Consider the following 121,896-nt stretch of genomic DNA (forward strand, 5'->3'; position numbering starts at 1 on the left):
TAAGGGACAAGCTTGGCAAAGTTGTTTGCGTGTAAGTCACAAAATATAGCATGTTTGACTAATTTCCCACTTCACTAACAGCACCAGCCAGTCTTCCCACCCTTTTTCCAGTACACCTGGACAAGCCTCTGAAAACACCCATTTACAGTGGAAAGCCTTAAACGGCAAAATAACTTACCTGGCTCTATCCTGACTTTTGCAACAAAGTTATCTACATTATAGCGGTATCAAAATCAGTACGATTCGCTAAAGCAATTGTCCAATCAAGTATTACATTATATCAGTTGCGTAAGAAAGTTTTGTGACATCTGTATCATGCAGTACAAATACATCTTTCTGATAAGAGTCTCTCAGGTGGATAAGCGTGTGTGTGCGCGCACAGTAAAGACTGCAAGTCTACAGCTGCACACGACTGCTGGTTTGGAAAGGACAGCGCCGTCTTGCGAGAAGAGTTTGCTGCCAACTGACCACAAAGCTGAACACGTTACTACGACAGAGAGATCTCTCTCTCTTTCTCTCCATGCAACCACACCCATGACAGCAATATCAAATAACGTGACTGCAAATACTGCTGCCCACAAAATTAAAACAAAAATCTTCCCTCTATGCTCAATTTCTTAAATTCTTAATGTAATTGTTATGTTGTCAGAAATTCTACTGACACGTCTACGTAACAGAATTTATTGCCTGCAACAGGAGGATGACTCCTTCCCAAAATACACTTGGCAGTAGCCATACTTACAGAGGCTAGGACACAGAAACCCTATATGCAAAATAACATTAAAAAAAGGTCGGTAAGTACTTTACTGCTTAACACCGAGAACAGGTAACTTAAATATTTCAGCATTTCTCTGGCTTAAATACAGGCTAAAAAATTTATGACCGTTGAAATATTTTTTCTTTCCAAGAACACACACACACACACTCTCATCTAGTAATGAATCATATTATAATGAAAACTAATGTCTTTGCTGCAAATAACTACTGTGCCAATATTCTCGTTATCTTTTTCTAGATTTTGACCACCCTTGGTCTTCTTCACTGAACTTATGCCTTTACCAACAGATAGCAAGTTTTTCTAGAAAATCAAACTCCTTTTCAAAGAGGCATTAAGTTTAGACTTTCTTCCCCACTGAAAACAGCATACTAAACTTTTCAAATTAACATTCACTGATAAAAATCATAAAACTCATCATTCTACTACAGCATTGTCAGATTTTTCAAGCAATAATATTTGTTTAAAGAAGATGACAATGATCTTGCTGTTTACACTTGCTTCAACAGCTGCCCAAGACATCTCTTCTATATTCACATTCATTTAAGGCTACGACATTTATTCTACGTCTTATCTGACTCTGCCTACAATATGCAGGCGAAGCGTTCATATCTGAGTGCAGACCAGTCTGAACAGCTACTGTATAATAAATACTTCGTTCTTAGTTTCTATACGCTTAGTATATCTATCACAGCTCTAATAAGAAAACATTACCACTCTCATCACATTTAGTATTAGCTTCCCTAAGCTAAAAAAGAAAAAAGAAAAACAAACAAAAAAAACACCCCACCAAAAAAAAAACCCACAAAACAAAACAAAAAACCACCTCTCCCCTTTCCCCAGATCTGATTTCTGGCCTTCGAATACTTTTACAGCTTTACAACAGCAAGCAACAGCAAGCTATCCTATATCAAAAGTTGACTGCAGCTACTCCAAAAACTAGCACTTTCTCTCACATTTCCCCACAAAAGATTAACACACTTTTTTTTCCCCAAACCCCAATAAAACCAAATGAGATCCCTTCTGAAAAATAGGCTAAGTGATAGTGTTTTGGGTAGGGAAGGAAAGAAGGGATGAAAACACAGATTTGAGAAATACACCACCAATTAAGATCTCCATGAAAACATGAACTAATGACTTAAAGTTTTAAAGTGGTATTTTACATCTAGATTTAATGTTAATATTTTACTTCATGAAATAAAACAAACTCAGAGGAACTGTTCTTCCAATCATGCATTAAATGAAAGAAACAAACTCTTTTTTTTCCAGAGGTAGTACTTTCAGAGGCATAAAGAAGGAGCAGTCTTGTTGATGACGTATTAAATCTGAATACACATACAAAACTTGAATTATCTTCATGACAAAATAAAAAATGCCCACTCAGTTCCCTCCTCTAGCAAAACTCTCTCTTCTGATTACAATTTCCATAGGTACAGAGTCATCAGCCAGAAGTATAAGACAATAACAATCCACAGGCTGTTTAGTGCCTCCTTTGCTCTGCTACCTCTTGCATGCAGGAATCAGTCTTTCAGAGCTGACAGTAGCTCAGGATAGCATTTTATGAGTGTTAAGTTAAAACCAGTGGTTGTTCCCCCTAGGAGAACAAGGCACCAGCACACTACTTCTACATGTCTTCCCCCTCACAAGCGGACTCCAAGCTTACCCTCAAGAAAATAAAAGGAAAACTCAAAAGAGCCCAACCCTACCACTGAAAAACTATGCTTTTTCTTAAACAGACAACTACGCTCCATTCCTCTTTCCCGACTTACCTACGGAGTTGCCAACCTGAAAGATACACTGCTGAACCTCACCAGGCTCCCTCACAAGGATTAAATGAGAAAGGATACTGGAATAACTAATGGGAATACTACAGAATTCTAAATCAACCCGTACATTAAAATAATCAGAATTTATTTATAAACTCTAACTGCACTTAGTTTTAGCACTTAACTACACAGCTGCCCCAAAATAAAATCATACAACAAAAGCACATCATCTGAGTATTACAAACCGTTTAGGGTAATAACCAGAGATCTGCAAATAAAAAGATGGGAGAGAAGCACACACTTACTTGTATTTCGGTTAAGAACAATTCACTTTTGATCCCATTCTTCACTTCTTCAGGTAACGATGCTTATTTTCCATTTTGAGTAGAGAACAAACCATAAGCTCCTCATTGGGCATCATTTATGTTAACACAAGAAATTTCCAGACTCACCTGGTTATTTGTGTTTGAAGCGTGCAAGAAAAGGAGACAAACATTGCCTATAAAACAGTGTCGCCCACTCGATAACAACTAAAGGTACCTGACATACATGTATGTTTCTACTTTGGGAAAAAAAAAATAAATATTTTATTTTTGGAGTTGGTATCCCATATTGCACTTGAAAAATCTATATATTGCCACATACCTTAACAAGTTGAAGCTAAGATCTAGCCTTTTTGCCATATGTCCATATTTTCTTCCTAGGAATTCTGGAATTTCTTCACAGTCTTGACTAATGTAGGACACCTGAGAATCAGAAGCAAAAAGGAAACATTTCGTAAGTGGATTATTTAGTTTCCTGTCCAGATTCTGGCTCATTGTTCCAGTGACAACACACAATACAGTAAATATTTGTTACAGCTTTACGCTACACCAGTTTTACTGCTATAGAATCTATCACAATCTCATTTTCCTATGGATACAATCACCTTAATATTTACTACATCTATAGTCTTAACGTACAATGTGTTGTCTCCTTTCAGGTACAAATGATTTGATCAAATACATCGCATTTCTTCTATTCCACTGTTAATACTTTGATCTAACATTACTTTGTATTACCATTCTGATACACTCCAGAAGAAATTTTTTTGAAAGATCAGAAGCCATTCAAAGGACTTTCTAGTTTGCCTCTCGGTACACAACACACTAAAAGGTCACTTTGGAAAGTTTGGTCCAGAAATACCTAAGCAGTGTACTGTCAATCCATTCTCACAACCATTCCTGGAGGAGATTATTATTCCCAGCCATACGCTAGGGACAGAGCAAGAGGGCGGCCCAAGATTTGAAAAACCAAGCAGGCAGCTTTTCTCAGACAATCCTGTAAGTCTTAAAGATCTCTGGCTTCAACACCTGTGTTCAGATCACACTTCTCCTTATACCCAAAAGACTTGTGAATGTCTTTGCTCTTTTTCATACCAGCCCATCTAACCCGCCTTTAACAAACATAGGAAGAACTACTGGTAGCAAAAATACAGCCTACTCTGATTTAATTTTTTTTTTTTTTTTTTTAAGCCAGGATGAAGTGAGTGGTAATATTTCCAGAAAAACACAAACAATAAAACAGCTAAACTTTTTCTATTCTCTCTGCTGTATTGTCTTAGAAGTCTTCGGTTTAATTTCTTCAACGAATCCCCACGACGCCTGCCAAACCTACTGTCATGAGTTCTATACACCCCTATTGGCTCACACCCCCAGCGTTCAAAATATCAGCCTAAACACCGACGTTTCAGATTTTGTGCTAAAGAAATCTTAGTTGCCCTTAAATGGCAACTTGCTAGTTAAGCAGATTTCAACACTCTGTTAGACCGCTATCTGTAAGATATTGCTATTATCTAAATATTTAATATAAAGTCAATTTCAAGACCATATCCCATCGGTCTAAAAGATGCTAGCTGAAAAATATGCAAAAAAGTCAGTCAAACTCTGTTTTGATAGTATTTCACTTTCTGTTAAACTAGAGACTCCTCTGCAGAACAAACTGACGGTACGTACTTTTGCAAGTCATCCCAGTCTCTTACACTCTAAAAATGATTGCAATCTGATAATACTATATTGCATCCCATTTAATTCATTTTGTTCAATAACTTCAACAGATAAAGCTGACAACAGTGAAATAATTTTTACGAGCAGAAAACAGGTAGCTTGAAGCTCAGTTTAACAACTTCTTCCCCTTGTTAAACCATACCCTCTCTTGCAATAAATTCTGCTACCAGACACACACGTGACTAGCAAATATAAGGACAAAAGGGAAAGGAACTGGTTTGGATAGTTGGCATCCTAATGGTTTGGACACAACAGAAACCGTTTTGCAGAATTTATTGAATATGGTGGGGTTTTTTCCTCCACTTTTCATCCACGACAACTACAACGCACTTTACAACATACATGCAGCTATGCATACAAGAATTGCTTCGTTCTTCACTGAATGGTAGATTTCCATAAACTAATGCTTGCAAAGCCTTGGAAAGACACCACAGTAACAGCAGAATAATACTTTGGATTAAGCGTTTAGTTCAATGTAACATGTTGAAATAGAAATGACTAAAATACGATGCCTATTAACACTAGGAGGGCAAGACCGTCTTGAGCAACTACAAACATAGCAAGAGCACAGACCACCACTTTGCTTTTCACCCAGGGAAGGGTGGTGGAGAAGGAGCAAAAGACTCCGACCTGCGTTCCCATGCTTCAAAAACTTACCTGGCCATAAATGTTCTAGCTCCACAAGAACAGAAGTTGAAGAAAAAAGTTCATACAAATCTGTTTTGGAGCACACAGGAGGCAAAAATACATAAAATGTCGCAAAGCTTCAGCCTTTGAACTGTTATAACATACAAATATATTTGCACAACTGGTACAAACAGATTATCCACAGGCGCATTTGCAGATGAAATATGGTTGTCGTGACATTTTAATGCTGAGGCTGTGTAAAAGGAATTTTACTTCCACAAAGTCCACTTCAGCACACTCACAGTACAAGCACCTTTTTTAATTTAAAACAAATAGATTTATTTTTCCACAAAATACACAAAGTGCATTCAATTTCAGATCTCTATACCCCACATACATGAACTTGCTTCGGATACCCAAGAACTCTCATTACTGTAAGAACAGCAGCAACTGCCAGCGATACAATACACGATAAGCCTTTTTGAACAAGTTTTCAAGAGTTATTTCCCCACTCTTCTGCTCTTTAATCCTTGAACAATGCTGGTATAAAACAAGACTTCGGTAGTCTGGACAACAGAAGAATAACATTTCTTCACTTGCATTCTTTCAGTTCAAGATCTTTTACCCAGAAAACAATAAAATGTACATCATTCAGTATTCCTCCTTTTGCATCCATCTCAAATACCCTCAAAATGAGTACGAGCTTTCAAGTACACATCCAGAGATGTCATCACTGAGAGACGAGAGCAAGCACACTTCTCCCAAGACTCCTCATCAGCTCTTTGGGTGCAAGGCACATCAGTAACAGGAGATTTCTTAGATTTTTCTATACCAGTCACAGCACATCACGTGGATTAAAAACTGGATGTAGATGTTTCCGTTGCCTAATTCTCCAACTCAAATCTAATACAGGTTGGTCACAGTCAATCATTCTTATTACTGGTGCCCTGCTCAATATCCCACTGAAACGTTCAGAAAGTTTCCCACAAAGCCCAGCATCAGATAGGCTATGGACGTCTCAGACATTCTTGCAGACTCTTCAACACGCTGTATGTAATTCAGGAAAAAAATACGTTTTTACAAAATATTTAAAACATAAGTTAACCAGTCAATAGCAGTTGCACCTCTCTTCTGCTTTAGTTTCAGAGGATATTACCATTTAATCTCTGGAATCATTTTACAATGATACTGTAATCTTAGTAACTCATAAAGTAACATCTTTATTAAAGAATGTCACCAAATAGGTCACGTATGAACTCTAGATATTGCATATTCCCTTCCATGGAAGGGAATTACATCTGGAGAATACTTCCAGTCAGCTGAGCGTTATATTTTACTCTGTGCTGTTAGAAGAGTCTACGTTAGGCACATCGCCAAATTAAGAATATGCTTTACTTGAAGGGGCTCAAGGCACGCTCAAGGGAAGGCGGCAGCATGTTACTCAGTGCCATAGTGCACCACAGAGACCACAGGAACCGTTTCCTCCAGCAGCTGCAAAATTAGCCAATTGCCTCCATATCACACACACATTTACATGCATTCCACACAGAAATAGCAACCAGGTGAAAGAAGCAATTAGAGGGGCAGCACCCTGGTTTAATGGCAAACCAGTTTCAAAAAGAAGACAAGCTTCTTTTTTTTTTTTTTTTTTGGGGGGGGGGGGGGGGATATTTTGCTAGTTTTAAGTCACAGGTTCAGCAGTAATGACATCCATTTTTTGCCAGAACATTCTTCAGTAGCCAAATGAGGCGCTGGGTAAAGGCCAGTAGGATGTTTTACTTCCCAACTTCTCTCTTCAACCAAAACGGAACATACGTAGCGTTCACTTTCAGCAGGAACAACGCTTCGCGTATTTCAGTCCTTCTCCTTCAGTTTATCGCCGCAGCCTGCTCAAACCTGAGCGCGGCAGGCTCCGACAGCAACCGGGGGTCGCTCGGGAGCACGACACGCTCCTCGGCCCACCGGGCCCCGCGTCGGGCTCCGCCGCCAGCAGCCGACCTTGCACGGGAGTGAACTGTTACGGCCCCGCGGCTCCCACAGCAAAGCCCCAGAAACACGCCTGTTGCCTCTGCGCAGGCTACAGCAGCAGCAGAAGCGGCAGAGCGATAATCCCCCGTCACCCCGCTGCCCCGTTACCTACCCGTTAACCCCGCGCTCGCACACCCCCAACCCCTGCCACTCTGAGCACGCCCCCGGGGGCCGCCCCGCCTTCTCCCCCCCGCCGCACCGCCTCCCCCCCGGGCCGCCCGGCGCTGCCGGGGGCAGGGACGGCTCCTCGGCTCTTTCCCTGCGCGGCCCCGGAGCGGCGTGTTTGCGAGAGAGACGATACCTGAGCAGCGTCCCGTGGCGCGGTGCCTACGTGCGGCGGGAAACTAAAGCGCCCCGGCCCCGTGCGAGCCCGCCGCCCCCCACCCGCGCGGGAGCCTCCCCCGGCCAGGACCGGTCCCGGTCCCGGTCCCGGAGGAGCGAGCGCCCCGGCCGAGCGGCTGGGAGCCGGCGCGGAGTTCGGGCAGCCGCTGCCGGGGGCGGGGACGCGCCGGCCGGGGCGGGCTGCCCCCGGCAGGTGGGGCCGTCGCCCGGGCCCCGCGAGCGGCGGACACTTACTTGGGCTCCGCTCACCACGACCCCTGCCATGGCTGCGGGGGCGGCCGCGCCGGGGCTTCCGCGGGCTCGGGTCCGGGCCGGGCCGAGGCCGCTGCCGCTTCCTCGCAGCAGTCAGCTGACGCGGGCGGAAGCGCGGCCGGGCCGCGGGCGGGGGCGGCGGCGGCGCGGGGCTCCCGCCGCCACCTGCGGCCGGGCTGAGCGGTCCCGGGCGGGCCCGCAGGGGTCCTGCTGCCCCCGGCGGCCCTGGCGTCCGGCCGCCGCTTCGGCCCCCCGGGCTGGTCGCCCTGAGGCCCTGCCGCGGGCTTCCCGGCAGGACCGTCCCGCTGAGGCGGGGGGGGTGCGCTCCAACGCAGGACGCTGACGGAGGCGAAGGGCGAGAGCACGGGGCTGGCGTGGGGCCTGTCTCCAGGCCGCAGACGTCCCTGTCTCGGCGGCTGCTCCAGGCCCCGCTGCCATGCCTCGCCTGGAGTGAAGGTCCAGCCACCACGTACCCGGCTGCCGCGTTTCAGCACCAGGCTGGGACCGCGTGTTGGGTTGTAGCAGTGGTGGAATAGGCCCTGGGAAGCAGTGACGGAAATAGCCGAGAGGTGTGATGGTGGTGGAGGAATTGGGGCTTGGATTTCATTCCCTGTAAGGAGCTAGAGGACTTGGAGGGTCATCTGGACTGGCTTTCCACCCACCGAGCAGCCCGTGAATTCGTGGCGTAAAGCATAACTTGCCTTTGAAGAGATGCATGTCACTGGTGAAGCAATACTTGCAGAAATGATCCCGTGCTATCTACAGGAGACGCCCACGTCCCCATAGACGATACTTTTTGTCTATAGAATATAGGGTAATTTGTGTGGAAAACAGAAATGCCTTTGGAATTATCAGAAATACCTGTCACACCAGTCCTTCCGGAGCACAAGAATTTGCTAATTAAAATGATGGCATGATGGTGGTTACCACTGGTTAGGCAGAGTAGGGAAATAGAAGGTTTTCTGTAAGAATTTTATGTGAGACTTTTAAAGATACTTCGGTTTCTCAGGCTTGGATCCTAAATTCTATTAGTCGCCTACCTACCTCTTCAGCTGCCTAAGCACCTTTAAAAATCTGGCTCTTCTTTCCCCTTTACTGCTAATACAGCATAACTCGCCCTCGCTGAAAGCAGAGGCTCGTGCTGTGAGGGGAAATAAGTTTCAGGAGGATACGTATTCTACACTGCAAACCACTTTCTACAGTTTATTCAGCAACACAGCAGAAACTAATAGCATACTTGCTGCTCTGCCTCTTAATACCAACAGAATAAATTCTTGGTACAGCTGTGGCATTACACCTTCTCTAGAGCCGTTCCTCCTTTGACGCTGACTGCTGGACAGGAAACAGAGCAAATAGCCGAGGAAAAAACCGTTTTGTACCACTTTTTTTTCCTCCCTGTTATTTGAATGTATTGTGTTAAAAATAGAGATGGGCCAACATGTAGAAAAATCAAAACACAGTCAATGAACAAATCACTCCATTGCTTCGCATGGATCTAATTTTCCTCATACCGTGTAAGACAGAGAAGAATCAAACCCTTCATCCACAGCAAATAAGCTGATCCTACACTGATGAATAAAAGTTCTGTTTCTCTAAGTGCGAGTTTTCCATCGAGGCATACTTGCCAGTTCAGGTCATCACTCAGTGTGCTTCAAACAATCAGTGCCTTTATTTATTTACTAGATTATACAGCAAATAACGTATGCCAAGGAAAACAAGCACTATGTGAACTGTAGATTTAAACAAAGCAATACATTCTCCGCTTTCTGTATCTACCTCTTTTTATCTCTCCTTCAGTTACAAGCATGCGGTTCCCATCAGACTGAACACACACAGCTCGAGGCACCAAGTGGCCCACTGCTATAGTTAGCTGTATTTGTCTTAATGGAGCAAATTCGATACCACGCTCCGGTAAAATTGGAATAACTATATTGAAAACAATTTAGCACATCATTATCTATATTATTAGTATTAATTTTAGTAGAGTGTTAGCCGTCACTTTAGAGATATCCAAGAAGAAAAAATTCCTGCCTGAAGAGTTTACAAAATAGCACACACAAATAATAACAAGTCTGTGTTTTCCAGCTTCTTACATTGCCAGCTGCATTAACCTGCCATTGATCCTCCTACTTACGAGGCAAGACCTTGTCGAGAGGGAAAAGTTGCAGGTGCGGCTCCCTAAACTGGGTGACTTAAATTAACTTTATCATCTCTTCAATCAGTCGAGCTGAATTTTGCAAATTACAAAAACAACTTAAGGAGGTGGCAAACTGTTTTAAGTGCATCTGGCTTACAATCATTCTTCTGAAACCAGTTCAACATTTTCTTGCACAGACGCGGCCTAGATTATTATCTGCCGTGGAGAAAATAATAGATCCAAATCCCGCGGTGTGTAACAAACAGGGAGCGCTACCGACCGCAGTGACAAAATGGGCCTATTATACTGTACGGGAAGTGAAAAACAAAACGCGCCAGAACAGAGGAATGGAGAAGGGAGATGACTGTCTTGTTATGATGCTTCCCTAGACTGTGAAAACCTACATCTTGAAAGTCCTAATTCTGCTGCCAGTTTCCTGCAGGATGATTGGCAAATTTCTCAAACTCCGTTTTTTCTGAGTCTCTGTTTTCTTCCTTCATTTCTAAGCCCCCATCACCTCCACATAATTTTCAAAAGGAATGAAAACTCACAGCTGCAGCTGTCTACCACTGAAATTATTACTGATTTTGTAACATCTAATCTGAAATTGTAACGAAGTTATAACATTGTCTCAGATTTCAAACGTATGAGTCAATGTGCTCATTAGTTTGTGCCTCATGTTATTATGGAGCTAAAATACATTACAGTGCTATATAAATACAGGAGGGCTTTTTTAGCCTTTGAGCCTGCTGATCATCAGTGTCACTTTATAGCGCAGATTCTAGATGATTGCAAGGCTGCCTCTGGTTTTAGAGTGTTTTTCACCTTACAATATATATTTATGCTCCATAGCATCCCAAAACACTACCTTCTCGAGTCCTGGCCCCGCACAACCTGAATCATCTGAATGTTTTCTTTGGCTTTGCTAGAGCTGCCTTTACGAGTAAAGCTTTAGAGGACTACGTTTGTACTTACAGAATATAATTTTGGTGGTGGTTGCTTAGAAGCTGAAAGTTTTGTGAAGCTTCTTTGTACAGGCTGAAATAATTTACATGACAGTGGGACTTGGCTGACCTTTGAAATGTTTTTTTTTACGCTGTATGTATACTCAAAAATCACTTGTTTATTTACATTATCGGTTTCACTGCACAATTAGAAGCAGAAGGTAGCACTTCTGTATGGGCCATTCAAACACAATTTCCTTAGATTTTCAACAAATATTGCCAAAACTGCTTGATAGATGAGTTACATACAGACAAAACCAACTTTTTTTTTTTAATAAAGTTTTCTTGTGAATAGCTATAATAATTGAGTTACTAATATGCTCAGTATATTTTTTTATATACACACAGACATACATATATTACAAATTGAGCAGACCCATTCCTTGAATAAAGAGCACTAGATGTTCAAATTAAGACAATTTTGTGAAACCAGCCTCCAAACAAGTGGGAAGCAATGTATTGGGACCATGGCAGATACCCGTCAGATCTGTCCCTTTTTCTAAATTCTTCACAAAATAACAGAGCCTTACATCATTTTAGCAGTCATTAGCCTAAAATGTATACACAGCTCCAATTATGAAATCTCATTGACCAACTGATTAAAATAATTAGCTAATACATGCCAGTAAATTTGGCATAGCAGCAAGCACCAAATGAATTATATAATTTTATATAAAACCTATGTACGCAATTGTTTTCCTGTCTTAAAAGAACATTGAAGGTTTATAAGAGGAAAAAGTAGCAATCCTGAATGTTTTATTAACTGAAAGTTATAAAAATATTTCAGACTGAGTTAATGAAAATGATCTGTTTTCCAGCTTACGGCACACTCTGCATGTACGTCTGCACGTGCATGAATACAATCATCTTACACTTCAGAGTAAGTCAAACAACAATGTATTGTCATCTTAAAAAAAAATAGTTTCTCCTGACAAAATGGTGTCCTTGAACAGAGTTTTCTGAAGCAAAACATTTCAGCAAAAATAAAATCCCAGCCAAGTCACAGAATTCTTCCAACTTGACCATCAGAAAATTTGGCTCAGAGTTTACTCATGTAACTCATTTCGTTGATGCTCACAATGAAAACGTCTCAAAATATTTGTTGATAAGTACCCACAGCAATACGATGTTTAATACAAACTGAATCAATTTAGCTGGAAGAGATTGACTGTAGTAGAGACATTTTTGTCCGTATTACCAGAGGAACATTTTATTCATACATAGCTTCACTTACACCTGTTTTTAATCGCCAACGGTTAAAGATGGTGTTTAATGTCCAAACTAATAACTTCAGATGTCTCCCAGGAAATAGCATCACTAGCACTCTCTGCTGTGAAACACACAGGAAAAAAATAAACATGATGGAAGGAAGAAAAAATACAAAGTATGTAGTTTAATCTTACTGACAATGACAGAAAGAAATACAGTAATGATGACATCATTTGCCATTCCTAAGCTGAACTGCTGGAAATTAGGTTTCTTTTCCTATCTCCAACGTATTTCCTATACTTACAAAGACATTTAGCAGCCAATGATAAACAAGTTAAAAGGATCTGAAAAGCAAGTTATGCATGTACACTCAATACACTAGTACACCTTTTCTTGAACTGTATTAGTATGACAGTGTGATACAGTGCTACAAAACTTGAAGATAAGAACATCCAGATTCTTTCCTTTTTTCTGCTGCTGAATTAAAATGACAGTAGAGTGATATTTTTTTTCCCTCAGAAGCGTGTGCCCACACTTGTGTGTTTGAAACTCTGCAGGATACATTTGTCCAGAAAAGCAGCCAATGAAAATAAGTTAACCCCTACTACCATGGGCCCATATAATACCTATGAGTTTGCTTTGAGTTTCCTGCTGTTAACTAATGGCCTTGATTTACAGTTTTCCATTCTTGTGGGGACTCCTACAAGAGAAAAGAGGGGTAATATTTTTACTTTCATCTAGAGTTTTTGCTTTTTTATCCTTTCCTGCAACACAGAAGCAGAGTGTCCAAACTGATCTATTTCCTAAGAAAACCTCTTGCATTTTGGCTCTTTGATTCCTCCCCTGTCCCCAAGCAAAGCAGAATTATGTCTAAAACCACCTCTGGGATATATTTAATTATTATTTTCCTATTATATGGCAGCAGTGTGGTACGAGCACAGTGAGGCTACGTGGTGATTGTGAATGAATGCAGCTTTGACATAAGCTCGCTCACTGTTTTATTGCAAAGGCACCTTGAAGTTCAGCATTTTCTGATGTCTTTGGAAAGCTTCACTTCGTAACCTTGTTAGCATTCTTTTAAGGTAAGTTTTTGTATAGGCTTCATAATGCAATACACTATCAGCTAAGAGTTTTCAAAAACGAGAACAACCTAAAAGCTTTGATGACAGAAGGAAAAAAAAAAAAACCCTTTCCTGAAATTTTTATCCAGTAATCTCATCTGGCTTCCACTGAAGTTAATGACAGTTTTGTCGACCATGGTATGGCCCAAATACAATTAAAAATCCCTTATGTTATGTTATATAGCACACTATAGCTATTAGGCTAGAATTACATTTAATAAGTGACGCGCTCAACAACTAAGACATAGCAACAATTAATTGTGCAACTTATTCTGCCTTCTCATAATATATGTTATGGTACAGGGTTGGTTTTGTTGTTTTTTTTTTTAATATATGGCGGTCTGATTCCTTTATACTATGGAATGAACAAAGCTAAGTAAATTTAACTCAACCAGGTAAAACATCACTAAGTTCTTCAATGCACTGTATTGCCAGAGAACCTAGCATTTTTGAATGCATTTATTCTCACCCTATGCCAGGAAAATAGAAAAATCCTCTTCTTCCTATCCTACAGAAAAGGAACTGAGGCAGAGAAAAGCTAATTTATTTGTACAAAAACTTATGTTCATTATCTGTAGTCAGCTAGGGAACTGAACCTACACCTCCCAAGACCTGGGCTGATACCCTAACTGTAGACAATACTCTGTCTTGGTTTGTCCCATTCGGTGTAAATGCACAGTAGGTATCATATAATAAAAATTATTATTTCCAGTCAGGAAAAGAAGCAAGTGTAGAATTATTATTATTATTATTATTTCTTTGCTCCCAGTGGACAATACTTGCAGGCAAAAGGATATTCCAAGCTGAAGGGTGATTACAATTCTGTGTGTGTCCCACCTAGGGTATACAGCACGCAGGAGAAAGATGCTGACGTGGGGCATCCACAAGCTCTGTAGATTACTGCAGGATTTTGACACGTTGCCAAAGCTAAATGTATAGCACAAACCAAGGACAAGAAATGGTATTTTTCAAGAGCTTATAATTCATGCAATCTAAATGTTTTTTTCGTAAAGCCAACAAAAAGGATGCCAGGATTATCCTCCTGCCAAGTTTCATTGCTAACCATGGAGGCACAGAACACTTAATAAAAGATCATAAGAATTTTTTAATTTGAAAGAATTCAGTAATCTTTGTATGGAAGCTGTTGCTATTGCTTCTCCTGTAATTATATGTTCCACACATACACAGAGATTATTTTTTTCGAAGCCTAAGATGACTGACTCACAACAAACCTGAAGTGCCATACTTCCCTACAATCCATTACGTATAGGTAAATTTCAGGTTGGCTGGCTGCATTATCGTGGGAAAGTAAACTGCAATACTGAAGCAACTGTACATCTTTGTGCATCCATCTTTGCCTGCTCATAAGAATGCAACAATCGGAGCTGGGGAAAAAAAAGGATTAAAGCTAAGATAAATTCTAATTTGAGGCCATCCAACATTGCAGTTCTATTCTAAATAACAGATTTGAGGTTTTAGAAGTTCGGCGAGGTATTTTCCTGTTCCAGGTCTCTGTCACAATGTCTGGCGCAGCGACTGTCTGTCACACAAAGACAAAACAAAATTATTGCAGGAAATGCTTGAATACAAAGATCAAACAACAAAGGAAGTGGCTGAGAGGCCAGAGGAGCTTGTCACTGAGCTGATCTCTCTTGTTCTAGCTGTCTTGGCAGTTCACTGTAGAACTGAAATACCAGACCAGCCAGAGGTGGTGTTTTGGTTGTTTTTTTTTCAGAAGGAACTATATTCACCTGATTAATCTAAGGAGGCACAATCTGCATCTTATTTTGCCAACAACACTGCATAATAAGAGAGACCTATCTATAAATAGGCATATACTATTGAAAACACATGTTGGAAGGGGTCCTATGCCCCTAAGACCCTACGCCCCTAAACACGGGTGTCTTTAGCCCAACAGAAGATTATGTGACCAGGAAGGAGTTCAGGCCAAGGTGTGGGAATACCTGACGTTAGCAAACAGGCTCCTTCCCTGCTTCTCATGGCCCCATTTTTTAATCTTACATCTTTGAGCTGGTTATACCGGCAAAGGGCAAAACCACAGCCTTCCACACAGATAACAGATACATGATACTGCTGCTGAAAAGAGAGCAGTAAGCAGATATACAGTCCAATCAGAAGTCAACATAGTACAGTTCAATACAGAATAACTTCTGTATTTTAAGGAGCAAAAGTTTTAGTTCCTTATTGTTCAGTTCCAAAGCCAGCTGCTATTTTTCGTTATACCTTTTAAGTACCAAAGATTCCCACAGAAATGTATGGAAGTTGCTAACAATTTGGATGGCTATGAAAGAACAGAGCTCAAACAAAAGCCACCATCCTCTGCAGTTTGTTAAACAGCAACTTTTCCCATTACTCACTACTTTCATCCACCCATCCTTCTGGGCGAGGAGGGATAAATATAGCTCAGCTAGCATTAATTCTGCATCATCTGGAGACATCACTAGGAAAAGAACATGCACACACATGATGCAAGAGGGAAGAGCTGAGAGCTGAAAGTCGCAGAGGTCTCCGCAAGCAATACATTGTCAATTAATATAGAGAGAAATATGTAAACCTGACAACTACAAGAAACAGGTTTTACACTTTTTGAAAATGAGAGAAAATACATGAGAAACCAAGGTGGTTTAGTTAAATCTGACTCTTCTTGAGTCTTCCTGCTGGTGACTTTAGTGTTTTACTCCTCTCTCCCACTCTCCTTGCATGCAAATACACTAACTTAGAAATCCTTCAAATCCAGTAACATGCATAATCCCCCTTCCTAGGAAAGATGAAGCAGAAAGAGTGCCTAATTGCAGACTGTAGATTCTATAGTACCTGCTGGTCCTCCAGGACATTTTTGTCCTAAGTTCTCCGGTCCTGCATCTAGCACAATTCAGTCACACAATGTCCAGTTCTTCAAGAACTAGAAAATCATGTGTAAGCTAGTGGAAGAACAAAGGAGACCAGTGCAGTTGGTAAGGTATTTTCTGCAGGAACCGCTCTTTAACAAGAAAATGGCATTACTGTGAACAGGAGATACAGAGAAAAAATTCCAACTTGTGGGTCAAGCAGTCCTGTGGTATTAGGATTAGATTCATTACAACTTTCCAAATACTATCCCACTCCTTCTTTCTGAAAACCTGTTCTTCTAGACCCTTCTCACTGTCCAAGTGGGAAAGTGAAAAGAAGGAAAGAAGCTGAGCCAATGTAATGCTTCATTCATTGAGAATAGAGAGGTACTCCATAAGCTGTACGTTATGTTTTAGCCTCCAAGCCATCTGTCCAAATAACAAAAAAAAATATTTTGATAAGCCTTCTTTTGGTGAGAAACACAAAAGAAATAGCAGACTGAAAACAAAGAGACTTCCTGTTTATACTGCAGAGATTATTAGAGACAGACCAATGCTAAACTTAAGGAAATTCTTGTCTTAATTTTGGAATCCAACTTTGACTCCATACATATAAAAGCATCTGAAAACGTGCTGATATTTGGCCATCATACTGGGGACCTTTTCCACAATCACAAGAGAACAGTTCAGAGCTTCAGATTAGTAATTGTTGCTCTTGAGTAAAGATGAAGATGGACTGTTAACAATATAATATAAAGCTTTCCGTGCTTAGGTTTCTTGCTGGAATCCCAGTCAGATGAGTAAAGCTACTATCAGCTGATGGTGTGGGATAACATATATGACTAATTAGGAACAAACTATTTCAGTTCCAGCAGAGGGATGTCCATGTTACAAAATCAGCACAGAAACAGATACCAGAGTTGGCGTATTTGCAAAAAAAGGCAATGATTGAATGGACATAGAGAGTAAAACCACTTCAAACTCTCCCAGGCTTTGTCTCCAGGTCGGAACTGAGATAGCATGAGTCACACCGTGATGGTGTAAGGTCTTCAGCTGCAAACTTGACAGTGTAGCATATTTCAATACCATTAACTTGCCAAAACCAAAAAACACCACAGGGTTCTGGTTTGGGATTTCTTTCTAGTAATGGTTATACCGGTGTATCTGAGTGACATAACAGTTCACATGATTATGTAGTGAGTTAGACTACCGTGCTACATTTGGGTCACTTACTGAAGATTCTGTACCTTGTTAAGACAAGGCTGGGTGAATTCTGTAATAAAAAGTGAAGGCTAAAAGAGATCTAGTCACAGCTGACGCTGTGTTTTTAAAATTCAGTCACACCAATATTACAAAAGACTTCATACCAAGCCAAAGAAAAAAGGTCCAGGAAGTTTAAAATATTATTATTCATAAAACTTTTGCAAATTAATTGTTTTCCTCTCTCTCTGAGGAAAAAAACCCTTTGTTTATTTTTGGTGGAGTAACTTGATTTATGTGACAGAACCCAGCAAAAAGGAAGCTGTCATAACAAATATCATCATGGATCAGGACTACAGGACAGAGGAATAAAACACAGCTTTGCAAACTGAGCTCTTAGAGAACTGGCAGTAACCAACAAAAACTACTTTATTCTCAGCTCAAAACTCTTGAGAAATATGCACAGTTAATTCTCACGATGAAGGGATAGAAATATCCAGATTAGCCAGCCAAGTTTCTAGCATTTTTTCCCAGTTTGTCAGCTGTCTTAGACTTCCCTACTGAAACAAGAAGAAAAAGAAAGAAACAGCCATTAAGCTGTACTTTATAAGAAGGGTCTGTTTGTAAATAGTTTTCAAAGCACTACTAACCAGTAAGTAAGAGAATCTGCAAAATTTTACAGCCTGAGAACCATGTGTTGAAGATGAGGTTAGGCAGTAGCAGTCACGGATGGCTATAAGCAGTGTCTGTTGGCTTGTTTAACCTTATGTCAATTCATTAACCTCCTAGTAAAATATTTATTGGTAATTTACTAAGCTTTTTAGGAATTAAAACTTCATTGTCTTCTCTTGAGAACGTGCACTCTGGTTCACATGCTACTGGCGATACGCAGCCAGGAAAGGTTTCACCTAGCCTTCTGGCGCTCTGGCACCTCAGACGTGGCACTGAAGCCATGTAATCTCAAAATGCAGTTTCACATGCACTTCAGATACAGAAGCCTGGATACAGCAAGTGGAGCCTCTTGTGGAAAATCCTGACTACCTTGGACCTAATGGCTAACCTTGGATACTTTTCTCCTCTTTCTTTGATCTTACATTTAGTACAAGCCTGACTTAAAAAAAAATGGAAAACTACATTAAACTCTTCATGAAGTGAAGAAAAAAAACTCTGGTGAAATAACCTCAATATAATAACCAGCAGCATGGAGAGTGTTTCTGCTTATTCCGTAAGTTAAATCATATGAAAGGATAGCAAGATACTAAATTCAGTTCTTCCTTACTGTTAATTTTTCATCATGTAAAAATGCATGTGTTAATGAAGCTACAAAACTGTCCACACTGTCACAAACAGAAAGAAATTCTAATTAGAAGATAACCACAGGTCTGAAAATTTTTTGTTACCTGAAAAGTCTGAGGGTGTCTGTTTTATAGTACTAATTAAAAATTGTTCTGTTTAAGCAGAAAAGCAAAGACCAAAACATTCATCAACAACGAAACAGGTTAAGTGAGCAAAAAGAAGACTTGACAAGTCCACTGAAAGATTTTCAAGATTCTATTTCAAGCTTAATGACTGCTTACATGAATATATATATTTTCATCATACAGGCCCATAAACTGAAATATTGAAAATAGTATTTTCAAAGTTTTATCTACAAGGAAATTTTATTAGTGTTCATCTTCTCCTTCTAGTGAACGGAAATGCATGTTAATTCCCTTCCACTTTTACTGTTTCAAATTGTATTCACTGTACAGTATTATAATTTGTCTTTCAGTGGAAAGATGATAAGTAAATGTGTTTGTAAAAATGGTTCATAATGATCAGTTCTTAGTGTTATTTATACTGGTTATTTTAAAATATAAAGTCATACCTAACATTTCTAAAGTGTCATTCACCTGCAAATTTCATGACATTTTACATATAATAATCAATTAAGCCCTACTATACCCATCTCAATTAGGCATTAATATCCCAATTTTACAGTTAGTTACACTGAGGATAGCTTGAAAGGTTAGCTGTCTTGCTAATACCACTCAGGAATGGGGATAAAACCCAAGAATGACAATCGCCTCTCTATGTGTAATGAAAAATGAAAAGCCTTTTCCCTCTTGTAGAATGGAAAATACAAAAATAAAAGGTAAAATTAACGGACAAAAGTTTGGGCTCTTACAGAACTTCTACCTTTTCTTGTCAAACAAACTATTGCTTTACAAACTTCTGGGAAAGAGGTGAATACATATGATCAAGAGATTTCTACAAGAAGTTCCACAAGCTGTGGTCCTGTAGACCAAAGAAAAAACAATGGCATAGAAGTATAGTCCATACTAACCTTGCCTCTCGCCACCTCCCAAGCCAGACTAAACATCTTGAACTGAACAGAACTTCAGCTTTGTACCACCTGGAGAGGTTTATTTCAGCTGGCTACCTTAGAGCAGGTCCAGGCCACTTTATGCTTGTTTGAACAGTAAAAATGAAGGTATCCAATTAACATAACCGTATAGTATCACATCACATTAGTTCTATCAAACTTGCCAGTCTAATGCCACTAGAAAACAATTTTATTTCAATTTTCTATTCTGATTTTGATACACAGAATAGAGAAAGGTCATCCTGTTTATCCTGTTTCTGAGGTACTATAGTCTGTCACTGATTATAAAATGGTAAACCTATGTGTTTCCACCCGTATTAGTAACCATAACTGGGTAATTTTTCTGTATGCTTTCAGTACTAATGTCTAGAATTCAAAATTTACTGTTTTAGAAGTGCGTTTTTATTATTACCTTAAATGACAATCCTTTATTGCTTTTATCCTCTAACTTGATACAGAAACCACTACAGGTTTCTCATTTTGTATCAGACTTCTGCATGTTCTGTGTGGGTAAAGAAAAAATACACTACTTTGCTGTATTGTGCTATCTTGGTTTTATATTACCACTCCTCTCAGAGGGGTCAGTGACAAATTATGGTCCCTTGGCATTCACTCTGCTGCAGATTTTGCACCAAATGAGGCAGGGATTACACAGAGGTGATACCGTTTGATCTTCATGTTCTGTCATCATCAAGACTGTCATCATGTCCGCGAACTAAACAGACAGAACCAAGATTGTAGAGGCAACCTCCATTCTGGCACCTCATTTTTTTCCATGCCTGACCTAGCATGCTTAATGTTCTTTCAATTTAGAGTCACTATGATTGTCATTGAGGTTCTGAGCCAGATACCTAGAGTACATCTATAATGCCCCTGTATCAGGGAGAAAACCCTAGCTCCAAGTCCTATTTATGTAGATGGGCTGATCTCCAAACTGGCTCCACAACTGTCCCTTACCAGCTCCAGCCACAGGCCATTCTAGTACTCTGCATATATTGTAATCGCTTAATCAATGCTTCGTGTCTAACGTGACTTCTCAGGTATGCTCTGTAAAAGCAGTCTGACCCAATGCATCAGCGAATTAATTAGTGACAGCTCCCAGTGTTCCAGAAACCTGTTAGAGGACACCTAGAGGATGCCTGTAACGCTGTGGTGTCTGGCAGCCCCAGCTCCTTCAAGAGGGAAAATCCGTATGGCATAGAGGAGGTCTGTAACATCAGTTTTCTACCCCTGCAGAGTCTGTATCAGCTAGAGGTCCCTAAGGTCATGCAGACTGTCATCCACCCAATACAAGGCTCCCACCTGGCTCTCTTAATTGCATGAATGAGAAGAGACACCAACCTATGGTCTTGCTGGCCTATGCTGATTACTGTAGAAGTGGTGAAGAACATGTCCAGTTATACTGAGAAGCTTTATCTTGGGATAGATGAGCACCCTCTTTTCCCAAGTGAATTCCAATACTACCATATCCAAAAAGCTAGAAACGAGGCTGCATTATGTCCAGAAACTACACACCAGGAAAAAGCAATCGGTGACCTTCCCACCCGAGTGAATGGACCATCCATGTTACTGAAGGGGCTGCAGGAATGTGCTGAGGCTTATGTTTTCCAAGTCAGGGTGGCAGCATCAGAAGAGAAATGCCTTATGTCTTATGCCTTAGTGAGCCAGCAATATGACTGACACACAAAGCTGAGGGGAAAGCATGAGAGGGATGCTAGAGAGAGGGAAGAATTCTGTGAGATCCCATGTAAGCTCAATAACCTGAATACTTGTCACCTGCGGTCATCCAGGAATTCCTTGTCCTTGTATTCCTTGTCCAGGAATACATAAGAGGAATAGACAGGATTTATCTTTCCAGCCTGTGCGGCACCACTTTGAAAATGGTGCTATGAAATTTGATACAGGTGGGGAAGGTGCTAGTGGGAACACAAATGTGAACAGCCGCACACAGATGGTTGTCAGAGTGAGTTTAGATTGTCAGCACACTGTGCACTAGTGATGACACGTGTACAATACTGCTTGCTGAGATTGTATGCCCTGCTCTTGGCTGCTAGTGAACTAAGATGTGACACTGTTGATGTATAGGCATATACAGTAGTCAATAATATGCAAGCAGTGAGCAAAGTCTGCAAAACTGTTGGTTAAAGAGGTCTTTTTTTTCTCATGATTGTGGGCGATATGGAATGAAGGGATTCTGGAAGCCATGTCTGGCCTTCAAGCACAAAGTTTCTGCGATGGGCACCTTCTGCTTGGATGTCCACTGCCATACAGCATACATTCCCTACAAGCTGCCCATGTTCTCCTTCCTTCCTCGACTTCAAATGGGCATAATAAAATCAGGGCACTTACCCAAGTTGGTCTCTTGTCTTGTCCTGGAATTTCTGTCCCACCACTACCCTGGAGATATGAGACAGGCAGAAAACAGCACCTTCTTTTCTCCCTAGAGGACTGTGGAGGCTCAGCTTCTACACTCACCCAGGCCAGCATAGAGATCAGGCCCTAAACTGAAAAGTTCAGGAATCCAGAGGGCTCTGCAGTGGTCTTCACGTCATAAATCCAGAGCTACTCAAGTCGTCTACTGACATCCTTATCTTTTAAGTAGGTGGCTTTCAGGGTTTATCCTTCAAATTGCTTGTCTCTGTGGTCAGAATCAGCCATGTTGAGGTGCCACCAAGTCACCTCTTCTTGTGTGCTACTGAGAAACTTTTGTTCAGCATAGGCCTGGGCTACCTCCAGCAGGCCCATTCTCCTCAGGTCTCATTTCCTACCTGTGTGCCCTGACAACATCATAGTTTTGTTTATTCGTTGGTTGAAAGTAAGTCAGAAGGCTAAAAAATTAAAGGCTGCATTGCAGTCAGACAGATTTCTATAATCTGGTATGAGACATAAAATTTGTGGTGCATGTCTGATGGCACTAAGGGGACATATGAATCCCCAAGGCCTTCTGGATATCATTGCTATACCTCACACGGGTAGAGGAAATGAAACCCAGCGTGGGTCTGTATTGTCCCAATGCAGCAGCCGATGAAGTGAACTGCCTGTTAAATCAGCCCCAAACTTTCTCTTAGCAGGAAAGAAATTATTTGTTCCAGGTGGAAGCCTAAAAGCGAACAGTGTACACAACTGGGGCACCAAAGCCTGAGAGCATCTTAAACTGACAGGGTAGGTACAGCCTCTGATAGGCTTGGCACACCTCAAAGGCATGGTAGAAGCTGAAGAAAAGCTTTTTACCAGCCCCCAGCGTGCACAGTTCACCCTCAGCCAGAGCAGTCACACCAGGTTCAGCACCACTGCAGCCCACAATGTGCCTGAGCTATGTTCCCTCCTTCACTTGATGTATTTGCTCTCTCCGTAAATCTCTGCCGTTTAAGGATTCCCCATCGTTAGGGGAAACCCAGTTATCATTAAGGTTCCTCTCCAGCTCCTTGGCACCTCACAAGTCACACACAGGGGTGAGGGGAGGGCTCCTTTACTTTGTAACCAAGAAAAATTGTGATCCGTTTTACTGGTTGACTTGAAGCAAGCAAAAGAGCTAAACTGTTTTTATACACGTTTCTGTAATGCAAGACACTTTCAGTGTTTCAGGCAGAATAAAAGCACTCAAGTTCGTTCACCACTTTGCATAAGTAAAGTCGTTTAAGTTATGCTAAAAAGGTATTATGACCAAAATGTTATTATTAGAAACCAACACCTTGAAAACACTAACTACTGAAAAATGTTTTTGTCTACTTTTATAAATTATCCAAACATTGTTCCTCATCCATTACTGACAATAATACCTGAATGACATGCATTATGCATTAAATATTTTTATAATCTTTCAGAACTATTTGTATTAAACAGTGATAGCAGATATTCACTTAAGATTTAAAAATGTTAACGTTGATAGTATACAGTACCTATCAGAATATCATAGATTAGATTATGGTGGCTATCTTCAGGCAATTTTATTTTATATGGCATGGAAGGGTGGAAGACTAAGCATTTTTAATCCAAAGAACTCTGCTCACAATTTGACCTAAACTGATAAAAGCCAAGAAGTTCATATCGGAACGTATCACTTAAAGGTGAACTAAAAATCTTAAGCAGTAAAGGGCAAAGATTCAAAATCAGCCACATAGTATACGAGCAGAGGTAAAAAAATTCAAATAACTTTACATTTAGAAAATGAAACATGGAGCCAGTAGCCACTGGCTACTGTATCAAAGATGCACCACCCTCTAGCTGTTAGGTAATCTGTGAGATGAATTAGTGGGCACCCCTATCGCAGAAGTCCAGTCACGCAACCGGTCTTTTTGCAGAATCAACAGAGAGGATATGAATGAACTGTTCTCTAATTATTCTGGCAAGGCAGTGGAAGACATTCTGCACTTCATTCTCTGGTGTCATCAATTTGACGTCTTTATAACTGTTAAATTAATTTTTCTGTACTTCAGGAGTCTGTTTCAGTTCTTAATCTTATAAGGATGAAATTCACCCCACCTTACAAGGTCTTAGAAAGTCCCCAGTGCAACAGATCCACTGATATTCTAGTGCCCACGCTGAGGACAGCACTGGAGAAATCTGTGGCTGCTGCAGATCTTTTTTTTTCCTGGGACACTTCATAATATTCCGCAAGAAAGCATACCTAGGCCTTCTGGGAAGACGTAAGGGCACTACTGATAAACATATCCAGAGACATGCAGCCAAGATTCTGTAAAAGATACCAAACCATCTTTAGCCCAACACTTCTCCAAGAGGTAATACTTTTTTGTGTGTGTGTGTATACTACAAACATAAATATACCCTACCCTGGGTTGGGTATTTTGGCATCCCATGATTATTTACTGTTCACTGTAAAAATGTTATTGCTTTCATTACTCCAGAATAAATATATAAATAGAACTACAATCCTGCCACAGGGAAGAACCATATTTCCTTTCAACAACTTCTCGATTACACCAGGTTGCTCACCCAGAACCCGACTGAACTAATCTTGTCCTTCGCTACCGCACGTAACAGGGATTGTCACACCATCCAAGTCACAGAAATTTCAAATGTCGGCCCAAAAAATCAAGGTCAGCTTATCTCCACATCCACAGCTGAGCCCCATGGAAACTTTTTCTCATTGTCTTTGTTACACAAATGATTTTAAGAGGCATATTGAAAGAAGCAGGCAGTTCTGGCCAAGAATAGCTTTTACCTCCACTGTAAAGAGCCCATTACAGATCCACAGTTGTTTATATGAGTGCTGTAATTAGAAATATACTCTTTTAAAAATCCTATCTACTCTACGTACTTTTCAGGATGGCTAATGAAAAATGGCATCACGTTCTTATTTTTTCTCCTTTGGTTTATTAATATTATTAACAATAACAGATATAAATGGATACCAACAGTCCAGGGAAAGTGAAGCATCTTTTTAAATTGGGTTGTAATGTTTACTGGTTTTCTTAGATGTTATAATTTGGGTCCAACCATTCCTCTTTCTTGTTAACATACTTTGATATTAAATACCCATAATACATATGAAGGCATCCTACTTAAATTTGTTTTTTCCCATTGAGATCATGATAAAAAAGTGGGAATGAGACAATGGGCGATTACTGAACTTACCACAGTCCAATTCGTTCATGTAGAAGTAAATGAGAAAATTTTGCCTTTTAGTCCACGGAGACAAGATGCAAGCCCTAACTGAAGTAGCCACCACGCTATTATATTATCTCTTAGAGCTATTCAGCTGAAGAATACCGTGCTGGTTTTGGCTGGGATAGAGTTAATTTTCTTCCCCGTAGCTAGTATGGGGCTGTGGTTTGGGTTTGGGCTGGAAACAGCGCTGATAACACAGGGATGGTTTCGTTACTGCTGAGCAGTGCTGACACAGGGTCAAGGCCTTTTCTGCCTCTCACCCCACCCCACCAGCGAGCAGGCTGGGGGGGCACAAGAAGCTGGGAGGGGACACAGCCGGGACAGCTGACCCCAACTGACCCAAGGGATATCCCACACCATATGACGTCATGCTCAGCATATAAAGCTGGGGGAAGAAGAAGGAAGGGGGGGACGTTCAGAGTGATGGCGTTTGTCTTCCCAAGTCACCGTTACGCGTGATGGAGCCCTGCTTTCCTGGAGATGGCTGAACACCTGCCTGCCCATGGGAAAGGAGTGAATGAATTCCTTGTTTTGCTTTGTTTGTGCACGCGGCTTTTGCTTTCCCTATTAAACTGTCTTTATCCCAACCCATGAGTTGTCTCACTTTTACCCTTCCGATTCTCTCCCCCGTCCCACTGGGGGGGAGTGAGCGAGCGGCTGCGTGGGGCTTAGTTGCCAGCTGGTGTTAAATCACAACGATATTCTTATACAGTGTTAATAAATTACATTTCAAAAATGGTGTTTTGCTAATTGATTTTACCCTTGTATATTAATAACATTCAAACAAGACTACCATAGCTAGGTAATAATACCATTTGTACCTTTGTCATACTAACATGGAGATTATTCATGATTTCAAGGTCACAGGTAAAAACACCATATTGTATAAATTTCAAGAAAACAACAAGAACACTAACTTCAAATATTATAGAAACATGTGGCAACTACTGATTCAAAGGACCAAATTTATGTCATCATTACACGCATATGTTGTATGACATCATTTCATGAATTTGAAAACCGGTGGAGGAATGAGAAACCTTGAAGCATGTTTGTTTCCGGTCACTGAGTAGTGAAAAACACAGAATTTGCAGCAGCACCGGCATATTTAATTCTGGCAAGAGAGCACGGCACCCTAAACGGGAGTGAGATGATCCTCTTGATTTGACTATGCTATTATACAGCAAGACACACTGCATAATGTTGGAGCTTTTCTATAGGGAATGTGAGATTAAGTTCTTTTATTTTTATGCCATGGTAACGCATTGAAGTATTTACTATCTTATCCTCATTAAAATTCTTTGTAATTGATAACTAAATACCAGGACCCCATTTTACAGATAGAGAGCCACGCAGTCAAGTTGCACACTGTTAATGGCAAACCTGGAAATGGAACGTAAGAGTTGCTAACTCTGTCTAGTCTCTGTTCTTCTGTGGCCACAATTTAATAAGTTTACTTGAACAGACTGCTTATTTACTGTAAGGACTTGTGACCTTGGCCAAGCTCCTATTGCCTTTAATCTCTACTCCTGACACTAAATTTACATTTAGTACATTTATCAGAGTTAGGAGTACCTGAATGAAGCTGGTCAGAAAAAAAACCTCTTCACACTCATATGCTTCCTCCTACTTTGTCATCCATTAAGGATATGAACTTTCTGTGAACGAAACAGAAAAAGAAGAAAGAAATATGTTTTTTATGGGAAAGAAATTACATAAAGGGTAACTCTCTGCTCAGTTAATGAAAAATAAAAATTACAATTAGATGAAGTAGGGAGTTTTCTTAGTTGTTTCTTGTTCTTGGTCTGCTTCAAATCCTTTAACATTTTGGGGAATGGGCAGCCTTCGCAAGAGGACTGGTTTTAGTTCCCTTAAAAATGTATCTTCATTGAGACAGATAATTCTTACAGGGAAACTTTCACAATGCAAAATTTACTTTTTTTGTTGTTGTTGATTTCCATACAACTCATCTTCCAAAAATTTGCTGGAGAAAGCAGCAAATATGCAAAAACCACACAAGAAAGTACATTGAATTTTGAAGTTTTCATTGTTCAGCCCTTCTTCAGGTATTGAGAGTAGTGACCAAGAAGAAATGCTGCTACAGACACTTGTTCGACTAATGCCTACTGACTTTTTTTTTTTTAAACACAGGAAAATTTGTAAGCAGGATTTGTATCATCACTTCATAAGTAACCCTCTTCCTTTTGACATCTTGTAGGGTTTTAAACTTATCATGTGATCTTTTTTTTTCCCTCTCAGCTTACTGGTGGCTCACTCATTTTGTCTCACTAGACCACAGGGTGGAAGTGGCTATGTGCATACTTTTAAGCTAAACTTGTATTTCCTAATATTTGGCACGTTTTCTTCCTTTCCTTTTCTTTCTTTACCTCCAGGTAAGCCACATAGCACAACAGTGAGCAAAGAGGTGAGATTCCGGTTGAAATGATGTAATGCTGAAAATTAAATTTACACACAAGTGTTCAGAGTCTGGGTCATAGCGGGGTCACTCCTCTGAGTGGGAGGCAATCCAGCAAGGAGCACTGGATAATGATTTCTCTATGCTGAGGCCCCTTTCATGAAATATAGCACGAAGCTCTACCTTGATATCTGAATCTAATCTGATTCAATGTGTGTAACTATTGGGATTGGTTGTGTGGTAGTAAGGGGTTATATTATTTTGTTACATGCTGTACTATGTCTCCTTTTCCTTTCAACCTACTAGCACCCAGAAATAAGCTTTCCAGTAACTGAAACCTTACCCAGAGATGGTGGTTTAGATAAGGGCTGGCTGGCTGAGGCTTTTTACAGAATACAACATATTGTTTAGAACTGGGGGGGGATTTTTTTTTTCTCGTTTCTTGAACAAAGAAGGGAGTTTGTCTTGGTTGTTTCTGCACGGTCACCTATGGCCAAGGCTATTCTTTCTTAGCTGTATTTATCCACTGTGCTCATTTGCATCCAGGTATAGCTATCACACACCCCTTCATAACCTCAAGATGAGCTTTCTGTAATGGCTTCCAAGTGGGTTCCATCTTCAGATGGTAGGAAGTGCCTGCAGAACATCTCTGCCCACATACGAGTAACCAGGCCTTCAGAGGAGGCACAGGCTCATCTAAGGGATTCAGGCTGGTGGGACAGGCTTTGCAAAACACCTGTGAGTCTTAAAAACACAATCACATCAAAAGGTAAAACAACCTGTACCATTTCCTTCTGCTGTGCCAGTCCTCGAGCTCTTGCATATTGCATCACCAATGATTTTGCACTCTACCTGCAAGGTTTCCCGCTGCCACATGACAATTCTGCAGTCAGCCACAGGCTGACAACCACGGCACCACGAGAGCGGCTGTCAGGGCCATTTTGCATGAAGCACACGCAGCTCCTACCCAGCGAAGCCCTAATGTGTTGATTTACAGAGTCCTCTTGGCTGACATGGGAAAATGAGTCTGGTCATGGTTGATTTAACATTTTATGGGCAAAGACTCAGCCTGCTGTAGTAAGTTTGGACTACTGCAAACATTTTACACATTTACACACAAGTCCACGGGAAAAAATATTCAAGATACTAGGTGGTTTTGATGCTCGCATCGCTTGAGCTCTGTTGAAAATAACGTGTCTCAGGTAAATAAATACAAAGGTGTACGTTACAGGCCAGACCCTCAGGGTGAGTTAGCGGCTCCCGCTCTGCGAGCACACCCGCCCAAATCAGGAGGAGCTCAGCCACAGCGCAGTGGGGCAGGCTGCGGTGGGGCCGCGGAGCCCGGGGCTCGCCGCACGCCGCGAAGAGGCACGGGACCGCGCCGGCGAGTCCCGCCCGCCAGGTGCCGGCCCCACCGCGGGCACCGACGCGCTCCAGTACCTTCCCGCGGTACTTACTAGGGGTCGGGTACGCCTGCCCTTCCCTCCCGGCTACCCGGCCCGGCGGCGGGGGGCGGGCGCAGTCGGCGGGCGGAGCGGAGACGGGCGGCTCCGCCCGCCCCGGCGGAAGTGTCGGCGGCCGCGGGGCTGCCCGGCGGCTCTGGGCGGCGGCACCGGCACCGCGGGCAGCGCCGTGCCGTGTCCCTTTGCGGGCGTTGCTGCTCGGGCCCCCCCGCCGAGAGGGCGGGATGGTTTTCCCCGTAATTAACTAAAACAAATCAGCAGCGGAGCGGCCGCCTAATCCGCGCTGCCGCTGATCGGGGTGACTGAACCGAGCCCGCCGCCTAAGTCGGCAGGTAACGTCGCGCCGTGCCCGGCAGGGAGGGCAGCTCCGCCGCCGGGACGGCGACCGCCGCCGCCTGCCCCGCGCTGCCGGTGGGCGGCGGGCGGCCGACGGGGGGGCGCGGTCCCGGCGGGGAGAGGCGGTGGGTTTCTCTGCCCGCGGCGGCTTCCCGGGAGCAGCTCGAGGCAAACGCCGGGAGAGAGGGGCTCGCCTCCGGCCGCCGCGAAGGGGGCGAGAGGGGCGGGGAGCCGCGGCGGCACCGCGCCGGGAACGCGCAGCCCCGGCGGGCGGGCGGGCGGCCGCCCTGCCCGGCCTCGGGGCGGCGGAGCCCCCCCCTCATCTGCCCCCTCTCCCGCTCGGGGACCGGCGGTCCCTCCGAGAGGGGCGCCGCCGGACGGAAAAGAAAGTCTAAAAAAACCAACGCCTGTCAAATTTCCCTCCGGCTAGTTCATCGCCCGAAAAGAGAGGGGGGAAGCGCGTATGCCTGCCTGGGGGTGCCAGGCGAAAGATGAGTGTTTCTTTCATTAACCTAATGGTAATTGCAGAAAGACTCCCTTTTTGTCAGCTTCACCTAATCAAAACCGAATATTCTGTATGTGGCACTGACAAAATCAGTAAAACTTCACCCTCGACTTTATTGATCTGAGCAGACAGGCAGAGTTTTCTGTGGTGTTCAATTTAGGGAATTAAAAAAAATCACTCCGCTAACAGCATTTGGTACATTTCTAACCCATATGTCACCTCAGTGCTTTAAATAATTATATTTGCATGCAGGGAGTGATTCATAAATATGTCAGGATTGTGAAATATAGGCAGGCATTTCAAACTTTCTATTTAAAAAACATGAATTATGGCCACGAAAAATGTGTTCCCATTTAAGGGTGATACGAAGTATTTGGTGTCTAGTACGGAGGCCCATCCATCATATAGACAATAAAGAGAGTTTTTGCCTGACGTTGGAAATTTATGGTTGCCCTTCTCTGCCCTAATAACTCAAGCATTGTGTCAGCCTGTGACAGCCTTTGCAGAAAAACAGCAACCCTGTTATCAATCAAAAAGCCCTTTTACATTTTTAGCAAAACTCTGATCATCCAGACACCCTTTTAATGTATATATTACATCATTATAGATCATTCTGCACTTTTACTGCAACTCAACAAAATGATCCATCACCTCAGGACAGTCCTGATGAACGCTGATGTAAATTATTTGCACGTCGCTAGTACAGTGCAAAATGAAAAATGTACTTTAGGTGGAATTAATTTTAGGGTGTAAAAAGCTAAAGATGAAAGTAGTGGGGATTAGAGGAGACCTAAATGCATCATTAGGGATGACTGAAAACAAGCTAATAGTTATTAAAATTAAGATTATTTTAACCTTTTCGGATCGTGGACCTAGACTATTTCAAGAAGATAGCTAAGATATATTGCATGCCTCTCCCTGCCCCTACCCCCCGCCCAAACGTAGCTGTCTTGTAATTGCCTCAAGGATTATTGCTCATTTGTCATTTGGGTGTTTAGATAAGGTTAATTATTGGGGTTCCAATGCCTTTTCCAGCCATACCCTTAAAACTTTTCCTCGTATCTCAAAAGACGTTATTCCTCACGCTGTTGAAGGCGCATCTGGTTGATCTGCACAGTTTCCATAACAAAGTTGTCAATAAACACGCTCTGCGTTTGGGATCCAAGCGACGAAGCTGAAGATCGCCTCCATTTGTGTGCCATAGTTAATTTCTGAAGGATTACTGTAACCAAATATGTGCTTAGTTGGTATAATTCTCTCCCGCAGCCTCCAGGCTTTCGCAGAAGATAAACAGAGAGATGCCTTTATGATTGCTGAGATTCAGTGATCAGACCAAGGTGTTACAGAAGCTAAAAGACCCTTTTTTCCACTCTTAAAATCTAGGCAGCAAATACCAGTTCGAGTACGTACGTACGAATTAGGAAACGCGTGCACTTGCTTTGGGCTCGATCACTTTAATCGTAGCACATTTAACACCGTGAAATGGCACTAAAAATCTCCATGCACTTAACAGGACACATACCCAGCCTTTCCCGTGTCATCACACTCGTTTGACTCGCTCTCTCCCTCGCCCTCTAGAAGGTTACCTTAAGGCTTATTTAAAATAAAAGCTGTTTGCATGAGAAACGCCTTAAACATGAAGGAGGATAGATTTGGAAGACAGCTGTTGGTAAAAGGGTTTCAACGCGGGAGTAAAAATTTTCACACTCGTACATGAAACAACGTCAATAGGGGAATCTATCAAAGGGCTTAAAAGAGAAAGGGGTGGGTTTTTTTTTATTAGGTGCATTAATCTCTTCCTTATCTCAGCGTAACAAAAGGAACAAAATTAGACAGACTCGTTCGAAAACATTTTAGGAGAAGGTGTATTCCCGAAAGCAGTAAGCAAACAAACAAACAAACAAGTGATTTTCTGCTCGTTTAGTAAAAATACCACTGACGACTAAAATTCACGTTCACTTAAATGTGACTATTATTTTGAAGATGGCTCTAAAATTATCACCGCTTATAAAACGATTACCTACATCTCATGCAGAGTAAAATATATATCGCTTATATATATTAGGAAAGTAATTACAATCATAAGGGTAAATATTTTGAAGTACTATGCAAACAGGGGAGAGGTTTGGAAATCTTACTTTCTGTTGGCAAGCACTCAAACTCTTTGCTTTAATAACATTCTGGAAGAAATACCTCACACCTCTGCCGGATACCTGGGCAGATCCATCAGCTATTATCTGAGCACATGCAGTCTCGTATTAAAAAAAAAAAAAAAAAAAAAAAAGGGAAAAAAAGGAATAGTGCCTCTCCCCAAACGTACGAATTCGTGGTGCGGTACTTCTGATAACCCATCACATTTCTTATCCGAAGTGTTATCATTCTGGGGGGGGGGGAGGGGGGGAGGAGGGAAGGAGATGCACCGTTTACAAAAATCTATTGCAATGCATATCTTAATAAAAGCCTTGGGGTAGACAGTGAAACGCAAGCACTACCAAAGCAAATAAATTTGACGCAGAGGACAGACAGACAGGTAGCTGAATTGTGCCACGCATGGAAATATAGCCCAGACACAACTCAGCAGCTACGGTTCTGTTAATTAAAAGCTTAACCTTGTTCTAAACGATAGAAAAAGAGAGGGGGTGGAAAGAAAAAAAAAATCTAAAAGGCCTGTAGGGTTGTTGCTGTTCAGTTTAAAAGACTAAACGCCCTTTTCCAACATGATCTACAGAAGCTGACACTTAAATGGCAAGAGAGCAAGCTCGCAGAGCAGGCACGCTGGTGCCGAGGTTTCTGCAGTTCCCTCTCCCGAGGGAAAAATAGTCAGTCCGGGTTTTTTGGGTGATCCTGACCAGGGTTTGCAGCTCGCCAGCCTGACCTGTCAAGCGGATTATTTTAGAGGGAGATTAATAGGGGAGGCGGGCTGCAATAATAATCGTTTTGTTTGATGTGACAACTTTGATAGGCGTTGATTTACTTACAAACTGATAGGCTTTTAATTGAGCGCCTCCATCCAGCTTGAGATGAAAGGAAAACCGCATTGAAAAGCTGCCCGAGTGCCCTCGAGCCTCAATACTGATTAGCCATCTCGACAGTGAATAGTTCAAGGCATTTTCAAACTTTTTTTCCGCTCTCGCTCTCCTCTCCTCCTCAAATATCTGCCAGCCCACTCCTTTTTAAGAGAAAATAAATCATTTCCATTGTGTGCAAATAAAATCGACTTGACATGCTTGCCAATAGCTGGTAGGTAAAGGAAAGTGTGGACTGGCACTTGTTAATTAATTCCTCCTTTGCTCTCCCTTTTTTTAAGTTACAATTTTCCTTTGTAAGAGGAGGAAGACGGGTTCCAACCCTTAGGTTTTTTAGGGGGGGTTGTTTTTTGTCTTTGTTTTTGTTTTTTTTTTAAAGGAGAATAAAAGCAACAGCCACCAAAACTTCAACAAGACGACACAAGTAAATGCCAAACAGCAGACCGTCTGCACGGACTCATTAAAAAAGGACCCCTCGCGAAGGTAACGAGCAGGACGGAATCCATCTTCTTCAGCTCAAGAGAGGAAAAGAGCCCGCAGCAGCCAAAACAAAAACTACGCACCGCTTTCAAGCTGCAGCCCCGCCGCCCGCCCGATCCTACGCGTGTGCATCCTAACTCCGAGACCCTCGCTGGGAGCCGTGTTCTGCCGGGGTTAGGCGCAGTGAATGAGCTCTCCTAGCCGAGAAATGCTTTGGAGGGGGCAAAGGGGAGGGGATGTCTCCGGGCTGATTTTTTTACAAGCTTCTACATAAAAAGTTTACAGTACCGAGTGTGATTTAAATCTCATTTCAAAGGCTGAGCGGGGGGGGGGAGAAAAAAAGGAAAAAGCTGTCCTCTGAAGTTACTGATTAAATTACCCTCTGATGCTTCTACTTCAGCCAGGAAGATCGGGGTTCGTGCTGTTCCCCCTCTCCTTCCCCCCGATTTTCCCGTCGGTGCGCTGCCTGTTTTACACGTGTACCGGGTATCGCCTTTGCTTTCCCTGGCTTACAAGTAAAACAACCCCTTCCCGAAATCACCCTCACCTCCACAAGAAAAGAGAGAGGGAAGGGAAAATGGGGAGGGGGGAGCCTTCCCACAGCTGACTCTACCTTAAGACAATTAATCTTTAGTCTTTCACCCTGGGAGGCAGGATAAATACAACGAGAAAACAGATCGGAGTCTCCCCGGTCCTGTAAGGAAAACAGCTGTTCCAAGCACTTTAATGCAAATGAACACAAATGAAGGTTTCAGCTTTTTTTTTTTTTTTCTTCCAGAGTTTTACTGCACTCCATTTATCAATTGGACTTGACAACAAAAGAAAGAACTGGGGGAAAACCTGGGGCAGATTCAAGTCACTTCCACTCTATATAAAGGAAGGGGGGGGACTTCCTTGAGGGCAAGTTGTGAGTCTTGTCGGTCCTATTGCAATATCGGTTTTTATGCAAGATTTCTTTCTCTACACCACCACCCCCCCCCCGCCTTTTAATTTTCACGGTCTTGTAAGATGAGCGCGATGATTGCAAAATGAAAGTCCATTTATGACTTTCCACTGAAAAGTTGTGGCAATAAGCCCTATGCTTTCAGAGAAAATACAGAAATTAAAAAGTTTGTTAAAATTAATTGTATCTTTATAGAAGCTAGAAGAGTTCCGCATATTTACCCTAGTCTATACACTATATTCAAAGAGTAAAGTGGTTTTAATGAAAGACAGCAGATATACTTACTTGGCTGCAGGATTTAAAGGGTACCGCTTTTGGGGGGGGGGGAATATCTAGGAAAACCTGCCTAACGTCTACCTCGTAAGAAAAGAAGGTCGTTAAAGGCTATCTGACACATCTGTTTAGGGACTGGGGGAGATCGGTGTTTCAAGGGAAGAAAAAGGACTTGGTTCAGCAGATATAAACGCGAGAAAGTGAAAGTCCTTCCTCTCGCCCACCCCTTCCAGGATCAGCGCCTGTTCTGGTCGGAGTCCAGGTCAGGAATTGGACGCGACCCCTAAAGCACTTGCCTTGTTCTTCACTTGTCAAACGTGTTTTATCTCTAAGTGACCTTTTTGTTAATGTTGTAGATTGTGTGGGCCACCATGTCAGATCCGGAAACAAAAGTAAAAGATTGATTAACACATTTTGCCTGTGAAAAAATGTTATGGGATGAGGAGGTGGGGGGATAGCGGGATGCAAAGTACAAAGGGAAAAGAAAAAGGCAATCCAGGGAGCGACAGAAGGGCTGCGGACTCCTCTCGGGGCATCCGCCGGCACGGTAAAACCGGGGTTGAGGGCAGAGGACTCGGTACGCTTCGGGAGCGCGCGGACACAAAGCGGGACGTATATAGCGCCCGGGTGGATACCGTGTGCATACCCACGAGGTTCTCGACACAGCCTAGCTGAAATCAAACACATAAATGGCGAACCCATACTCTCGCTAAGGCGAGGGGCCGCCTCCCCAGGCCCCCGGGGCCGGCGACCAGGCCAGCCCGGCGGCTGCAGGGACGAAGGGCTCTTCTTCGAAGAGGACGAGGAGGGAAGGGGAGGAAGAGCCCGGCAGCCCTCCCCGGCCCCGCACCGCGCTGCCCTGCGCGGACGCGTCCGCAGAGCAGCGCGGTGCGGGGCCGGGAAGGGCTGCCGGGTGCTGGCACACAAATCGAGTTTACTCGAAGGATTTATTCCGTAAATTGAATGGCTTTTTCTCCCGAGGAGCCCGTCTCCCCCTCTGTTTTCCTTCCTCCCTCTCTCTCTCTTTCCCCCTTCAAGTCACACCAGGCTTGTAATCAGCAACAAAAGCTGACATAAATCAAGGGCGGATTGACAGGGGCTGACAAATAACTGATTGATTGCGGTTGGGGAGCACTGACAATTGACGGCGGGGCGGAGAGACCCGAAAGGCGGCGGCGGGCGGTGCGTGACAGCCCCGCGTGTGACGACCGGCCTCCCCCAATCCCGCCGCGCTCCCCGCGCCGCCGCAAGCCGCGCCGCAGCGCCCCGGCTCCCGCCCGCCGCGGGCGGCGACGTGCAGGCCGGCGCTCTGCAGGTTCTCGTCCGAGCCTACCCCCGCGTTGTGAGGCGGGAGGGGGGGAAAAAGCGCCCCGCGCCCTTCCTCGGGGCCTGGAGGGGACGCGGCGCGGCGGAGGCCACGGAGCTGTCCTAGCGGGCTTGCCCCGGGGAAGGCGGGGGGGGGCGCGGGCTGGGCCTGTAAGCGCCGTGCGTGGCGGGCGGGCGCCGGCAGGCCGTGCTCGGGGCGGTGTGAGTGCGGCCGGGCCGCGCTCCGGGCGGGGGGGCGGCGGAGCCCTGCGGCCGCTCCCCCCCCCGGCAGGCGAGGCGCCCCTCAGCCCCGCGGCCGCCCCCGCTGCCGCCGGGGTATGCGCGGCGGCTGCGGAGGAAGAAAAACGTTCGCGGCGCGTGATGTGAAACAGAGAATTAACGCCCAGCCCGTCCTAGGAGCGAAAACAAGGAAGGAGGGGAGGGGAGAGGGAAGGCGGACGAGAAAGGGAAGGGAAAAAAAAGAGCGAGAGACCATTAAAAACAGAGAAAAAAAGCCCCAGAAAAGGGAACGTCACATCCCCTTGACCCTCCAATCACCTCGGGGTCCCATTTGATTGGAAGGCGGCAAAGGCTTTAATCTCAGACTAATTCAGCTGCTTTTGAAGTGAGTTTCTTTGCCAGATCCCGGGCTGGATGGGCAGCGGCTCGCATCACAGCTGAGCGGCGGAGGCGAGCGCTCCGCTCCGCGCCGCACCGCGCCGCGCCAGCCGGGGGAGCCGAGAGCGGCCGAGGGGGACAGCGGCACACGCTCGCAGCCCCCACCCCCGCCCCCAGCACAGCCCAAGGATTACTCGGCTTTTTTTTTTTTTTTTCCTCCTCTTTCTCTCCGGCCGGCTCCCCCTTTCCCTCCCCCTCCCCACCCACGCCCTCCCCGCCAGAGAGAGCCACGGGACATTTTGTGTTTGTTTTCGTGCTCGGGCGGCGTGTGGCTTTTTTCCCCTCCTCGCCCGCAGAAGGCGAGCGAGCGTTTCCGAGTGCGAGCGGCGCCACTTGCCCCAGTTTTCATGCAAGGTTTTGGGTCATGATCACATCGCCCTCGCTTTCTGCTATAAGAAGTAGTAAGCGCAGCAGCAGCCTCAGCGAGCCCGGAGGCAGCCCCCGCCGCAGCCGCAGCGCCGCCGACCTCGCCGGGCCGAACGGGCACGCTGGGAATAACGGCAGCAGCAGCGCCGCCGCCAAGCCCTGCTTCCACGCCGTCCCCCCCTCGGACCCGCTACGCCAAGCCAACCGCCTTCCCATCAAAGTCTTGAAAATGCTCACGGCGCGGACTGGACACATTTTACACCCCGAATACCTGCAGCCTTTACCCTCCACGCCCGTCAGCCCCATCGAGGTAAGGACCTCGGCCCCCGGCCCCCCGGCTCGTCCTCCGCTCCCCGCCCGGGCGCTCGCTGTGCATGGCGGCTCCGCCGGCCTCCCTCGGCACTTTCCTGCGCTTTGAAATGCACTTACACCAGGAAATGGGCTTCTTTTGATCTAGAGTTAGTGCGAGGAACCGCTTCTGGTTATTGTTTCCATGTTTACTGGGCTGATTTCTAATTCTCGTGTAAATTAACTTCTTATTTGTGCTCTTTTTAGCCTTTTTTTTTTTTTTTTTTTTGAGAGAGAGGAGGGGTGAGTGGAAGGAAACGACCCGCTCTGGGGTCGCGATCCGGCCACGCAACTAAGCAGCGCTCCGAGCGCCAAACAACCTTGCTTTTGCAGGGAGCGGTTGGGGCGGGGGGGGGGCGCGGAGAGGGACAGGCTCAAGCCTGGGTGCGGCAGGATAACTATTTCGGCTCCTCGACCGTTCCCTTTCAAGCACCGACACGCGTTTGTAGTTCGGGGGCCCTATTCGTCCCTTTTCTCCTCTGTCGAGGTTGTCGGTTCCCCTCCGCGTAGCTCGCTGTTCGAGGGACCGAAACTCGAAATGGAGCGGGTGGTGCGAAGGGTGTGTCCGTGGGAATGAATGATTTCATTAAGGTCTCTGCGAAGCGAGGACACCGCTCTCCCCCGGAGCCCGGCTCGCCGGCTAGCTCGGGCTCTGTTTATAAATAGTGTCAGCAGTCAGGGCGCAGAAATGCTGCAGTCGCTGTAGTTCACGGGCGGGTTTGTGCGCCTGCAGGGCCGGAGCGGCGGGGCGGCAAACGCCGAGGCGCCGAGCTCCGCGCTGCCCGGGCCGCTGCCGGGGAAGCAGCGGGCGCTGAAGGCGGCCGCGGGGGGCTCGCAGGGATAGGAAAATCCCCAGCCCTTTTTAAAGGCTTTGTGGAAAATGGTGCATGCAGGGGAGGGGGCTGTCAGGGTGATGAATGCGCACAAAATTGTTCATTACTTCCAGGCTGTTCTCTGCGAAAACGTACGGGACGAGTGTCCTAGGTACGCCCCGGGGTTTTTCTCAGACCCCGATTAAACCTCTGTCTTTGTGTGTCCTTCTGATTTCCGCAGCTGGATGCGAAGAAGAGTCCCCTGGCCCTTTTGGCACAAACTTGCTCGCAGATAGGGAAGCCGGACCCGTCCCCTTCCTCCAAACTCTCCTCGGTCACCTCCAATGGCTCCGGAGGCGACAAGGACTCCAAGTCGGGCCCCTTGAAGCTCAGCGACATCGGCGTGGAGGACAAGTCGAGCTTCAAGCCGTACTCCAAGCCGGGCGCGGAGAAGAAGGAGCCGGGGGCGGCGGGCTGCGCGGGCGCCCCCGCCGCGGGGGTCGCGGCCGGGGAGAAGTCGGGATTCCGGGTGCCGAGCGCCACCTGCCAGCCGTTCACCCCAAGGACAGGCAGCCCCAACTCCAGCGCCTCCGCCTGCTCGCCGGGGCTGCTGCCGGCCGAGGGCAAAGGCGGGGAGGACAAGAAGGACTCGGAGAGCTGCGGAAAGAGCGGCAGCTCCGGCTCGGAGGGAGGCCCGGGCACCGCCAGCATCAGCCACAGCCGGATTAGCGTGAGCTGTGCCGGGATTAACGTGGAGGTCAACCAGCACCAGGAGAGCACGCCGGGCTCCAAGCCCATCGCCTCGGACTCCGCCTCCTCCTGCAGCAGCACCACCGCCACCTCCTCCACCTCCGTCCTGGGCTCCGGCCTCGTGGCCCCCGTCTCCCCTTACAAGCCGGGCCAGACCGTCTTCCCCCTGCCCCCGGCGGGCATGAGCTACCCGGGGACGCTGGCTGGAGCCTACGCCGGCTACCCGCCCCAGTTCCTGCCGCACGGAGTGGCGCTGGACCCCACCAAATCCTCCAGCCTGGTGGGGGCCCAGCTGGCCGCCGCCAGCAGCCTGGGCTGCAGCAAGCCGGCGGGGTCGAGCCCGCTGGCGGGCGCCTCGCCGCCGTCGGTGATGACGGCGAGCCTGTGCCGAGACCCGTACTGCCTGAGCTACCACTGCGCCAGCCACCTGGCAGGCGCCGCCGGCGCCTCCTGCGCCCACGACCAGGCCCTCAAGTCCGGATACCCCCTCGTCTACCCCACCCACCCTTTGCACAGCGTCCACTCCTCGCTGACCGGCGCCACGCCGCCCTCGCTGGCCGGCCACCCTTTGTACCCCTACGGCTTCATGCTCCCCAACGACCCCCAGCCACACATCTGCAACTGGGTGTCGGCCAACGGACCCTGCGACAAGCGCTTTGCCACCTCGGAGGAGCTGCTTAGCCACTTGCGGACCCATACTGCCTTCCCGGGCACCGATAAACTCCTCTCCAGCTACCCCAGCTCCTCGTCGCTGGCCAGCGCGGCGGCCGCGGCCATGGCGTGCCACATGCACATCCCCACGACGGGCGCCCCGGGCAGCCCGGGCACGCTGGCCCTGCGCAGCCCGCACCACGCGCTGGGACTCGGCAGCCGCTACCACCCCTACTCCAAGAGCCCCCTGCCCACCCCCGGGGCCCCCGTGCCCGTGCCCGCCGCCACCGGACCCTACTACTCCCCTTACGCGCTCTACGGGCAGAGACTCACCACAGCCTCGGCCCTGGGGTACCAGTGAGCGCAGGCAGCGGGGCTTTGACACACAACACAACACAACACAGAGTCTAGCGGTGAGGGAAGGAAGCCCTGCGAAACTTTATAAAAGTTGGAAAGGAAAAAAAAAAAAATCTGACTTTTTATAAAATAGTGTTCATTTGAGGACTGGATCCATGAGCACTGTATTTATTTATGTTAGCTTCAAGCGGGACAACGAATCATAAAGTGCATTACTTAACTGAGCTCAATAGGTAAAAGTGGAACACCCATTGTAGAATATAAATAAAAAGATAGAGGTCTTCTCTTTAATGTTACTTTAAAATTGCTATGATTGTATTGTACGTTCTTATTTAATGTCTCATTGAAACAAAAAAAATTTACATGCATGTTTGTTACTAAAAAACAACTCGCAATTTGTCAGTTATAATTTCAAATTGCAATTATTTTTAAGGTGTATACCCTTGAAAGAGAATTGGTATTTTTTTGTATGTATTCTGGAAGAAAAACAAAAACAATTCTATTCCAAAAACCTCATTTGCCTTATTTTGTTCTTTAAAAGGAACACTTAACTATTTTTAATTTTTAAGTCCACCCTGTAAAAAGGGTTAAGTAAGGTTTACGTCATGTACTAAAATAGACAATGTATCGCTTTAAAGATTAAAATTCCGTATATTTGATGTATTAAAAGGTTTTACTTTTTTTTTTTTAAATACGCTTTGATTCTGTTATAAAAACCCGAGTAGGTCTTGGATGGAGGCGACTGCTAATTTCTCCTTAAGCGTTTATTCAATTTTAATTAAAAATAAAAAAAAAAACCCAAAAGTTTTTTTATTGTAACCCCAGGGCTCTCTCTCAAAAAAAAAAATCAGACGGGAGTATTTTTTTTTTTTTCCCCTTCAGTAGAATTCGTAGGCACGAAATAGGAAAACTGAGAATCGGTTAAATCTCTTTCACTTTCCTAAGGAAGATTAACTTTTTTTTTAAAAAAAAATGTTTTTACTGTGAAAGCCTGTTTTTTAAAACTGGGTTTCAATTAAAAGACTTCATTCTTTCTTTAGAAAGAAATGAGGAAGGCAGGACTTATTTGTAAAAGAGTAAGAAGATTATCTGAAAGCTTTTTTTACAGTGTAATGCATAACTATTCGTCTCTTTTTCTAAATGAGAAGTTCAGAAGCAATTAGGGAAGCGCTGTTTGATCTCATCCAGTTATTTTCAATTTCTTTCTTCAGTTCGTACCGCAGCACAAATGATCATCACGTTAAAAAAAAAAAACCAAAAAAACCCCGGACTGCTCCGAGAACTCCTTTTCTTTTAAAAAGGAAGGGAAGGGGGACAAAAAAACCCCCAGAAGTCCATCCATTATTTGGTCCGAGTTTGCTCTTTGCTGAAGCGCGGTGCCAAACTCGACGTGATGCCGAGAGGGTCTGCCCCTGCCTGCGCCGCGTCTCTGCCTCCCCAGCCCGGGCTTCCCAGGGCCGCCGCCCGGCTCCGGCTCGTCGTCCTGCACTCAGGTAGGAGCGGGGGCTGCGACGGGAAAGCCAGAGCAGCTACCGAAACCGCGGAACGCACCGTTGCCGCCGAGCTAGACGGAAAAGGGATAGCCAAGCCCGTAAGGGCAACGCCAGCGAAGGGCTTTGCTCCCGCGGTCCGCCAGGCGCTTGCAGGGAGCGGCTCAGGCGGAGCCGAGTACCTGCCGTCCCTCGCACGGCCCCTCTCCCCCCGCTGCGGGCTGCCCTCGCCCCGGCCCCGGCGCGACGCGCTGGCAGGGGGGGAAAAAGTTGCAAGCGGCGACTTTGCTTGACAAATCACTGGGTTTTCTCCCTCGTTCTGTATCCCCCACAATATAATTACTGTTCAAAGTTTCCCGTGGTGCCCAGATGCTAATTAGTCTAATACATTTACTCCAGATAATTAGTGGAAGTTAGCGTTAATGTGCAAAGGAGAGAAAAGCAGAAAGCTAATGAAGCTCCAGCGCTCGCCCGGCCGTCCCGGCACCCGGCGCGGCGCGCTTGCCGGGGCCGGGCCCGGAGCCGAGGCTGGGGCCGCGCCCGGGATGCACACGGGGACGGCCGGGAGCGGAGGGTGCCGGGCCGCGCTGCGGCTCTTTTGGGACGCCGATCCGAAAGCGGCACGGGGAACGCTTTGTGCTTTAACCGACTGTATTTTTTCCCCCTTAAATGGGAAAGGGACCGTTGCCTATCTCTGCTTTAGGGAATGTAAGATGAGCTCTCGTTACGAACTGATGAGTTAGAGAAAGGGAGGGGAGGGCAGTGCTGTTAACTGCACCGAGTAAACTTTAATAATAAAATGGGAAACGGATACCAACAACAGCAAGTAATCGAAAGAAGGGCTCTGCGGGTCGGGGGTGGGGGTGATGGCGGTGGAGGATTCATCCAGCGCGTCCGAGAAAGGCAGAACAAGCTCGCAACCCTCTCCCCACGCCGCAGGCCCCCCGCCCTCTCCTGCAGCCCGGCTGCCGTGCGCTGGCAGGGCTAGCCCGGCCAGCCCGCCCGCCCTCCCCGCTTCGCTATTTTAACCGCCCTTAATTTGAGGAAAATTACATTTCAGGCTCCATCTGGGTGCGCGAGCAACTATTACAGATTTGCCGCGATTAAAAAAAAACCACCACCACCGCACACGCTCCTCTTCTGTTCACGTATTTTACAATTACAGATTTCTAACAGCTGCAGCTCGGACTTCGCTAGCTCCAACCCATCAGCAATCAGGTGTTGCAGGGGCTACTTTAAAAAGAGCGCGAGAGGGATTTCTGTGTCCTGGAGCCCCAGCTGCGGTTTTGTGGATTGTCAGTTCTGAAAAGTCACACACGTAAAGATTTCTGATGCAAGTGGTGAAATGAGCACGTAACGTTACTATTACCGTTTTGCTCAGCTACTGTCCCTGAGGTTAATGAAAAATTAAAACAGCTTATTTTATATGTAGAGTGGTGGTAAGGAGTTCTCTCTTCCAGGCTTGTTAAGTATTTGACCTGGCAAGTGTCACATAGGATTTTGATATTAATCTGGGAAATTTGCTTCCCCCCCCCAATAGAGATTGACTTATGGACATTAACGTTTTTAGGTAAAAGGACTGCATTTGTTATTTTTACCCCCACCCCCCCCTCCGTTCTTACTAACTGGATGGGTTGTGGAGTTGACAGCAGCCGCTGGTCCATGCCACCGAACTAAAATAATTTCACAGTGAAAAACCAGCTCGAGAGGACAAGCAACAGAAGGGCAAAACCCATCAAAACCCGAAACTCTGATCAATCTGACCAGAGTCAGGCATACATTAGTTTAATTTAAACAGTTTCGTCTTTCTCACAAATCTTTCTTGAACATTAAAGATAAACTCATGTAATATTTAAATCGACTCTTGTCAGATGCTAAGTGCAACTGAAGAACCAAAATAAAAATTAATGCATTTCCATCCCCTCTCAAAGGCTTACTCCGGGTGCCACTTCGACAACATACTTCTGGCAAGCAATGCTTAGAAAAGAAGGGTTCTGTTTGTCTTATCTATGGGGAAATGTAATTAAGCGAGTTTTATGAAACAATAAAACACCGGGCTCCACAGACAGCAAAGGAGTTTCTGTAATATATCTGAGCCTATATGGGCATATGTATCTTGGCTTACGCGTACAAGTCCACGCCAAACACATACATATACGTTTGCTTGCCTGATTTTAGAGTGCGAAACGTATGCTAGAGCTAGAACACAGTGATGCCTTTATGACGGGAAGATTTTCCTCAGCGATAAGAGGCTCCATTTTCTAAGACCGGAAAGTCACCCGCTGCCCATCCACTACCTTTGAAACTACCCTCAACGCAGCCAGCAAAGGTACGCGCAATGCGGTGACCGGGGCTGACCCTCCTCTTCTCTCTGATCCGAGGTTTGTAATGACCTGCCCACATCTACAATCGAAATCACCCAGGCAAGTGGAGTCCTGAAAGGCCCAGGCTTTCCGAAACAAAAGTAAACGTGCATTGCTGTTCTGTAAAAACATCGATCAAACTTCATTCTTCCATACTTAGAAAAGAGGGAGAGAAATGCTGCCTCGCTTTAATACTGTTGGCTCTCACTACAGGCTTTCAGTAGGGCGCCGTTTAGGTTGGTTTGTTTGTTTGTTTGGCGTTTTGTTTGTTTTTAAAGGAACGAATCTGAAGTTAGAAAATCGCTGGAGTTACCAGCATCAAATCTCCTTTCCATCCAGATTTGGGGTATAGTTTCGAACGTTTCCAACCCCGAGCTGAGACCCACACCCCACGATTCTCTCTGCACCGCGAAGCTCAGCCCGCAGCGCCTCACGAACAGACCTGCGGCAGGCAAGCGATCAGTCCTGATCGGAGGTGTCTAATCCCTGCTAAATCTCTCTCTCAGCTCAGTCCTAGGAAATGCGGGGCAGATTGCTCTTTTTTTTTAAAAAAAAAAAAAAGATAAAATGTTGTTGCGATGAAGCATAAAGGTGTCAAAAGAAAAAAGACGGACCCTGAGTCCGTATGCTCCCACCTCTTCGGAGGTGGAATGCTTTGGCAGCAGAGCCGAGGTTGAAATTTGACCAGATTATACGTTTGAGCTTGTGCACAAATGCGAAAAGACTGTCCTAATGCTGAGTATTTCTCCATCGAGATCAACCAGGTGCTGCTGCTGCAAAAATCCCACCTCCGGCCGCTTGTTCTGTGCGTGTGTGTGCGCGCACAGCGATGCACAGACTTTGTTCTCTCTTCATGTCTGAAATTCATCAACCGCTCCCCCTTCCCAGCCACCCCGTCCCCTATGTGGAAAAAAGTAAATCCGTTCAGGCTTTGAATATTGTAAGAAGCTTTGTGTGTATTTTTTTTTTTTTAATCTTCAAATGAATTAAAGACAACCTGACAATGCTGTCATCCGTCTTCAACGTCACATCAAGGCAAGAAATAATGATAACAGAGCAGCAGAAAGACGCCCACTGAAACCTGGAGGATATATATACACATATATATACGCACACACATATATATGCCTTGAAAGAGTTTGAAAGAGAACAAAATTAGATTACCGTTCTTAGGCTACCGCGGTAAGAACGTGTGGGGTTTTTTTGTAGGTTTGTTTTTGGTTTGGGTTTTTTTGGTTTTTTTTTGTTTGGGGTTTGTTTTTTGTGGGTTTTTTTTTTTTTTTTTTTGTAACTGCTGCATCTTTCCTGCTTTATTTTATGAAGCGCGTGCTCCTTGATCCAAACCACTTCTGCGGGATAGGGTTAGACGACGAGCAGGCACATTCCTTGCTCCTCAACTACTACGACCAATGGAAACACAAAAATATCTCCCCTCCCCCTCCACCGCTTCGGCTTCTCGTTCCCGTTAATAACGAGCGTTGCTGCTCTCCTGAAGCGCAGGCCAGAGCGTGGCACGTTTGACGCGGAGACCCACGCCGGGACTTCGCGCCGAGCAGTTCATCTCCCCGGGAGGAGAGAGGAGCCCTCCTCCCTTTGTCTCTGCGGCCCCGCGAGGTTTCGTTCGGGCTCCCGCCCGCCAGGCGGCGCTGCCGGGCCCCGCGGCGGAGGCGAAGGGCAGCGGCGGCGCGGGGTGCCGCTGCGGCGGGAGCGGCCGCTCTCCGCCGGGGGCGCCGGGCTCGGCCCCCCCCCCCCCCCCGCCGCCGCCCGCACCCCGGGCCCGGCGGCCAGCCGCGCCCCGCCTCGGCCGGCACCCAGCGTGCCCGTCCCGAACCCGATAAAGATCGCTTGTTCGGGGCAGAGGGAATCTCTGATCTAATCCGGAGGGAAGTATTGCAGTATAAATGGATTTAGCCAGATAAAAACAGATAGGCCGGACTAGGCAAAAACCGTGGCGGTGGTGGTGTGTTGTTTTTTTTTTTTTTTTTTAATCACGCTTGTAATCTCATTCACTCTGAAGGGTAAATAAATTGCAGTTGTATGAAAAACAATTGGTGCTACATGTGTTCCTAACAGATGGGATCTTATCACAATTTAACTGTAATAAATTCTGACTTCTGGAAATTGTAATCGGTACTCCATGTTAGATGTCTCGTTTCTACTGTTATAATAGGGCTACAAACTTCTGAGAGCGAGCAGAAAAAGTTTTCGGCGCTGGCGTTGCTCGAGAGCCAGGGCACGCTCCCGCAGCCTCCTCACCATCGCGGCTCTTCCAAAGTTCCCGTGAAAACGCGTCCAAAGAGCAAAAGGGAGAGAAAACCCCGGCGCACGGGGAGGCAAACAGCTGATCCTCCCCCCCTCGGGTAACATGATTTACTAAGGCCGATGATAATAGCCCTTAAAATACATGCGGAAAAACTAAGAATGAGCTCTCTGCGTGGAGAAGCCCTGGCAAATGACGGATCACGCTTTGCTTTGCGAAGAGAGAAAACGTTAGAAGAAGAAATCCAGCCCCCGAGGAAGCCGAGACCAAACTTTAGATTAATCCTCCTGCGCTTCAGATCACAAAATTAAAAAATAAATTTGAATAACCACTGAAAGGATAAAATTATAACAATAAATTGTCCATATTCACTGAGGCTGCGGGACTAATTATTTTCACCATCTCGGCTTCCCATTGCTGTTTATCAAGTCGCAGGATAAATGCTTGTAAATCCATTACATTTCCATAAATCCTTTCGCCGCTTTCTTTTTGGCCAATGCTTTCGCAACATTAATTGATTTTATTGCACTTTCTGAAGTCACTGTATATTAAACTCGAGCAAGTTTGCTCTGACAGCGTTGTTTTTTTCCATCGTCATATGAAACCCGTGAACGGGAATTACTGAAGCTACTGCAGGCTCTAGTCTCTTTTTTCCCCTGCTGTGATCTTGATGGCAAATGTGAACTGCAAATTACAAGTTTCTAATAATCTGCGCTGTTACAGAAAACAGCCCCTTTATCGCTGGTGAAAAATTAGTCTAAACCCAAACACCACGTTTTCCCATTGTTTTTAGACGGGGGGAGGCATGAAATGCTACTGGGCGATCGAGATCGAACAGACTAAGAAACACTTCGCGAGTCATTTACGTTACTGGATGGACGGCAGTTGTTTTTCGGAAAGGATTTTCGATGTATAACCAGAAGTTCAATGCCATTTGGAAGCGAGTACACGGGCTCCAGGTTCCTCAAACCCTTCTCCCTTTTTCCTCAATCACCTTAAGAACACTGGACCCCAACCAGCCTTAAACCGACTAATGATTTCTCGCTTCATATCGGCTAATTTGCAGTTCCTTTACCTGTGACGCTAGCCCCGTGATCATTATGTAAAAGCGTTAAGAGCTGAGGCGCACGTTTAGAGCGCTCTCCCTCCGCCCCGCTCCGCACCCAGGCACCCGGGCTGGGCAGCCCAAGCCCTCGGCAGCGAGCCCCCTCCCCGGCGGGGCCGGGCGCTCCCCGAGCGGCGAGGTGCGCCTTCGCACAGCCATTTGCAAGCCGTTACCACCAGACCTAACTAGTCCGCGTCCTCTCTGCCGGCGGTTTCCTACGGATTCACTTCAGTGACGCAAGTGTCTTGTCAAATGAATAGGGATAATTACTGTAGATCACAGAAGACACGCAGAACTATTTTAGGTAGGACAGCAGAATGCCGGTAATTATGAACCTATCCTTCGTATTACAGGTTCAGCGGTTGTACCCCATCCTTGGCTGCCCAGCCTTCTTACGCACGTACGCTGCTACCCACCAAGACGTTTTGCAGAGGTAAACGCGTATCAGTTGCTAGTAATGCCGTCATTATTTATACTGGGAGGAGGAGCGGAAGGAGAGGGGAAGCAAGCCCGAGAGCTGCGCCCTGCCTGCCTCTAACGCTTGCGGGGCGGCGGGCGGGCAGCCCGGGCGCAGGGCAGGGCTCACGGCCCGGGACGCGCCCGCCCCCCCCTCCCGCGCCGTGGCCAGCCCCCGGGACCCTGCCGCGACGCCTCGGCACGGCCCTCACGGCCCTTTGTCTCTTGGCTGAGGGATCCGAGAGAAAGGCCGGGCATCTCTCTGCTCCCTGCCTTCCTTCCCGGTGGGACAGCGCTGCACCTGGGCGCCCTGGCCCGAGCAGCAGTCACCTCGGGGCCCTGCCGGCAGGGCCAGGCAGGGAAAGGCCTTCCCGTTGTGGCAAGGCCGGGAGAGGGACCGTTTTCAGCCACTCGGCTTTTTCGAGGCAAAGCACCCTGCTTGGGAAAGGCCACCACTGCAGTTCGTCCGCTGCCATGGCCTTAGAGGGAGTCGGGTCAGCTGGGACTGGGACAGACAGCCCAGGTGTGAGGACGCACACTCTGTGCAAGGGAAGCCATCCCACTCCTAACACCCCTTCAGCCATCACAAGACCTAAAACGGCAATAGAATGTTTTAGTTTCACTGAGGTTCATGAGCATCGGCCCAGGTTCTCCAACACGGCCAATCTACCTTACAGTTGTGGGGAAACGTCTCCCCTCTTGTACAATTCACAGCCTTTAATCCTCTCTTTGTGGAGATACAATTTTTTTCCTTCCAGGAAAGACCAACTGCTGCCATCATCTACCACACTTTTTCTCCATGCTTGAAGTACTTGTCTTGAGGCAGAGGAATACATATCAATTCCCAGATCTGGAAGGTTTCAAACCCACAATTCTCACTTCTTATTAGGGTTCCTAATCACCAGGCTATTCTAACATGGGAAAAATCTCCACCCCTCCTTTGAAGGCATTTCACTTTGCATAAAAATGCACCAGGCCAGAGGGAAAGAGAAGGAAGGAACAAGACTATTTAGTCTACTGGTTATGGTGCTTGCCAAAGCCCGGAGCTCAGGTCTCCCAGTCAGTGCCGAGATTTAATCACATTCCCACCTACTCTCTCTCTTTGCCCAAGAGGAAGCTTTAAACATTCTACACACACACACAGAGACAAAAAAAAAGTAACACTTTCAGCATCCCCTTTCCACCCTAGATGGTAATTAGAGGAGATGAGTCTACTCAGGGGGCATAGGAAAAAATACAGATCTGTGGCCACTAAGTTATTAGATAAATAGCTATCTGAATGGGGACCTTCGAGTCACCATTTTTTAAAAGAAAGTAGAAACCACCATGGCACATTAGATGACAGCAAGCTTTGCCTGTCAAGGCCTTAGTAAAAAGGCAAAATTTCCCACTGCGTGCATTGATACACCGGTTCTTGTAACCGAGTTCCTGGCTGTGCAAGTAAGAATGTTTCTCCTCTTTGGTCTGTATTTTTGTCACTTTGTCCCACCCTATATGGGGCCACTGGCGACCACCCCCTCTAACCACACACACATGCAGTCCCGCTGCCGCTCACCCCTGCCTATATCACACTGCCACAGAAATTCACAGATGGGGACCGAAACAAAGCCGGTCAAAATCTTACTTGCCCCTACCTATATTTTTACAAGACTTCAAGTTCATTTTGTTGACTTTTTTATAGAAAATAGTAACCGTATAGCCAGTTTCCACCACAAAATACTTGAGTCTGAGACTATTCACAAGATCTTTTTTTTGTGCTACGTCCCTCCCCCACCCCTCCAATTCCCCTCCCTTTGCAAGATTACAATTTCCTTAAATATATATTGCACCAGCAGGCCCAGGGAATGTGTTCCAGATAAAACAGATGAGTAGAAATAAGTTCTTTTCAGAAGGATCAGCTGCTAACTACATTCCAGTAGAGTTGTCAAACAGATTTTATGAAGAGAGCTAATCACATTTATAATTATGGTCTTCAGGCTGACTTTACAGAGTTAGGGTAAAATGTTATGCTTGATCAAAAGCAGATATCCTACATACATCAGTAGGTTTATAAAAAGATTGAGAAAGGAATTTAGACCAGATGGAGCAACTAATTTTTCTAGTTTAACTGTATCATTTGGTTGAGAAACAAATGGTTGTTGATGTATCTACAAATCAGGTACTAACAAATTCTCCAACAAAACTGGCTACTCGAAGTGCCACAATCTTGTTCTAGAGTTAAATAAGTTGGAAAAGCGTTACAGCAGGTCTTACCTCCTCAATGGACAGTCAACGCTTTTTATACTATTTTAACTTACCTATTTCTAAAGTGATGAGTTAGAATGGTACAATTTCCTACATGTAGACATTATCAAAGTAAGTAAAAATACTGGTAAACTCTACCACTGCTGATAGATGATACCAGTATAGTTTATCCCTGGTAGAGAAGGTACTCGTGAATCATCATAGCTGCGTATAGACCAGGTCACAGGTTATGAAAAAAGCTAACTCTGTAAGGGAAAAAGTATTTATTCTAACTAAAACACTTAACTTGTATAAGCATAGTGTTCCACATGGTTAATTGTGTTTGCGACAATTTACATTTATACTTTTAAGCTATTAAACTTGCACACACCCCAAGTTCACAACCTAGCATGAAATTCTAGTCAGCCTGAAATCAGCAGAAGTTTTCTAGCAATCCTAAGGCAGGCAGGATTTCTCCTGGGACAAAAAAAAAGCCCTAAAGCTTACAAATTCTAATTCCATATAAATAAGAACTAAATATGTTCCACACAGTTATACAATTCATGACAGCTTGGGAAGGGGCTTGGGAGTACCTTGGAACAAACTATGGGAATTTTTGTTTTCTGTCTGTGATGAGAAGGTTCAGATGACAAAAATCTGAAGAGACCATGCAAGGTAGATCAGCAGTAAATAGGTAAAAAAAGAAAACATTGAACACGTGCTTTTAGTTGTTGTGCAAAATGGAACAGAGTAGGTTTTGGCCATTGTATCGCAGACAGTCAGCTTTGAGCTGATGCCTCTCAAGGTAATAGGAGCATGGGGAGTTTAATCAGCACATCTGTCTGATCAGACATCTCATGTTTTACTCAAGAAATTGCTGCATTTCAGTGATGGGTAAGATGTGTGCATTTTTACCTTGTATATATTATTTATGCAGCAAAGACTTGTCCAGGTCTTTTCCCAAGAAAATCATAGAATAATAATTTTAAAATTAACTAAAAAAAATTACAAAAAAATGCTCTAAATTAATAAGAAAATAAAGGAAAATGAAAGGTTCTACATGTAAAAGAACAACTTTTTTATGCAGAGCACCTCTGAAAATATTTACATCTGTTCTGATAGCAAATCATCTTCGATGAAGCAAATGCAAGAATTTAGTTCTATTGCTCAGTAATTTAGCTCAGTTTTTGTATGCATAGATACACAGACTAGTTAACGCACTAACTTGAGTACTAGCAGAATGAGGTAGCGAGTTTTGCATCTCCATCTTGAAAACAACTATTGCATAACCATGTTGTTTAATAGATGATGAAATATTAAACTCACTTGTGCAACATTATCCCAGTCTTTTTACTGTGGACATTAAAACGAGGGCAGACATATTTCTGTGAAGTCTCTTCTGATGTGTTTTGTAACAGTTTAATTCTGGGGAAAAAAATGCGTTGCGAGCTTTAGAACAGATAAAAGGAAACTGTGCTGTCCACACCCCCATCACAAGCTGTCCTTAGGAATGCAAGTACATACAATTCTGGAAGTGTAATAATCATCATCTTGCTCATTACGTGGGACCTCCAGGGCTAAATCACAGACCTTTACACCTCAAGTTAAATACTCTAGCAAGCAGCTGTAGCATACTCATATCCGCTGTTGGCCAGATGCAGACAGAGTGGGAGGCATAGCACAGTGAACAGTGGGCTACATGTGCATACCTACTCAAAAGCAAGTTAAAGATTGGCTAGAGACTAATCAATTTTATAGGCTAAGAAATTGATTTTCAGAAGAGCTGAACTACAGGTGTGCAAGTCTCTTAAAAAAAATCAGCTTAACTCTGGCGGTACTATTAGCAGGGTTCACTACAGTGTAGGAAAGCATGGGAAACATTATCTTAGATTCTGGCATTCCCTAAGTCAGCGTCCATTGTGTGCAGCGTGACACAGGTATTTTTTTTCTTGGAGCAGTGGCTAAGGGCAGTTGTTTATAACTACAAAACTAGGGACAGGATAGGCTACAAGTGTTACCTGTAGCAGTAACATCCAGTTATTTTTGGATGCAATGTACAATGCACTTAATCAAATCCTCATCAGAGCAGTAAGAGGTGATAAGATGCTTTATATTCTATTACTGATAAGTAATGAGAATATTAGAAATAAGCCAGTTGTAGAAGTCAGCTCTGGGTCAAGTCAGACAAAACTGATTTAAGTTAAACAGGAGAACAAATGAAGTAGGTCTCTAAAGGTTTCAATTTCAGAAGGGCAAACTCTGGTGTAGTCATTTCAGCTGGACTGAGGAGCTAATAGATTGAGTAGCGAGCAAAGTCTTACAAACACTTCACAGAAGGAATGTTAAAGTGGTCAAGAATCTATATTCCAAACACAGGAAAAAAACCTCAGAAGAAGGTACTCCAGGCCTAACTGGATGCACTATCACCTCAAGAAATGTGTTACATGTGAAAAAGAAACAAAAGTAACATGTGGGAAAAAACCCCTTTTGTTTGCTAATCAGTCCTTATCTTAGAAGCATAGGGGTGTGAAGCAAGAACTGCCAAAAGAGGAGCTGTGTTAGCCTTTGCAAAGGATATTAAAATGGATGAAGATATTTTTTCAGTTACATAAATAAAATGAAAGAAAGGAATGCAGTAGCGATTAAGGATAATGCAGGCGTGTTCCCAACCTCAAATTGATACGTTGCATTAATTTAAATAAGGGCAATACTGAGCATGGGGTAGAAGGGAAACAGCTAATAGGAATGACTTTAGAGAATGAAAATCAGGTGAAGGAGAAACAAAATCAAATCTGGAATAGCTCTAAACTCTAGGAGTCTAGTTAATCTCCACTCTAACTCAGAACTCCAGAATGTGAGACCACAACAGTAGCAAGGACTTTCTACCAAACTTAACCAAAACAAAATTGGCACAAAATAAAGATAGACTATATTAAGAAGGGAAATATGATGTCTGAGATTGGTATGTTTACCATTCTGATTCCAGTAATAGCCAAAACTTTGCAATGACAAGTTGAAAGTAGCAAGGCACAGAAAATAAAAAAAAACCAAAATAGAAGATATAGTCTGGGATTACTCAAAGTAGATCACAACTAAATGACTTTCTCTGATTCAAAAAACCCCAAAACAAATCCTAGCATTCTGGGCTAAAAAAGCATCATTGGTGTAATTTCTCAACATTAATAAGAAGGCTTTGCTAAAATACTCAATGACTATGGATCACCTGGGTAAGGCAGCTGGTGTAACTTCTAACAGAGACAAGGAAAAGTAATAGCATTGTGTTAAGCACTGGGAAGAGCTCACCTGAAATACTGCATACAGTCTAGTCACCTGCATTCGAGGGATTAACTGGAACTAGAGCAAGTAGAGGAGAAGGACTAGTAGGAAAATCAGGGCAATGGAAAGCCCATTTTATGAAATGAGATTAAACAAGCTTGATTTGTTTAGTCTACTATAACAAAAGCTGAGAGAGGATAGGATTGCTGTCTGTGTTAGTTAAAAAGCTGAGAGAAAAAAAAAAGACTATTTAATTTAAAAGAGAATTTTGGCACAAGACCAAAGGGACTTTAGCTGGCCATGAATAAACTAAGTTTGAAATTAGAAGATGGTTCTTAACCAACAGAGCACTGGTGATGAACCTTTCTGATAGCTGGTGCAGGGTTTTTTCTGTTGTTTTTTTGTTGGGTTTGGTTTTTTTATTATTATTTTTATTTTTTAAGTGTATGGTGGTAGCTCATTGTTTTTGACTCTATCCGAAGTCAGTGCCAATGGCAAATGGCTCACCAGCAATGCTGTAAAGCAATCACGTTCTGTAACAGCCATCCTCTGGGAATAGCAGGAATAAACCACACAACTGTTGTTAAGATGGAGTACAACACACTTAAAAAAAGAATTACCTGACCTGATGGCTGCCTTCCTGTTCTAAAGCCTTGCAGTGGAGGAGTTGGTAGATAGGATTAAATCTACCACAATTAAATAACATTTTTGTGATAGAAGGAACTGCACGATAGTAATAGTTAGGTAAACAATAGTCTAAAAACTGTGTATTTTTCCTTCTAACACTTAAGAAGCCCCAGTTTGTTTTTTAACAAAAAGTAAAGCACAAAACAACCAGTTAGAGCCAACCACATTACACATTAAAAAAACACTACAGAACTTCCTTCTGAAGAGGAAAGCCATCCTGACAAACTATTACTTCTTCCTGTGGAAAATGAGTTATTAGCAAAATCCATAAAATCTTAACTCAAACAAATCAACTTTTATATTTTTGAAGAAAATAATCCTACCAAAAATAATTCCTCCTTAAAATGAAAGGCCATACTGCAAGATACATACGTAGCAAACAACCTAAAGGCTACTTTGATACTGAACCTAAAATCCTCTGTTTCAAAGAAAAATAGTTCTTTATAAAGAAAGTTTACTTTCAATAGCAAAGGGAATAACATTTGAACCAAAGACGACTTAAGCAGATGATGATTTGTGAAGGGATTTTTCTTGATGTATACTTTAAAAAGGTCTGAAAGAAGTTAATGCAACAACAACAATAACTCAGAGGAAAAAAAAAGTAATCTAGTTTCTGCTTAGTCACTGACCTGCTTGCAGTCCTCACCAGGTGCTCCCCGCTGCTCTCGTGCGTGGCCCTCCCCACGGGGCCATGCAGCCCACGGCCGAGGTTTCAGGGAGAACAGAGAGCCAGGCCCGCGCCAACCCGGCCACAGCTCAGCACCTGCTCCTTACTATCCGTCTTTCTGGTAGCAGAAAATGGCTCTGCTTCCATCTTCCCAAGCAGCCAAATGCTGTGCTACCTGCACCAAAGCTTCCTGGTGGCCATTCTTTCCCTTTTAAAGAGAAGGCCGGTGTGACAAGGGTTGATTTTTCCCAGGTGAGCAAGTTGAATCACACAGTTTCTCTCAATTAGCGTTACTCAGTGCCCCACACTGGGGCTGGATGCTGGTGGCCCGGCAGATTTCTGTGAGGTGGCTGTAAAGTCTGGGAGATGCCTGACAGTGGCTACACCCAGGCATTTTACATCTCAGGCTGGGTTTCCTCTCACGAGTAACCGCGGAGGGGGACATGCAGATCCTCCCCCTCTCCAGCAGCCGTGGCTGACTCCACAAGTGCCTTTGAGCCCTCACCGCTGAGGAGCTGAGGTAGTGGTGCGGCTCCTCCTGAGGGGAGGCATTGGGGAACCTTCTAGAACCCCCTGGGGGGCTGGGGGGTCGCTGCCAGCAGGACATGGGGCTGCAGGCCCTGGTGGAGTGTTGTGGTTTAACCTCAGTTGGCAACTGAGCACCACGCAGCCGCTCGCTCACTCCCCCCCAGTGGGATGGGGGAGAGAATCGGAAGGGTAAAAGCGAGACAACTCATGGGTTGGGATAAAGACAGTTTAATAGGGAAAGCAAAAGCCGCGTGCACAAACAAAGCAAAACAAGGAATACATTCACTCCTTCCCACGGGCAGGCAGGTGTTCAGCCATCTCCAGGAAAGCAGGGCTCCATCACGCATAACGGTTACTTGGGAAGACAAACGCCATCACTCCAAACGTCCCCCCCTTCCTTCTTCTTCCCCCAGCTTTATATACTGAGCATGACATCCCATGGTATGGAATGTCCCTTTGGCCAGTTGGGGTCAGCTGTCCTGGCTGTGCCCCCTCCCAGCTTCTTGTGCCCCTCCAGCCTTCTCAGTCGGTAGAGCACGGGAAGCTGAAAAGTCCTTGACTAGTGTAAGCACTGCTCAGCAACAACTAAAACATCGGTGTGTTATCAACATTGTTCTCCTCCTAAATCCAAAACACAGCACTGTACCAGCTACTAGGAAGGAAATTAACTCTATCCCTGCCGAAACCAGGACATGGAGAGAGCCTGCCCGGCCCCACTGGGCCCCAGCTGCCAGCGGTGTCTGTCAGCCCCGTGCAGGCCGCCTCAGGCGACGCGTGTGGCTGCAGGAGCAGTTTCAGCTTTGCTTTTACAGCCAATGCATGTGGGAACGGGCATTTTATGTAGTGAATAAGGTGCTGCTGACATGACAGCCCTGAGGTAAACACCAGGCCTAAACATCCCACGTGCCGGCTAGTCCCCTGGCTCCAGCCAGCTGAGGAACCCTGTGTTTATTAGGATGAAGGAAGGGTGCTTTGGATTGCACCCGTGCTGAGTATCCCACATATACAAATGAGAGGCAGCCAGGCCTTAGTAATTACTCTTTTCGCAGGCAGTTTTTACATTGAATACTGTGGAGCTGATGCTCTCTGAAATTAATACTGAGCTTGTGCAAGCGGAGTGACAGAAGTATGGGTTGCATCATTGCTAAATATACCTTTATTTTATTGCATCATAGATCAGAATAGCCAATAATTGGTGAAGCTGATGATCCATATTTAAAGAACAAAAACATATCCGAAATGGAGGAATTATCTTGTTCACTGATCCTATTTCGGAAATCTAGAATGACCTCCCCGGCAAGAAAACCAATTGGTCTTGGGCTCGCGCGCTTCTGAAAAATGTTATCGCTGAATGTTTGTGTAATGCCTGATATCTATAGTCTGCTGTGACGTTAAACAGGGCTGTGGACTCCTGCCCACAGCACGTAAACTGTAAATGTGATAGTAGTACTAACCTCTTCGTGCCAGTCTGCTGGGGGAAGCACCGGCACTGGAGATGTAATTGTAGTAGGAAAAAAAGCAGATCAATCTTCATGGGCTCTTTCAGGAGTTGCTCTCTGCTGAGAATACAGCTAGGGCAAGTTCACGTTAAACATGCCTGAACAGCCAGCACCACATAATTTCTTATGGACTAGAAAGTAGCCATTTGGTGGTGGCAAGTTTTAGGTGCAATTGAATTAAAAGATATACTTGTTTATTCAGAGAAAGATGCTAATAAGGCCACCCAGTCTGTCCTTGAATTGTTAAACCCTGTATTAGAGAAGAATATTAAAGTGGAGGTACAAAAACTACACAAAGTAGAAAACAAACAATTTTAACTACATATTAAGAGTTCCTACTGATATTTTAAATCATGAGCAGCAGGTCCCAGTTGTATACATTCATTAATCTTGTGTCTTCCTTGAAATGTATAGCTTGCTATTTTACTTTTCTAAAAAGTAACCACAGCTAAAATCAGTAACAGAGATAAATGATAGAAATGTAACAGTGGAAGTTCTGGGGTTTGGACATTAATGTTTTATTAAGGCTTTGAGACAGCACTCATGACAGAACTAGGCAAACACAGGTGACAAACACAAATACTTAGGCCATGTGAAGAACAGAAAGCCTTTATGGTTAAAAGGTCTAACGTGTTTTGGGGGTTTTTTTACTGAACTGGAACAAAGATTTTTCTTTTCTTTCTTCCCCCCCCAAAAAAAAAGAAAAGCAACTGTTCTTTCTTCTCCTGGACTTTTATATAAAGTTGATGGAGCATTGTCACACTCAAAAACTCTCCCTTTTGGCTATTCAGCAAACAAGGGAAGAAAAAGGTTTTCCTTCTCTCCATAGTACTTATTAGCTTGCTAATGACATTGAACACAAAATATGAAGGATATGCAGTTCATAAAACCTCCAAAAGACACAAGAAATAGTAGGTTAATAGGGGTGTGAGCTTGTAAGATGTATGCTTATTCTGCAAACAAATGTGATGTTTTCAGATCTGTCAGCTGCATTTAGTAACAGAGATACAGATTTCCTGCAAATGCAAGCAGGGATAGACTGACGATTTATCTACATACAGAGTTGTGCTGATTTGACTAAAGGCTTGACTGCACATGGAATTATTCAAGAATAAAAGCAGCATTCTTACTGAATAACTTCTTGTGCAGACATGCTTGTTCTAGAATACAAAATAGAATAAGGTAATCATGTTATGTGATAAGCTTCTATATGTAGAATATTTTTGTAGGGCTGTTACTATTAAATTCACGCCCTGCCTCAGCCCGAAATAATTTTCAAGTACAGTGATATCTTAAACTTGAATTTTTAAAAAAACTCTTCATTCAAAATTCTGGGAATCCCTTCAAGGATTTTTTGTTTGTTTGTTTTCTGTTGAAACTAATTTGTCTTAGTTTGAGAACAGATTTTAAATACATGAAATCACTGTAGATTTCCTGTACTTTCCTTACAAATTTCATGTAATCCACAGTCTTACCTGAGCGCAAGCTTCTGAAATCTGGATTTATGTGTGGATTGAACCCATGTCCTCTCATTCTGGGGACATACTGACTTGACAGTCTTGCAGTGTCAGTTCCACAGTTCCCTAAGGTGAGGATTTCTGGCCTTTCTGTTTACTTATTCCCACATTCCTTCTCTGTATAAGACACTGCATCTTCCAGCTGTCTGTGCATCAGCAGTCTCTGGTCAGATGTCTCTATGAACTGCTAGGAGGATGGAGAATCACACGCAAGTTCTGATTGCCTTCTGGTGTGAACAGGGCAGAAAGTGTCCTTTCGGGAGGGACGTCCGCAATTGTGCTCTGTATGAAAACTTGTGCAAGAAACAGCAAAAGAGATGATGGAATACATGATTAGCCCTTGGCTTGAGAGAACTAAAAATTTCAGCATCAAATCCTGCACAATAAAGAGACCAAAGCAGTTCTAAAAATTATCTATTTCCTTCCTCTGTTGAAAGGATTAAGAATGTCCTATCTTCTCCTTCCTCACCCCTCAATCAGCATGGAGATTGCAATCTCACAAGCAAAGTCTTTAACAGCACGGTGTGAGTTTTAGGACATAAAAGGAATGGTCCAAGGCAGAACTGAGGAATAATAGGTTGCAGAGAGAGAAAGAAGAACAAGAGGAAGTCATAGGACTCAGAATATTGAGCAAATGGGAAGGTCTGGGACCTGATACCAAGGGTCTGCTCAGGCAAGAGATAGAGAAGAAGCCACAAAGAGCTTTAGTTGGTGAGAAGTTGTCATCTTTACTATTGTTCTAGACCAATTGCTCTATACATTGGAGGATTTTCCAGATTGTGACTCTCAGAGTCATTGCTTATAGTGTATCACACTGTGAAATGCCTTAACTTCACCGAGGGGAGAAGGCATGCTACTTCCTCGGCACCACTCTTTCATCATAACCTTTAGCCCACCAAGTTAAAGCGGGCCCAGATGGCTTCAAAGCCAGGTAAACGTTTTTAAAATCAGCTAATTATTTCTAGCTATACTTGAATTGATTACTAAAAAGAAGGAAAAAAATCAAAGCTGGAATTGTAGGAGACATGAGTACATACTTTTTCATGCACTTTCACTGTATAACTTTGTCTTACTGCTATACCGTTAAATATAGTTTTACTAGTGCCAGCTTTATGGCATAGTCTATGCTGTGTCACAGTGGGGTAAATTAAAGATTGAGTTAAGAAGTCCCTTAGTCACAACCGTCTTAGGCCGCTGGTCTTTCCATTTTCAGAAGGGAAAAATGGAGACGTTGTGGTTAGTAAAATATAGTCATAGTTTTAATGTTTCTCCACTGCTAATTGTTAATGCTTGAGAATTTTCTAAACAGGAAAAACTCAAGACAGCTGGAGATTCTGTGCAGGTCAAGCATGGCCTGTTCTGTAGAGTCCTCTCCTATAACTAAGCAGACAGCAGCAATGGAAAATCCTTTTAGTATAGGTGCTGTCCAGCTATAGAATTGCAAAACCTTAGGTCTAGGGATTAGCATCATTTTAGGAATGATGGAGGGAAGCCTACATCCAAGGCTTCGCTAATCTGAAAAAGTAGTAATGTGTCAGCCTTTTAGTCTGATCCCCTCGTGCAATAGTCAGGCCTGACAGTTTTTTGGATTTAGGTGTCTTAAATCTACAGTAATTACTGGTCTGTCTGTGAGTTAGTAAACTGTCCTGAAACAGCTTTTGAACAAGTGAATGATCAGAGATGAAATAAAGACATATTAATTATGTAAAGTTATCAACTTTTGGCCTTGCAAGCTGCTTAGTGTAGAAGGAAAGGCTTTTTTTCTGTCTTTCCAATGATAAAAATTACTCGTTCTTTCCTCGCTTTGGTAGGACTTTCTACCTTAGATAGGTCTGAGACAAACACCCAGATTACTGGAGAGCAGATGGGGAACCAACAGGGAAATTTTTCTTGGACGTGCATAAAGACTTGTAATGCAGGTTGAACCAGCACCTCTCATTCAGCGAGGAACTGAAAAGGGTAAAAGAGAGAGAAGTGAGAAAACAGGGATGAAACTGCGGCCCCTTCGTTCTCTGATGCTGAGCCAGAGATGAAGGAGCGGAACTGACGGCAGTTGGAGGACTACCCTACTGTCCCACTAACTTAAATTGCTGAACCCTGCTTTATCATACATGGGTACCTGTGGATAGCCCTTCACGCTCACAGCCGTGCAGTGACTGACAGATCAGGAACAAGTCCATGAACCTGTGCAGCGAACAGCTATTCCTGGTTCTCACTAATTCCCGTGCAACCACTCAGCTCTCCGCTACCAGTGAGACTGTGCTGCCTGATATTAATGTTCCTTTAACACATACCTTTCCAATTTTGTTGTTTACCACAGGCAGAAGGGATTCTTGTAATGGTTTTCATTACAGTATTTGGTATTTCAATACCTTTTTATTTGTTACTAAATTGGTTTAATTGTAAAATATGTTAAGGTGTAAGTGCGTGGGGAAAAAGGAAGGGTCATGAAGTTATATCAGAAAAGTTTCATAATGTTCGAACTATTTTATGTTAGAAAAACCCCAACAGTAAATAAACAGTACGCTACAACAGCACACTCCATTCCCTCATTATTCCTTCACAGAGGTTACCACTCATTGTGGAGATGGGGCACAGAAGGATTACCCATCCTTTTTTTCAGTGGTGGTAGATGCTTTCTTCTTGTTGGTGCTGGGCCTTGAGCCTTTTCTCAGTAGTAATTTTCACCCTGCGTCTAATTTTCAGCTGTACAGATGCAGCACATCAAAATAACATAAAAATCACTGGGCACTTCAGCATCCTGGCAGCATCATTGGCAGAACCATTTTTCCTTCAAAGACACCCTCTTTTACTGTTCTGCAACCGTGTAGATCGCTTTCTGCTGTATGCTCTCAGTAGGCTCGATTCTGTAAAACAGTGGCAAGACACACTTACTCAGAAAGTCTCATCTTGTCCAGATAAATAAAGAAGTTAGCCTAAGGACACTGCGCCTTCATGTTGAATGGTACTCAGTGCCTTTGTAGTCAAATAAGACATGCATAATAATTAAATAATACCTTTTAGGTATCACATATACAAGTGCTATTGATGGAGATAATGGACTTAACAAAGCTGGCACAGTCTCAAAGTTACTGTTTCAGACGTTAAAAACATCCTCAGTTTGTGGATATATCGCATTATTAGCTGCTTCACAAACTTCACTGCCACATCACTAATGTTTGCCTTTTAACACCAGAGTAGCTAGTTAAACACAGAAGTCAAGATAACCAAATTCTACATAGCAAAAAAGTGATTTTTTAAATATATATATATGTGTACAAATATATATAAAACTTTTTAAGAAAAAATTTAATTCTGAATATGTGTTCCATGAAAATTGGAACAACATGTTTCCATAAAAATTTGTCTTCAGATAAGATTGAGATTTGGCTTTTTCTGTTTTGGTCAGCAAAACCTAGGTCAATTCAAAAGAAAATATAATAAAATCCCTTAAATCTGAAAGATTTCCATACTAACAATAACGCCTAAGAACAGTTGCATTCTCTTAGAAGAAATAACTGGCACGTTGGTTGGCACCCTTTGAGCAGCATAGTGGCTGCTTGGCACTTAGGTTTGCAGTAGAGTTGCAGTACTTCTGTGCATCCCAGAGACAAAAATGACTATTCCACACTATTCCAGGCTGCAGCTAGACTTTGTCTGTAGTGACATATGCCTGTTAAGGCCAAGCTCCAACTCAGCCATGTGATTTTTAACTCATTACAAAGCTGCCTAGGCTAAACTTCTCTTTTCTTGGAATAATCTTTTAAAGAAAGACTAAAAGAAAATGGGATGTTTATGTTAAAACTATGTGGTTATTCTAGAAAAAGAATTGTGAGACAGAAATCCTCTGCTCATGAAACAAGTACACCGCTAACAGGAGCTTCCTTCACTGGACAGGCTTCTTAGTGAGATTCCCAGCCAAAAAGATCACCAACATCACTGGAAGTCACCCCTTGACTACAGCAGAGTAAGGATTGGTCTATGGGTCCTGTCTGTGGTATTGTTCTGGTAAGATAAAACCTTTTGCACCACTGTCAGGAAGCAGCAAGGGCAGCTGCTCCAACAGGGAATGTGGAGCCAAGGGCAATGCCACGGTCACCAGGGCAGGGTCCTGGCTGTCCCAGTGAGGAAGCAGGGCAGGACCATAGAGAGCAGCTGATGTTCAACCAAGACTTCAGATCATTAGATAAGTTTGTGGTGATGAGGCAGGTCCAAGGTCAAGCTGGCAGTCTATCTGCAGGTCAGGATCAGACCCAGTGAGTGTAACTGAGGTCATGACATCAGAGCAGGTCCATGGTGACAAGGTGAGGTCAAGGCTGTCAGCCCCTGGGTCAGGCTCAGGATCAGTGGGGCCCATGGCCAGGCTGGAGACTGGCACTCCTATGGCCTAGCTCAGGCAGGGACTGAGGGAACTCCAGGGCCTGTGGCCAGGGGTTGGGGGAGACCCTGGGTGAAGCTGGTGAGGGCCATTAAGGCCTATTAGAGCCCTGAGGCCCCTTGACAGCTACAGAGTAGAGTACTATCAGCAACTCACTTTGTGTGGGCCATTCAAAACCCATTAGGTGTTAAGAACTTTTACCTTCTGATGTTTGAAGACTTCCTAGAGATGAAACGGTCATTCCAGAGTGGTCATGTTCCCTGGAAATAGTGTTAGAGTACAGTTTTATCACTCCTGTATATTATTTAAATCTGACATACTACTTCCACTCAAAACCAAGTCATTTTACCAGTGAAAGAGAAGTGGAAAATGCAAATTGCTATTCTGTAGAGGTGGATGTGTAATTGTGAGTATGTCCAGAACTCTAAATTTAAGAAAATCATCCCGGGGGCATCTCTTCAGTAAAGTTTCACTGCAACAAAAAAATGTCAAGTCTTAACTTTCAGTCTGAAACTTTTTATTCCTTTCATATACAAGCAGTGTACTGACTGACATGCATGGGCAATTGTCCGAAGATAATGATTAGTCTTGCTGCAGAAGTGTGTGAATTTTATGCTATTCAGAGAGTCTCGGTTTGGACCCATTCTAAAGGTTATGCACTAAAGGAAAATGAGAGTTTATAACAGGCTTTCTGCTTATAGTGAATTTTTAATGCAGTTAAATATTGTCTTATTTTGTGTAAATAAACAAGAACTGAGAAATCTAAGGCTAGGTAGAGGTCAGATTTTGTCATTTAGGGTCTGTTCCTAAAAGACCTCTTCTCTCAAATAGTACCTCATACAGAATGCACAAAAATGAAAGTTTTAGTCAATTAAGTTTGTTTAAATGACATTATGGGTGATAAGCCCAACTTGTTTCAGAAAGTGTTATCCTAGTGTTCAGAGACCTTGTACTTAGGCAGTCAGCCAGAATCTATCTCCATGGATTCACAACAATCAAGGCCTTGACAAGTTTTATGTCTAAAGAAAACCAGTTAGTCGATTAATGGTTAAAGACTTCAAAACATCTTTTTGTTAGTATGACACTGATTCAAAAGATAAAAGACTAAGCAAATCTTTTCAGTAGTTTTCTGTTCTTTTCTCCAAATCTTCTGAGGAGGAGGAATGACAAAAAAAATCCAACCACAAATCCTGCTAGAACACATAATAGTTAACTAGTAGCCAATCGCTTAGAGTAACTCTTCCATTAGCAATTGGTACATTTCCTCTAAAACAGAAAGAAACTTTCAATAGATTTTGCAGTTTCGGACTTGAGTCTTTTCTCTAATTGGATGTCGCCATTTAATTTTGAATGAAATAGTTTTTCTTTTACTGCATTCTGATACATGCCAGCTTTGACAGAGAAAGCAAGCAACATAATGCTCATGTGGCACATTAAGAGCCACACTCTGTTGTGGCTTTGCACTTCAGAGACCCTAAATTCTACAAAATTTGTTCATTAAAAGGCTTGACTACAGCAGTCTCTGTTAGAGGTAATGCAGTAATTGAAGGAGGCACAATTGCTTTTTGCAAAACCTATTTTTGAACTCTGTGAAGGGAGAAAATAACAAATTGTCTGCCCCAATTTCTCTTCATATTCTTTAGGTAGCTCAATCAAACATAGCTGCACTTAATGCAGGAGCTCCTTGATGAAATTCTGTGGCCCTGGTAATACAGAAAATCGGACTGCATCATCATAGAGATTTTTCTCATCCTGAAATCTAACAAGATATCTTTTAAGGAGTCTTTCTTCAGAAGACACATGGTACTGATTCCTAAAGCTGCTCAGAACTCACTGCTGTAAGTGCCATCAAGCAGCCTCTAAATATTATAACGAGGCTCACAATGGACATAATCTAAGTACATGCACACACACTGCCTTGTAGATTTTCTTTGCTTACAACTTTGACCCTCCTCAGCAGCCATTTGGATGCCTTCTAGAACAACCAAGGATTTAGGATGTGCCGATTCCTTAAGGACCTCTTAAAGAAAATTTGGTCCCAGTACGTGCCTGCCCAACTCTGCTGACATCAGCAAGTTTGTGAAAGAATTGTTTGCTGGAGGCAAATTCAGTGCTTTCTCTTAGTGGCCTAAATTTGGGAAAGTACCCCTATTAAGATTAGTGTTCAAACAGAAAACTGTGCTGGACTCAGCTTTCTGTCTGGAATTCTGCAATCCAACTGTTGTAAGTTCTCATGAGCTGTGCTGTCTTCCAAAATGCCACAGTTTTCCTGGTACCCAAGAGCTCCAGCTATGTAGATGACCTGGAATATACAATTTAGATCTTCAAATGCAGTAGGTGTCATGAGCTGTGCTGTCTTCCGAAATACCACAGTTTTCCTGGTACCCAAGAGCTCCAGCTATGTAGATGACCTGGAATATACAATTTAGATCTTCAAATGCAGTAGGTGTAATATCTGCAGACCGTGCCTTGGGTTTAAGAATATTCTATGTAGAAGTGTAAGATCCAAAGCCAGACAAAATGTGTATTCTCGTGCCTGAGTTTCAACACCAGCCTGGAAAATTCTTTGGCCTAAAGCTGCCCAGGATCCTTCTACTATAGACCAAATTTTTTTTTAAGCCTTATTTTCATATTAGCTTGCTTGCTTTATCAGTGAACAGCCCTGCAGCTAAAGCAATTCTCCTGTTGCAAGATATTGCATAGGTTTTCCCCTCTTCCACTCAGATTCAACTTCTGTCCTTTAATTGCATCCATCCGACTCATTTTAAACCCCCCTTTTACTTCTTTCTGTCCTATTTCAATAATTGTCACACTCAAAGGCACCTGCAGACAAGATTGATGAAGCATCTTCCAGCAACCATCAACTTTCTGAATGTATAAATTGTTTATTCTGGGTTCAGTCAAGAAGATCAAATAGCCTCTTCACTCCTACCATGGTAGCAGCTTTATCAGTAAGGTAGAGACATATGCATTACACAGTGCCACCATTTTCAGAAGAACAACCTTAAAGCATCAGCCAGAATTCATTAGTGGTATTTTATTTAAATCTATTTGATTCCCCAAAAATCACGGAGTCTAAGGAATGGTAGAGGGCAGATTGGGGACAGCTTGTAAGGGAACTATGAAATTATATGTCCTTAGTACTTTTGTCCTTGTTAATATGAATAGTGGTTACTAAAGTCCATGGAGATGACTTCAGCTATTCAGGTTAAAGGTCTCTCTACAAAACTACCATTACTCCATCAACCTGGCTGATAGCCTCTCCACCTCATAGTGCTAGAAAGGGATTTTCTTCTATGCATAAATTACATTAAGTTAACCATCACTGGCAGGTGGGTGGTGAAATTATATATTTTTAGTGAAGCCAGCAGTTGGGATTTTCAAAGGCATTCTTCTTTTAGTTTCAACAGGAATATCAGTGAAAGAATGCGCACCGTGAAGAATTCTGCCTTTGCATTTTCTTTTTGGCCGGAAACCAAATTGCTGTCAAAAGGTGCAGCTCATCAAGAGAGGAATCCTTTGTTTTGTTTAATTTCAAAGTTATAAAACATAAAACTGCGAAATTGTGGTAATAACATTTCAGCCAACTTAAGCAGGGATGCAATATATTACCGAATGTTTCCTGAAGCAATGAAGATTCGAAGCGTGGTTTCCTCTTTCTGCCTTTTCTTTTTGCCCCAGCGGTTAAATTTTTTTGGTGAAAAATAAACTTATTCATCCATTTATTTTCAAGGATACGTTTGCATTAACTCAGGTCTAGAGCCATTTGGAAAACAGGACAAAATGTTTATCACTGTTTTCATTTGATTAGTTGAAATGTTGCTGGAAATATCAACATTTCAACATGTGAAACGTTTTCATTAACTTCACCAATGTCAACAGGGACTGGCTCCGCAAAAAGTCAAAGGTGGTAGATCTATGCCCAGCAGCCACAATATATTGGAAAACTAAATCAACTCGGCAAATCTGTCCCCAAACCACCAGACAGAATTGAGTTGCAAGCATTTGAGTTGTCGCCTCTTTCCAAATCCACAGCATGAACTCTCCTGAAAGAATCCACTTTCCAGAATGTTTCATGCATCAGCTATTAAAAACAAACAAAACAAGAAAAAAAACAGGCTTTTCAAAATGTCTCAGGTTGGGTGAGCAGAATAGCCAAGTCATGGATCATTTGTAAAAAATCTTGACCATGGTCATTGCTGCAACACATCTGGAAATCCTTGGATACTCTAGGCCTGACCTAGAACACCATTCAAGTACATGTGTATGACTCTACACGAGTGTAGTTCCTCTTGGGGTTCCCACTTCTTCACCTGCCAACTGAAATGTTTTGAGGTGGAGAGTGGAGTTTTGCTAGGTAAAAGCTAAGGGAAAAAAAAGTTCACAAATCCACTATAAAGTTCGCATTTGACCATATTATAACCCAGCAGAATTCACATGTAAAGTAACTTGAGATGTTTCCATGAAATCCACTGGGAACCAACTCGGGGGGGTTAAAAGAAAAAGGAAGGAGAAAGAACTAAAAGAAATTCCATTCTATTACAATAAAACATGCAATTTAAGCTAATTATTTAAGCATGCTCTTCAAATGTATAAAAACTTTCATTAAAATTAAGCACATGAACCAAGACTTAATCAACTGTAGTTATCAAATTCAGCCAGTGTTAAGCCACAAGCTCTGAAAGGCCCCATTTGACTGATAAATGTAACTTTTTTTTTATTTGTACAATAAAAGTAGCAATATCATTTTGTGTGAAATGTGAAAAAATTATTGCAACAAAAAGTCACCCTCGCTCCCGAGCTGAGAGCTTGGCCCTGGTCCTCCTCTCACTGGGACTGCAAGCACGGTTTCGCAGATACCTCTGATTTAAATGGTGTAAGAGTTCGGTGTGCCCTTTTGTATACAAAATTTTAGCACACAGCAATCTCTGATGGCTGATTACCACCCTCCCTCTCCCCTTCTTCCTTTGTAACTGGGTTTATAATGAAAACATTGACATAGCCTTAACTGTGGCAACATTAGCATTTGCCATTGTAATTAACAGATTCTTTTTTTCTTTGTGATTTACATGCATATACTCTTCCCAGTGCAGTAGTTACAGATGGTATAGCTTGTAACGTATACTATCCCTAAACAACAAATACATTCTTTTTAGAGTACGTTTCTAATAAATTTTATTTAAATGTAAAAGGTAATAGGCAGAAAATGTAGTTTGCTTACAAGTTTCCTTTATGGTTGTTTGACTGTCACTTTTCTGCAGATCTATGATAATCATTCTTGCAACAAAAACGTGTACTTCACTGTCTAAATAATAAGGTAATTTGTTACAGCTAATTACTCAAGTGCTTCCTTAATCTCAATTAAAAGATTGAGGCTGATTTTCTACATTTCTGCAGCAGTATGTTCCAGAATATCTTGTTAATGTATTCCCAATCACATATTTGTTAAGGAATGCATGGTCCGTGCAAAACTGAAATGCTAAAATACATAGCTGCAATCTTAAACAATGATTTATTGTGACACGGGATGTGGGACATTTCCACAGCTTTTGTGATTGCAGTAATGAAGCTGTAAACCAAATAGCATGAAATGAAGCAAGGCCTTACAATTTAATCAGCTCGTAAACAGATCTACTGCATCAAGCAAATGACATTATTATCCATCCGAAGTAAATCATGCTAATCTCAGGAGATAAAATCAACATCATTAATGGTCACATGTCATATTCATCAACACTAAACCATCCCTTTTGACAGATTAATCCTAACTACAGCTCCCACGATGTATGGTAATAGGGCTTGTAGCATACATTTCATTCAGCAGTAAGGCTAACCAGCACTCTTAGTCTGCTATTACAAATAATTTTTTTATTGATTTACATATTTTAAAATGCATTTAAGGTGAGGTACCATTAAAAATCCTGTCACTATCACATATTTCTTCCTCACATTCTCAGCCTGTATTAATAGAAACTAGAAACTAAACGCTGTATGCCATATAAATACTTTCTTTAACATGCCGTTAGTGGTAATTAAAGCTTTCTGCCTGTGTTTTTCATTCAGCAATGAAAATATGTGCCCCTTTTTATAGGGTTTAAAGAACTATTGATAGTATTATTCTAATATCTCATTTGTAGTGTAGTAGTGCATAGTTGCCCCTGGTCATGGATCAGGGCTCCACTGAGCCGAGTAGGATCCTGAAGGCTTTATTATCCATGATCCCATAATTAATACAACATGAAAAACAAAGTTGCATTTATGATAGACACTCTTCATTGCAGTTTATTGTGTCCTGCAGACTGGTTGTGTATTTCTGCTCAGACGCCAGCTCCTGTGTATTGCCTATTTGTTCCAAACACAAAATATATTTATTTATCATGGAACTGACCCTGTATGAATGCTTTTGAAAAGTGTCCACTATTCAAAGTGTCACTTTCCTTGAACAGGCACTGAATTATATTGACAGGCACATTATCAAGGGCTGCTGACTGACAGAATGAATGACTGCGGCTACATGCCGCATTGCCAGTCATTGACTGAGTGGGTGCAAAAATTATCTACAACCTTTGTAGATCTAAAGGACTCTGAACTAAGGCTAGAAAAGAAGATATATGCAAGTGATTTGCTAGCGCAGCATTTATCAACTTAGTACAAACATCTCAACTATTACCCAAACTACTTCACTAATGTAGTAATTCATTAATGGTTTATTCTCTCTCCCGAAACTATTTTTTTAACATTCATTTTATGCAATTATTAATGTCATGTTATTTAATACGTGTTTATGTTTCACCAGGGAAATGTTTGGGGTAATAATTTTAAAAGCAACCACTGCCTCCTGCATTTGTTTTTAAGCCAGTGTGGGTTAAGACACATCTTAGTAAGATTGTAAGGGCAAGGCAGAAACAATGTTAGAGACTGCCTGTGGCTGACGCATAGCAATCAGTAAGTTTGGTTAAGGGAGAAGGCAGAATACTTCCTGGACTGTGCTGGGACTTTAGGAAAACACTAAACTAACCACAAAAGCATTTCATTTATTTGTCAAAATAATTTATTAGCTGGGCTTATTTTTGATTGACATAATGGCAGCTTGAAGAAGTAGACCACAAAGATCTACTTTTTGTAAAAATCACATCTATTGACTAGAATAAAAAATGCTAATAAAATGTTTCAATAAGTACATTAATTTCAAAACCTCAAAGTACTAATGTCAAATTTACTGGAATCCACTGACCTTTAAAGAGCTTTTAAAGATTTTATGACTTAGGTTGTCCCATTACTTACCAAGGATCCTTGAGAATCTGGTTTTTCTATCTATGGTGTGTTTTTAATGTTGGGGTTGTGAAGACTTTCCCTTTTCTGTCACTGTCCTTTTTACTCTCAGTATTCCCATACTTGAAGCCCTACATAACAAGTTACTTAATCTTTGGCAGGCTGCAGACCTCTGTGGAGCTCATCAGTAATGGTGGTTAGAGGACTAAAAGAATCACTGATGAGGAAGAACAAAAACCCCCATCTTTCTCATAGGATTTTGTGCTACTGCATAGTGTTTTAGTGAGATCATGGTGTCATTGAGCTAGTCCTCCTCCGAACCTGTGTCCTAGGACCTCCTAGACATGTCTACCCTTACAAAGGTTTACTAGTAAAGCCAAGACGAAAGCAATCTGTCCTTGAAGGGGTATGGTTTAGGTAGGCAAAAGAAACAAACCTGTTTCTCAAGCAATACTAGCAAAACTGGCAACGGGACTTCTTGGTGGTATAAGTGCATATAAAGTAGAAGTTTTGCCACCACAGCTGTGGTGGAATGAAGGGAAAAAAATAGTCTCCGATATAGCTCTGCTACCAAGATTTTCCCATGTAGACCAAGTCCTAGTAAGAAACTGCACTTGTGCAAAAATAATTATGATCTAAAAAGACAAAGAATGGATTCTCTCACTTTTCCCTGCAAGAAACGAAGGAACAAAAACACACAGTGGGCAAAAGACAGCAGGAGTGCCTCTAATAGCTCACTTTTATGCCTGTTAGGGGTATGGATTAGGACAAAGACCACCATTAGAAGGATGAGGACAGTCCTATGGGACTAATTGATAATTAAGAGTAAAAGGATGTATTATTTTTATTCCTATTATTTGGTCCTCCCAGAGAACGTTTTAACAACTATATGATAAAAGACCTCTGAGAATTTTGTATAAGGTATTTAGCAGTGGGACTCACATAAGAACTCACAAAATACCACATCATCTTAACTTTTTTTAGCAGAAGACTTATTAAAAATACCATTAACTAATGATAACATTACAGAGAACTTGTTAATCCGTTTGTTTCACTTTTGAAATACAGCTGTAATAGGAAGCTGTGCTTGTTTTTAATAAGTCCTGATAATATTCTATCAGTTTAAAGAGCTACACGTTGAACTCAGAGATAACTGGTTCAGTCTCAAAATGATAAAACATGTCAAGATATAAAGATCATTTCATTCCTTAAAAATGAAAAGAAGACATGATTTTAAGTACCGTGCTTCAGTTGCATGCACAAGATTCCTATAATCAATCATCCAAAATAAACTATACTATTTAGGAGCTATTTGAAAGGAGACAAGCTGAAAACCTGCTTTAAAAACCTGTAAAAAAAAGGTTAAGAATAGAAAGCATCTTAATTTTTATGCATGTAAATTGTTTGCTGTTCTATGTTTAGTGCAACTTAGTAAATCAATCTACTAAGCAACATACTACAAAACAAAGTTTTAATGCTAGTAACATTGTTAGTTACAAGCTAATAATATTACCTGAAGAAATGCACAAGTGATTACTGAGGAAATGACTGTTAAATAGTCGAGAATAATAAAGCCAACTAGAAGATGCGGGGTACCCAACAGTGGTATACAAGGCTGGATTCTCCTGCATGTAAATGTGTGCTGAAGGATGTTCAACGCAACATACGACGGAGTTATCATTTTACTACCATGATGCGCTGGTGAAAATGATGGTGGAATATGCAGTGCTGGACATTCAGGCCCTAAATTTCTCTCCAGTATGTTGTCAATTTGAATTAGGCTCAGGTTTGTAATAAATAGTGAAAAAAATCATTACTTTCTCACTTGTTAACCAGCGTGGAATAAGTTGTTGGTTATTGCATTGTAGCTGTAAGGTTGTATTTGAAATCTAGAATGGTCTTAAAAGTCAATGTAAAGGATACAGGTTAAAGCAATAATTAGACTACATGAAGAGTTTATATTATTATAAAAAAGCACTAAGAAGCCATGGGAATTAACTATGCAGAGTTCAATCAGTAACATCAATAATACAGTGAAAAAAACAGTGGAATATGCCTCAAACATGTATTTAGTGGCACGGCAGCATGTAATAGGTACCATATAAAGGTACCAAGGGAACAGAGACCTTACAAACATAGCAAAAAACTCCTGACAGCTGATTGTCCTTTTGGCCATTTGGCATGTAAAGTATAGTAGGTTTGTGCGCCTATGCAGTGAAAACTTGGTGCCTGCTTTATGATCCACATCACTTCTTCGAACCAGCTTTTCCTGATGAGTAGTCTACATTGCCACTGTTTGGGTCACGTAGAAGAAAACCCTAACATTGTAGCTGACACCTTCATTTTCATCCCTGCTGACTGTACAGCTTCTAATTTAGAGAGACAAAAGGTTATTATGTATAGTAGCAAGGGGAGCAGTACCAGGTCTGCAAACTGAAATCTAAGGAAGTGAGAAAACACTTTTTTATACTCACTGTATATAAACATACAAAATACACGTAGCTCGTCAGTGAGCAAAATTAGCCTCTCTCATTTTCTCATCTGCAAACTTAACAGTGCCATAAGCATGGACTTCAACATACAATCTTCCAGCTTTAATTTTCTCATGTTGAAAAAGAGGGAAATCCAGGCTGAAGAGAAGAGGAAATACAACCTTTGTTGAACCTGTATTATAAAAACATATAAAATGACACAAAAGTTTGTTATTGCATTCTTGGCTTGAAAGTTTCCTTTCAAAGTTTTCTTTCTCCTACGAAGTAGTCAGAGATACAGCATGCAAGCACAGGGATCCTTGCAGTGAATTTAAGGCACACTGAAAACAGCACAAGCTAGGACAAAACTCACGTTTTTTGTTGTTTTAGCCAACTTTTGCCATAAGGTGAATTAGTTAATTTTGAATTTTTATTTTAGAAAAATCACTTAGAAAAGGCCTACCTATGCTCCTTTGTTCTCTTCCTTTTTTCCCTTCCTTCTGAATGCCATTTCTTATGCCAGAGGAAAAAAATAAATCAGTTTATTATTGCATCTTCATACATACATAAAATGATCAAAGCACACACATGATGACCCATTTTTTAGCTGTTGGCAGTGGAGTTGGAAAACACTGGAAACACTTTTTTTATACTGTTTGGATTATAAAAGGGTCTTGAACACACAAACTTGAAAAGACTGATTGGCTTCAACGGATTAGCCATAGCTATCTTAAAAATACTTCCGAGCTTATATGGACAATTCCCCAGCTCTTCATTTTAATGTGAAGTTCTACTCTGAAAAGCAATCATCAAAGCAACACCTCTGTCCTCAAATAAGTTTTATTTATGTATGTAATGCATGCTCCTTTTAGTAGCTCAGTTAACTTTCGGTTCTGTGTAATGCTCAGAGGGAGCTTAAGTATTCAGGGTCTGAGATCATGACTGTGTTCTTAACTGACTCCCAGTGGGAAGATCAGATAGCATCTGGCCTTTACGAATCAACATAGGGTGGCTGCTGGGAAGGAAAGGGTAGTCCTTTGTTCCCATTTACTTTTGCATGGGAACAATCATAATATACCTAGTGACAAGAATCGCTTCCTCCTGGCTTCACCTGCAGCAGGTAATGCAGTGGCATGGGCTTGTCAGTCTTTCAACCAGTCTAGCAAGCTAGGCAAACACAAAAGTGATGATTCATTAAGTGACATCCGAGCTCTTGGGAGTCCTTGGGAAACAGTGCCTGAGCCACCAGAGTTAATTCTTCGTGAAGTTCCTGAGGTAGCACAACTCCTCTGCATCCCTTCCCATCCCCTGCCAAGGAGGCATTGCACCTCTGTGGGAGCAGCCAGCCTATGACCCAACCAGAAACAGTCCAGTCTGACTTGCAGATGCTAGTGCATTTAACTTTGGTTGGGATATAGAGAAGTCCTCCTCTTGTAAATGGAAAACATTTTGACTAAAAGCTGTCAAATTGCAGCAAGTAGTGAAGCCCACAAGGCTTTTTTCAGTGTCATTTGGTAGAGGGAAAGAAAAAAGCCCTCAAGGAGAGCATATGAGTCATGGGATTGGGTTCCCAGAGGGCTCTTTGGGATTCTTTTAGACCAAGAGTTTTCTAACGCTGTCAGAGCAGGGGCTGTGTGAAACTCAGCAATTTTGACTGTCATGCTATTTTTCAGTTCCAGCTTTCATCACTTTGCGCCTTTTGGGTCTAACTTTGCCTCCACTTAAGTGGTTGTCAATGTAGAATAAATCACATGAAGAATAATTAGGGCCATGCTCTTTGCCCAGCCCACATAATAGAGGAAGGAGCTAAATCCCCAGAAATGAAGGGGTATACTCTCCTCCACAGTATGGCTATTGAAATCCTGGAGAACTAACTGATAAGCTGAAGATGAGAAATAGTAGTTTTCTCGAGCATGTACTCCATTCAGATCTGTGAGGACTCGCAGCCCTCTGCTGCTTTTTAGAACAGCAGGAAAAAATCTGCTGTGTCTTTTGAGCACAATGCATGAGTAGAAGACAGTAAAAATGAATGTATTGCACAATGCACGAGTAGCTTCAGTACAAATTAATATATTGTGATGGGTTTAGGGGACAGAGGGGCATCCAGAGTTGGACCTGGAACAGTCAAGCCAGTGATTCATGGCTTTTAGTAGTGAGGCCAATGATTCTTGAATTCCAGCCTCTGCAACTGTGCCTTGCCATTCATTCTTTTTCAGATGCAAAATATTGCAGACATTCTTCCTCTAAGGGACACACGCTAAAGGACATTGGGACTAGCTAACAAACTGGAAATTTAAGCACTGCTTCTTTGCATTTTAGGGCAGGAGATAAACTGGGCTCTTGATGTACATTTTTAAAGAAAAAAAATAATAGTGGCCTGATTCTGACTTAGACTCTTGCATAGGAAGCTCATGTAAGTCTGAAGACTCTACAGAAGAGCCAGCTTCACAGTAGGAAAAGCTTATTTTGTTATTATTAGCAGCCTGAGGTGTGCTGATTATTTTACTCCTGGTATTTTGCCATCTCTTTTAACATGCATTGCCACAAAATGACTCATGAGAAGGGGTTTCTGAATGGAGCTCAGTCATTTTGGCACAGATTCCAACTCTGATCATAGGGAAACCATTTACTTTTCCAATTACGTGGTCAAGGCACAACCCCAAGTACTGCAGTCTTCTCTTCCCATGTTAACCTAGCAGGAATGGCCAACTAATAAACAGAAAAAAGTAAGTGTTTGGTGAACTTTATAGTCCGAAACTACACAAAAGTCTTCAGGCAGTCAATTTCCCTTCATTATTTGCGTGCTGCTCTTGAAGACTCTTCATGGAATCAGTTTTCAGAAATGTATTTCAACAGCAATACTACAGATAAAAAAATTATAATTTCTCTCTTCAATAGTTAACATTAGAAGTGACATGTAACTGACCTGTCAGCTCCAGTCCTTTGTCTCGTGAGGGTTTAAATCAACTCTTTAGTGGAAAACAATCTGATGTAAAGTTGAGCTAGACCTTAGCTAGACAAATCTCATTAAAGCACAAACCTTAAACAAATGAACGCAAGGCTTTATTGTCACCTACGCACTTGTTCTGCCTATCTAATCCACACACCGGTCTGTTGACCGTGAACTCTTCTCCCCTGTGGGAGCCGAGAGTGATCTCCTTCACACGTCTTAACTTCAAAACACTGCTTTCCTCCCCTCTTTCCCCCTTAATTCCTCTCTCCCTCTGATCATAGAAATCCTCTCAGTAACTCTTACTCAACACTGGAAAGCATTCCAGCGTTTCAGCGTATCACAGATCCTCACATCCGTTACTGTTTACAGGACTGTATCCCACAGTTAGGCAGTACTGGGCTGATCCCCGAGTCATTGAAGTCAGAAGAGATTTTGCCACAGACGATAATGAGCATAGGATGAGGCCTATGCAGCAAATGTTGTATTACATCCAGGTGTATTTTTATGTAAAAGGTATTTTTCACTTAATGTAAATGACAGGGCTTCAGTATCCAATGGGTATATTCTTTCTAACTCTGCTCTGTGCAAAAAGCTTTTTCATTTACTATGCTTTTGGTTCAAGTGCACAAAATGAAGTGGGGTAGTTAAAAACAGGCAAGTAATGTACCTGATGATTTACCATATTTTATTTACATTATTATATAGCTATTAGATGTAATATTGTCTGCTGCTGTCACTCTCTGCAATGTGTTTGATGATTCAGGGAATAAATAAAACCCGGGGTTAGCAAATAAATGAGAGCAGAATTGGCAGCACACCAAGTCTGCTTTATTTGACTGAGAGAGAGATGTGTTACATGGCCTGTTTGTTTAAATTATGGCAAGAGCTGAGATACACCAGGTGGTGTAGACCACGGAGTAGAGCCCTTAAAATGTTTGCAAAAAACAGATTTCTGTTTACTGGTTTGCCAGAATACAAAACCAGAAGGTTTACAGTGAGAAGTTGAAAGAATGGGACTCTGTGCTACTATTTTCCTATCATTTTTATTAATTAAAGTTACAGAAATGTCACATACGTACTAACAGTGACCATCCAGTCCCTGTGTGTCTGTCTCTGTGACGTAGTGTATGTAGATATCTGTAGTAGTACATGTAATTATGTAAAATTGTTTTAATGATTATCCTAGTGATTCTGAAGTACCGTAAGACAGTTCTTTAATACCGATCAAACCACGCTATCTTTATCCAGCTAAACTTCCCTTAAGCTCAGTAAATGGGAGCTGGGTCTGAGAGATTTAATCTGTCAGGGTTTTTCCCCCCCACTACCTCTTCCATCAGAGATGGCTGGAGAGAGCGGGTTAAAACCAAGGAGATCCTGAGCTGTTCTTTCAGAATGGGTATGCAAGTACACAGCTCCAGTGCCACAAAGAGACCTTAGTAAAGAGGATCGAGCACAAATGATACTTAAAATTATTAACTTTTGCTTATGATCATACTGAGGATGTGTTCAGGCATTCACTGCAGAAGTGGCTGGGCCACCAGCTTTGTGCTGGCCACCAGCTGTTTGTGCTGCTCTCCACGGGTTCCTGCAGAGCCAGCAGAGTGGGGCAGATGAGTGATCCTCACCCACTTCACTGCGAAGTCAGCCGAGGCAGTTTAACCTACCATAGAAGACTGTTTGAAGTAATCCACTTAACTTTGTACTGCTGTGGGGGCAATAACCTTTGGCAGGGGAAGAGGTAAAACCAGCAGGAGTTTTGTCTTAAGCTAGTAAAGCAGTTTCTGCAGTGAATGTCAGACCACAGCCTGAATCAGGTTCAAAACTTGCAGGGAGAGAGGTGGGGGGGAGAGAGAAAGTAAGTGGGGGGAGAGACAAACAGTGAGAGAAACAAGCAGAGAAAGACTACTTTTTCCCTCTTTAACTCTATGATCTGTTACCAGCCCTCTGAGCAAAACGTATCTGTCTACCAACAAAATAAAGGCTAATGCATGTGAGGCTTCTTTAAGTTTCACCCCGTCATTTATTTGTTTTAGTGATTTTCTTCCCTGCCTTGAATAGAAAAAGATTACTTTTTAAAAACCAACTGCAGCAGCGGTGACATGAGTTATCTTCCAACCAAAGTACATTGTCTAGGATTCAGTTATCTCCGAGACTGCCTTTTTCTCTGTATCTTCTAGTGGTTATAACTTACAACTGCCTGGAGTGCTTTTATTGTCTGGTTCAAACATCTTGATGGACAAAACATTCCTACTGACTCTCTCTGGAACTCACTCTCTCTCTCTTGAAGTCTGCCAAAGCCTGGGCTTCAGCATGCACAAAACACATTGCAAGTAAAGTCTGCTTAATCTCACTTTGCATTTAGCAAGAGGATATTGGGATAGTCCCCGAAAAATGCTGAGAGATTTCTGTTGATCTAATGAAGAAGATAATAATGCCATGCTTACGTGGAAGCATGTACTTGTGTACACTGGTTAGTGTGGCTGAGTTGGGATAAATAAACAATGGAGATCCCTAGGATAAATTCCTAATTCCAGCAACGTCAGAGGTAAAACTGCAGCTGACTGTATTGGGACAAGCATTTTGTCTCCGTTTTTTTGGCTCTATAGTTTATCCATTAGCATATCTGTATGTGACCAGTTCTCTGTCTGTATAAGAGACATGCAGATTACTGTTGTACAAAGAAATACACACATTTTTTAATATAGCTTTCCTCAAAAGTTTCTTGACAAGAAAGTTAAGAATCCACTCATTCTCCATTAATATGAGCACAAGTATTAGAACACAGGATGGATTATATGTACAAAAATAAACTGCTGCTCATCTCATTGCTGAAGTTTCTTAAAAACATTTTTAATGGTCTTGCGAACAAATTAGACTCAATAGGTCTGATCTGCCAATGTGTTACTCCATTTGTATGTCAGTGCAACTCCATTGATTTTTGTGCTATTATGGCAGAGTAAAAATGAAATAACGCAGTGTTGAATCAAACCTATTCAAAGACTGAGTGATGATCCTGTTCAGAAATCAGATGAATTAAGAAAAGCAAAATATGTTGAGAGGAGGTGATGTTCCAGCTGTGCTGTAGTGGGAGGAAGGATCACACACTGTAACAAATAAGCTGGTTTCAATGATGAAACACATGTTTCACAGTGGATAAATGATGTGAAATGTCAGGACTATATACGATTTGTTTAAAAGCCTCATCATTGTCTAAAAATAGTCTCTAGCTTGTGTTTTTCCTCTTTGAGAGCTATACCAATCCTCAATTCTGCATCTCTATTTCCTCACAGAATAAAGTTTGCTAAGTATGGGTTGCACAGGCAGTAAGATTTGTTGCTTTGGGACTTGGGACAAAATCTAATTTTAGTAGGCTCTATGCTTCTGCTTATAGTGGTGAGGCAGAATATCAAATGAGCTGTTTAGCTGTGTTAGAGCCACACGTTTGCACTGGTTACAAGGTTCATTTTCATAATTCTTTAAATGACTGGCCTTCAACCTAACATGAAAGCAAGCCTTATTCCATTAAGCCCTCAGTTCACCCAAGTTACTAAAAAATGGCCCCTCTGTATATTCTGAAGTTTAGTTCACATTAGCCAGCTGCTTGGTTAGGGTAATTTAAACCAAAACAAGACGAGTGCTTTTCTCTAAATAGGTGCTGTAGGCCACAAGACGTCGTGGGCTTAAACTGTGTTCTATCACTTTAAGACATAAGTCTCAAACGTGAGAAAAACATGTGTGATAAAATAAGACCAACATTGTTTTTGACCTAGTTTGAACAAAGGTGCAGAAAATCAATGAGCCCCAGAGCAGCCTAAATGCTTTGTTAGCCTTTTACTACAACATTATATATTACATGCAAATAATGGCACAAATTTAATGCTACTATTCATGTCAAGTGATTTCTTTGAATCTATATTTTATATTTTACAGATCTTGAACAGTAACATTTTTCTTTTTAGTGCAAAGTTGCTCAAGGTTCACTGGAGACTCTTTTAAATTGCTGCTTTCAGAGAAATAACAATGTAAAATGACATTATGATGTATAGCACCCTTCTGAAGACTTGAACCAGTGCAGCAGCAAGCCACTAAAACCTCTGGGAATGAAGCAATCTCCAGAGCACTATTGTCCAATTGTCCTAACTGGATCATTTTTAATTAGTTGCAATTAATTTCAAGTGACAGCACACTAAAATATCAAATCAGAAAGCACAGAGAAACACATCGGAATTTGGAAATTATCATTGTTAGATAGCTTCTCTATTACAGAAGAGAACTGGATCTGAATATCACCTGCCTTAATCTATATACTTTTTCATTAGTTTGTTTCTATAATAAAGATAAGACACGCAGTGATGTTGCTAAGGTAGTGACAGAGCTTTAGCACTTAGCCAGCTGACGTGCATCAGGCTAACAAGTAGTCCATACCCTTTTTCTATCGGAGAGATTAGTATCTATCAATTCTAACAGTTGTCTCTCTTATGGCTAAAATGGTTTAGGATTATGGAGACAACAGGCTTACATATTAGCTACATTTTTGTCCCATCCTGTCCCAGCGGGTTGGTTATTCCTGCAGGGGACTCAAAAGACCCAAGCTGAGACACAGTCCTTATCAGTAGGTTTCAAGAGAAACTGAGATTTACCCCTCTGTGAAGGTATGTTAGAAATCCTGCATTTGTCAGTGCTAGAGGCATCCAAACGGAGGGCTTCTGCTACCAAGACATGAAACAGTACCTATGGCCACCCAAGCCTCCAGGCAACACTAGTCTTGCAGCGGTTACCCTATCCCTGACTGCCCTGGCATGAGTAACCTGTACCCAATTCAGCATGGCTTGAGGGTGAGGAACTGCTGGATCTTCTTTCTGATCAGTGCAGTCAGAGCATTAGAGAGTTCACACAGAGGTTTGCTGTATCCTAAGGCTAGAAGAAATACATACCAGAGAAGTGGCTGTCTTTCCTTCTGTATCTCCTTAGCACCATCAATTGGCACCAATGTGCCTTAGAGATATAGACAGAAGTGCTATAGATCATATGTATCACACCAAGGATAGGTCACGGAATTTAGAATACTGAATTATGCAGTTAAGTGTTTCGATTTTGTAGATATTGTCAGGCCATATCTATGACAAATTAAAATGCTACATCATCTAATCTTGACACCACTAGAGGAAAAATATGTCTGTGAGGTTAAATGGGGCCAAATTTTCAATAAAGTTATTTTAATGACAAGATATACCTCTACAATTTAAAGTGCAAAACAAACGTTCTCAAGTGAACTTAATGTGAATGAAAGAAGCTAAATCATCGTCTGCAGAAAGCGAAATCCTAGACTGACAAGACAGTAGACAAGGGAAGACACAATGCTCACTATTCTGTGAGCCAGTGCCCTTCCATCACAGCCAAAAGGGAAAAAGTCCTCCAAGGAGCTGGTGTGTGCCCATTTAGTCCTTACTAATTGCACTGAACTTGCCCGAAGGAGATCAGGTAGAATCATGAGGTACTTGTCCCCTTCTCTGCCAGCTCCTCTGCACGTGAAATGAAGTAACTAACTTGCTTCACAAACTAGTTTTCAGATGACAACTACTGATACAGTCAAACCAGTTACATACAGCAGAGAGGTTGTGTAACGTGGTCTTTGTGTAGTCTCCTCTCTTACAAACACCATATTATTCCGTCTGTCTGTGATTACTTTGCAATTTCACGTATTTTTACTCATCAGATTTTTGCAATTTGGGACTTTGATCATGAAGATGACTGAGTTAGGGTGGCTGGGAACTGTCTGAAATAATACTACTACTTTTCTGAGCATTAACGTATTCATGCGATAGGTAGATCAGTCAAGCCATATTTTTTTCAGGAAAATACAGCTGGAGGAGCAGTTATAGTTTCACCACCATTTGCCAAAAAATGCGAAATAGGAACCTGTGTAATACTCAAAAAGAAACTTGTACTCCCTCAAACAAGGCCTCTGTTATTGAATCATGTTTGTATACCGAGAATGTTTAATTAGCCTTATGAAGTCAAGGAATCTACTAATTATCAAATTATTTCATGCTGGCAAGTTTAACTAAAAATACAAAAAGACTTCCATGAAGATCAACTTCTTATTATATCCTGTATCTATCTAAAACACTTTACCTTCTCAGCTGAAAATGTCTATATTTGTTCATGTAACAAAGGCGAAATGTTTGGAATGCTTGAATAAAGTTAGCTCATGCATTTTTAAATATGATTTACTCAAAGCAACTCGATGGTTCTGTCTTATATTAGAGCCCCCGAAGATCAAGTTTATTTTATTACAGCATCCTGCTCCTCCACCTGCAATCAGAGCTTCCGCTAGGCCAGCTGCAGTGAGCACACCTGGCAAGAGGCAGTCTCCTGGGACCTTAGGCCGGGAGGGGGCAAGACTCACAAATGATACCGTAAAAATCAAAAGCACAGCGAAGTGAAGCCTCGGCACAGAAGTCCCATGAAAAGCCAGGGTCTGATCCAGAATAAAATTCTGGTATTTTGGTACCCTATCCAGGGTCCTCATTACCGGACAAATTGATCTTTAATGAGAAACTAGACAGAATTGGACTAGGCTCCTTTTTACAGCACATTTTTACAGAAATCCTATCTAATTTCTGCTGCGTCAAAACGTCAAAAACGATTTAATTTATTTCTTTCTTTTCTTTTAATACTTTTGAGGTCCTTTTTTCCTTAGAGGGACAGAATCTATCTATAGCTGAGAACCAATGCAAACTGCAATAGGACTGAGGACTATCTATCACTAGAACACAACTTACACATTCACAGCAAGACAGAGGGGAAAAAAATGCAGAACTATTTCTTTTTAGTAATGTACATGTACATGATTTTCTTATTAAACACTAGATTGCCCCAAATTACAGATGCGTTAGTAGAAAAGGTAACGTAACCTGCCTGTACTTCTAAGTGCTGGCTAGTACACGGGTTTATTTTTTTGTGGGTTTCTTTTTTTTCTCCTTTTTAGTTACTTGGCTTAATTAACAAGATTCAAATAACAACATGACCTTTGATGCTGTTCTATGATTCACTATATTCAAGAGCATCTATTTTTGTTTGGATAATATCACAGCATAAATGGTGTCGTCTTTTAACAAAGTGTGACAGGAGCTTAATTCCTGGTGCCTATGAATCAGGTCAAGAGCTCTGTCGATGACAGTGAGTTAGAGATTTACAGTAGACCAGACAAACTATAAAAACCTATGGTAGGGATTATGAGTTATCAAGATGTGCTGAGCTGGCACATGCTGCTAAGTCTGCGGTCAGCATTATCCAGAGGGAAGCTACAGTACCACAGCTGCACAGCACTCTATTACTACCAGTTAGCATCAGAGCGAGTATCAGCAACGAAAAGACTTTAAAAAGGTTTGAAGGCAGGAGGATAAAGAAGGGAAATCAGGAGGAAAATGCATGACAAACAGTAACGTCTCCAGGACTGGCAACTCGTAAATCCAAAGGTTGCTAGCAAACAAACTGTACGTTCAGCACTTTAACAAAACCATTCAAGGAAATAACGTCAACATCAAATTGAAAGCCTTCTATTCCCTTGTTCTGGCAGGAAGCATGAGGAAAGCAATAACTGTGGGAGGCTGCAGTTTTTCATGCAGTGATTCTTTGTTCATTGCACATATCATCAACTGATTATTTGCAATGGAGGAATGTGCCAGGTAGGAAGAGGGTTTCCTGTTCTGTCATGCTTTTCCTTGAACTCTATTCATTCCTTTCTTGATTTTTAATATATATGAACACATTGCTTATGGCTCTATGTACGCTTGCATCAATAAAAGCATAGGGGCAAACCAGCTTTTCTAAATCACTGGCTTCTTCACAGACTACAATGGAGTTCACTGATTCATACAGCTAAAAGTTAAGTCTAAGTTTTACTTGCTCCAAATTGACTAGATATCCCAAACGAGAGTCAGTTTGAGAACTGAGGTATATTTAACAATGATTTGCCATGCTTCCAGCAGTTTTCAGTCTTCCTCACTACCATACGGATGGGACTTAGTAAGGTCTTACACGTTCAGTTATTTCACTTTTCATTTAGGTGATGGGCCTTTAGGTCAGACTAAGAAAATCACGGCCACTATGACAACTTTTGGGTTTCTCTAGAATAGAATGAGGAGCCAGGGGTATGATATTTATTCCTGCCCTGAGTTGGCCATCACAGCTTGCAGTTTGAGGCACCAGTGTTCTGTTTTTCTTTCAATGGCCTGTGCAAGTTGATAATACCGAAAAAGGAACAGAAAGTCACAAGAACATACTGGTTTTGCCAGAGGAAAATAAAAATGTAGTCATACTTCTTTAGAACAGAGAGAACATTTGCCCTGTCAGCAATCATCTTCAGGAACATCCCCCCATCTGTCCAAATTCCATTTTATCTGAATTGAGGTTGGTCCAACTTGCCTTTTAGCCTCCCAAGTGATCTGGTTCTATAAGAGCAAAGAGAATAAACCTTCCGGTGCGATAGGAGAGAGAGACAGCTGAGTGCCATCTGCACATTAATAAGTCCACTTATGGTCTCAAATGTTCTCACATACACATCAAATAAAAAAGCTGCACAGAACGCCATCCTGTAGAGTTTCCCATAACAAAGAGCCTACTAAAAAAATCATCCCATAACATTCTTTAAGATTTATTGGAAGGAAAAGAATTGACTCAGCAAAGATCAACCATACCATTCCTACCAGATACCCAGGCAAGCCAAGAACATCTTGTAATTAATTGTACAAAAAGCAATTGAAAGATAAAACCATTATGCATTTTGGTCCAAAATGAGCAAAGTATACATGACTTCCTGAAATAATTAAACAAATTGCATGCACTCGTGCCTTGCAGCAAAAGCCCTTCTTCCTCAATTTCCAAGTTTCATCTCTGTCAGGCTTAGCGCAAGATTGATACGAGGCAGCTGTACCAGCTGTTACCCATTGCAGGAGATGGATTTTTGAAATGTGTCCTGATGACCTGCTAGAGGTAACCCATGTCTTATCCTTCTGTAGAAAAGTGCTGAAAACTCAGTCAGTGAACCACTGCCTTTTTTTCAGCCACACTGGGCAACCGCTATCTTTCTGTCTGTAGAAAAAAGGTAACTGATGGGTGTCTCCAAATTGTATATATAAGAAAAAAAACACCCAACAGCTTTGATATATATGTCTCCCCTAAAAAACACTCCCACTTTCTCAGAATCTGCCTGTTAAATTTTAATATTATGATCTGCAAAGTACACTGAAAATTACCTACCACATGGAAAAGTGGGCTATCTACATGTCTGCAAGCAAGATGCACACTGACCTGCCAGCAGTGATTCCAGTATTCAGGAACTTATTAGTAGACGACAGCCGTATAGCAAATGGTTTCATTTACCACTTTCCAGCTTTTTCAACATGCAGGAGCTCCTTGAACTCAATGGCTACTAAACCAAAGGCTGTGTCAAACACAGGCACTCCACAAACAGATTTTTTTCCCCCAGTTTAAACAGCGATGCTACTATTAATGTACTGGGCTGCGGCCAAGTCAGCATTCGTTGTACTGAAAAGCAAGGTTAGTGCTCACAGATGATCATTACTAGCTGTGAATAGATAATAGGTTACTATTCTTAGATTAAGCTATGCCATAAGAGCTGTCGTACTTTCCTTGAGCTAGCCTAAGCAGAAAAAGTCTAGTGAGCCATCCTTCTGTTAGAATTTCCTGTTTTCAAGCTACGAATTAATGTTGGACAGATGTTTTCTCATGCAAAGCAAGTCCCCATTCTAGCATACAATGAATTCTGTAATAGGAATGTGATTTTTTAAATTTGAATAACTGATTTATGTTGGTCACCTGGAAGGCATTATAATACATGGCAGAAAAGAGAACTAATTCATCAACAGCACAATAAATGTATGACACTTCAGATACTAATAATGGCAGTATGTAAGTGAAGTAAAATGATTTTTTCATGAAATATCAGATTTTTTTAAACCATTACTTACCAAAGCCATTGCAGTTGGTAAGGCTGAAGGAAGAGATTTTACATCCTACAGTTTGGTGGCACCACATGGGTGGGAAAGCGGGAGAGAATGGGTTTTAAGACCAGGCACTTCAAAGCTGACTAGGAAATAGCAGAGGCTCTATACACGAGACGTAAGTAAGAATTTAATTTTGAAAGCTTTACTGTGCCATCCTTGCACATCGTATTAGACCCTACAATTTCAGGGGACATACTGCTTTTCACCCTTGGGATGCACACTTGATCATAAAGTGCATGCTTCAAGAACAGCCACTCAGTTTGGTTGTGAAAGAAAGAGGATAATAGCCCTTCTTCGGTAGCCACTTGATAATGTAAATGCTGGAAGTCTGTGCATTGATCTAATGATCTAAAATCCCTTGAAGATAAACTAGCAGTTATGCTGTAAGTATTGTTTGTTTTTGAATGTGGAACAATAAAGTCATCTTTTAGTAGTTCTGTCAATCAAGATTTAGGTAATGAGAACCAAACTAGCCAGACAGCCTTATTTTGGTTCCTTTGCCACGTACACCATGAAGCATCCTATTTATTCCACAAAACTACTGCCCTATTCAGAACACAGGTTGGATGCTGTGCCCAGGACAGTGCAGTCAATGAACCTGGTGTGTGGTAGGATTCTTACCTCATCTCTTCCACTAGTTAAAACACGTGAAAAAAGCAGTTATGGCTAAACCCACTGAACGCCACTGTTAAGAATTGGAGCTTATCTTTCTTCTGCCAAAGAATTTTTATATGATGCCGAGCAAGCCACTTTAAGACTTTAGAAGGAGTCACCAGCTGTGTTATTCCTTAAGCTTCAAGTGATCAACATGAAACACTGGCCAATTCAAAATGTACTTGGTTTTGACTGGAGCTTCACTTCAAACTTTAGATCCTTTTTGTAAAAAGCCAAATACTGAGGGAAATCAAAGCTGTAGCTGTCTCAACATGGACACCTTGGACAATTCTACCCTTTTAATTTTTTTTCTGTGCCAGAACTCTGTGTGTATAAAATAAGAAAACGAATGAGAAAGGTGAAAAAGATAATCCAGTGATAGTTTTGAAATAGAGTCCGTGGCCATACAGTGAATGTAAAATTGTAAGAGGTAAACAAATGTTTTTCTTACTGAGGAGCAAGAGTCTGATGGAAATAACATAGGATCACGGTAAGGACTAACCATAACATACAGTTTTGAGTTGATGGGGGAGGAGAGCATTTTAGATGCTCTGTTTCCTGAAAAGTAGTTGATTTACAAAAACAACTCCTAGCGAAGCATAGAGAAGTACACAGAAGTCCTAAGGAGGTAGGAGCTCCCAACCAAACTTCCGTATTCTGTCATGGCACTTTTTGATTCAAGACCTTAAACTGGTTTAGTAGTAGTCAATTAATGGTTAAACTTGGTCTTGCAAAGATATTTCATTGTTTGTGGAAGGTATCTGTGTAAGGAGAGAGGGGAATCAAGGTTGACAGTGATAACGTGTGTTACCCACCAAGCTCTGGGATAAAAGCAATGATCAGCTTTCTGGTGGGGCAGATGTTTTGTGATTCTGAGCTGTAGCATCACACTGCGATACAGCAAACTCACACAAACCAGTAGTCACATCTGGCTGCCATGCTGGGAAGGGTTCGTGGAGAGGAGCAGAACAGGCCTGGCCTCCCTGTTTTGGGCTCTACAATTCAGTATTGCTAGTCTAACTCCAAACCAGCAGGATTTCTGACCCGCCAGTCACCCAAAGGGAAAACAGAAACACAGGCAGAAGCTAGCACAAACACAGTTGCTAAGAGAGATGTGCTGCTCGTATGGGAGGAGAAATATGAAGAGATCAGCCTACTTTATACGTGGAAGTGGAGTATCTTTATTCTTCCCTGTAACAGTTATCTGGCAGGCAGACAGAGACAATTCAGCAGCTTCCAAACACAAAGACACCAGACCCTGAGTTCACCAGAACTCAAGTTGATGAGAGGCAGGTTTAACTAGGACTTAGATGAGAGACTTAAATCACAAATCCAACCAGGCAGAGGAAGTGGCACTTGCAATTCGCTTGAAATTGGTTTTGAAATAAATGTCTTCTGGTACTGCACAGACCCATGCACCAGTGTTGGTAGAGGGTGGTTTTTTTTTTTAAGGCTGCGGTCCAATTGTCTTGTGATCATTACAGGTAATCTGGCATTTTGAAAAGGAGAAAGAAAGGTGATTCTACACAGCCAACTAAAAAGCCCCGGCATTTAGACAGTTAATTTCCCTGCTGTTTAATTAAACATTGTATTATTCCCCATATTATGTCCCCAAATCTGCATGGCTGGTTCTGTTACATTTTACTTTAGGCTTTGGGGTTTGATGTGAAGATATTACCTTTGTAATGCAAAATATATATGTTTAGAACAGAAATGTTTTTATGCTTATGCACGCATAATGATTAAAGTTCTACACAGGCTTTTGGAGGTTTGTAAAGACTTCCCTTTAAAACTGCTATCTAAATAAATTTACTCGTATCTATCCCTACTGTTAATGCTTGATGTTTCATACATCATATGTATGATATACACAAACAGCAACACAAGGCCTGCCATGTAGTTAGAGAAGTGTTAAAAATGTTTACTTCAAAATAAGTCTCGGAAAAAAGAACATAATCTGGATTATTTCCTTGTCATCTCATTTGCAGGACCAGTGTTAGGCGCACTGTATTTGCTACTATTTGCGGGGCTATACTTTACTTATAAAAAGACATTTTCCATCTGCCATTCAACAAACATCAATTTCTCACTCATTTTTATAATCTATCTGTCAAAAGATATCTTAGAGTCTTAGCTTCCTCTCTGTGTCGCCATATTCCCTGTGCACTGGGACTTTTAAAACAGCCTGTGCTTCCTCTTGCAATATGAAAGGAAAATAGAAAAAGAAAAAAAGATGTTCACTTTGTCTCATCTGCTACGTTAATCACAACTGCTTGCACAGGATTGCCTTACGACCACTACTTCAGTGGTTTTGAAAGCTTTATAATTTTTTTTATGCTATATGAGCATGCTTTTGGGTAGCCTGTCAGTCAATACACTAGAGCTTTGTAAAGATTTTAATCTAGCACATGCTGATTATATATCTAGTACTTCACATTACATAATTACAAACAGCTTTGCTTCAAACAGATAGAGGCTTCCTTCATCCCGGAAGCACAGACACCTCTAGTTGGAAATACCAGCAGCTGGTTTTCAATTGGAAAGGACATTGCAAAACCATTTTGGTTGAAGTATGAAATTGCAGGAGAAGGAACATCCTCTGTTGAAACTATATGGAAAATTCAAATGGGCATAGTGCCGTATCTCCAGACTGGAACACAGCACAGTGTGACAAATAACACAGTCTTGTCAAAATATTCAGCTGGTGTAAGTCACTGTCACTCCACTGCTTTCAAAATAGCAATGCTGATTTACGCCATATGGCGAACGGGGCCCTCTTTCTCAATTTAGGATCATTAGAAAGTTGGCACATCCAGCAGCACAGACACCCCCCCGCTGCTGGGACACTGGCTCAGGGAGATACCTGCCTCCTGCACCACAAGGCTCCTCCTTATAGTTTTTCCCCTGATGTCTGTCATCTGAATATTGATCCACGGCTCGATTCATGAAGTCTGTCAAGACTGCAACTTTCGCTGGCATGGCAGGGTGGTTTGATTGCAACAGGTTTTTTTTATAAGCTACACCAACATTAGGAATGCATTTTGTAGAAGTAGTTCAAAAATCTCAGAGTTCTCTCGTAAGGTTAAAGGGACAACTTCTTCCTCCTCTCTCTAAAGAGAAGCAGGAAGATAAAAAATTCAATAGTTTTATCAGAAGCAAGTGAAATTTATTACATGAGAAGGGCCTGAGAGGCTTGGGAGCGTAGACAGTATTGATATATGTCTTCCAGGAGCTTAACTAAAATGTTATTTTGTATCTGCCATAAAATATAAGAAAATATTGATGGCTTTTTTTAAACTTGATGTCAGCAGGATATAATCAGAAAAGGAGAGGATAAAATAAAACATGAAAGATCTTTCTTCCCTTGCTGAAGGGAACTTGCATACCTTTATTTTTAGAGATGAAAATCTAATGGAATGCTTATTTGGTTAACTGGGCTTCAGCTTGTGGTTTGGTTTAAACATTTTTTGCTCACTGTAGTCTTAAAGGGATTGTCTGTGTGACTGTAATGTCTTCTGAAGGGACAAATTGGCGAGCACAACTATTAGCTGGGTGACATCAAAGAGCATTAATCTTTTGTTCCATAGCAAGGCCAAGACCACATTAGTGCATTTCACCCAGTCATTATTAAGACTGTAGCCCAAGGGTGTAATAAATGTTTTATGGCATGCAAACCAAGGTAATGGAATGCAAATTCCATAATACATCCATACATTTATTTTCTAATAGAGTAAATGATGATGTATTTTATCCAAGAAGAGCTGCTGAGCAACAGCACAAGTTCAGAAATTCAGAACTGAAGATAAATATAGCCCTTACTTGGTCTGGGACAGCTATGTGAAACAAGAGGAAAAAGAGGTCCGTTCTGTTAGAAATTACCCAGTAAAAAAGCTTTAAGAGCAAACACTTTCATCTTATTCTTTAATGTAAATCTCTTGTTGGGAAGGTGGATGTGGTTATCTTACATTTTTATTTCTAATTACATTTCCCTCTTTGAATACTAATGGATTATTTTGCTTATATTTGCCTTAGAAATATATGGGAACATTAATGCTTGAGATTTTATAGGTATCAGCGAAAGCATTTTCCCAGCAGAACATAACTTATGCTTTATTATATTGTATTCAAAATCTGATGGAGTAAGAATTATTCCTGAGGTACAGCAGTTTAAGTAACCTAAATAATAATATAAATATACGTTAGTGTTCTTGCTGCTTTAACCCGTCAAACTACACTGTAAAGGTTCCAGTAATCACAGTGCTGGTTGACTGGATTAGTGTGTGAAACCTCTGTAAGCCATTTTATCTGCCCCTAAGAAATGTTTTCATTTCATTCTTACCTTATTTCCTGATGATGCACAGTGCTTTTGATCCCACCTAATAGACAGTTTCATGTTCATTCATTGCTGTGTTTCTCAGATAGAAATACAGTAACTGAGAGAGTAAATTGTATTACAGAGTATAGCCCAAGTACACACTCAGGACTGATAAGTAAGTTCTAAGACTATAAAAACCCTCATAACTAACTAAGGAGAATGGACAGGGAAAGGTTCTCAGTTGACTGCTGCACACCAAGGTCTGCATCTTGCACAGACATAACAATACAGTAACCCATGGCAGGAAAACCAAACTGGTTGAATTCTGTTCTCTCAATCCTTATTCTCCAGGGTCATATCTTTATCGTGTCATTCATAAGGCAAAAGGTTCGTCTATGCAGCGTAAAAGTTAATGACATCAAAGCATTCCAGCCCGTCACATCATTTTTCACTGAAGCAAGTTGTCTCAATGACCTTGGATCATCTGTAGGATCCGTATCCGAGTCACATTCCTGACTGAAAGCATTTACAGTCGGATTCAAAGCGTACAGGAATTATTGGAAAGATTCCCACTGACTCCACTGGTCTCTGGATCAGGCCTTTTATAGAAATACAGTATTTAATATGTCCCTACTTGTGTTTTCGATCCTTGAGTGAAAGTTTATAAGAGAATAACTCAACGGGACAGGTTCATCCCTAGCATCACTGGAGTTACCCATAACTACATCTGGCACCTGGGAGCCTCATTCTGTATGTGGAAGCAGTCACTTTACCTCTCAGTGCTCCTGATGGCTAGCGCATGCAAGCACTCTTTCTGTGGTGACTGAGCATTTCCAGGTCAGGGGAAACTTCTTCTGCCAAAGGGAAAGAAAGAGAACATCAGTTTAAAGGGATCCTTGAGTAACACTGGTTCTGACTGAGAAAGCCCAATTAGTTGCTGCGCTGTGGTTGGCAGAATCTCACCGAGGTGGCAGTGCCCTTATTTAGGCTTCACGGCCAAGAAGTTCTAGTGTGGAGCGATGAAAACAAAGGCAGGCAAAACCAGACAGAAAATACTCTGAACAAAGCAAACCATTGCACTTAATTTCAATAGAACAGAGGAAAAACCTGCTGTTCAGACACGCAGCCAGGGGTGCTGCTGAAATATGACTCTTTTAGCACACTAGGCAGTCAGACCTATTACTTTGCCGTAGAGAAGGAAGCCAAAATGAGGAAGAAAAGGTGCATACACTGTAGTACATATCTCTTGCCTAATTGTGACAAATATGCCCCCAAGAGAAGACATGCAGTCGTTCTTACCTTTGGGAAGCGCAAGAAGGAAAGAAGAGAAGATTTCTTCCCACAGAGATATAATATACTGGACCCACAAGTTGCCAACTATGATACCAACCTCTGAAATAGCCCAGTATTATGTTTGTATTTGATTTATGTATTTGTTTAGTTTGATGTTTCTTTACAAGTTTAGTAAATGTAGAAGCCCGCCTAACTTATGTCTGTGTCCTATCTCCTAGGCAGAAAGCTCAGGGTTGATGAGCTATGAGATTACCTGGAATATCTGACTGCTGTGAACTGCAGTCCTTGCTCACTGCACTTTCAGGATTCAGGGACCCTCCCGCACGCTAGGATTGAAAGCGGCACGTTGGGTCCCGTAGGACTGCACCATGGAGCTTTCATCGAGCATCAGGGGCTACTGGAAATTTTTAGCTGCTGTGTCCTCTATGACTTGGCGTGACTTTAATTCCTCCTTATACTTTACTCATAAGAATCATAAAATTATGCAGAGTAACTGCCTAATATTCTAAGTCTACAAATACTGATATAGATGCTGTACTTTATGTAACTGAGCAGCTCCTTTGACTTTATTTTTCCTGAGAACAGGACCAGAACTACCAGGCTTAGACATAGTTTGTGAGTATTAGTAATCTAGGTTTGGCTAGTAAAGTAAATAAGTTCAGTACCAAGAAGGCTAAAAGCTGTAATGCATAAATAAATAAATAATCAATAGTCATCTGGCATTTAATATCCAAATTGAACACTTAAAATAGTCTTTGGCATGATGTAAGCACTCACTATCGCAACAGAGGATTTATTGAATATCTGATACGGGGTGATGGCCTTTGAAGACAGCTGTTAGAAAGCACTTAAATTTACTGCCCACTTTTGTAAGATTTTTTAAAATAATTGTTGTAAAACATGATGCTAACTTAGCAGTTATAAACCTGTCTACCATGTAAATTAACTAAAGGGTGGAATCTCATTGGTATATCAATTTTATATATAAAACCAAAAAAGTTTGGTTTTATTTAATCTTTTGAACATACTATTTTACCTAAAAAATATGAAGCAGATTGAGATAAATTCTATTGTACTAATTTTTTGGACTTGTAATTAAAAAACAAAAAAAAGGTGGGGGGAGCTTGGACAATACTGAAAAATAGCAAGAACCCCACTCCCAACTTATCCTGCTTTTTTTCCAACTGAGAAATTCAAATGTGACCGTCTTAAGAAGTCCTTTGTTTTATTTGTATTTTACCAGGGAATTTCATTTGCAAACTCTGACTGTATTAATCATTACTTCATCAGCTCATTCCAATGACAGTTAGCATTAACCTCTGCTAAGTGATATGCTAAACATGCAGTTTTCTAAGCGTCAAAACTAAAATGAAGTTCACTTATCGGTGAGCTCCCCCCCTCACTTTATTCTGGGAATGAGAGCTCTCTCATTTCCTATTTCTTTATGAATGATTAAGGTGAACTTGTTCAGGTTAATGCTTAATTCTTAAGCAGATATTAAAGAGCTTAAAAGGTAAAAGGAAAATGCACAGGAGTTTACACATTTCTCAAGATTGTGAGAGGTTTATTCCATCTTATGCTTGAAAGCTATAGAGGTTAATTAACTTCTCTACATCATTAGCGCAATCAATTCCAGTTTGAGTTTAGATTGTTTTCTTTTACTGGTAGTGTGGATTTTAGAAAAAAAGGCAGCATAGTTATGAATAGCCTACAACACAAACGTCTTATACACTCGAAGTAGCACAAATGTGTGCGTGTAGACTAATCTCATAAACTGTTACAGCAAGACCTAGGTTAAGGTTTGAAAAATGAGCTGTGAATTTGGGTGTTCCGTTCTGAAAGAAAAGCAGCTCAGCAGTTTCTGCTTTAAGATGTCTCCAGTTAGCCATCCGGACTCATTAATAAATTATTAAAATCACAGCCACTTGGTGTAATTTCAAACCTATTCCCAGTAAAATAAATAGTAAAGATCCTCTTACTGTTGTGGTTTGGAATAAGACTCCCTGGTACCCCTCACCCCACCTCCCAAAAAATTCATTCAGGAATGTGGATCCCGGCTTAGCTGAATTGCAGCTTCCCTCATTTACCACCACAAACAATTTGCAATTTATTAAGTGCATAGCATTTACTCATATGAGCGTAGCTGCTGAAGCTAGAGGGAATAACCGTCAACGGTACTCTTCCATGTACTGCTCCACTTCCATTTTCCCTGCCCTCCTCTGAGCAAAACCCAGGAGCCGGCACAGTTGTTGAGGAGGTAACGTGAAGGCAAAAAGGTGAAACGACACCATACGAAGGAAGGACACTATCCCTAATGGCAAATCGGTCAGGTGTGGTTGTTATTTTTATGGGTTTATTGAAGAAAAATTTAACCTGTATTTACAGTGAAGTAGCGTAACATGGCAGGGTTTGTTGGAGCTGGGATCTTAAAAACCATGTACTAGAACTTTCTAGCAAATCACCATACAAAAAAAGACTACGCTGTTTAGCATTTCTCCTTGCATTGATTTGCTCAATTGTTAACAGTACGAATATGCTATATAACCCATAAAATGCTAATGAATTATTCTGAGTCATGTTCTTTCTATCAGCCCGAATATATAGTAATGTACAAAGGTGGAATGGGAAAGACGTGCTTTACAGTTTTCCTTTCAGCTAATTGCTTGCCTGTAAAATGAAGACACCACTGAGTCTGGGCAAAGACCTTTTATACAGTGGTATATTAAGGGACAGCGAGTGATTCAGCACATTTCGTATATGCTGCTTCATTCCCTATCTAAGATAGAGAAGTTCAAGTCGTACCAGACATTTTAAATGCTTTTGTTTTGCCAGAAGATCTCTCTCTGCCTTTCTCTTGGCAGGTTAGGAATGGGGGTTTTTTGACTCGCTTGCAGCCTTGGGATATTTTCTTGAAAATTTTGTTTTATCATGATATTCATCTACTCTGGAAAAGACTAAAACAGAAATTACAGTTACAGTTTAAAATCTATCTGGTAGAACAGAGTGATGTGGACAGTGTTGACTCACCCGTCACTTCTATCACTGCAAGTGAGAAAGTTAAGATCTATTTTTCAAGCCAATTCATTTCTCTGTACCATCCCAGAGAAGAGCTACCCTTGTATCTTTAAGCAACAATCGAATGATCAGACTTAGGTCTACAACAGAGAAACAAATAAAGAGACAAGGGAAACAGGACTGTAGGACGACACAGATTAATTTTGTTAGCTGTTACTGATAGCACCAATTTCCGGATATACGATACAGGTCTATGATTACAATATGTCATCAACCGTCCAGTACAGTGAGGATAGACAGGTAAATCAACATTTGGCTACAAATGCTAACTGAGATGTTCCAGTAGTCAGCAATCCTGTACTCATTCACTAATTTGTCTGAGAGCATCAGATTCCTCAGATCACAAGGTGTGAACCCCAGTAATTCAATAATTGTGCAATATTTTTGAATTTATTCCAGATTTCCAATCCCAAGCACTTTAATCTCCAAAAGCCTCATTCAGTTCTGTGCAATGTGGGTGGGTGAGTATGGGCATGGAGAAAAGTCCTTTTCCAGAGTTGTACTACTACTTGAAGGGGAAGGGGAGAAAGAAGTTCTCCTACTAGAGATGGTGCATGAGACTGCAGAGTGGACTTCTAAATTATTCCACGCTCAACTGATTTCCACCCAACCTTCTGCTGAAATTGATTTCAATCCAAATTTTTGCTGCACTGATGGTTGGCTTCAGACAGAAGAGAACTAACTGACGGAAAACCATGATGAACTATTCCTAGGCCAAAGCCATAATTTTGAAGACGCCCTTACACACAGTCCTAGAGTAGCTGGATACAGTGGCCATAAATGCAGCTGGTGACATTGAAGTCAACATCCTCCAAGTTCACTTTGAAATGTGAAAGTCCCTGTATTATGTATTTTTTTATTACAAGCTCAACACAAGTAGTCCTATCATGGACTTTTTCAGAACCATAAAGACTAGATGTATGTTTAGTGGATGACTGTTCAGCAGAAGGTGATAAAATCACCAAAGAACAAGCTAGTCCAAGCTTACTTTTGGTAGAGATTCAAAATTATTTCCAAGAGTTTTGTTGCCTTAAAATTTCACATGGTCTAAGAAAATATAAATTTTGGTGCATATTTTTCTATAGAAGTCAAACACACACCCCCCTCATTTTTGTTGCCATTGCCTCCAGAAAAGGTGCATGCTTTCAGCTAGTAGTTTTAAAAGTCATCAACACAATAATTGGGAGGCTGTGGCTTGACCACAGATAAGAGAGAGATTCTGTCACCCATCATCACATCTCCTCATAATATATGTATCATCTTCAAAGAAGGAGCAGGATAGGCAGGCTTCTTCATGATACCAAAATATTTGTATTTGTTCATTTCCTTTCTAGCCCTGGTGCACTGGGCCACTGCACTGACAAATACACGTCAAATCGCAACCAATAGCTCTCTCTGAGCTATTTCCCTGTTCAGCTTCTCCCCTGAAGAAGCTACACCTAGAGAGAACTGGGTCAATATGTTTGATTGGGGAGTTTCTAAGGAAAGTGCAGGCTGTAGCAAGAAATGATTAAAGCTATTAATTTAGCAGCATTTCTCCCTTCTGAATCACTAATAAACCAGTAATAAATGTGCCCACTAATAAAACTACTACCTGTTAGAGAGATGCTGTCTTGTACAGCTGACATCCTGAGAAATGTGACGACTGCAAGTTCCATTGTGCTCTTGCAAGAAGTCCTGAGCAAATTCCAGTCTGAGGAATTACATTGCATGTACCTCAAATTCCCCGCTAAGTTTTAGCTGAAAAAAATGGCATGTTATATAGTGAGCGTTTAAGGGTTAGCTAGCTCACTAGGGACTGCATTTTGTCATCACTGTGAGAAACGATTCACTCATACACCCTTATCCCTGGAAACAATTGCTCATGGAAGGACTTTTATCTGTGCATACATCAAAAAGTTAAGGAGTCGTGTCCCAGTGGAGTCAGCTGATGGCTCAGGTCCTACCTTGCAAATGGTTTTCCAGAATTTCTAGAATATGCTAGGTATACAACAGATGAAATAGGCATTTAGCACATTTATCGTTCTCCCTGAATGCAGTGAGACTGTTCAGCGACGTTACAGGAACGGAGTCACTAAGCACTCAGGGGGCAACAGCAATGAGAAGAGTGTCCGCATGGTTTGAAACTGTTGTTTGTCAGTGCAACAACAGTTTCAAACACCTCTGTTTTGCAAGCTGATTCCAACATCTGCTTTCCATTAATACCCACACACAGAAAACTAGAGGGAGTAAAAAGGACAAAGGATTTTTTACTAGCATAACAACGGTTTAATCTTAGCATGCAACTGCCATGGAAAGTGGTGCCTCAGCATCTTCTAGGAGCTTTCAGACCTGCAGACTTTACCCATTGCTGTATCTGAATTGCCAGTCTGCATCCCTGATCTTTCTCACGCTGTGGTCCCAAGAGCTCTGTCCATACCTGCACTTTTACGCTTGATCCTGACTTTCTGGATGTCCTGGTTTCGGCAGGGATAGAGTTAATTTCCTTCCTAGTAGCTGGTACAGTGCTGTGTTTTGGATTTAGGATGAGAACAATGTTGATAACACACCGATGTTTTAGTTGTTGCTGAGCAGTGCTTACACTAGTCAAGGACTTTTCAGCTTCCCATGCTCTACTGACTGAGAAGGCTGGAGGTGCACAAGAAGCTGGGAGGGGGCACAGCCAAACTGGCCAAAGGGACATTCCATACCATGGGACGTCATGCTCAGTACATAAACTGGGGAAAGCTGGCCGGGGGGGCCGCTGCTCGGGGACTGGCTGGGCATAGGTCGGCGGGTGGTGAGCAATTGTACTGTGCATCACTTGTTTTGTGTATTATTATTATTATCATATCATTATTATAATTTTATTTCAATTATTAAACTGTTTTTATCTCAACCCATGAGTTTTTCTAACTTGTGCTCTTCCAATTCTCTCCCCCATCCCACCGGGTGGGGGGGAGTGAGCGAGCGGCTGCGTGGTGCTTAGTTGCCGACTGAAATTAAACCACGACACTGGAAAAACCCACTTTCATGTACAGAATTAGATTCACTTCTGAGCTCAGGACCAGCAGCACATAGACTTTGTATTGATCTTCTGAACAGGAATTAAATCCATTTTATAAAAGGTGGCTAAGTTCACTAAGTGAAGGAGCCTTGATCTGGGCAGAGCATTGCAAGTTCTCACTGCAAAGGATGACATTTCCTCAGGAGAGGCTGATCAGGAGAATCTGGAAACAACCTACCCAGCCGTAACTCTGATGCAATGGCTCTGCAAGGGAAGGCCACGTGGTTAGAAAAATCTGGATAGTGCTAACCTCCCTCATTTTGTTCTTTTCAAGTGTATGCTTGTTGGCATTCTTTGTTTGCAGTGAGCAAAAAGCACCTTTCAGCTTCAAGCTGTGAGTAAATTTTTCAGTGACTGGTCAAATTAGCTCTGATATCCTCTCATTTTAAAAAGGACTTTTGAAAGGCTCAACCTTAATCCTTAAACACTAAAGGATACATTTGGGTGAGGGTCACTGTCTCACTTTATAGGTTGTTTTTTTTTTGACCAGAACAAACCTATAGCATTGATTTGTTTCTAAGCATATTTGCTCTCTAGCCCATGCAAAAGTATTTTTCCCCTACAGAGAAAACATTAATTGTGAAGAAGGATATAATTATCTTTACGTGCCACAGTAGCCCATCACATTACTTACAAATAATAGGAAAGGTTAATTTAAAAATGTGTTCCTAATCATAAATAGGAACTTACTTCTTCAGGTGAGTGGCAGGTCTGAGAAGCTTGACTATTTTGGTGAGCTATTGTATGCCTTACAATACAGGTTCTTGCAAATTTATACTTCAGATTTAGCGTTTCTAAATTTTGCAGCATCAGTGACCCACAATCACCAATTGTCCTCCAATCTCACTCTTCAGACGTCTTTATATCATGACTGTTCTCAAGTGATAAATATCTATAGCTAGTTGCAGATGTTGTTTCATTTGCAAAAGAAAGATTTGCAAGTAAGGAGAAACTGGAAAAAATGAATATTAATAAACTGCACAGGAAGAGAAAATGAGAAATACTATATGGCTCAGATCCATGAGAAGAGCAGGGCATCAATTTGTAATGGGCAAATAATTCATAACAAGTAACATATTCAATACATTTCATCTCTTTTTTTATTCTAGCAAATTGCACACCAGCAGATAGCGATTTTCTCTAATTTACTCGTAATTCACATTTTCCAACTAAGTACTTTCTGCAAAGAGTTATTGGTCTTAGATAGTTTGTTGCAAAGTATTCTGTAGTAAAAGATAAGAGCTGGGTTCAGAGCAATTTTGATTGCAAACTTTAGATAATTTTTTGTCCCTTGACTAGACAGGTGTAACTCTTAAGATTCAGTTTTCTGATCTAAATTCTCACATTTACAGGCTTCTTTACTTTCAAGAAACATTCCCAATAGCTAATGAAAATATTCTGCTACTACAAACTGTCCTGCTAGAAAGGCTTATTGCCTTGAATAACTCTAGAAGGTGACTAGAAAAGTAGCAAAAAACCACAAGCAAAATGAAAGTGTCTGAAAAAAATGGAATTGATACTCAACAGTGAGTCACAGCAGCCTTTAAGTATGTAATGGAGCAGCATTTATCAAGAGCTTCAAGACAGACTGGAGTCAATGCATTCAATAACTTTCTACATTAGCTAGTAGAAGAGATAGGCAAAAAAAGACCGGTCCTTCCTTCCTACGTGTGAGTGAAAAAACATATGCACATGAGTGGGGAAAAGGTTTGCTTTTGTATTCTTCTTTCCACTATTATGGACCATTCCGATTTTTTCTGCACTGATGTGGCTTACTTGGGGTAATAAAAAAATAAACAGAAAATCAGAACCATACTGAAAATGCATAGCTGAGAGAAACATCTGTATTTCTCTGGAGGCTTGAATGCCAAAGGAGGTATCTTAGATAGTATCTTTATGTGAAGAAGGTCCAGTCTTTTCTGGACTAATACAAACTCCATTTTGACGAAAAGAAATCAAAAGCTCTGCCCTATTCACTTGCCTTATTCACTCACAGAATTATGAGGCAGGATGCCTAGAGCGACCACTTCAGATACGTGCTGTGCCCTAGACTTTGCAACGCTGACTCTGAAGCTTCTGCAAGGGACAAGGTGCCATGACTGAGTCCTCAGCCTCTGGCACTTTGGGGAAAGCACCTGAGAGGAGAAGGATAATCTTGTGCACAGTTGCAATGGCGTTTTGACAGCTCTGTGTGTGTGTATTCAGACTCCAGAACTGTTTAACTGATGCTGCATTCACATATGCCTCAGTGTGGGAGAATTGCTTGATTTCACAATGGAAAGAGGGGGCAATTTTTAGCTCTTGAAGGGAGCTCTTTCTTTGTGAAGTAAGCTGAGGGGAAGAGCCACGGAGCCGTCTTCCAGCAGAGCTCAGGCACCGCTTGAGGAAGTAACGTGTGGTGACGTTAGCCTGGCTCCAGCTACCACGTCAGGCATATATCTCTACGCTTACTTGCAATGCCGCTGAGAGGGAACTCTTTCCAGCATGACGCAGTAGTCTACTCTACTGAAAACATTTATCTTAAGAGTTGCACATTTTTAAGTGCTGTTGCTCCTTTTAAAATTAGAGTTCTCATTTTGACGGGCAACAGAAGAATGTGCATGCCTTCAACAAATACACATTACAGAAGTCTACACAAAAGATCATGCAAGCTCTGACATGCCCAGGTGGAGGCTCATGAATACATTGGATATCAAACCTCAGTCTCAATTACAGTGTGTGTGAAAGATTGGTATCAAAATTCAGACAGCTTTGTCATTTATTAATAAGATCTTAGTAAGGGCTTGTTGGCTCAGATCTATTTTGTTATCTGCAGTTCTTTGCTTTTGGTTAATGAATATACTGTTGAACTCACGAGTGTCTTTCCAGCAAGAGCAATACTTTTACTTGAGCTCTCAAGGACTGCAATAGCACTCTCAGCCAGAGTGAGAAACCTTTTTTTAATCAAAGTAAAAAGTTGATAAATACGGCAGAACCGCTCCTCTTAAATGCCTGTATCAGCACTGCTACCTCTAGAGCCTGTCCTGTCTTAAGGCCCAATCTTTTGCATTTCCTTCATGTACTGTGTCTTAATCTCAGAGACATCTTATTCATAATTCTGGTTTAGACCTCACAGTACCTCATCAAGTATGTTCAAGTTGTCCCTAACCTCACTGGCAGGTGTTCTAACATCTCTCAGCCATATCCTGCAGGTGCTGGAGTCAAGCGAGCTTATTCAAAAACTGAAAGATCTGTGGGAATTTCCCCAGGAATGTAGTTAGATCCACCATGAACACTGCAATACTATTAAATGCGCTCAAATGCTTTTGAGAAGACTGAAAGTCGCAATGAGTAGCTATTTTTCTATAAAAGTTGTCTGACAACAATGCCATCTGTCCAACACTCCATATACTTTTATATGTATGCTCAGTGTAACATGTAATCGTTTTTTCAGACTGACCACGTGGTGCCAAAGCAGTAGAATAAGAGGAAGGTCATTTGGGAAAGCGTGAGTAAACTCAGAAATATCTTAACTCAGATTTTATGAAAGTAATAAGTGTAATATTGAAAAATGAAATTTTGTTTTGTTAGAGTTCTGTAGGCAAAATTGATTCTGCTGCCCACAGATAAAGAACAGTATTATTTGTTTTGATCTTGTTACTGGAGGCAACAGCATTCCATGCTGTGATAAAGGAAGAGTGGGTTGCATGGGAAGATTTTTTTCCCCCTTTTTCTCAGGCTGTGAAATACAAGTGGAAGCCCAGGAATTGGGAAGATTTGGGGAACCTAGTAGAAAAACTCCTTTCCTCCCATACCTTTCCTTTCCACCACTTCCCTAAATAGCCTTTTACCCACACCACCTCATTCCAATTTGCTGGGACCTGATTTTGTAGGACTTCGTGCTACAGTACAAGTGCAGGCAGTGCTAGCCTGGGCTCTGATGGCTCCGGTCTGGCTGGTGAAGGGTATCTGGTCTGCTCCTCCAGCTCACTGCCCTCAACCCCAACTCTCTTCAAAATTTTTCCTTCATTCTAGGATGCTGGTTAAATCCAGCCATTTGTTCCAAAGCTATGCAGCAGTAATAGGGTATTTTTAATACAAATACTGAAGAAAGATGACGAGGCTTAAACTACCACGTACATTAATCATGTCAATGATATTTTGGTTTGACTTTCATGCCATTTTTAGAGGGAGCTCTCGAAATACATGAAGGTCTGGGCTGACTCTACTTTGTAATGTATTGCTTCTATTCCATGGCTTGATTTTTGCAACCTGCCTTTCAAGTTAAGGTAAGCTTTTCAGATTCAGATAATCTTTTTGACTTACCGTCAAGGCCCCTACACCTTGTAGTTTGTTGTTCACCAAGACACACTTTGTCTCAAAGGGAGAGTTAATATAATATCATGTCCTTCAAAGGCAGTTTCAAGGAACAATGGGAAGAGAGCAAGATGCTGAACACAATGGAATTTTTTTTTTTTTTTTATTTTTTTTTTTTTTTTTTTTATTAGAGACACTTGCCTGTCATGGAGCATGTAGCCTGGTAGCTAGTTTGCATCTGTAGTTAAACTAATACAGCTCATCTCAATCTGTTAAACAATTTGGTTTATAATTTTTTACTTTCTTTTTTCCTCTCTCCATTGGAATCACCTCCATTTCCAAATATCATTAAAAACTGACAGGCCTAAATTTTCCCATGCTCACTTGGGCATGTTTCAAATGTTTTATGAATAAATTAAGTAAGTTCCCCACACATGAAGTCCCACTGCTTAAGAAATCTTACTGTACTGCTGGAAACAATCCTGGCTGGATGGGAGGATGAAACTGATTATTTCATAGAAGTTTTCCAACTCTCCCAGGTTTTTACCCTGTGGGCACAATGCTTTGAACTGGACAACTTCAGAAGTTTAATGGGATTTCTCCTATTTATATCAAGGCTAAATCTAGCTCTGCAACAAGAAAGCAGCTTGTTGTTCATATGCAATACCTTTGCCCTTAAAGCCTAGTCAAGATGTCTTTCAAACAAGGCTTCAAGAGGCAATGGAAGGTATATGAAAGAATTGGAATAAATGGAAGAATAGTAATGTTCCAAAATTGGAGCCAAAAGATATATTTTTCTAGTCCTTATTGAAGTAAAATTCACCTTGATATAAACGACAGGTTTGCTTGGTAAGAAACAAGCTGACTGGCCTATGCATGGAAATGAACAATCAACAGTTCCAATATTTAAGAGTGTCTTTTCACCACAAAGACAGCGTAGAAACCAGGTTTATCATTTGACACACATAAAAAGGAAGGTTTTATGGACAATTCTGTAAGAACAAACACTGATTATTGAGTTAGTTAGTAAATAATAATGATAACAGCATCAGACTGGTGATTGCTGCCAATGAATAATGAGCTTATGCTCTTTGTGTATTTATTATTAGATTTTCTGTGCTCATCAGAAATTGAGTGTAGCTTTGTTCACTACATATATCTTCATATTGCAATCAATATAATGGTACACTTTTCATAGACATCAGACTTTAATATTAATTTGTTCTTATTTATACACCACAGAAAGACACAGAACATCTTCACTTCTATGATAAAGCCTTCATTCAAAATAAAGTATGGTTATATCATCGCTGGGGTTAAGAAGATTTTATGTTTACTACTCAAAAGATTAATGGGTCACTCAAGCATTTACATTCTCATACATTTTTATGACAGTGCTATGAAGTAAATTTGATGTATGTTCAGAAGAGAATGATAGGTTTAAATGTCTAACAGCTGCTCTTTTGAATTTCAGCACTGTTTTAAGTGTTGCTACCATTTAGCACTTCCACTGCTCACTGCAATTTACTGTTTGCCTGCATTAGTTATTTGTATTTGCACAGGAAGACAAAAGGGAAAGAATTAGGTGCAGGGTAGAAACAGTTTTACTTCCTTTAAGCCACCTGAATCTAATCAATCTTATGGCAAGCACTGCTGGGGGAAAAAAACAGCACTTTTCAGAGTGTTTATTGAAAGATTTCAGTGAAAAAGCATCTTAGGCACAGAAGCTGTGTGCACAAATACACACCCTTTCCTGGATCTGGTTTGAAGATTATTCCACATTTTGAAATGCATTTGATGTCCTCTATATCGCAAAACCAGTTTTGATGAGTAAACAACCCCGAGGGGGGCTGATTTCAGCAAAACAGGCCGTTGAAATTGCATGGGGTTGGGAGTGGCAGCAGCAGCAGGAAGTTCTGGTCTTTTAGCTCCAATCAACTGAAACAGCTTCAAATGCTGCTGTCATCTTTTCCTATGTGAAGTATACAACACTAAATGTAACGCACTTGGTACACTCCACTTAAGACAAGACTGTTTAACACAGCAGGGGAACACGGTTCTCTAATCACCCCCTACTACGAACCAGAGCCAACACAGGGCCAATTAAATAAGAAAGATCAGAATGTCACTATAGGCAAGAACGAGCTGTGTTAGGGGACAGCGTAGTCATCACCAGGGACCACACAGATCTGCTCCCGCATGCCTTTGCGACTCCTTATTCCATATACAGCACCAGTTGTTTCACGAATGCCTGTGGACGACAGCAGTCTTCGCAGCGAGTGCAGCAGGAGCGGATAGAGCAGGGAGCTGGGGGTGCTGTACATAGCCCTTCTCCAGCACAGTTTGTGCTGCATACAGAGACATTCCCATTTGTCCCCGTTTTGAAGAGGGCTTAGTTCACCCCTGAGTCAGGGTTTCACAACTGCCCCATTATGTGAATGAGCAAGAAGACGACTACGCTGAATTCCAAAAGCGGCCAATAAATCTTTCAGAAGCCTAATTTTATTTTAGGAATGGTGCCTCAGGCAAGACTTGTGTGGCTTAGAAAGGAAAATGTTTAAAACATTTGCAAAAGTTCTGTAAACCTGGTTTACCCAGTGTCTCCTCTTTGTGTTACGCTATTCTGAAGAGACTCAAAGCTTAATGGCTCCATCAAGTTGGGAAATAGAAAGAATACCCTGTCACTTACAGGAGAGACAGGCTGTTAAGTCTAAGGTTATCATTGCAACGCATTTATTTCATAGTCAACTTCGTGACTGCCTGGAGAAATATAACATGGAATTTAGTCAAAGAAAGACTCCGTTAGAGCTCTAAAGTTACAAGGCAAGAGGTTTATCACCCATCCTACCATCACTTTCTGGTCATGCAGAACAGACAACACAATCCTGGTAAATACTAACTATGCACCTTGCTGGGTTGGTCCTAACCTTCCGAAACCATGTTTTCACTATTCCTAGCCACATTACTCAGTGACATCCTCCCGTCTCAGAACAGCCGGCAGCAATGCAATTGTAACAGTTAGCCCTGGTCCCTGGCCCCACGCAGCCCCTCCAATCCCTCAGTACCTTGCCCACCCTTAGACATCCACAACAAGAATCCTGTGCGTTCTGCAGAGGCGATCTATGACTAGATATCATCTCCCAGCGCAAGGCACTTTGCCATATGGGAAGCAAAACAGAAAGTCACTTGCTAGCTCCACAGCAAGTCTTGCTAGTTTGGAGAGACTAGAAAGATAGCATCCCAGAATTAAAGGGGGGAAGTGCAAAAAAAACCCAACCCAACAAAAAGCCACCCTGAGATTATTTGTCATAATATGGAAACTAAAGGGTGTGGGGGGAAGCAGACAGCTTATTTATCGTTCTCTAAGCGATGTGCATCTGAGCAGACTCTCAAGCTCTCCTACATTAGCAGCCATCCAAAAACCTATAAAATTTGAAGAAAGAACAAAAGGAGAAAATGTCTTGTGAATTCTTTAGTGAATTTTCTGTGAATACAGAAAAATGTCTTTGTGAATCTTTTCAGATGTCTCGGAGAAGTGAGGCCAGCTGACTCAGGCATGCAGGACAAAGTAACTCAGAACTACAAAACAGAAGTAACACAATAGAGCCGCCCATCCCTAATCTGGATGCTGGCTAAGCAATGCTTTGAAATAATCCAGACTGTAGAAAGACAAAAGAAGATGCAGAAAAAGTTTATACATGTCCAGTACAGATAAATTGACTTCTTAAGACATTTTAAGTAAAGCGTACAAAAATTTGATCATTCAAATTATTGGTCACTTTACCTAAATTCATTGTACCTTGTTTCCCTGTGCCTGAGGTTTCTGCCGTACACAGTGAGGCTCATAACAGTTTTCCACTTTTTTCATATATTGATGAATGATTTTAAAGCGTTTAGTTGGACCGAAGGAGATGTGTCAGCAGAAATACAAATTCTTAAATTATTTAGTATGTGGCATTAGGTCTAAGGAATAACTCACTCCAGTAGGAAAATTTGAACAATCTGAACTTCCCTAAGTTGGTAAAAATGCTTGAATCAACCTTTTTCCCCACAAATATCTTCCAGAAGGTATTAATTTCCATAATGAAGTATTAAATAATTGTAAGTTAGGTTGACATTAAGTTCCATTAATAGGTGACTTTTGAACAAAAAATATTCTCAAGTTCATTTTTGAACAAATTTCCAGTGTCAAATACAGACTTTTTTCTACTTAAACCCTTGTTATACAGACAACTGTCCCTCAAATTAAATTAATATATTAGAAACCCGAATCGCAAATTTATGATATTATTTCTATTCAGTAAATCAGAAACAGTCTCTTATTATTATAATAATATCACCTAGCATTATTTTCTGCTATACATAGATTATCTGCCTGATTTCTCCAAACATACTTCATTATGCCTAATAAAAAACCCAGATAAATAAGTGTAGATACACAAATTAGGACAAATATAATGTTACTTTAATTTATACTCCCAAGAAAACTTACAGCAAGGTATAAATTTACTTGCTGAAGAAAATAAATGAAAAGATAATTAAACTCCAATTAAAATTACACTCTGATGTACAGCTGCAAGGATGAGCAATTCTGGCTAGAGCATCATTAACCATGTACGTTAGCATTTGTTTGTACTTATAGCTAGGCATGAATTTATTTAAAAAACCCGAAGATCTCATTTCAGCACCCAAGAACATGCTTAATCCCCCTGAAGATGGTGTATTTAAGTTGCTCAATAGCAATTGATGATCCATATGCTTAAGATCAAGCCTGAGCGAGTGCTTTGCTGAATTCAAGTCAAAATGACGCTTAGTCACAGGCTTAGTTTGTGCGTCTGTGCTAGCGGGAGGAAAGAACCGATGTGGCACCAGAGTGCCTCATCTTTCATAACTCCATATTAGGGGTGTGAATTGTGTCAGTCCTCGAACTCCTAGAGCAGAAGTGGGAGGATTCAGCTCTAGAAGGTGGACAGACACAGCAAGACCACGGCTCGCCCACTGCTTGACAGCCGGCAGAGCTGGACCAACAGGCATGTGCTTAAAAGCAGAGGTGGGATCAAGATGTAAAGTGTAGCACGCCGAGACCACAGTCTCGGCACTCTGCATGCGAACATACATGTAGTGCTTGCAACTGATATCGTACCATGCACAGCTGCAATTCTTTGTGCATTGCTTTGCAAGTGCATACAACAGCTAAACCAGCATGCCGAGTGCCTACGCAAAACAAATACGCAAAGTGAAATACATGTTTGCATATATGCAAGGTCAAAAAATATGGTGTCGTACAAATTTTTTGAGCCACATAATGAGTCACTGAAGAGACGTGAGTAGAGGGTAGGAGTCCTTCTTCAAGTGCATCTAGATATACCCTCACCACAGTCTCTCTCATCTACTTGATATGAAGCTGAACAAATAGGGATTGCACATCTGCGTTCGCTTTGATGTCCTCAGACACCACAGACAGTCCTTATATCCTACAGCATCCTAGCAAACTAGACTAGACCAAATAGCTTGGTTGTGGATCTTCACCCTTCATTACCCCACCGGCATGTTTCTGTGGTACCATGTTTCGTAGTACCCTGACGTTTGCATCAAAGACAATTGACAGATCAGTTAAGAGACAGAAAGTACTTGCCTCTGTAAGCACAGAGAAGGGGTGAATGAGTAAACATGTACTCTTCCCCACTTTGTGGGGTTGGAAAGGTATTTCCAAAACACATGAAAGGAAATTCACTAATTTCTACATCCAAAGCAACCTCTTGATAACTCTGAGTAGCTGGAGTGAATGATGTAAATTGTAAGGAAGCTGTAGCTACGTCCTGAATTGCTCTGAAGTTTGTGCCACGTTTTGCAACTGCAAAGTGAAGACGAAGTGGATCTAAAATCCAGCAAGTCAGAATGATTTGGTTTTACATTCGCTTCCCTAGGCTGATACGATGCAAAGATACTGAGCAGTCTAGAATTACTCACTAATTTTTATACGCTTCTGAATAGTCTTTATAGAATTAGAAACCAAAGTAATTTAATCTAGTTACAGTGAGTTCTTTGGTGTCAGCAGCTATTTATATGCTTATGCTTTCACCACTATCTACACAAAACATTTTCAATCATGAGAAGAACGGACAGCATTCATTTTGGCCTTTGACTTTCTTTTTCTCATACCTTATTGACTATCCTGACTTGCCTTTGGACTAGCAGGACCAGACTCTCAATTTTTTTCACTTTGGGAAAGGCCTCTCCTTCGTAGCTTAGGGAAGAAACATCATGGGACAAAATACAAAGCACTCCAGACTCGAGGCTTCAGCTCTCACACTGTGGTTAGCATTAAAGCCTGGATTACACAGCTAGAAAATTTACAAAGAGGCATCTCTGACTGTCTTGAATTATTTCTTATGAAGAAAGAAAATCTATGTTATAGTCTTTTCTAAAAGGCCTCACAGGAAAGGAATAATTATGGAGCTCTCTAGACAAAGCATTTAAAAAAAAATCCTACTGTACTTCCATTGAAGTTAATAATAAAAAAACCTGTTGACCTCAGGAGCATGACTTTAATGTTTGTAAACCACACATAACTGTAGGAAGTTATACAACATAATTGATGCCATTTTTCCTTTAAAATTAATCTCATGGAATTAAATCTGTCCACACTGTGTTTTAAGGAAAACTCTTCTGCAGCTGGTTCTTCCCACTGTACTATATTTTGTTTAATTTCTACTCCAGTCAGCAGCCAAAAAGGTCTAGGTTCTGCCCAAACATTTAATTGTTTCAGGCAAGAAAGAACTCAGCACCCACAAAGTCTACTGTATCCTCTCTTCCCAGTTAAGGTTGTTCTGATTTCCAAAGCTAGTTCATCAAGATGGTAACATAAGAAAGCTGTTCTGAGCACACATGCTGTGAAATACTAATAAAAAAGGCACAGGCAGAGCTAACACCCGGAACACGGAGCAGATGCATCAAGTGCATGAGGAGAATGCCCCTGGGGGGAAAGGGCTATTTGAAAGGTGCCGCTGCTCTCTGGCCCTTCGGAGACTCAGGGCCACAATCTGGCCCCTGGCTCTTCACATCTTGTACAATTATTTTGCTGAGCTCGCTCCAACAGTATACCTGGCCGTAAAAGAAGAACTCGAGCCCTCCCAGCGTAGACCCTCGTGGCCAGGAGGGAGAAAGGCCAAGGCGGGCCGCACTCAGCGATGCCGTGCTTCCCCGGGAGAGCTGGGGGCAACACCAGCGGCTGTCAAGGCCCTTGCACAACCCTGCGTTTGCAAGAGGGGACAGCGGCTCAGAGCACTTTGAAAGCCATGCCTTTCCTGATCTGTCTCTCTTGGGAAGCAGAGGGAGCTTGGGCCTTAAACTTTTATTTTAATTCCCATTCCTGACAGGCAAAAGCGTTTTCTGTTAGTTGCCTTAAAGAAAAACGAAAAGACAGGAAAGCAGAGACAAACATTTCTAGAATTATTTGTTAATATTTTCTGGCAGCTGTACATATACTACTCTCTTGCTGTGACCATAATCAAAGCCTAATGTTGCTCCCAAGGAATGTCGTGGCAGTATTCCCACCGACTGCACTGCGAGTGGATCTGGGGCCTTTGTTTGGTCAAAGTTGTTCCAGATGGAGTCCGGAGGATTCCCACCCGGCATTCCAGTTGTAAAGAACGACTCTGCCCTTCTCTTCCAAAAGGAGTTTTCTGGCTCCAGCTATGGTTGACCTGTTGGGACCAATAGTGGAAGTGACCCACTACCATTGCGCAGTATGACCCCTTGGGAGAAAAGGGTAATGCTGTGTTTTATTAGCTGCATACCCGTCTACTCAATGTTAAGATGGTTACATTTGGCGTAATTTAGTTTAGTGTTGTACATATCGAAAGGGTTTCGGCTGGTCACAGGAATGTAGCTGCTCCTGGGACAGAAATATAATTATAGTACACCAATGGGACAGATTTTGAAGGATGTGAACGCTTAAATCCCAGTACCGGTGTACCTACCCACATGAAACCATACCAGGAGTGTAATGCAGGAAAAATGTAAGCTAGCCCAAAAGGACATCTGACAATCACAAAAGGGAAATTTCTTTAGTTCTCCAGTGAGGTTTCCCTGGGATCTTTAATGGTGAAAAATTGGTTAGAAACTTCACTTTGCATCTCACTTCATGAAGTACTAATATCATCTGTCATTATTAGTGAACTATTAGCCTAGTAGTAATTTCTGTGACCAACTGAAGTGGGCCTAGTTCTCAGAGGACAGATGCGCAGGAACACCAAGCTCTTTGGTATTTTCAATTTCAAAAAAATCACTGGTCACCTCTGAAAAACTTAGGCTGCTATCATCATTATGTATTACTTCTAAACAAAACTTTCCCTCCCTTGACTTTGTTAATAACTCACTGCTGATCTATGGCTCTAATTCTGTAAGCAAACTGATGCTCGTTCATGCAAGTAGGACTTCCGAGCAAAGATTGCAAGTTTAGGCCAGTAGAAAAATAAGCACTACCTCCCAAGTTACCACAGTACCCAGCTTGAATTTTTTGCTCCAAAATGTTTGATTTGACAATATCGTAAAGTGTTGCCAAGCTCTCAATTCAGATGAGAAGATTCACCAAATCACGCCTAGCAGTTTTTCAAATCCATACTTACTCAGAAACTTCCAGTATAAGAAATTAAACTTTGTCCTCCCTTATGTTATGTGGCTGAGCCTGTGCAGGCTAAAAGCCAAGCGCCCTGATTAGTATTCTAGCATGAAACACTACGACACCAGTGAAGAATACATCGACACAAGGCACCTGCATGCTTAGAGGGAAGATTTCCGATTTCTCGAGTGGGATGGGCGCTGCTACAGCACACAGGTACCTTTGGTACACAATGCAATCACCAGCTTAAGAATTTGTTTCATAAATCAAGGTTTTCTTATCTTTCTGGTCAATTTAGCCTTAGAAACCAGATAGACCTCAAACACAAAAGGACATGCAAACACTCTGTTAACCTTTTCTAAGAACTATTATGCTAAAATGTAACCCTTTAGTCAAATTTCATTAAGGCATGCATTGAGAAACGAGGGAACATACCGAGCAAATTATTTAGGCGCTCCTGTAATACATCTAAGATTCTTCTGCATTGAATCAACAGTCTGAGAAAAACAGGAGTTCTGACCGACTATTTTGCTTTCCCCTCCACACAATTACTATACAGGCTTAACTTTTTTTTTTTTTTTTTTTAACAGCTGTAGATGTACTTGTTTGCCAGAGGTGCTTCATTGGCTCAGTTATGTTACAAGACCAGAAAATACATACAAGTTCACAAAAGTTGACAGAAAGCAGGGGTGGTAGGGTGGGGAACAACTTTTTTTTTTTTTTTAAATACACTATTATTCACTGAAACAAGCTTGTTTCTTAGTATTTTGGGAGACACTGATTAAAAACCAAACCCAATAATATTTTTCTGTAAAGTTCTAAAGCAAACAGCCTTCCTTTGACTTTACCAGACACCAAACCGGGCTTTGAGTCCGCATTAACATGGGCGAAGTTGGCGATTGTCTCCAAGATGACACACTAGTGAAACAGACTTTGTAACCAAGAGGCAGAAATAACTATCACGCCTTATGGGGTTCCAAAACCTGTCCAACAGTTTTGCCTTTGCTAATGCACATTTCACTCAGATGAAAGATAGGCAAGGAGCAGAAAAAGCACACGTGATAAGGTACGTGATGCTTTGTGTTCAGCAGGCAAATTTGTATGACATTTTCTCCCTTCCGTTTTCTCAGTGAGTGAGTGAAAGCTTGCGCATGTTTGTCAGACTGGCCCTCCATTAAATGTCTCTTCATGGAAATAAGGGGATATTTATGCACAGTGACTAATGAATGGATGCATTCCAGCATCTGCTATTGTGTATTTCCTGTAAAGCCATTTATTATTCTATCTAACAAACACAGTGTTCTTGGGTTGATGCTTAAGATTAATGAGGCATTTACTCCTATTCAAGAAACAAGTTCAGAAGACACATTTTCTCCCATTCAGCTGTGCTGATAGTTTAATTAATGCCATTAATACATATAAGTCACCAAAAACTGTTTTATGGTAACACTGAGGAAAGTTGGCAAAGCAAGGAAATTTCAGAGGTAAAGCTACAGCATAACAGTTCTCCTTGTTTCCAGGTAGTACAGGATTCTCCAGACGGTGGGTGATCTTACGGACTACGGGAGTAACAAAACCCCAAGATGTAATAAGCTGAGGTAATGACAGAATATCAGTCTTAACTCTCTGCTTGTGTGGGCTTAGTCAAATCCTTAATGTGATTTCATTACAGATTTTTTTTTTGTGTGGATGCATGTCATATTTTTTCCCCCCAGTATTACAAAGAGAGGAAAAGAAAGAAAATGCCCTCTCATTGAAATGTATGAGTTGATACAATAGACCGTAACCAGTGCTATGGGCTATGGTTTTAAAGATATATTAGGGGAGCTTTTCAAAATGTGTACCGTTACACCGACACGACAGGAGGAATGTAACGGCTCTTTCAGTGCTCCTAGGTTTTTTTTGCTGAAGTTTCTGCATGGGGCCTTTTTTGTTAGGGATGCATGAACACATCTTGCCTAATTGCCAGGCCCACTCAGGCCAGCACAGAAAGCATGGCGTGAACTGGAACGTCACTGGGTTCAATTTTCAAAACCAGAGAACTGGAAAGCAAGGAGTGAGCATGGGAGTATGCAAGTGTGTGTGTGTGGGGTGTTGTAGGAACCAAAAATACAGTTAAAAGGTGGCACTTAACAGGGCTTCCCAACCCTTCTCCCAGAAGGAAACAACATCAAAATAAAGGTATACTGCTCAGGCACCAAAACACAGGCCTTCTCACTCTGAAGTCTTATCTAGAGTTATCTTTTCAACCATAGTCTTACGATTGGGGTAATCTCCTCCCTGCCGTCACCCAAAGCGATCGTCTGATGATCCCCACAGACTCCTGGATCCCAGAATAAGCACAAGATGTGAAACAGCTTGGAGACATCATTCTTACCGAATAAGAACAGTGGTCCGAGGACAAAATCCATTGGTGATCCAGACAAATAAACACAACAACGTACAGCCATATTACAGATACAGATAGCTGCTTGCTGAGCTTCTGGAGGCAGAACTCCGATTTCATTTGTTTGAGCCTCCTAATTACAATTTTTCTTTCCTCACTTTCACTGTTTTTATCTCAAAGACTGAAAACAGGAAAAGAAACCAAAACCACAACAAAACCCCCACACACCAAACAGGCTTTCAACATTATTTTGACTCTGCAAACAGGGGAAATAAGCAAATCAAAGCACAACTGGAACTGCTTATACAGGAGCAGAAGATCTCAGTGTGCCTAGACTGCTGGCAGTGCTGTGCAGTACTGTGTTACCGTTCAGCTTTGCTGCTCGAGCTAACACCTGCCAGAAGCCACCCCCAGGCCGCAGTGGACGACTACAGGCACAGGGATGGAAGCAGAGTTTGGTGTACGGCCTGCTAGAACAAGGAACTCCTGGACAGTTGAACAGCAAAAAGCCCATTAGCTGCTCTCGGTGTTACTGTAATTCCTGAAGTAAAATAACGAAGTCCATGGAGGACAGTACGATAACCAGGAGGCCTTGAAAGACACACTTAGGTCTTCAAGAAATCTTTCCAAAACCTGTCCTACAAAGAAACAGTTTTGCTTATACTGGAAATTCAGCGGTTAATAAAAGGAGACTATATGAACATCTTTGTTACTTATAAAATCACCTCCTCTCCCCAGCTGTCCAAGCCAGAAGCTCTAAATGGTTGTAATACAGTAATTTCCTCAGCCTGAAACGGTGATGCTATCGACAGGTGTAGGGACACACCATGGACCACAAAGGAGTAAGACCTGCTAGAGATGTGCATCAGGCATACCGATATCACCCACACACCCCCAAAAAAGAAAAATTAGAGTAAGAAAGATACAGGAAGCAGGGTTTCCTTCACAGAAAGTGTTTCCACAAACATATCTAGTTATTTTAGATGTTTATCCCTTTATTGTGGGAGTAATACAGGTATCTGCACATAGAAAACAAAACAGAATAAAGTATAACGCGTAATCTAATTCTCAGTGTCACTTACGAGAACAAACTTTTTATTTAAATTTACTACTCCAAATTGTTTGGAAGAAGTTTGATCAATAGCCTCAAGAAATTGTATTTTTTTCCTACACGGGTTTCCTAGTGCTTAGCCTGTGGCTGTTAGCATTAGATTTCAAGACACACTGTACTAAACTGTATTAGGCATGTGAAAGGACTTTCATTCCTCATTAGCTGCGCATAAGAAAGGATTGTAACTTTTTAAAAGAACTAAGCGGCTTTGTAAAAAATTCAAACTTCCCTTTAACAAAAATCATACTTGTTAAAACTTTTTTTTATTCCCAGCTGAACTGTGCTTCAACTCAAAGCAAATAGAGTCATCAGTTGACTCCATTCTATTAGAGGACAGCATTAAAAAAAAAAAAAGGTCCAATGGGTCCTTGAACAGTGGTCCCTTGTCTGTCACATCAAGACATGGCTTATACTTCACACACTATTGACCATGAAAAGCAATCTTGCGACTTTTGAAGCCCTATCACACACACACACACAAAAAAAAGAGCGCGAGAGAAAACTTTTCTTGAAATGTCGAGGATGGGGGACTGACTGCTCTCATCTCCTGTGATTAATGACTTGTGGCCTTATTGTGTGGAGGCTGCTAATTAGCTTCAGACTGATTAAGGCTGCAGAATGCAAAACTCAGCTCGATAAACCTGGACAGCCCCCACTCCCCACCCCAAACAAGCCTGACGCAGAAACTCGGGCTTCTAGTTTCTTGATAAAAACCAGTGAACTCGTTCTCACTAGGAACTAATGTAATCCCAACCGACTCTGGGCTTCAACTGCACCTAGCGAGAAGCTTGAACTGCAGTATTTTTCTGTACAATACAATAATTATTTTGCAGTCCTGTTCAAGTTCCCTGCTTTTTGCCTAAAAACTTGCTTGGCATCTTTAGTAAACAGACATCATACTAACAAGTCTTATTCAAGACCCATTTAAAATCTAGTTAAAAAGCAAAACAAAATAGCAAGTGGATACTTTTAATCTTTTGTTATCCACTTATTAACAAATGAGAGCTAGTTAATTACAAAGTTTCTACATAGTTGCCCACAGCCTTCTTGGATGCTCTTTACAGATGCATTAAAAAAAAAAAAAAAAGAGCAGAAGAGGGGCAACTTCTAAATTGTTATTGCCTAGCATTTTGACCACCTGCTTTACTGAAATACATCCCGAACCTTTCATTTGGTAAAAATTGCTTACCATAGCTATAGAGGTGGAAGTCTAGTACACAGAGGGTTTCAATCCCTTCTGCCCTGACCCCCCTCCTCCTCTCCCCCCAGTGTCGGATTAAATCTGCTTGTTAAGTTGATCTTCGCATGGAAAAGCATTACATTCCACTAACACAGGAAGGTTGCAAATACTTATGCCAGATTTTTAACACTAACCTCATCAAACTGATGCACTACAACATAAGGCTGATTAGCTTAATAACTGATTACTCGTCCTCTGGGCACCAGCAACCAAAATTAAAAACTTTAGCAGCTCATATAACAAAGTAATATGAGCTTGCTTTTTCAGAGACCTACAGTTCCAAGAGGGAGGGAAAAAAAAAAAAAAAATTTACATTTACAGAACAGCTCTGAAGAGGGAGAGTTTCTTGGTTTTGGTGGGATGGATTGAAATGCTGATAATTTCCCCTCTACTGAATAATACCTAGATAAAGAGACGATTTAAGTGTCTGTGCACAAAGGATAAGTTAACCAGATTACCTTAGTGGAATTATTTTTAATTTCAAATATATACAAGTCTGAATGCCTTCAACACATCAGCTGTTCGAATTCAAGAGGCTTCCTTTTGCGCTCTCTATTTCCCAGAGCATCCTTCACTCGTGCCACCCCAACCAAGAGCGGCACCGATTACTGACTTGCATTGCTTTACACCCACAAGGCACCTGTTACACCAGGTACTGCATGTTGTGTAGCGAAAAGACAGTCATACCTCAAAGGAGCAAGTTCCAGTATTGCAAAAATACTTCCCCATAAGTTACCACTATGAGTAACCGCAGCAGGCCTTGCCAGTGGGAGGGTTTGTAAGGGCGGTGCTAAATTTACGATGAAAGGCAACAGATGGTCATTGGAAATAGTAACTCAAGGTAACGTGAGATGACTGCGATAGGCAATGCAAGTAGAACGGCATCATCCACAGCCTCTTTCAAGTCCCCAACAAGAAGCCTAAGCATATGCCTATCTAGAAGCATGCAAGCAATGCCTTTGAAGTCAGTAGCAATCGGGTTTTTAAGTACTTCTGTGCCTGCACATTTATTTTCACTTTAACTATACAGCATATACACTGCGTGGTGTAAACACTAATAGACCAACTTCCAGCACTGCTGTAAGGTAGCACGGTTCCTCTGACATCAATGGATCAATGTCTCACTCAAGACCAGGGATTTAACTTAATGTTTATAAACTTTTTTCTATGCCTTACCCTGTTTCTTTTTTGCCTTGTTTTGCTTTCAGCAAGGCTCTTTGTAGTGTCATAACTCACAATCTTTCTAGTCAGACTTTGTTTATAAAACCTTTATTGTTCCAGAACAATGGAGTTGTGACCTGTTCGAAGGCAGGACTGCAATCAGGGCCCTCTCCGTACTTTCTCAGGGTGCACATTCTGATGGAGTGAATAGACCACGCAACCCTATTGATGTCAGCCAGGAGGGGAAAAATAGGCTCCCCCAATCAATCTAAACGTAAATCTTCTTGCCCTATCTCACCATCTGTATGAATTCACCTAAAGCGCAAAGTTAATAAGCAGCACAAGCATCCGCAAGCCTAAAAGTCTGAAATGCTGCTTGCAGACCAAAATGGATTTGGTTTATACTTACGGCAGTTTCAGAGAACTCACAGGCATAGAAAAAAAAACCAGGTGGAAACACAGCTTGGGCCAAGACAAAGTGAATGAGATTGACCCTAACATCATGAATATGCTTCACCCTTGCGTGTCAGTTCCCTCCTATAAATTTCCTCAGGGAGAGGTTTGTGGCTTCTGATGCTTTCTTAACTTTATTCCAGGACTCTTAGGGCAAACGTTTCAGTGAATTTTCATGGGGAAGTGAGCGATTTTTGAAACCACAACTTTCTTCTGCGCTCTGAGTAACGACTCATGCAATTTGACTTACATGATCAAAGGGCACATCAAATACTTTGTCCTAATACCTGAGCGGCATTTGGGGCCTTAGCTGGTAGCAAGCAAGTCAATTCCAGTGAAGTCAATGAGCCGTGCCGGCTTATGCCGGCTGTGGAACTGACCCTTCTGCCTTGGTTTGGCCCTTTTGCCTTTTATACAGCCCTTTATAACAGATAGCGCTGCTTTTTTCATGCAAGTGGAAATCACAGTTGTCACATTTTTTTCTTAGTCTGTAGGCACCCTCGAGCATCCTCTGCTAATTTTCAGCCCGGTACTTATCAAAGCTCCTCTCACAGACACATATATAATTAAGAGAGAGGAGCGAATCGTCAAGTGACAGCAGAAGTAGCATTACCTCCTTTTCCTTCCCCTGGCCATCACACACACATTTTACAGCGCAGGTTCCTCAAGGCAGAGCACATACTCTTTCACCTCTGTCATTCCACCCGCAGACGCGGTGCTGACTGTAACAGATATCCAACCAACTGGAATCAACTATACATACAACTGTAATACAACCAATGCTACTAATATTAATTTTCCCCATCCGTCTTCTCAAATCCATTCGATTATTTCATTCCCCCTCCCCCTGAGCTCCCACCATGATGCTTCATTTTCTACGCCGCCTTTGTGTGCGTAGGGCCACTACAGCTACTTACAAGACACTAAACCCAAACCATTTTAATTACAAAAGACTGGGGGGCTACCAGAGGGCTTTTTAACTATCTAGATGTACCTTGGCGATTAACAGAGCAGATAAAAGCTTTACTATATTAATGGAAAAACATTTAACTAAATGGATAAGTTAGTGCAAAATACTTATTAGGGGATTGAAACGTTATCTAACACTGAGTGATTTTCAGGCCATAAAGGAAATAGAGCATCACCCAGCGAAATGTATACCTTTTGCAAGTAGAGATCTGCTCAGTGGAATTCATTTTCTGAATTCACTGAACCGCAACATAGAATAATTAGTGCTGAGTATATACTTAAATAATTTACTTAGTTACTTTGTCAGTATTTAACACTATAATGAGATGAGCAAAAGCATACATTTAACACCTTCGACCGTTGCCATTCATGTTCTGAAAAAGTGGAAAAAAATAACTTCAGAAGTTTTAAATTGTTTAGATTCCGTCTTTTTCAGTACATAAAATATGTCTGCAAACAGGTGTTTCTCTCATTTATGCATTATGGAAAAATCCTATGGAGTTATTTACATTAGTATCTATACGCTGATCAAATTAATATCAAAAGTACTCAAAGCTACAATTTAAGCTTTACTACTATATATATACACACATGTGCGTGCACATATTACGCACACATGTGTGTGGACACACACACATTTCCCTTTCTGAATCTCACAGGCCTTGGCTAAAGCACTGTTGCTAGGAAAAACAGATTAAACTGTTTTAAATTTATTAGCTGGCTACAGAGTTTAAATTTAATTCACACCAAATAATTGTGCAAATGAATGTAGGCCCCTTTCTGGGGAAAGGAAGGTTTTAGATCATTTAAGACCCAATTCTGCCCCCAAGGCGAATAGAAAAACTTCTATCTGCTCCAGACCTTAAATGACCTTCAGATCAGATTTAGCAGATGAATGCTGGGAATACAATATTTTTGTGAAGCTGAACGGTCCCAGCAGAGCGGGCTTAGTCCCTCTGGAATACCAGCGATGCCTTCGGTTTTCTAATTTTGCCTCCAGTGTCACAGAGCAATTATACACACAAGGTAAGTATTAGCAGTGAAACCGCCACAACTTTTTTGCCTTATTTGAAGATGCCACATTCTCTAGTTCTGGTTTTGGAGATCAGGTAAGGGTTGTCTAGAACAGGTTGAGGATGGCTATGTCCCTTTTAAAATACACTTCTCCTAGTCACTGGTCAGTAGCACTTGCCCTCGTTCAGATTTACCATGATTTTTGTACATATGTTTAAGAACATGAAGGAAGCTAGTGGAAGAACAGAGAACTTGCTACAGAGCAGAGAAGTAAAGGGAAGGTTTTCCTTAACTTTGGTGGATAAAGCCTTCAAATAACACCACCTAGGTCTATTCTAGGCAATTAAAACAACACGTGCATTCAATATAAATCTTCATTATCATCCAGGAAAGAAGAAAACAAAAAAGCCGGAGCAAGCACCAAAGCAAGCAAACAAACTGAACCTCCAACTTAATTGCTTAAATGTTTGTGGGAAAACTGAAAGCACTTCAGAGCAGTGGCTACCTTTTTGTCCAGTGTCAACACAGCTTCTAGCACAGCGGGGTTCCAGTTTGTGACCAAGCGTTTCAAACACTACTGCGTTGAGCAACAACAGCACAAATCCAGCTTAAGTTAAATTATTTCTAAATTTGAATTATTACTTATGTTTTTCAGCATTCACTCAACCCTGACAGCAACAGAATTCTTCTATAATGTCTTCCATCTGAGCAGAGCATATCAAAGTGCTTTGCAAGAAGAAATTGCTGTTTAAAGTGTGGAAAAAAAAAACCAAAATAAATATTTAATTGTTACAATGGAAGGCAAAGGATCCCATCTCAGTCAAGCCCTGCTAGAGGGAAAACATTACTGTAAATGCATCAGAACTAAAAGCATGACAATAACCGATTTCATAAAATAACAGTTCTGCTGAATCAATGCATATTCATCACATAACTTTATATAGCAAATTCCAGGCAACTTTTTTAATATTCCTGCTTAGAAAATACTTCAATGCAAAATGATTATTCAGGTAGCATTAGTAAAATTGCATACTTATTGCTAATACAAGATATTAACATCACATCAGCATTCTTCAATCTGTATCAGCTGACCTGGTCATACCTACTCAATGGCTAACCACTCCTAATGAGAGAAAAATGGAGGAGGAAAAAAAACCCCTATGAAACAAACACTTACCTTAGACAGTCTCAACAGAAAAGTAGGGGAGTGATCAAACAGAGCTCCTTATGTGTGAGACACGCACAAGGGACCAGCCTAAGGGGTGAAGCAAGGCAGGGGAATCCACGGCTGTTCCTCCCGGACTTGTGAAGATAAACAGGAGTTGTCCATCCAGCAACTTTCATGAAGAATTCATTCGTTGAAAATACAAGAAAAAAATGGAGGACGCTAAAAAGAGCTCTACTATAATATCCCTCCCCTCACCCCCCTCCAGATAGCCAAACCTGTTCACAACATCCACAATCTATTCATTTAGTAGCACTGAAGTTATTTAGCAACTCACAGAAGAATGTGTAAAAAAATTTAATTACATGTATTTTTAAATCCCACTTCTGGTAAAACTAGAATAACTATGCTTCGCTCTAGCATAAAGCACTTTACGAGGTACCATAAAGCCACCCTGCCATGCACAGACAATGCCTTTGCCCCTCGGTATTAAGCAAAATACTCTTGTTAATCCACCTCACTGCTTTTAGTCTGGTGATTGGGTCAACAGCCCAATCTCACCACTAGATCAGTCCAGGTGTCCTCATTAGCGCCTTCATTCACTTTGGCCATGGGTTGCGTGCTGATTGCCTGGGCACTGAAGGGATGGCAACAACTCCTGGCTGCCATCGCTCCCGTCAGCGGGGGGCTTGTGGGAGACTGTAAGGACAACTGGAGTTCAGGGGACGCTGCGGTACCGTAGGAGAGGGTGGGGTGGTCAGAGGTACAGTTGGCCGGGCGCTCCCGTTTCTACCAAGATACTGGGTGCAGAGTTAACTGTGGTAATTGAGAAGTGAAAATGCTCATCTCTACATGAGAGTTTGCGTCCCCCAAGCACGGCACATCGGGCAGGCAGCTAAGAAGTCAGAAGTAGCAACCTGAGAGATCAGAGCATAGAGGTGCTAGAGGAGGGCACGTGGGAAGAGAACTAGATACTTGAAAATAGATTGTCTGAATATTGTGTGATAGGTCTAATTACTGGAGATCTACAAGATTGTAGTAGGGGCAACCAGGTTAGCATCAGGGGTAATTATAGGTCCAACAGTGAGACCATCATCATCTACAGACATTTTTGAGGGAGTATGTTTTGTTAGACCAATTTAATACCGTGGGTGTAAGGGCAGCAGGCTTTTGAGCATACAACCTCTTGTTTGATAGCAGACAGGACATAAAAATCAGTAGCAGGGGGAAACCTGGCCTCTTGGCATTTTGGTTATGGCGCAGAAGACTTTGGAGAAATACATTTCTTATTGCACAATATAAACCAGCTCTCCCAAGCTAGGTCAAAACTGATTAAGGGACACCCAGAGCTTCTATTTCCACTTAGCAACTAGGAAATGAACTTTATTTTCAACTATTTATTGTGTACTACAAAGCTACCCAAAACAAAAACACTAAGTGTATTTTAGGTGCTGTATAAAAATTAGTGCCCTGGGATGTGTGGGGGAAATCACCAGTACTTAAAGTTGGTAATTGAAATTATTAATAATAGTGAAAGTAATATATCCATTCTCCAAGCAAGCCATCATAATGCTTAATAATTGATTGTAATTTCCTGTAATAAACACTAATGAATTCATTTACAAAGTAATGTAGCTTTATATGTTTATTCACTTTCCTAAGAAATATTTGTGTTTGTGTTGTGTCAACAATTTAATACACTAAAGTAATTTATAAATATTTATTATTAGTTTCAACACTTCTTAATAAAAAGCAGTCGTTTCACATAAATACCAAAGCAATCTTCAGAGCACATCTGTGTCCCCAGCAAGCACTCAGGCTGGCTCGTGAGTCCTTTTACCATCTGTGAGCCTGCACGCTGA

At 42.0% G+C, this 121,896-nt stretch overlaps 2 protein-coding genes and 2 long non-coding RNA genes across 7 annotated transcripts in view; 3 read left to right on the forward strand and 1 right to left on the reverse strand.

Annotated features, from left to right (window-relative positions):
- LRMDA (leucine rich melanocyte differentiation associated) overlaps positions 1–7,904 on the reverse strand; it is a 689,589-nt gene extending 681,685 nt beyond the window's left edge. For all 4 annotated transcript variants that reach the window (XM_076338447.1, XM_076338450.1, XM_076338448.1 and 1 more), the window contains exons 1-2: positions 7,818–7,904; positions 3,187–3,287 (exon numbers count right to left, since the gene is read on the reverse strand). In XM_076338447.1, the coding sequence (XP_076194562.1) occupies positions 3,187–3,287; positions 7,818–7,847 (131 nt within the window). In that variant the 5' untranslated portion in view covers positions 7,848–7,904. The remainder of the gene's footprint in view (positions 1–3,186; positions 3,288–7,817) is intronic.
- Positions 7,905–29,380: 21,476 nt separating this feature from the next.
- LOC143160339 (uncharacterized) lies at positions 29,381–33,861 on the forward strand. Its single transcript, XR_012995365.1, has 2 exons — positions 29,381–29,559; positions 33,474–33,861. It is a non-coding gene; the product is annotated as an uncharacterized LOC143160339 (long non-coding RNA).
- A 2,538-nt stretch (positions 33,862–36,399) lies between these two features.
- ZNF503 (zinc finger protein 503) lies at positions 36,400–40,749 on the forward strand. The gene is made up of 2 exons (XM_076338445.1): positions 36,400–37,449; positions 38,541–40,749. The coding sequence occupies exons 1-2, from the start codon at positions 37,138–37,140 to the stop codon at positions 40,059–40,061; spliced, it is 1,833 nt and encodes a 610-aa protein (XP_076194560.1). The 5' UTR covers positions 36,400–37,137; the 3' UTR covers positions 40,062–40,749.
- A 6,882-nt stretch (positions 40,750–47,631) lies between these two features.
- LOC143160600 (uncharacterized) lies at positions 47,632–119,603 on the forward strand. The gene is made up of 3 exons (XR_012995413.1): positions 47,632–47,708; positions 112,056–112,133; positions 119,525–119,603. It is a non-coding gene; the product is annotated as an uncharacterized LOC143160600 (long non-coding RNA).
- Positions 119,604–121,896: the final 2,293 nt, after the last annotated feature.

Source organism: Aptenodytes patagonicus, chromosome 5, assembly GCF_965638725.1.
Source record: "Aptenodytes patagonicus chromosome 5, bAptPat1.pri.cur, whole genome shotgun sequence".
NCBI lineage: Eukaryota > Metazoa > Chordata > Aves > Sphenisciformes > Spheniscidae > Aptenodytes > Aptenodytes patagonicus.

What these genes read in the sequence shown, in the direction of transcription:
- ZNF503 (XM_076338445.1), top strand. Translation starts at nt 37,138, where the DNA reads ATGATCACATCGCCCTCGCTTTCTGCTATAAGAAGTAGTAAGCGCAGC. An exon ending in CGCCCGTCAGCCCCATCGAG is followed by an intron (nt 37,450 to 38,540) that starts GTAAGGACCTCG and finishes TGATTTCCGCAG; the next exon opens with CTGGATGCGAAGAAGAGTCC.